Source organism: Haemorhous mexicanus, chromosome 5 (assembly GCF_027477595.1).
Source record: "Haemorhous mexicanus isolate bHaeMex1 chromosome 5, bHaeMex1.pri, whole genome shotgun sequence".
NCBI lineage: Eukaryota > Metazoa > Chordata > Aves > Passeriformes > Fringillidae > Haemorhous > Haemorhous mexicanus.
The window spans coordinates 1,420,884-1,542,779 of record NC_082345.1 but is presented as its reverse complement, the minus strand read 5'-3'; the positions used below and the strand labels follow the sequence as shown (position 1 = coordinate 1,542,779).

The window sequence follows — 121,896 nt, the reverse complement described above, 5'->3', positions numbered from 1 at the left end:
TCTGTGTCCCAGCTGGCTCTTCAGAGGTCACTGCTAGCCCTTGGACTCCCATCTCTGCTCCTCTGGCTGTTCTACCCTTCAGACTGCCAGTGCCAGCTGTGACATCAGTGGCATGTCACTACCAGACTGATTTACCAGCAGAACTCGGCCCTCGTGGCCCATCTGTTCCAAGTTCTGCCCCTCTAGTATTGATCTTGGCACATTACAGCATCTCTTAGAAGAGCTGGATCTCATGCTCAGCCCAACAAAGAGATTCTGCAGCTGCTGTAATCTCTCACCAAGCCTAAGTCACCACAGTTATATGCTAAAGCATCCTCCTCAAACACAGAACAATTTACAGAAAAGTCACATGGCTACTGTGGGGTAATGTGGTGTGGAATTCATTATGTCAGGCTAAGTATTATGACTGATAACCTGGGATATGGAGCAGTATCTATTTATAGGAATGCATTATGTGTTGGTTAGCAGTCATTAAGAGTAGTTAATTAACAGTTCACCTGCTGGGGTGGTGCATGCCCAGAAATGTGCTTGCCAAAAACCATCTGTGCTTCTGCAGGCTCCCTAGCAGGCACCATTTCCCACTGAGTACTGCTTTTCCAGGGAATGTGGTGGATCTCCTATGGAAATATGTAAGTTTGGGGTCTCTTACTGCTCACAGAAGCTCTGGATTCATAGCTGAGCACCACAAGCCATGCTGGTCCTGCAGTCAGGGTCCCCCTGTGGCCACCAGGAGGAACCAGGAATGTGGGGGTCCCAGCTGCTGGGGTACCAGTTGTGGGTTTCTCTGGGGCTGGATTGAAGGAGCTTGAGAAGGTAGTTCATGTTTAAATAAACACTCAGGTCTTTATTATTTCTTATCAGTAAAACAGTCTCATTGTTGGGAGTTCTGCAGCTTTTCATTGGAAGGCACAAAATGCCCAACAATCTCTTGGTACAAGGTCTTTTAAACTATCCAAACTATCCAATTAAGAACTGACACCTGGATTATTTTCCCTTTTAACCCAAGAACTGATCCCACAGAGCTGCAATGGGGACTTTTCTGCCCAATTACAAAATGCCACCCAAACCCATGGAGAAGAAGGAAACAGCATGAAGAAGAAACCCAGGATGACACCCTGTGCCTTCCATCTTGCTTCCATCCACAACACACTAAAAATCCCAAACCCTCAATTTCCCACCCAGTGACACACCCACACTGCTCTCTATAATCTATTGCACACTTTTGTGGGTTCCAGTCTATCTTGAAGTCCAGGAAACTTTCTCCATGAATGAGGGTCAGAGTCAGTGCTGCCCTGGGGGTCAGGGCAGACACAGAAATATTCCCTGTGCCCTGGGTTTCCACACAGGAAGAAATAAAATTCCTGGGGTCAGGGATGGCAGGAGTGGGGTCACCAGCTCCTTGGGAGCACCAGCATGGAGCCCATGTCCCTGCAAAACCAGGAGGGCAGGTGGGGCTGTCTCCTGCTCAAGCACAAACACACCTTTTATTGTCTTCTCTTCAGTCAGCCCCAGTGCCACTAACAGCTCTGACTCCTATTCCTGGTGAGTGGCACCTGGAAAACAGCTTGAAATTTCCTGCCTGTTTTTTTTGTGCACTTCTTTCTGAAGCTTTTTTAGGCTCTGTTTAATTTAGACTTGGGAACCACAGTGTAGTTTTAGAGCACAAAGAGGATGTTGAGCTTTTTATAGAGTGCTGTCAGAGCAGAAAGGCTGAGCAGCCTTTCTCTGCCCCTCTCTGGGCTGGCAGGGTTTGAAGCAGCCAGGCTGTACTTGGGAAGTTGGGAATGCAGGATTTGCACCTGGGCACACAGCTCAGTTGCCTCACTGCCTCCTTTTCTCCAGGCACTCCAAAGCTATTCCAGTAACATCAGAGAAATCAAGATTTCACATTGATTCCTACAATTTAATTCTACTACTTGGAAATAAAAGGCTTTTTTGGACCCAGATGTTTTACATCACCAAACCCACACAGGTCAGTCTTTAAATACTGATTTTCTTTTTATAACAAAACCAACCAGTTCTGCATGGAATCTTGCAGATGCTCCAGCTGAGTGGCTCTTACCATCACGTATCAAACTCTGGGATCCAAAAAAGGGTGACAGAGCTGGGGAAGGGTCTGGAGCACAAGCCCTGTGAGGAGCAGCTGAGGGATGTGGGGATGTTAAGCCTGGAGAAAAGGATGCTCAGGGGAGACCTTATCCCTCTCTACAAGTCCCCAGCAGAAAGGTGCAGCCAGACCAGGGGGTCGGGCTCTGCTCCCAGGCAACAGGACAAGAGGAAATGGCCTCAAGCCACACCAGAGCAGGGTCAGGCTCAACACTAGGCAGAATTTCTCCACAGAAAGATTGTTTAGACATTGGAATGGGCTGCCAAGGAAGGTGGTGGAGGCCCCATCCCTGGAGCAATTTAAAACAAGCGTGGATGTGGCACTCAGGACATGGTTTAGTGGTGGGCTTGGAAGTGCTGGGTAGTGGTTGGATTCAATGATCTTAAAGGTCATTTCCTACCTAAAAAGTTCTGGCATTCTCTGAACCTGAGTGGAGATTTATCCTCCACTTGCTTCTTCCCCCTCAACTGCACAAAACCCTGAGTGTTTCCTCACTTTCCCACCAGTTTTTAAGGAGGGCTAAGTGGGGGACAAAGAAGCAACTTTAGGAGCAACACTGGATGGGGAAAATGGGCCAGCAAGGACTCCTGGTGCTCCCTTTAAAGGGGGAATGAGGGCGTTGATTTTGGTGAGAGGTCAGGATTCACATGACCCAGGTGCTAAAGGCTCAAACAGAGCTGGGGTGGGTTAGGTCCTGCTTCCCACCCTGGGCCTCCTCCAGGCCAGCTCTGGGGCACCTGAACCCCTTTAAAAGCTTTTTAAAGGCTGTGCTCAGATGGAGATGTCCCTTGAAGGGAGCCTGTCCCATTCCATCAGGGCCGGGCTGGCAGCCCTGAGGCGGTGCCACCGCCCAGAACCTTCTGGAAGAGCCCCGGAGCCGGCAGAGGTGAGGTGAGTGGCGGGAAAATAAAAGGCTGCAAGAAATGCTGGAAACAAACTCTGTTCTTGGTTAATTCCCGGAGCCTGATGTTTTTCTTGCCTTTCAGGGCAGAAATAAGTGACACATTCACAAAGTGCCTGTTTAGGAGAAATGTGTAAAATGCTGTTTTTAGAGGGTGGGAACGAAAGGGCGGGGGGAAGATGTGTTTGTTTGGTTCCAGTTACTCTCAAGCAGGCAGACCTTTCCCTTTCAGCCTTTAAAGGGGGAATGAGGGCGTTGATTTTGGTGAGAGGTCAGGATTCACATGACCCAGGTGCTAAAGGCTCAAACAGAGCCAGCTGGGGTGGGTTAGGTCCTGCTGCCCACCCTGGGCCTCCTCCAGGCCAGCTCTGGAGCACCTGAACCCCTTTAAAAGCCTTTTAAAGGCTGTGCTCAGATAGAGATGTCTCCTTAAGGGAGCCTGTCCCATTCCGTCAGGGCCGGGCTGGCAGCCCAGAGGAGGTGCAGCCGCCCAGAACCTTCTGGAAGAGCCCCGGAGCCGGCAGAGGTGAGGTGAGGGGCGGGAAAACAAAAGGCTGCAAGAAATGTTGGAAACAAACTCTGTTCTTGGTTAATTCCCGGAGCCCGGTGTTTTTCTTGTCTTTCCGGGCAGAAATAAGTGACACATTCACAAATTGCTTGTTTAGGAGGAATGCGTAAAATGCTGTTTTTAGAGGAGGGGAACGAAAGGGGGGAGATGTGTTTTTTTGGTTGCAGTTACAGACCTTTTCCTTTCAGCCTTTTTCCCAGCATGTCCCCGCTTGTCACACGCTGTGTGGCCGCTTTCCTTTCATCTCCTTGTGCTGTTTCTTTCTGCGAGGTTAATTGTGCCGCCCGTGGCTTTCCGCCCTTCAGCATCCCCGACAAACCCTTCCCACCTCCTCCCGGCCTCTTTGTCTGGGATTTTACACCCAGATCCCGCTAATGGGTTTTACAGCGGGGCTGGCACGGCCGAGCAGGTGGAAAACAGAATTGAGGGAAGGAGCACCGGGCGAAGGTGCTGCCGCAAAAAGATCCTGCTGCTCTGGAAAGCACATCCCCTGTGGGAAAAATGCCTATTTTATGATTGGCTTTTTGCAAATATTAAAATGAATATTAAATGTGTTGTGTTAGAAAGTAATGCTGTATTAATATTCTTAAGTAGTGTGTTAAATGTAGTTTTAGGTTATAACAAAATGTTAAAATAGAAACTATGCTATGTACGATACTTTTTTTAAGAAAGAACTTGCTGCGAGATAGTAGCCACAGGACACCTAAACCTTTCAGAGAGAGACAATTTATTGCTCCCTTATCAGAATAAAGTAACTTCTTCCTGCCTTGCTCAGCCCTGAAGACGCTGTCAGGATTCAGAGGAAGAAGCTGACCCTGCCCAGACAGAATCTTGTGTTTGAATGGAATTGATGCACCATGGATGAGGTGTATGAATATGCAACAGGCTGTTGTTTTTAAGGGTTAATCCTCTGTTCACGTGGGGCCTTTTTTGGGCTTGTGCTGCCCCGAAAAGGTACCCAGACTGTCTGTAACTCTTTGTTTCTGTTGTCTCATATTGTCCTAATTCAAACTGTCCAAATTATTATTACTCTAAGTATATTGCTATTTTATAACCGTTTTATTACTGTTAAACTTTTAAAATTTTAAAAACAAGTGATTGGTGTTTTTCACACCAAGACCCTCTGCTGCATATCACCCCAGCCCTTCCACGAGGAGCCAGATGGTGCTGCTTTCATCTTTCTGTTTCTGCAAACAATCCTCCCTCCTTTTCCAAAGGAAGAGTGTGGAAACCCAGGGCACTGGGAATATTCCTCTGTCTGCTGTGGGTGCCCTGACCCCCAGGACAGCACTGACTCTGACCCTCACTCATGGTGAAAGTTTCCCAGATGCCAAGACAGACTGGAACCCACAAAAGCGTGAAATGGATTATAGAGGGCAGTGTGGGTGTGTCACTGGGTGAGAAATTGAGGGTCCGGGGTTTTTAGTGTGCTGTGGATGGAAGCAAGATGGAGGGCACAGGGTGTCATCCTGGGCTGCTTCTTCATGCTGCTTCTTCCTCCTTCTTCTTGGGTTTGGGTGGCATTTTGTAATTGGGCAGAAAAATCCACATTGCAGCTCTGTGGGATCAGTTCTTGGGTTAAAAGGTAAAATAATCCAGGTGTCAGCTCTTCATTGAACAGTTTAGTCTGAAAAGCCCTTGGAACAAAGAGATTGTTGGGCATTTTGTGCCTTCTAGTGAAAAGCTGCCAAACTCCCAGCAGTGAGGCTGTTTTACTGATAAGAAATAATAAACACCTGAGTGTTTATTTAAACATGAATTACCTTCTCAAGCTCCTTCAATCCAGCCCCAGAGAAACAGACAGAAGAGCAGTAATTGCAACCATCAGCTTCTCCTATTGTTGTGGCAGTCCTGAATGGGCAGTCTCTAAAGGACCTGACCAGTCTTTAAAGGACCTCCCCTTCCCCAAAATAAAACAATTTAAAAAATCATCCCACCCTAACATTTTGTACATATTGAACATGTATATGTTTATAATCACATGATAATTTATGTATGTATTTAATAACTGCATTATAATTTTTCTTCTCTGTTAGAAAATTTCTACAGCACCAACCTGTTCCTTAAGCAAAGGTTTGTCTTTCCCTCACTTTAAAAGCTTTCCACAATTATCTTTCCACATCTGCAGGGCAGCTACTTGGAAATCTTGTACTCCAATTACCTTCCTAATCATTCTGAAGAATTTTAGCTTTGTGGCTGAAATCAGTTACAGGTTTTACCAGGAGAATATTTTAGATGAGAGCTGATGTTTCCTTAGTTTATATATTTGTGCCAGTGCATCTACATGCACTCATAGAGACCATACAAGATTGAGTTTTAGTAAAAAAGCTAATGTAGAAGTAAAGTATTTCACAAAGATTAAAACACAGCATTCTGGTATTTCTGGAAGATATTTATATATAGTTTCAATAAGCTTTGGAACACATTTCAAAAGGGTTTATATTACAAAGAGCTTTGAAAGTTCTAAAAGATCAGGAGCAAACAGAAGCACAGCCTTTGTCTAAATGATCCCATTTGATTGAATCAAATTTGGTTTCTCCACATTTTTCTACAGAAGGTTTTCATGCCATTTCAGAAGAAAAAAGAAAACCCCAGAATCCTAGCTTTCTTTTACATGGAAAACCAGGTTTCTACCCACCTTCTCCCTATCCTCTTCAGAGGATACCACCAGGATTGTAGAGGAAAGTTTGCAGTGTATCAAGAAGGGTTTGTGCCCTTTATTCTTACAGAATCACAGATCTACAAGCTTCCTCTTTCAACGCTTCCCATTTGGCTTTATATCAAACTGTCTTTTCATTTCCACAGCAGAAGTTCCTTATATTTCAGTGGTTTAAAGGTTGAATTTATTTAGGTTTGGTTTGGAAAATGTGTGTGACTTAAATTCTTCCCCTCATGGGTCCCTACAACTTGTGGAAACACTTTGGACTTGGAGCATATAAATTACCTTATTTTCTCATATGTGTGAAAAATTTACTCATGAAAACTTCTAAAGTTTAACAGTGCTGTCAAGCGTTCACAGAATTCTTGGTGTTAATGGAAAAACTAATGTTGAAATGAATAATGTTTTATCAAAACTAGATACTCAGAGCGTAGAAAATGGAATTTCTTACTGATGGAGCAACACAACTGAGTGAATCACCAGAGGTAAAGATCTAATGTCCTTTGCCTTGTAACTTCTGGAGTGTTGCATAAAGGACTGTAACTAGACTGAGGTAATGCAGGCTGTCCCTGCAAAAATACATCTTTTTGGCCCATTTACCAGTGGCAGCTTCAGGCTTGGGGATGTTGCAGCAAGATGCAACTTTTCAAGTAAGTTCTGCAGCTTCTCTGAGTTTGGTCTTCTTTTCCTGACTTTTACTTGTAGCTCAGGGCCAGCTTGGCCTTGAATAAAAGCAAAAGATCAATACAAAGATCTCTTTTTTTTTTTTTTTTTTTTAACATATCCTAGATATGCAGTAAGTGGTGGTTTGGCTTTGCACAAATTCTCTGTAGTTCAGATAATATTTTTTCCTTCCCATTTCCTTCTCCTATTGCTTAGTTTTGCCCAGGGCATGGATTCTGCTCTGTACCTCAGTGGTTGGCAGCAGTAGAAGGATAATTTGAAATGCATCTCTATGGTGAGCATGTTGCACAGAACTTTGGTAAAAGGCTGATTGTTCAGGCTGGTAAACTGAGCTCTGGAAACAGTCAAATTGCACTCAAACAGCTTTTTTTTGTTGTTGCTGGGTTTTTTTTTGGTGGGGTTTTTTGTTTGTAGTTTGCTTTTGTTTGTTTTTTTTTTTTGGTAGAGGGATTCAGGCTACTGAAATGAGAATGTACAACCTGTAACAAGAAATGCACAAAGCTATATGCATAAATATGCCATTCAGAGGCAGACTCAGCATGAGTCTGAAATGAAATCTTGACCTATCTATAAACTCCTTCAAAGGAAGGAAAGGTCCAAGGGATGGAATCCAATTGGATTTCCAAAGCATTTGACAAAGTGCCTTAGCAAAGGCTCATAGAAAAGAAAGGTGCTTTTATGGTTGCTCTCTTTAATTGGGTAAGAGATAAGAAACAGAAGAGAGTCTGGAATTGAGAGAAGGGGAAATTGAGGCAAACAGACAGAAGACAAAATATGCTGAGATTTAAAGGCTTCAGGGTAAGGGTGTTAAAACAATTCAGCCAAAGCAGGGCTATCTGCAGCAGGACCTTATGAAACGGAATATACAGCTGTAAAAATAACATCATGATGTCTGTGAGTATGAAGTTATGCACAAAACAAAAAATAAAAGCTAAATTTATATAAATGGGTGGGTTATGAATGAAGTGTTGCCTTTCAGCAGAGAAACCTTAGAATTAAATAGTTCAGAAATAGACTGGTTCACTTTAGTGCTCATGTCCAAACAGGAAGCAGAACTATAATGAAAAGAAATAGAGGAGGGGGAAAAAAGGCAAATTAAAATTAAATATGATGATCTGCTTTTTGAGAGTGTTGTGTAGCTCATGTCCCCATCCTAAATCAAGGATGATCTAGGTTATTGAACTGTTTTATAGTAAACAGAAGAGATTAGAACTCCTCAGCTGGAGAAAGGAGATGGCTGAGAGGATTTGACAATTGCCTGTAAAATCACAAATTACATGCAGGGGGTAAAGTGCTCTTCATTTGTGTTTGCAGTCTCTCAGGATCAGAAAAATGGAGAATGATGGGAAGTTTTCAAGTGGCAAATTCAAAATAAAGCAAAATGATGAGGTTTCCCACAGAACAGAGCTAAACTGTGGAACTGATGAGCCCGAGATCTGAAAGATATCAAATTTTATGTAGGTTCAAGGAAGAAATTAATAGAACAAAAAGCCACGAGGAGCTGTTAAGCACAGAGAATTCATCTTTCAGGAAGTTGATGTGGCACAAATCCTTTGAGGATAAGAGTGTATAGTGGAAAGAGTATATGGAGCAAAGTGCCTCTGTGTGCTTTCTCTTCTTGAAACTCTTCTGCAGGCATTATCACAGTGCCAGGATATTGAGTGAAATGGCCTGACCCAGCCTGGCTGCTCCTATGTGTGGTTGTAACCTGAAGATAACTCCTTGTGAATGGATTGGATTGCTCTCATCAGCACTGGGTAGCACTGCCCTGATGATGAGTTGAACCTATCCAAAGCTTCCTTGCTGCTTTTTCTGCCTCCTGGTTTTTGCTCTGTCTTTCTCCTCTCCTAAAGAGCTGCTGAAATATCACTGTTCAAGTGAACTTGTGTTTTGGGTAGTGCTGCTCACCTGTGTTCTTTTGGAATCCAAAATGCTTGGAAATCCACTAAACAGCTCTTTTTTACATGGCTGAAGAGCAGCAGGAGCAAAAATCTACTTATGTAACCAGTCTCTGGCACTGTAAGACAGAGAATAATTCATGTACATCGTGCAAAGCAGAACGTGGCACTTCTGACAGTTGCACTGAGATGAAACAGCTTCCTACAACAACTCTGAGGGAGATCAGAAGGGGAAAACCTTTACAAAAACATTAGTAAAGGAAGAGAAGACTTAAATGTAAAATCAGTTATGATCAAAGTAAGCACTTTGTGAACATTATAGCAGCATTTTCTCTGAAAAAATCGTATTTTTTTTTTCCTTTTTTTTGTATCAGTTTCACAGGAACGGGTAGAAGCGACACAGTGGACAGCCTGCTGTATTTATTGTCTTCGGGTGCTGGCCAGCTGCCTGCCAGGGACCAGAACTCCAAGCTGGCTCAGAGCTCTGCAGGTACATCCCAGACCTCCAGCATGGCCTGAGGCACGGGTGGGCAGGGAAACACCTCTGGCAGCCCGAGTAATCCCAGGTACAAAGGGTGCTGTGCCCCTGTGCTGGGTGGCAGGGCTGGGGCACAGGTGAGCAGGGAAACTGCTCTGTCAACCCCACCAATCCCAGGTACAATGGGTGCTGTGCCCCTGTGATGGGTGAGCAGGGAAACACCTCTGTCAGCCCCACCAATCCCAGGTACAATGGGTGCTGTGCCCCTGTGCTGGGTGGCAGTGCTGGGACACCCAGCTCCAGCCGTGCCCGCAGCCCTGGCGAGGGGAAGCAGGGAAGGGCTGGTGATGGGAGGGATGATGACTGCCAGGTGTTGGTGTGTCAGCCGAGTCGGACACAGCGAGACAGAGGAAATGACTCAGAACACCATGAGTGGGTTAGTGCGGGCTGAGCAGAACGTGTCTCTGTGTGAATTACAGCACAAGCCCTCAATGTCTCCGCCGCGCACCATGCGGGGCCATTTTAGGGCGGGGGTGCCCCGGCTGCAGCGGGCAGCCCCCCGGGGCTCGGAGGGCGGTGTGGGTGCCGGGGGCTCGGGGGGGATGCCGAGGGGCGGTGTGGGTGCCGGGGGCTCGGGGGGGATGCCGAGGGGCGGTGTGGGTGCCGGGGGCTCGGGGGGGATGCCGAGGGGCGGTGTGGGTGCCGGGGGCTCGGGATGGATGCCGAGGGGCGGTGTGGGTGCCGGGGGCTCGGGGGGGATGCCGGGGGGCGGTGTGGGTGCCGGGGGCTCGGGATGGATGCCGGGGGGCGGTGTGGGTGCCGGGGGCTCGGGATGGATGCCGAGGGGCGGTGTGGGTGCCGGGGAGTGGCGGGGCGGGGCGGCCCCGGCTGCTCCCCGAGCGCCCGCCGAGCGCGCCGCCCTCCCCCGCTGATGCAATCCGAGCCCGGCAGCGGCGGCAGCAGCAACCCCGAGCAGCAGCCTCGGCACCGGCAGCATCGGCGGCGGCAGCGGCATCGGCAGCAGCGATCCGAGCAGCAGCAGCCCCGGTCGGCCCCGGTCCCGTTCAGCACCTTTCTCTCCGCCCCCGGGGCTCGGCGATCCCGCTCCATCCCGGCCGGAGCCCGGCAGGACCATCTCCCCCTCCTGCCAGCATGAGCAAGGTAAGCGGAGCGCGTTTGCTGCCCAGATCCGCCCGTCTGTCCTTCCGGCGGTGCGGAGCGGCACGGGGGCTGCTCCTCGGCAGCTCACCGGTTTGTGTTGGTGGATTTTAGTGCCACGATTTGTTAGTGCTGTGAGAAGGGGATTTCTGTCCTTGGCGGATTTGTTGTTGAGATTCAGAGGCAGGTTGTGTGTGGTTTTACCTCTTTCTTTGCTCTTTCATTGTAGACAGCACGTGTGGAAAAGAAATAATGAGGGAGGAAGGGGAAGGGAGGGTGTATGATTTCCTTTGGGGTGAATTTCATGTTTATGGGAATCTCAGTGATTTAAAAATAAAAAAACCCAAACAAAACTGATAAAAAGCAACAACCCAAAAGCCTTGAAAGGTTACGGCGTCCTGGCAGACATCGAGTCTTTTTTTTTGCCTGTGGGTTTGTTAAAGCTCTTATGTGTGCCCTTGTACTAAAATAGACTGTGGGTAAAATCCAGTAACATGTGCTGAGAGGTTCTGAGTAATTTCAGAAAAAACTTTGACTCATGGAAGAGGAGTTTTCGGTAGCAAACGCTAACGTGGCAGATGAGCATCTGTGGGCACTGTCCTTTTATAAATGTCTTGTTTATGTCCTTCAGCTTAGTGACCTGATCTGGGGATTAAAACCAAGAGTTCCCGGTCAAGGCAGAGGGTACGGAGATAGCATGGGTGCTTTTCAGCTGGACCAAGGGAGCATCCCAGCCGCCTTCCACCCTGTGCAGCAGCTGTGCATGCTCGGGTCTGAGGCTGGGCTGGCTGGGAGCTGCACAGCTGCAGTCTGTGCCTGAGCTGACAGCTGAGGAAACCACGGCTGAGGTGTTTGCTTTCCTTAGTCACGTTAGCAGATGGCGGATAGGGACAGCAGGTGACTGGTAGGTGTCTCCCCAGCTCCTCTGTGCTGCTGTTCCTCACATCCAGCAGTGCTGCAGTTGCTACTCCTGGTGGCAGGACTGGCGTGGAGGAGCCTTGGGATGCTCTCCCAGCCCCGTTTGCCCTCCCTGCAGCTGGAGAGGGGCAGACCAGCTGTGGCAGGAAACTGGTCTGAAACTACTCAGGGAAAATACCCAGGAGCTCCCCCAGCCCCAGTGCTCAGAGACAGAGTGGAGCATCTCAAGGAAGGGGCAGACTCATGTTTTATATCACTTCTGATGTACCTGTTGTGTGTCTCAAGGAAAGAGGCAGGGCTCTGCTTTCCAGGGTGTCAGAATTTGAAATTGTGATACCATGAAATATATAAAGGAGGAATATTTAATATATAAATATTCTACCTTTATGTATTTATAATATCCAGCACCTGCCGGGAATGCTCTGGCCTTACATAAAATATGATTAACAGGGAAACCATGGACCTACCACCCTGTCTGCTCAAACTGACCTCTCATTGGGTTCTTCTCACCTGCACAAGCCAGACCTTCACTTTTTCTTTTTGTAATTTCCTTGTCTCTGTCTTTGCTGTAGCAGTAGCTACAGCAGTAAAAGGACACTCTTGCCACTTGGAAGTGGTGTAGCCTTGGGCAAGTGAGGGCTGTCTGAGCCCTTTACCCTTTACTTGCCTCATCTGTTCAGACTGTCAGCTCTCCAGGGTTCTGGCTGTCACTGTGTGTTTGTAGAGCATGTATCAAAGGAACAGAAAACTAAAATTTGATTATCACCATTACATAAAACCTGATACATTAATAAATAACCCATTAATAAATAAAGTCAACAGCTTTATTCCACCTCCTTGTCCCTTCATCTCTCCCTTCTCTCCTCTGTGTAGTCACAACACTCCATTTTTCCTTAAATTATTTCCAGCTTAACCACAACCCTCCCTTTCTGTCCTGTTTAAAGTGATGTATAAGAAATGAATTATGCCTCCAGTCTCTGCAGTGTCTGCCTTGTCCACCTCATGCTCTGATTGTTGCTGACAGGCCTGGCACTTGTGTGTGATCCAGTGGATGTGCTGGTTTTTCCCCATGGAAATTGAGCCTTGAAATATGCTGCAAAGCCATAGTAAAAGGGAAGATTGCAAAGTCATGAGGTAGCTTTAACACAACTGATATCTTGTTAAAGTAGTCCACAGGCTGTATCATTTGTTTAATTAGATAGATGAAAATAATTCAGGTGGATTTCATTAGTCATTAATTTATCCCTGGGAGGATAATGTTAGGAAGGGAGGTAAATCAGTTAATTAACTGTGTGAACAGTCAGGTGCTCTGCATTTATTCAGGCATTTTAGAACAAATTAGGAGACGTGGACTTGGTAAGGAATTGGAACAGACATTTTCATTGCTTCCCTGTGTTATGCCATTTTCTTAAATGAATAATCACAGCTGAATGTATAATGCTGAAAATTACCAGTGGGGTTGAGGACAGGACCTTCAGTGTCAGAGTGAAGGAGCCAAGCTGTAAATTCTCTCTGTAAAATTGGCACAATCAGCCTTGTTAGACCAGAGATGTGGGGACTGGCACGTTCACATCCCCACGCTGACACATCATGTTCTTGCTGCTGCTGGGGAAGCAAGAGTCAGAGAGGCAGCTCTGGGAGCTCAGGGTACTCAGCACTGATTGTGGCTTTTGATAATCAATTGTGGCTACCCACATGCAACCATGGCTGCAGTGGAGCCCAAACTTCGTCTTAAAAGCTTGGCTTTAGGTGGTAGTTGAGCATAAATCCAAGTGTGACCCTAATTTGTTGTGTTTGTAGTCACTTCTGTGTTTGCACCTTGATGCCTCCCAGTCTAACTCAGGATGAAGTCAATGGGTGGCCCCATTTACCTTGGAAACAGCCTCATTATTTAATGGCTTTATACATTAAGGGTCCAGGTAAAATTACATCATAAAACAGAGCACCTGTTGCAGAAGGGCAATTTAGGAAGTATTACCATATGCTGTTGCAGAGGAAAATCTAGTGTTGCACTTATGGAAAGCACCCTTTGGTCTGTACATCAGAGACCCAAAACTTAACATGAAAATGGTTGGAACTGTCTTCAAAAATGATCAATAAGTTTTATCCATCTGGGGCTTTTTGTGCCTTTTGGCCCATAGTTATTACTAGTTTTGCAAACTCATGTCATAATACCATTCCAACAGAGTTACATTTACTTCTTCCCTTGAGGTCTGCAGTGTGTTTTGGGTTTTATTTTAGAATATCCCTGAAGCATTAATCAAGGGCAGTATATAATTTGTCAGCAGGTACCCAGCTCCTGCTAATTCAGTGTGTCAGAGCATATCACACACCATATTGATAAAAACCATATCTAGTAAGCACAGAAAAGTGTTTTTTCCTGGTATAAAAATAGGGTTTAATTCCACGAGGTTCTGATTGGAATAATTTCCACTAGGATTCAGAGACATCATGTCCACTTGTTTAATTTCATTTAACTGTTAAGAGTTGTCACCTCTGTAATAAATGTTAGAATTTGCATTACTCTTACTAAGAATGGAGGTTTTTAAACCTTTGGCACTCAGAGCTGGAAAGAACAGTGTGCTCAGTCTGGAGCAGGCTCTGGGGTGCTGTAGCAGCAGCCTTCCACAGTCTAGAGGAAGATGATGGAGATGGGGCCAGGCTCAGCAGGGCTGCATGGCAGGAGGACAAGAGATGGTGGCATTAACTGAAACAGAAAAAGTTCCCATGGGATATAAGGAAAACATAGCCTCCAAAAGCAGCTGGGAGTGGGTTACCAAGAGAGGCTGTGCAGTTTCCATCCTTGGGAGCTCTCAAGACCCAGCTGGATCAAGCTGAAGAACCTGGTCTGAGCTCAGAGCCTACCCCTGAGGTTTGAATTAAAGACATCCTCAGGTTCCTTCCAGCCTGGGTTTTCCTGTGGTCCTGAGAAAAAGCTTAAAAACTAAATTTTTAAAAATAAACTCTTAGTTTTTAGACACACCCAGTGGTGTGGAGCAGCACATATTTGTCCAGAGCCCTGAATGTTGCCTTTTAACAGCACAGAGAAGTCTCTGTAAAGGTGGTGTTTAAAGGCCCCACTGTAGGCAGATTGCTTTGCAGAAGGTTTATTCTTAACATGTCAGTATAGTCGTAGTATTTTCTTTATTTTGAGGAAATGCATGTGCTTAACTGAAGAGTTTAAACTGGAAAACTATAAAGCACTGAATAAAAGGAGATATTTTTGATTTTCAGGGATGTGAACTTGAAATTGCTGCATCTGAAATAGTCTATAAGGTTACCACATGAAATTGTATACTCTTCTAAAATGATTCAATTGCTTATCATCATGCAATTAATTAAAATTATAGGTAGTCCACCTAAAATCAGCAGTAACAACAGCATTTCTTTTGATGTAGAGTTTCTCAACCTCCATTAAAATAAAGGAAATTCTTAATCAAACAAGTATAGAAAAGAAACTTCAAGTGTTAGCATTTACTACGAAGTTACTGTCAACACAGCTGCCAGGTCAGTTGCTATGTAAATTTCTTACCAGATGCACGATACAGGATTTACTTGCCTGGTTTTAAAGTTTGAAGAAACTGGTGGAGAGGCTAAGTTTTTGATCCTGTATGAAGAAAAGTTTAAGCATTTTTTTAATAGGCTCCACAGTTTATAGTTTGTTTGTTATAAACTGTCTTTATAAATTTATAGTTCAGGGTGCCATAATTATTTTTTGAGAACAGAACATGAAGGTTTATTATTGAATTATCAACATCAGAGCCCTGAATTCTGCCTTATGGCAATGCCTGCTTAAAATTTGACAAATCCCTTCCTAATTGCTAGGAAGTATTGCCTGAAATATGGAGGGTAAAAGCTAGAAAAAATGAATAAGCATGAAGAAATAGCCTTAGCACAGGGTGTTACTACATGTTGTGGCTACTCAGGTACAGTTTTGCCACAGCTGCATGTGTACATGCATGCAGAAAAAGCCCATAATTCTATTCACATGCTCATGTATTTGAGGCATTTATCTATCTTGAGTATGTCATCTGTATTTTTAATATTATCCTTTATCTCTCAGCAGTTTTTTTAGAGGCAATTTTTGGCATTTAGAGTTTGATTCTCTTCTTGATACCTGAGGATAGAAGTTCAGTAACAGCATTCCTTCCTGATTGTTCACTAAGCTGAAAATTAGCATTTACAATTGTTTTGGTTTGGATTTTCTATGAAGGGGTTGTGCTGTAGCCAGCAATGTTTTCATCATGTTAATTGGGCAAAATATTGATTAGAGAATACATATAAAATGAATATTTTTTCAGATGCAATTCTAAGCTTTTAAGAGGCTCAAGACTAGCTTCATACATTCTGAAATGTGAAAAACATTGATGTTCACATGCACTGAAGCCTCCCAGACCCTTTGCTCATGTTATAAGTGAATCATTTGTCAGTTTAGATTTGTGGAGCTGAGCAGGGCTGTTTGATCATTGATACAGGTGTGGGATTGGAGGACAAGCCTGCATTACTTGTCATAGGCCAGTTTATTATCTTCATTTCCATTTCTTACCATTTCAGAGCTGTCATTTTTCTCATAGAGACTGCATCACTCCTGATTTATGTTGGTTGCAGCTTTTACCATGCTATGATTTGGGCAAAGCTCCTCTCTGCATTTTGTGTGTGCTTAGTGCTGACACCTCTACAAATACCTCATCTGGGACCCCCCTTTTCTTCCAAGGCCACTTCTCATGTGCTGAGTGATATTTTGCTCTCAAATTCCCTGGGCAGCCTCCAGTTTGCTCTGGGCACTGTCAACAAATGATAGAGGATTTCAGATGAAGGACTTGCTCACCTTGTTTAGAAAGGACACACAGGATAAGGTTAATACAGCTCCAGAATTTTGGAGCCTTATAATCCATTATTTTTTCCTGTCCTAGAGTTGTTACATAGCTGAATATGTATTAAGTAGGTGGGATAGCTGGTTCTGTCACCAGTTTGGAATATTTTACCTCTTTTAGCAGATGATGTGAAGAAAAGCAGCTCCCTCTGGGTGTTATCTTGTTGTTGTACCACATTGAAGAGAGCAATGTGTGACACTGCAATGATGCTGTAGCTGTGCCCAGCTTTTCCTGGCTTGTTAGTAAGCTTCCATGGGATTATTTACACTTGCTTGGTGTGGTGGGTAATGCTTTTTACCTTCTGTGACAGCCTCTGCAACTCCAAGAGTGTAAAGCAATTAAGTTCCTAGAATGTTCTGAGCTGAATGTCCATCATGGAGATGTGCTCCCTCTGTTATTGGAACAAGAGCATTGTTGGAGATGCTGTTCTCAAACAGATCCCCAGGGTTTTCCCTTTGGCTTAGCTCTGTTCCTAGTGCCCTTTACACCAAGAGGAACTCTTCAGTTTCCTTTCTGCTTTGTTGAACTGTGTCCACTTGAAACAGAGCAGGGCAGTGTTTGAGCACACAGCAAAAGCCACATCACAGGGGTTTAGGGCAGGATTGGGAGAGGTGTCTCATTGCTTCAAACCAATTATGGCAGGCTCAAACCCCACTGGAGCTGGTGTGGGCAGGGGTTCTGCAGCCACCACCTGTGTGCTGGTAGGCAAGGAGCTGGAACAGGTTACAGCTGTGAGCAGTTAACAGCCCGTTGTAAATCAGTCCTTTGCACCTGTTCTTCCTTGAGAAAAACTGTGATGGATTTGATCTTGTATTTTCTGGGACCCCTGGATGAAGGGAGGAATGATGGATCTGACTCCATGTGCTCAGAAGGCTCATTTATAATTTTATGATACTACATTATATTAAAGAATACTAAACTATTCTAAAGGATACTTACAGAAGGCTCAAAAGATAATAATGAAAACTCGTGACTCTTTCCAGAGCCCTGACACAGCTTGGCTGTGGGTGGCCATTAAGTTAAAACAATTCACATGAAAGCAATGAAACAATCTCCAAACACATCCCAAAGCAGCAAAAGACAGGAGAAGCAATCAGATAATTATTGTTTTCTTTTTTCTCTGAGGCTTCTCAGCTTCCCAGGAGCAAAATCCTGGGCAAAGAGATTTTCCCAGCAAATAGACAGTGACAGATTTGATGTTTGAGCTCCTGGGGAGTTGTGCAGACCCTGTCTGGTGCCCCAGTGGGTTCCCTGCAGCAGCTGCTGGGCAGGGTGAAGTGTGCCAGTGGGACAATCTGTGCCTCAGTTTCCTGTTTGTAGAAGAGATGGATATTTCTGCCTCCTTTCACCTGGCTGTTGGGACTGCAGAGCCAGGCTTACAGTGAGAAGAGTCCCTTAAAGCTTATAAATAGTGAAGGTCTTCATTCTTTATCTGGAACAAGCAGCTCCAGCCCATCAGAATCCAGGAGAGCACAGTATTTGCAGTATTGCTGGAAAGAAATATTTACAATATTCTCGCTGTCCTCCTGGTATAACAGTGCAGTTAAAAATGCATCCTGCTTAATTTTACTATCAATTCTTAAAATGCTGATTTAGTACCTGGTTTTTGGAATACATGAGGAAAGGGAAATGTTAGAGAATGTTAGCTGTAAGCACAAGCTTGTGGTAAAGAGCAAAACCCTGCTGCAGTGTTAGGGGAAAGCAAGCAATAGCATTTATGGCCTTTCTTGTTGCCAGTTTGATACAGAAGATCTCATATCAAAGAATTGGGCATAAATGCATTAAGATTGTGGTGTCTTTCAGAATTTAATTTATTTTATTTGAGCAATCACTATCATACAGCCATGAGACACTGTCTAGTTAGAAAACAGGCAGGTGAATTTTTAGGTCAGCTGGTTGCTTTAACATGTTTTCCTTCGTGCTATTCTAGCAAACAAGGCATTTGTTAAAAACATGATTTCTCCCAAAATTGCTCTAGACTGGGGCAATGACCTGATTAAAGAGATACAGGATAACTTTAATGCATCTCTTAACAGGAATCACTGTGAGCCATGAAATTGGAGTCAGGGTCCTGCTGCAGCATGGTCTGGGCAGAGCCCAAACCTGGGGGTGTGCATGGTTGTGCCTGCAAGCAGGGAAGTGGGCTTAGCTCAGACATTGGAGAGGAACAACAGCAGAGAAACACATTTGTAGGAGCACTCTGAGCAGTGGGGCAGAGTGTCCCTGCAGGTTTGAGCTGCAGCATCATCCAGCTGAACTCACAGTTGGGTGTGCATGGTTCTGCCTGCAAGCAGGGAAAAGGGCTTTGCTCAGACACTGGAGAGGAACAGCAGAGAAACCCCTTTATAGGAACATTGGGGCAGAGTGTCTCTGCAGGTCTGAGGTGCAGCATTATCCAGGCTGAACTCACAGTTGGGTGTGCATGGTTCTGCCTGCAAGCAGGGAAAAGGGCTTTGCTCAGACTCTGGAGAGGAACAACAGCAGAGAAACCCCTTTACAGGAGCACTCTGAGCCATGGGGCAGTGTCCCTGCAGGTCTGAGCCCATTCAGATCCCCAGGTGAGATAGCTGCTGCCATGCCTTATCAGCTTCATCTGTTGGACACTCCAGGGCCACAGCAGCCTCTTGGGAAGCAGGGACAGGGAGCAGCAGCCAGCACACTGTGCAGATTGTGCTCCTTGTGCTCTTCAGCAGTGGCATTTGATGATGGGCTGTGATTAAATAGGCCATGCAGAGTCACCAGGGCTAGATGTGGTGCCAGCCCTGTGCACACCAGCAGCCACACGTGTGCATTGCCTTGAGCCAGCTGTGTCAGTCACAGTTCTGTCATCTCTAGTGGCACTTACACAGCACTCACAGTGGAAAAAGTAACTCCTCCTTCCTCCCAAAGCTCTTCTGTTCTTTCCCTCCACAGAGCCTTTGTTTTCAGTGTGCCATTCATCTTTCCTCAGTGTCTTATGTAAACCTTTATTCCAGTGCAGAATGGGCTTAAATGGGACACGGTCTGAGCACTCTGAGAATAGCTCCACATGACCCCTGACACAGGCCAGTGATTCAGGGCTGGCCTCGTGCTCCTCCTGCTGCTGCTGGACTTACAGGGGAGCTTGCACACAGGGCTGTGTCCTTAAAAACAGGTTTTTGTCTGCTAGCTTTTTTCTTTGGCCATGTCAGTTCTCATTTTGGAATCCATCACTGTCTCTGCTGTGGTTTGGTTGGGTTCCCCCCCCCCCCCCCCCCCCCAAGGAGGTTTTAGTGATTTATTTGCAAACTGCAGAAGCTTTGGTCTCCCGCACTAAATTGTTTGTTTCCAGTTCTAAGCCCTCAGTAACTCATCAGACAATGATTTGATTTGTTTCTGCTCTCTATGCCTTCATGTTGTTTATATTTTCATTTGGTAATTGCATAAAGCCAATTGCCTTGGTCATCAGCTGCAGAATCTGTGTGGAGTTTCCACTATCAGGCAATTTCACAAATAAATTACAAGCTACATTTTATGCATCTTTAAATCAGATCTGTCATTTATCTGTACAGCTGTCTCAGAATAAAAAATAGAGTCAGTGTAACTGAATCTTCAGGGAAAGTAAACAAATTAGTTTTTATTGTGCTTAGGCTCATCTTTTCTGGTATAACAGTGCAGTTAAAAATGCATCCTGCTTAATTTTACTATCAATTCTTAAAATGCTGATTTAGTGCCTGGCTTTTGGAATACATGAGGAAAGGGAAATGTCTCAGAAGGGGAACTGTTAGAGAATGGTAGCTGTAAGCACAAGCTTGTGGTAAAGAGCAAAGCCCTGCTGCAGTGTTAGGGGGAAGCATGCAATAGCATTTATGGCCTTTCTTGTTGCCAGTTTGATACAGAAGATCTCATATCAAAGAATTGGGCATAAATGCATTAAAATTGTGGCGACTTTGGGAATTTAATTTATTTTGTTTGAGCAATCTGTATCATACAGCCTTGAGACGCTGTCTAGTTAGAAAACAGGCAGGTGAATTTTTAGGTCAACTAGATGCAGCTGGTTGCTTTAACATGTTTTCCTTCATGCCATTTTAGCAAACAATGCATTTGTTAAAAGCCTCATTAATGCTAGACGGGACAAACAAACCAACAAAAGGGTCACTTAGAGCACTGCTCACAGCAGTTAGCGATGGAAGAGCTCCATTAGGTCATCTGCCTCTTCCCCTCATTGTACCAGGCTGTTTTCCCAGATCAGAAGGGCAGTAAACTGTGGGGACAGAGGAAATGGCACTGGGGAGTGACAGAGCTGCAGAAGGGTCATAGGGAGGGAAGGAAAACAAGATCAGTGTGAGCAGTGCCTTCAGGAATCAAGGTTAAAGCACACAGCTCCTGGTGTCGTTCGTGAGGAGGGTTTCTTCAGAGTGCTTGCCTGTTTCTGCTGAGAAAATAGGAAGGGGAATTGTCTGGATGTGCAGGAAATGTATTAAGAGCAAAGTGAGTATTGAATCAAGGGGCAGCACACAGAGATTACAGCTGCTTTATGTCCTGTGGTGGATGGGACTGCTGGGAGGCTGTCAGGGTTTTCAGCTGGGAGGGATCACACTTCACACTCCGTCGTGTATGGTTGTAATTCACAGCTCAAGTTGTAAATTTTTCTGAAATATGTGACAAAATAAATTCAGCCTGAAACGGAATAGATCCCTGGTCAGGTTCTCCTTAGGGTTAGTTTCAGCAAATTAATTTGTTTCCTGCTTCTGCTGGTCTCTTTGTTCCTTTGGAGTTCTTGGTAATTAAAGTTCTTGTGCAGCTCATGTTCTTTTTGGAGTTCAGGAGTAGATCTCCTTCAGCTTGCCTAGCCTTGCTGTCATTCAGGTGAACTGAGACAAGCTTTCTTCTGTATCAGTTCAGGCATTTCTGAACTTATACTAATTTAAGCACTGAGTCAAAAAATTGACATTAGCTCTAGAAGAGGTTTTTCACCAGAATGCTGCTGGTAATGGCTTTACTTTGCAAACATTGTTCTGCATTTATTTGTTCTTGTGGAACCAAGTCTGTCTGCTTTTACAGATGTGATTCAGCTATACATGTTATTAAACATGAGTCTGGGGTGGATTAGCTGAATATTTCTGCTTCTTGATGGTCCCTGTTCTAAGGCTTTTCTAGCTAGCGAGTTGGGCTCATGTAATCTGAATTGTCTTTTATTTAAGCATAATAAAAACAGTGATGCTTGTTTTAAGAGGAGGATATTTCAGTTTTAGTCAAACCAATTAAACTGGTTTAAATTAAAGCCAGTAAACTGCTCAAGTCAGGGATAAGTGCCTGCACAGTTTTTCAGACTAATTTAATTACAATCTATTTCAATTCAACCTTATTTTATGCAATGCAGCATTCTTGGACATAAAACCTCTTGTATTTTCTGTGCCCCAATGCCCTCACTGTGAGGCAAAATGATGGTTAAATAGTGTGGAAGCCCTGCTTTTCTGCTACACTAGTTGCCTTGTGTTTTTCTTTGTTGTGTGCTGTCGTTGCCCAGCCTGTGTTTAACTAACATTAGTGCCAGCCCAAGGTTGGACAGCTACAGTGAGGTGATAATGCCAGGCTGAGAGGGCATCAGGGAGGATCTGAGTATCTCTACAGCACAACACAGGAAATAATGTCATGCTTGTGTAATTGTACAGCTACTTGAGACACTCTTGAGTGACTTTTGAGAAGTTGTTCACCCAGTGGCTCAAGTGTATCTTTAGGATAACATCAGTGTTTTTAATGGGGGCAGGTTTAAATCCACCATGCTGTTAAACACAAAAGGCACATTTATGCTTGGAATATCTCCCTTGGCAACACTGGCACCAAGCCAGGGAGCAATTTTCCATATTGCACTTAGCAACATGTTTCAGATTTGTAGGCCATGGAATCATTAAAATATGACTCTGTTAATTAGGAAGTAATTGTGGTGTTTCTTTCTAGTGCTGAGGGATTAACTCAGTTTAATCTCGGTGTGGTTAACAAAGGCGGTTAGCTACTTGTTTTAAATATGAGTTAAATCTGTAAAAATTAATAATGGCTTCCTGGAGAGCAGGGTTGGCCCCATGGCACGTGCCCAGAAGTTGTGCTGATGACTTCACTGAGTTCAGTGGTTATGTTGAACTGAAGAGTGATGTGATGGAGCCCCCAGGGGCTGTTCCTGTAGGTGGTCTGCACTTCAAATTCACATCCAAGCTTGGTATCTTTTAAAGAGATCATGAAAGAGAATATTATGCTGTATCCAGCTCCAGTCCTCTGTGCTGATGCCAGCTCTTGCTTTAGGGCAACTCCATGAAGAAACAACAGGAAGAAACTGAAGCATAGTGGTTGAGTGCTTGTCAGTATTTGCTGTCACCAGTAATTATTATTAGCAAATCCAACTTGGCATGCTGGGTGTTAGACAAAAGCCAGCAGTGGAGCTGGAGCTCTTTGAGATATTTTTCTTCCAGAGCTGGGATGATGGCATTAGGATATTTTTCTTCCAGAGCTGGGATGATGGCATGAGGATATTTTTCTTCCAGAGCTGGCAATTCCCATCGTGTTAGCTGGGAACCAGCACACTCTCCATCCTCATTCATTGCAGTGCAGAGAAAAATCAGCTGCCTCCCTTCATCTGTGGAATGCTTCACTGCTGTCAGCTGATGGTGTCTTGAAGGCTTTCTAGGATTTTACCAGGGAGTTTGGGTCTGCCACTCTGCCAAAGTCTTGTCTTGCTGGAGTAGAAAACCCTCAGCTTTAAGGCAAATAAAGACGTATAAAGACAAGCTTTAAGACCTGTTTTTAATGAAGGACATTGTAAAGAGATTTATGATCTCTCTTGGCACATTCTCTTTTAGTGCATAGGGAGGGTCCTGTAGCCATGATTGCCTGCCTTGCTGTAGAGAGTTACAGAAAAAGAGGAACAGAAGGGTTAAAGCTGAGAGGAGGCAGCAGGAGGGATGTGGGGGGCTCCCTGGGGGGAAGGGGAGAGGAAGTGAGATCTGCTGGGGTTGGGAGTTTGCCTTTTCTTTTTTGCTGGTAGCAAGGCTGTGATCTGTGGAAGGTCCACTGAAAATACTGCTGCTTTTTAATTTTTTTTGTATGTTTAGCACATTCCCAAGATCTATAAAAAGGGAAAGGAATCATGTTATTCGCCTTCTGTGTAAGCCCTGGCCCCACATTTTGGTGGCTGCTGTGTCCCTGGCACTGCAATCCACCTGCACCAGCCCTCCAGGGGGTGAGGGCTGCTCCCTGTGAGGAGCTGGGGTCTCACAGGCTGACCATGAAAGGTTTTCTCTGCTTCTTTCCATCAGAGATTGTACCTTTGATCTGGGGCTTTCCCATCTGGACTGGGAACTCCCACCTGAGATGCACCAAGGCTGAGAGACAGCCATCAAGTCTTTGAGAGACACCACTCCATCCTTCCAGCTGTGCTCCCTAGAGCCATCATCCCAGCCATCCTCTTTCATGGCCCATCACCCCAAGCTCTTGCTCCTGGTGCCTTTTTCCCCATCCCAAGCCTCTGCACCCACTTCACCTTTTCAGCTCCTCCTTCAAGGCTGCTGGGAAGGAAGGAGCCCTGGTGGGGCTGTCTCTGTCTCCTTTGTTCTGTGCTGTAACTGGCAGGGAAGGTGCAGGTACTGCAGGAGGGTCCACAGAGTTGCAAATGTGATGCTGTGGGAGCTGGGAATCTTATTTTTAGGTAGATGGCTTCCCCCTGTGTGTTATCCCTCTGTTGTTGAACAGAAGGATGCCTGGAACTAACACTCCTTTTTTTAATTTTTGTCTTCTTTCCCCTCCCAGTTCCTTTGCAGAAGCCTGAAGTTCAACATTGTAGGTTATACAAAGCAATCTCATTATTTCATATAGGTGAATAATTCCTTATTACTCTCTTTGGTTTAATGAAGGATATAACTAAACCAGTTCTTTCTTTTTGTCTTCCTTTCTGCCTACTCAACCTTCTCTTAAAAAAGGCAAAAGCAAACCTGTTAGGTAGATACTTTAGTAGGGAAACTTGAGTAAAAAACCAATTTATTTATTCAGCTCTGAATGAAAAACTTGTGATGTTGTCCATAACCTCCTACACTACAGAGTGCTAATCTAATCTAGGATGTTATGTGTGTATAGATATGTTACATATATGAAGCCCTGAAATGCAGCTGCACAAAATAAAGGAACTGAAATAAAACTGAGAGCCCAGAAGGTGGAAAATTGTGCTGAGAACTCACCACAAAGTTCTTGCTAATACATTTACTGATGCAAAGTCTGCTAATTGAATGCAGTGTGTCCCTGAAATGAATGAGCTGAATGTGTATCACCTTTCCTGCACTGTGCACTGCATTTGATTTGCTCTGGGTTTGTTTTTCCTAGGGCGGAGGACTCTCGGGAGAAACAGGAAAGCAAATGACTGAATCTTTCAAGGTATGTGTCAATGGCCTTCAGAAAAAGGGGTTTTTCCATTGGGTCCCAAAGCTGCAGAGCTAAGGATCACAGAAGGGCTCCAGAGCTCTGCAGCTTGGGAACATTATCAGCACTCCACAGCAAACAGGGCTGGGACGGTCAGGAATGCTGAGCAACTGCCAGGAGCTGACATGAAATTGCATCTCTCCCTTTTTATTTTAATCTTATGCCTAGAGATGAGCTCAGTTAAGATCCCATTCTTTGCCTGCTTCCTGAATGCAGTGCTAGGAACTGAGAGCTCATTTTAAAGCTGCATGGGTACAGATGTCAGCTTCCAGTTTTCTGTTGGAAGTGCAGAGCCTGTCAGCATGTGCTCCTTTGAATTCTGCATCTCTCCTAATTTCCTTTTTCCTGCCTTTTCGATGTCCTTTGCCTTTATTCTTTATGTCACACATCTGTAATTCTTTTTCTCTCTTATTCCCTGATTTACAGTCTTTAAAAAAACCTTATCTATATTTTGCAGAAATATGGAAGTAGTACTCAGAAAAACTCATGTTTTTTCAGCCGTTCTGTTCCTGTTCTGTCTGTTGTCAGCAGTACATGAGATGAAATTGTGATGATGTGCTGTGTAAGTGTTGTGTTCTTCCTGACTTTTTTGGGCAGTGCCACAGCTGTGCAGTCCTCTGAACTATGCTTATTTCCCCTTCAGTTGTCAGGCATTAAAGAGATATGAAAAATTAATGCTGCAATAAATATTTGGTAATCTTTATATTATAAAATATATATATACAAAAATATCTTATATCTATGTTATATATATATATGTAGTATCTTTGATAAGGTTTATTCTGATGTTGGTCTCATTGAAAACAGCAAGGAATTCTTGAGAGTACATAACTACAGCATTTCACTGTGTAGCAACATGCCATTTAATTTCTATTTCCTCATTCTCAGCCCATCCCAGTTCTTCTCTTCCTCATTTCTTCGTGTTGTGTCTCTCTGGCAATTCTGCCCAAGGAGGAAAAGTCAGGATGACTTTTCAGCTTGAAGGTCTGATTTGAAAAATGCTGACAAAGCCAGGCATGCAGCCAGTTTTGAAACCACAAGAAATCACAAGTCTGGAGTGCAGGGGTTGTTCTGTGGGTTCACCTTCAATAAACAGATCTCAGTGGATTCATTCAGCAGAGTGTGCTGGGCTGTTTGCAAACAAGAATTGCTGTACAAGAGGAGACCCTTGTGTAACCAAACTGACCCAGACTTTCACTCATTGAGGCAGTGTGAGGGAGGACAACAAACTCTGGTGTTTGGCTCACAGGTGAACTTGGCATAGACTAAACCAGGCTTAAGGCAGATGTAATTATACCAGCAGTCAAGCAGGTGTCTTACCAAAGCTCCAGATACCAAGTGGCACAAAGCTGGATTTAGTCCAGCTTCCTTTGCACTGATAATGGCAGATCATTGTAGTGGAGAGGCTGGGTGAGGGGGGAAACACATGAACAGGTGGGACAGATGGCCATAAAGGGAATAATGCTAGGAGAAAGCAGCTGGCTCAGGCTGAAGTCTGATTTGTGAGACTTCATTCCTGCCTTATGGCTCTTTCTGAAGGTGAACTGAGATTTTCTAGAAATCTAGAGATTTCTAGAAAATAACTGTACTGTGGGAAGTGTGGGTATGAAAGTTAAGGTGAGAAGACAGGTCCTGGTTGTAGTATTGTGCATTATAATTATTTTTCAGCCTCTTTAACTTCATGATAAAATTAAGAAGGAAAAACTTCATAAACAAAGACAAAACCAGCAACAGAAGATGAAAATAAAATAGCCTGGATTCATTCTAGGGAGCTTCTCAAACATTTTTGTGGAAGACAGTAATGGGGTTCCAATTTCAGAAACTACAGTTAATAATATTTCAAAGGAATCCAGCTGACCCATGGGGCTGGCTGTGCTGAGCAAAGCTGCAGTTCTTGTGCCAGTGACCTAAGCAATCCAAGATTGTGGGAGTGCAGAACACAGGGTATGGTTTTGGTTAAAGCTTACATAAAACATATTGTTTGCAGCATTTGAATGCCAGATCAGCCCTCTGAAGACATTTCTGTTTAGAATGCAGGGCTGAGCTTTTTAGGTGGGGTGAGCTGCTTGGAGTTTTGCTGCCGTTTCTGCCTGGCTTTGAAAGGTGGAGTCAGAAAGTCCCTGTACACTGGGGGGGAGGCATGAATGTTACCTCAATTTCTGGCAGGCACTGAGCCCCTCTAACTGCTGCCTGTTCTCTGTTCTCATGCTTCTTAAAAAGCAGCAGGTCAGAATTGGCATTTCCTCTATCCTGACTGCCACTGAGCTGCCTGAATTTGACTCAGTTCTGCAGTTAAAAGTCTCATCATGGCAGGTCTGTGTTTACATTTAATGGATGGCATTTAGAATTGCCTTCTGAGCAGTGATCTTGGAACAGCTAGGAGCACTGAAGGAAACAGTGATTATGCTGCAGTTTCCTGGATTGTAGAAAGTGCCAGATCTCGGATTTATCTGCCAAGCTCCTTCCATGTGACTGAAATCTTCTTCCCTCCCTCAGCTGTTGTATGCACTTATAAATATATTATATGAATAATTATTTAAATTATTTTGTGTATTTAAATGGCAGATGGTGATTTGTGACCACACCTCAATTGTAGTTTGTGTCTCTGGCCAGCACTGGATCTCTGTGAGGGGGATGTCACCCCAGTAATGGAGATTACAGGCATCCTTTGTGCCACTGCATTTTTTGATCCAACTTCCCAAAAAAACACATATCTGGTATTGTTCTTGCACTTGCATCCAGTAATACCATAAAACAGCACACAGTTATGTCTAAGGCACTTCAGTTTTATGGCTAAAAATCCAATAGTTCCTTTAATGCATTCATTCTGCTCATTGTGCTGTCACAAGACAGAATGAATGTTGTTTGGAGAATGTAGCAGTCTCTTTCCATATGTAACTGTGATTTGCTTTCTTTTGATGTGTGAGTTCTGACTTGGAATTCCTAGCACTTGATGTTAAGAAACTAAAGGCATCTGTGATGCCTTTTGTTTCTCTCATATCCCAAAAGATGATTTAATGTAGCCTTTTGTCTTGGAATTTGTCTGTTTTCCCTTTGAGACTGATACATGGAGCACTTTAAAAAGCTATTACCTACTCCTGTAATGTTTCTCTGAGTTTCAGTGATCTGAAGCCCTGGAAGAATTGGCATTTTAATGGTGCAAAGTTCAGTTCTTTTGTTTGACTTTTTAACAGCCTGTTCAGCGTGCCAAAGTGGTGCAGACTTTCTAGGGAATTTCTAGGGAATGCTGGCTGGTTTGCCACGCTGAGGCAGAATAGAGTGGCTGTAGCCTGCAAGTGGACCTGGTTTGAGTTGCTCATGTCAAGGCTTGTGGTGGCAGAAGGAGAAATGTTTAACTCTGTAACTCCTGTGCTACATCACTGATATTTTCACCCGATGTCAGGGAGGAATGATGAAGAGGACTCAATCTTATCAGAAGGCTAATTAATTACTTTATTATACTGTATTATTCTATACTATACATTACATCTAAACTGAATCTGCCAAGCCAGGTGAGGTGCTGGATATACTGAGTTTTCCATAGGGATGTATGGCTTATTTGTTTCTTGCATTGCTGTAATGTTTTTAAGCTATGAATTAGGTGATGCTGTGCTAAGTATTGTACAAATCTGAATATAAAGATTATTTCCACTCTACGTATATAAAACCTCCCCCAAAAACCCCAATCAAGAAATCTGACAATTTTTCCACAGAATCTAAAGCTGCAGTGTATTTTACACAAGAAGAAACTGAAATTCTTTTTCCAGTGCAGGTTCATATTTCCATTTGTGGTTCAAATTGAGAGACTGCCAGTGGAAGTTTTACATTACTGTGAGCCATAATCATTTTTATACTAAGTGACTCTATGATTTGGGTAAATACAGTGGGATATAGGATTCCTTATTCTGGGAATTGGGAGAGAGAACAATCCATTTTGAGAAAACAGATGGTTTTAAGCTTTAATTTAGGAAACTGTATGGTACGTGAAAAGTTTGCTGGCAGTGATAAACAGCAAACAGTTCTCTGATCCTGGGGTTTTTTTTTAATGAAAGATGAAATTTTTTCCACCAAATTTTCTTGTTTCCCATCCAATTGCAAAGATCAAAGTATATAAAATACCAAATAGTCTAATTTTTGAAATATCATCTTAAAGTCTAAACTAATTGACTTGATTGCATTAGCACATGAGTGAGACAGGGTTAAAGTTCACTTCTGGAAGAGTTTAGGGAGTACTGAGCAGTTTTCCTCTGTTTTCATTTCATAGGAGCAGTAGGTGAAGTTACTGACAGGCTCAGAGCATATGGATCAGGGGAACACCCAGGATTTTTGGAATGAGGAAATACACAGTCATAGTTACCATATTACCTACAAGGCTAATAAATATAAAGCAATTTACATGATTTATGTATTTTCAAATGTATATTATTTCCTCTCCAGCTTGTCCTCAATTTGTCATTTTCTCCTGACATCAGTAAATGATTTACCTGCCAAAGCACAAGTGCACTCAGTGAGCTTTTTCTCATATTGCAGCTGTTGATTCTTCAGGGGTTTGAGTATTAGGTGGGGATATTAGAAGAATGCCCTGCATTGCCATTTAAATTCTATATTGGACTCCATCTTAAATTTTGCTTGATGAGATAGAACATTTCCTTTAAATTGAATTGTAAGGGGAAAAATTTATTAGAGAAATTTAAGGAGATCTTGATGCTGTGATGAGCAGCAGCTCCCCAGAATGTGTGCATAGAAAATCTGCTGTTACATAAACTGGCTTGAAGCAGTAAAAGAGAAACATCCCAGTGGATGTGTGTGTGTAACAGGACACAGCAGGGATATCCAAATGCTTTGGAGGTGGGGCTCTCATCAGCCCAGCCCTGCACTCAGCTCTGTGCCTCTGCTGAGTGCAGGGCTGGGCTGCTCTCCTAGAGAATTCCTGTTCTCCTGTGTCTGATCCCCTTCAGCTAAAGCCCCTCAGGTACCCCTTGGTAGCTCATCTCTGCCTCACCTCTGTGCAGGTACAGAGCTGCAGCCCTGTTGGATCTGGGGTGCCAAGCTAGAGGCCAGCTCTGTTACTGCCACAACAAGATTTAGCTTGTGTGGGCTGGCACTGCCTTAGAAAAGGTCATTCTGATTTTATTTTGATTTCAGCTGAATCTGTTTGCTTTGTGTTATTGTCAGTGGTAACAAAACTATTTGTTTTTTGTGTTGTGTTGAATTTAGAAAGATTGGTGAGGAATAATACTGTAAATCACTGTACTTGCATATCACCTGGTTATGTATAGGCTGCAGAAGTATTTCAGGTGATTTACAATCAAATCTCATTCCCTCATCTCTACCTGCCAATAGGAAACCTTTATCCAGTTGCAGGATAAAGAGTGCTGAGTGGTTTCTGTGATATTCTGCATCCACTTGGGCATGGCACAAACTCTTGAGTATCACTATTAATAGGTGCACCAGACTGACACTTATCTGCTGCTCTCATTGCAGTTATTAGGAAAGAATTCGGGATCCGTGGCAGCTCCTTTCAGTTGCAGCTCGATGGCAGGTGATTCTGTGTTTCTCTTCAAGTGGGTGATGCTCTTCAAACAGGCTTTTAGCAAATAGATTTTCTAAGCTGTAGGAGAGGAACTGATTGTCCCGTTATCTGGAGCTGAAGGATTTGCAAATAAAGCTAATTGTCTTCGGCAAGTTACAGGAGCTTTTAGCCGAGATAAAAGGAAACTGCTGGAAAAACAGCCAGGGGCAGTTTGGCTGAGTTGATTTAGAGCACGAGAAAGTGATGCTTTATCACTTTTTTTCTCTAGGAGCTTAAGATGTGTCTGTAAAAGCCCAGAAATTGTACTGGAATTTTGGAGATTGCATTTACTTTGTATCATTTTCTGGATTTGTTTTTCCCAAAGTAAAGAATTGCTTTTAAAATGCAAGGCTTAGGGCCAGTCAGTGATCAAAGAAAACTTATAAACTGACTCCAAAACTGAAAAATCCACAGGGTCCATACCTATTTCCAGGATTTCTTAAATTTTAATGTCATTGTGATGTTATGTCCCCAGTTTTGATAGTAAATATTTTCTTTGCTGAGCATACTTGAATAGAAACTGCAGTTTAGGAAGAGAATTAGGTTGGATTGGTTTTTTTCCATAGGATTCTCTTGGCCTTCCTGCTTGCTTTTGAAAGGATATCCAAACTTTCCATGAACTGACAGCTTAGAGAGTTGGAAGAGGTTTATGTCAATCCTGTATTTAGTCCCTGTTTTTAAGAAAGTACTGCATGGAACGAAATGGCAAATTGTGGCATTTTCATTGGCAGATCAGACACTGAATTTCATGGCACTATTTAAGTTTACCTTCTGTCTGGCAGTGTGAAAGGGAGGTGGAATCTGAGCAAGAGTCAGGTGTGGTTAACTGAGTGTTTGAAATGGTTCCCATAACCTCTGTACAATATAGAGACTGTACCTTGAAAGCATTTTGTATTTCCAAAAGGTTTTGAATGCCTGCATTCCATGAATCCACTTCCCTGCATGTCTGCAAGCTTATTAAAATCAGGGTAAGAAGATTTAATTGCAACTGCTCAGGACTTGGACATATGAGATTATGGTTCTATTCTTGGCTGCCTCACACAACATGTTTGTGACTGGCCAGGCTACTTAGGCAAAATACTTCCAACTTGTTTGTCTGAAATTTAGGTTTGCAGTTCATTTCTTCCTTCAGCATGGCTGCTTCTTTCAGAGAAGGTTAGATGCAAAAAAAATCTCATTTTTTTGTTCCAGTTGCATCATGTGAAATACAAATGGTTCTTCCCAAACCAGGAGACTGTAGTATCTTGAATCTTGGTGCAAAGATGTGTTATTGGTGAAATGTCAGAGACCTCTCTATTCCAGTCTTGTGTCACAGGCCAGTGTGAGCCCTCAGCTTGTGTTAGACTCAAACCTTCTCCCAGGCAAAGTCTTTCTAAAAATGGAGCACTGTGTTTGTGCTGCTCTGCAGAAATACAGGGGTTGTGAGGCAAGGAGCAGCACAGCATCAGCAATTGCATTCCCCAAGCTGTCAGATCTTTGAGAGAAGCAGTTTGTGTTAATGCTGAGCCACATGAATTAGGCAACTAGCTCTGACTGCCATTAGTGACGAATGGTCCTAGTTCTGTTTTTTCTGGTTTAATGTTTGTGTACAAACATAGCATTTTCTGCTGTTACAGAATTGCAGTCTGTGTTTCCCTCAATGGAATTGCTTCCTCCTAACCTGAATCCCAGGTGTGTCTGCACTGCAGACTGAAGTGCAGTTGCATGGCCAAAGAGGGTTTTTAGAGCTGACGTGCCCAAAGGTAACAGAGAGCTTACAGCAGTGTGGTTTTCACCCAGTGTGTTTTTGCCACCAGTGCAATGACTGCTTTAAGCCTGCTCACACTCCCTGCTCACCCCTCTCAGTTGATGGGAGCAGCAGTTCCCAAACAAGTGATTCATGACACCAAAATACAGCCAGTGGGTCTGGTTTTATTCCACTGTTTAATAGACTCATCAACATCTCTGTGGTCTGAATTACTTAGAGAACCATATTTGAAATGTTTTAGAGAATTTTTTGATAGGAGAGATACAAACTGTTTTTTGTAGATCTGAAAATACAAATAAACCCCACTAAAATGGATTTGGTTTTTTAGACCCCACTAAAATAGATTTGTTTCTTAAGATTTCTTTAATATCAGCTGGAAGGTTTCCTTAGGATCTGTAGGAACCCCATTCCAGCATATTAACCTTAAAAACACATCTTTTGAAATATGCCAGTGGAGAACAAACTAATGAGTAATGGAGGAAAAAAGCCCCAAACCTAGCAATGACAAATCCATGTAATTTTCCTGAAGCAGAAGAAAGGGATGAGGCTGTAAAGATTCAAGTCGTTTTTCCTGCCTTACAATCCAGATTCTTACAAAACTGGAAGAAAGGGTCTTGATTAACTTAAATTGTCTCTGGATCAAATCAGTGGGAAGTTATTCAGGCAGCATTTCAGCTACATGAAAAAACTTAAAATTTTAGTGCCATTGAAAAGAATGATATGTTTTTAGGGCAAAAGAAATTTCTTTTATGCTTTCTTTATCATCTAGCCCGACAGTAGCTTTCCAACATCTTCATTTCCCTTCTGTTGTGTTTTGAGGGCTTTAGAATATATTTTCAGCTGTGCTGCTGCCCCGGGTGCCCTTCACATTCCCTTAGGCAAGAAGTTTATGTCAATTCCAACCTCTTCTCTGTTTTCTTGTCAGAACAGGTTTCCTTCCCTACCTCCTGCTGCAGATCAGACATTCCTGCAGCAGAGCTGGAGCTTCTGTCAGACCTGGGGAAAGGTTAAAGGAGCCAGCAGTGGGTTATGCTGCCCTCCTTTTCTTGCAGAGTGTAGCAGAATGTCATTCTTTGGTGAGACAAATACCTGAGAAGTGTCAGTTATGAATAGTTTGGGGGAGATGGACTGGACATAGTCCTTCCAGCCATGTTTCCATGTCTGTCTCACAGCTGATCCAGAGCCTTGACTCTTTTGCTTTGTCATTTGTTCTGTGGTTTGTTACCCAATGTACAGCCAACCTGATGCAATGATTTCAGCACTCAGTCCAATTACATGTGCTAACATATCTCAGATGAAGCTTCAAGGAAGCTTTATGTTGAAAGATTTGTTATTTTTGATATTTACTCTGGGATTGCAGAAGACTGGTTTTTGTTTTGGATTTTTTTTTTCCTTTGCTGATAGTAGTAGTAGTAAAAATAGGGCTTTTTTTCCTCCTCAAATCTTATTATAATATCTTGGCACACTTTACATTCTCAAGCCTCAGGCTCTGTTGTAAATTTAAAATAGAATTGATGGTAAAGGGATTAGAGGATAGTTTACATAAATGTTACTTTAATCATTCTCTCCAACTCTCAGCTATGCTTTGCTGCTTTTCTCCATCACAGAAATTCCTTATGCTTTTGTAATCTGTCTCCTCCTCTCTCAGGATTTGTTCCACTGCTGTTCTCAAGTGCAAGGGCAGAACAAGTTCCTTGGTTTTGCCTGTGCTTCTGTGTTTGTTGTTGCATGACAATGCCCTGATCTTTCCTAGGATATGCTTAAAAATTCAACATAAGATAAAAAAATATTGCAGTTGCTTGTGATCGTGAATTAATCACATAGAGTGAAGGTCAGGGAGGTCACTTATTTCATCAGAGGAGATTGCAGTCAGTCTCACTTGGGTGCAGGTTAATGTTTTGAGGATCTCTGCTGAAACTTGCTGCTGTTTTTAGGTGACCTGTGTTATTTTACAGCTGGGCCTGCCAGGTCTGGTTTTATTCAAGTAAGTGATAGAAATGCCTGGCCCAGCACAGTGCTTAGAAAAGTTTGGGTGTGTCAAATGAGTTAGACCTGTCACAGCTTATGGTCTGGGATTTTCAGTGCAGTCCAAATAACTGCAGCCAGGAATCATTTGGGAAGGCATTGACAAGACTTGCTAGAAGGTGTAGGACAGAATGTGCCCTTGCCATCTGCACCTACCTGAGATGACTGTCTAGGATTAGAGAGGCAGAAATGCAACAAGGAGAGTGGCAGCTCTGGCCAGGGGCTGCTGTCAGCTCCAAATCCACTTAAAGCCATTGCAAAGGTGGGGTGGAACAAGCCTTGAAGTGACAGCTCAGCCAGGCACCAGGATGGCTTGTCACAGCCTTGATTAGACATGGACCAGCACGTCACCTTTAATTGGCCCAGCTCATAATTGAGAAGATCTGTTTTGATCAAATGATGAATTTTAGTTTCAGTAGGTCACAATAGTCTTCTTTACTTGGGCTGGATAAAGCTTTGCCCTGGAAGAAGCTGCCCTGGAATGAACAGGCACTTTGCAGCTGAGGGGGGTCTCAGAAGGTGTCTCGTGGGGCCAGCAGCCCTGGCTAGGTTTAGTGTTGCCATTTAAGCCCTGAAAATCAAGAGTATGCAGCTGTTTCCCTATCACTCCCTTGTGCCTACCATAGGCAGGGTAATCTGATATTTCCCATTCCTTACTGGAGTGTCCTGGGCTGGGATATTGGAGGGACATCATCCCTTTGTCCCTTTCTGCTGTGACATGGAGGTTTTTGCAGGCTCAGGACTGTGTGATTTTACTTTAGAAAACAGGTGCCAAATAGCTGCCCCCTGTTAGACCATGTGCCACATCCACTTCTTTTTAATAGTCTCCCTTATCCTTTTTGTTCAGCATTTACCAGTTTTCCTTCCAGGTCAATGGTTTGATTAGACACCAGCATCAGGAGGTGCTTGAGAGCATGTTGGATAAACAAAGCAAACACAACACAAGCCTAGCTGAGAATTCCCCTTTGTGTTGGCAGTACAAACAGTGGAGATCTGGATGGGTGCTCATGCCAGTCCCAAATACATCCTTCACATGCTGCTTTAGGGCTTGGGGAATGTTGGCAAAGGAAGAAGGTAAGTTGCTGTTTGTGAAGGTCACAGGGGATAGCAGGGTAGCACTGTGATAATCATTTAAAGAGTGATGGTAACAGAATAGGCATTGGTACTCAGTCAGACCCTGGCATTTGTCACCTGGCCTTGCTCTGCTCCCCTTTTGAGGAGTTTGATTTCTTCTGAGTGTTTGATTTCCCTCCTGGTGCTGCTTGACCAAAGGATTTGTGAGCCAGGTGAGGTGTTGTGTAGGGTGTCCTACTTCTCAGGGACCCAGAAGAGGCTGAGCTGATGCTTCATGCAGACCACACCGTGGGAGAGAGTACTGCAAGGATGATCCTCCAAAACCTCCTCCCAATGTGTTCTCCTGGAAAAAGAGGACCAAATGCATTGCAGCACTTGATGCTGTCTTGACATAAAAGCATTTAGATTCTGAAAGATTTGGGTGCTGTTGTTCACTGTTAATTTGCACTGCTTGGTAAAAAAATGGAGAAAACGACATAATGGGTAAAGGAATAGTCCTAAGAAAAGATATTAAGAAAGTAATGGCCAAAAAAGTGGATCTCCAGAGAGCTTAACAGGATTATGAGAATGAGAAAGTTGCCTTTTTGCCTGTTGAATGATTGTTGCCCTGCTGCCAGTGCAGTTCAGCCTGTCTCTGAGGTCTCAGCCTGGCTGTTCCTGCTGTTGTTTGAAGGAATTGTTACAGGTCAGGTGCTGTACCTGACTGTTGACTCAGGTGTTGGCACAGTGTCTGAAGGAGAGCTGGCTTGCCCAAATTCTGAGGGAGGTGAGAGCAAATGGGATTCCTGGTCAGATTGTGCAGTTCCAGGAAGCTCTGTGCTCTGGGAACCGTCTGCTTTTCTGGGTAAGAGTCAGAGTTCCTGCCTCTCTGGGCTTTCTGCCTTCAAGGGACTCAAACTGAAATGCAGTGGGTGTGTTTCTTCACTTGTTCAGCTGGCTGCTCCCTCTGCACTGCTTATGGATTTATGAGAAGAGCCTGGTTAAAATCCTTTCCCATTCTGAGATAAAAACTGTTGTTAACCCCAGCAAATTTAACAAACTGTTTTGAAGTGGTTGTGTTACCACCGCTGAGGAGGCAGCAAAGAGAATCATGAAAGCAGAAATCAGCACACTGATGGCAGTTTTAGGAAAAGAAGCTTCAAATGATAATTATGGTCCCCAGGACAGTTTATTGTACCATAATTACCCTAATGAAAGTGACCTGAGGAGCCTGGAGTCCAGGGAAAGCAGCTGATACCACGGGAAGAGGGAGCTCTCTGTGATTCTTTGCAGGGATAAAGCCAGAGATACAGCTGTGTTCTACACACTCACTTCAGCCCCACTGACATCCCTGCTCCTCTGTAATTGTTTTCTTGAGCTGGGTCCTGCACTGTGGATAATTGCAAACACTCCTCTGTGGTTTTTATTCTGATCCATCTCCTCTGTGATGCCTTTATTCCTAAAGCTTGATAAGAGTGCTAAGAGGTTGCCAGGTAAAATTAGTTTCAGGACCTCATTGGGTGGTGCTTTTCCCGTTGGAGCATTCACTGTCAGAAGAATAAAGGGATGAGTTAAGAAGAGTAATTGTTGTTTCATCAGATTATGTATTAATTCAACCAAACTAATGCACTCGAGTATCTAGACAAGCCTTATAATTGGGGATAGTTGGAACAAGCTTTTAGCTATTCATGTGCTCCTGCTCTAAGTTAATTTTACATCTAAGCCATTAAGCAAAAAAAAATTCAACTAAACCTGAACAAAAACAACTAATCAATAAGAAACAGGTCTTTGTTCTTGAAAGACATCTTGAAAATTAGGTTATTTACAGAGATGGAGATACACTTCTTCAAAAGCTTGGGACTGATTTTGTCTCTTTTTCAAAATGCATGCAGGGGGTGAGAAGTCCAAGGCACTGAGATCTCTTGCAGAAGCACCTTTTTAGATCAAATAATAATTTTGCAAATCACTTGATCAGTATTCTGGACTACCTCTGTTCCAGTCTATTCCATATGCACCCAGCACAGAGGAGCAGGATTTCACCTGGGGGTCTGCAGCAGGGGACAGTGCTTTCTGAGTTGTTAGGAAGGAAAATGGAGCTTTAAATATGGCTCTTTGAACTCTCCCTGGCCTCTGAGCAGCAGTTGAAATGCCCAGAAGGAAGCACAGGAAGACAAAGGAGGGAGTGACTCAAGGCTCTGCCTGCTTTGCAGCCCTTTCTCGTTGTTCAGCCCCTACCTGTGAATAAAAGGGGAGTGATGTGCCAGAGATCTGCATTCCTAATTTCCCTGCTGTTCTTCAGGATGATTCACACCACAGGAGCTGTCAGAGAGAAAATTACCTCTGTTCCAGCCAGAACCAGTCCAAAACCCCGTGGCACATGTCTGCAGCTAGTCGTGGCTTATCAGAGAGGCTCTGCAGTCCCTGGTGCAGGGCAGCATTTAGCCTTTGCTGATGGGATCTTTCTAGGATAGTGAGTGTTTGAATGAGCAAGTGTTTGTGGCATCAGTGACTTGCTGGCTCTGATCTCTCACATTGCTTTTATGTATTAAAGGAAAATCAGTGTGACATCTCTCTAGTTGTGATGGTGATTAATTTCTGATGATCAGCTTCTGTTCTGAGGTTCAGCAGTTGTGTGTTTCTGGAGCTTGTACAGGTGTGTTAACCTAAGTGTCCAAGAGATTTCATGTGCTCATTTTCTGTACCTTGTACTGCTTCTTAAACTTAAATCTTAAACAGAATTTCAAAATATGCTGTTTCTTGTATAACAGCACTATGGATATGTTTGTGTGCACTTCATGAATATTTTGCCAGCTACTTAGAGGTTAGTTGCCTTTAACCATCATGTCATTAAATATCCCCACAGAGAAGATATTAAAGCTTGTCCTTGTTCACTGATGCAGAATAATTTTAAATCAGTCTGATTCATTATTTTGATACACTTTATTTCTGTCTCTGTGTTCCTTCAGGCTTCCGACTTGATTATCACCCCAGCTACAACGTTCAAGGAGAAGCCAGACCCCACTGGTCTGGTGTTTGGAACTGTGTTCACTGACAATATGCTGACAATTGAATGGTCCTTGGCTTCAGGATGGGAGAAACCCTGTATTAGACCTCTAGAGAACCTCTCAATTCATCCAGCTGCCTCAGCTCTGCATTACGCTGTAGAAGTGAGTAGTACATTGATTTGGAAACCAAATGTTTTTTGTTTTATTAGCTCTGGAAGCCCCAGCTTTGTAATACAAGGAGTATTACTGCTTTAAGTTCATTAGTATTGAGTTACATCTTGTTCTGTTAGCTGCTGTTCTTCCAGAATAATGGCAGTATTTACAGCAGGGTTATGTGTGACACAGAAGCAGCTGTGCCTGGGGATGCCAGCACACCTAAAGTCCTAGCCCAGGGAAGGTGAGCTCTTTCTTGAGTGGAGATAAATTTATTTGAAAAACCATTCTTGTTTGGTCCAGTTACTGTCTCTGATGTGTGTCAGACCATGAGCTTCTCAGGGCAGCTTTAATCTGGGGGCTGAACATGCTCTCTGTAAAAGTCACTTGCAGCTGGTTTAAAGGTTGGTAGCTTGGATTGCAGATCAGGCTAGGCAGGTGCTTGTTTGAAACTCTGAACCAGTCCCTGGAGCTCAGAGCTGGATCTGCACTCAGCATATACCAGTGTGTTTGAGGAGAGCAGACAGCAGGGAGCCTGGGGAAGTGGAATGTTAGGTTGGAAACCAGCGTGGTTAAAGTTTCTGTGCTTGGCTGACTGCTGCCCACAGCTGCCTTTGGTGCCTGTAGAGCAGCTTGGGCTGTGCTCACACCTGTGGGGAGCCCCAGCAGGGCACAGAACCTGAAATGGAAGCCCACTTCTCCCACTTCTGGGTAGGTGGGAGTGTCTCCACTGCAGTCTGTGGAGTTGCTTGTGCTGCTTTTATTATTTCTTGTATTTTTCCTTTAATTTTTTTTTTTTTGTATTTTAACCATGGGTACAGGGGAAGCTTTCCTTGCTTTTTTTCCCTGAGCTCCTGCCTTCACCATTTTTATTTTGACTGATTTTTTTTTTCCTCACCTAGTCACCAAGCCTCCAGAGGTGCTGTGTAAATTAGAGCAGGCCCCTGGGACTGAGGCTGCAGCTCTTGATCTGCCCATGAAGTCAGAAACCACGCTGGAGTCCCAAATCTGTATTTCACTCTTAGTAGCACATTGCTTTAATGCTTGGCCTCTGGACTGGTCTGAAATCATTGCTAATATGAATATGCTCTTATTTTTTTTTCCATTTTTTTTTATTCTTTTACCCTTATTGCATCACGTTTCCTCTAGCCAAGAGGACAGAGAGAGGAGAATCTGGTGTCATTGCTGTGGCTCAATGAATACACAGTGGGTATAATGAAATGATGAGTTTGGCATTCCCTCCCCTTTCTCCTTGCCCTTCATGATGCAGTGTGCTAACCTGGATCTGCTGAACTCCAGATCCAGCTCCTGTGATGTACAGATGTCAGATAATGCTGTTCTCACACCACTGTAGCAACCAACCATCAAGCAACCACAGCAGTTGCTTTCATTAAAGCTGAACATTTCTGGAACACATCACTGTCTCCCTTTTTTAATGAGTGGAAGGTTTTACTGAGCTCTGGAAGATGAAAAGTATTTCTTCTTGGAGAAAAAGATTTAACATCTTGAGAAGGCTTTGTGTTTCAGTAATGATGTGATTCTTACTTCTGTCAAACCATTGATCAACTCTTAGTAGTGACATTACTCCCTTTTCCCTCTCATTAAAAGTTCTGTGAATGTGTTTGGGAGAAGGGTGGGGGGGAAAAAATGTGTTCTGGGATAAGAAAGCAACATTCCAGCCATGTGCCATCAGTTAGTGACTGCCCCAGCAAAAATCATATCCAAGTATCAGCTAGATGACCAGCTATGCTATCTTTTATTTAAGACTTTTTGTTTTATTGTGTGTACAATGTATATCCTAGGAACAACTCCTTTTTCAAAACTTTGCCAAGCTTTTAATAGGGTTGGCATTGCCATAGGACTAAGACAGGTTTTGAAGGCAAAAGGTTCTGGGTTCTAATTCTGGTTCTGCTACATAATTGGCACACAGCCTGAGGAAAATTGCTGGGATCCTGCAGCCCAGTTCCAACCCAATTAAAATTTGTCATGTGGAAGGACCTAGCTCTGCCATGGAACTGCACACAAGTTTTCCAGAGGTTGCATTTCAGTGATCCTCATGGAAAAACACAGAATTTGATAACAGTGAAACCTGAAATACTCTGTTAAAATAACTTGGGCACAAATACAGGATTATTTTTTCCAAATAAAAAAGCTGCATATCTAGACTGCCAACCACATGGGATGCAGCTCCAGCCACTTTTTGTGGAACAGTCAGAGGAGGAGAAGCCTGAGCAAACTGGCAGGAGTGATGCAGTTAAATTCATAGAACTTGCACTGAAATTTAATGAACAAAGAAATGCTTTGGAAGGTAAAATTCTAAGAATCTGACCTGTTGTCTCTATGCATAAGTGGGCCTTTAATACTTAATCCAAATAAGAGTTGTGTATACATAGATATTAACATGAGCTCATATAATACACGTTTTCTGTCTATAAGTATAACCAGAAATTACCAGTCTGTAACTGGAAATAACTGGATGTTTGGTGGGTGTGTTTTGTGATGTGGTTAGGAGATGCTGGGAGGGCATTGATAGGATAAAGGTTTGATTGTCAACACCAGTTGTCTGGATCCTGAAGTTTGATGGGATAACTATCTTTAAATTTCCTGTAAAGTACATAGAGAAAATATTTCCATGTATTTTATCTTTAGAGTAAGGCTGCATCTCTCATGCAGGCTAAATCCCCTTCCACAGCATAGGGGGGAAATAAGTGACCAACTCCTGCTACAACTACAGCAAGAACTTTACAAGAATTCTCTCAATTACCTTATTCTATACTTCCTAACAAAGATGTGTTTTGGCCAGAGCTCTAAAAATAATTAACACATATATAAAATAAAATTCTATTGATCCCTTATAGAAGCAAAAATGCTGCTTTGACTCAGGTATTAGGATGTGAAGGAATCGTTAAGTCAAACACATGCTACAAATTTTAATTGCTGTAACCAAATTATGAAAAAAAAATAAAAATGAGGTTATAATGAGGAGTGCAGAAGTTGATATTACAAAGATACTGTACTATGTGCCTGTAGTGCAGATAAATCTGTCTCACTGGAGTGCATTGCCAGAACTCACTAGTTAGCATTTTTGTGTTTGAGTGCTGTGAGCAGAGGGGCAAAGCTTTTCTTCCTCAGTTGGTGTGGATGCTCAGGGGTGAGCTGTCTGAGTCACTGTGTGTTTGTTTGAGTGCTGTGAGCAGGAGGGTGAAGCTTTTCTTCCTCAGTTGGTGTGGATGCTCAGGGGTGAGCTGTCTGAGTCACTGTGTGTTTGTTTGAGTGCTGTGAGCAGGAGGGTGAAGCTGTTCTTTCCTCAGTTGGTGTGGGTGCTCAGGTCACTGTGTGTTTCTCCCCCCCTGCTCGTAGCTGTTCGAAGGGATGAAGGCGTACCGAGGAGTGGACGGCAAAATCCGCCTGTTCCGGCCTGCCCTCAACATGGACAGGATGGCACGGTCAGCACTGAGGACAACGCTGCCAGTACGTACCCAGGGCAGCTCCTGCTCCTTCAGACAGCCTCCCCAGAGCAGTTTGCACTGTCAGAGTGCTCATCTCTGCAGCTTTTCAGGAGTAACGTTCATCAAACACTCTTAAGTCTCTGATAGTGCAATAAAACTTTGTTAACAGACCTTACTCGTTGAAGGAAACCCTTTAAGTGCTTATTTTAAAATCAGAGCAGGGAGTGTTTTGCTTTCATTGTTGCCTCCCTGCTGCCTCAGAGTGCTTCTGAGGGATTATTGTATTTGCAGGGTGCCCCGTGGCAGGAAGGAGTGATGGATCTGACTCCATGTGCTCAGAAGGCTCATTTATTGTTTTATGATACTATATCATATTAAAGAATACTATACTAAAGAATACAGAAAGGATACTTAGAAGGCTCAAAAGATAATAATGAAAACTTGTGACTCTTTCCAGAGCCTTGACACAGCTTGGCACTGATTGGCCAATGAGTCAAAACAATTCACATGAAACCAATGAAACAATCTCCAACCACGTTCCAAAGCAGCAAAAGACAGGAGAAGCAAGTCAGATAATTATTTTCCTTTTTTCTCTGAGGATTCTCAGCTTCCCAGGACCAAAATCCTGGGCTAAGGGGTTTTTCCAAAATTATGACAGTGACAAGGGATGGGTGTTGTTCTGCAGTATTTGCATGCAGACAGCTCTCTGATTTGCTCTGGTGCTGGTGTTCTCCCTTTTCTTCTCTGCTGTTCAGCCTCTTGAGTGCCTTTGGTTCTGGTCATACCAGTAACTTTACACTGCTTTTAGCAGTTGTGTCTTGGCCAGTGAACTTCCTGCCAGGCTTGTTAGCTTAATTGCTGTAAGAACTTGGGAACTTGGGGAGACTTGCTGGCCCTTTGGAGCTGTAAACCAGAGCACTCTCCTGTAGAAGAGGTGGTGCTGTATGCCCAGCTGAGTTGGCTGCACAGGGAGTTCTCCACATGCTTTGGAGGCAAGAAGGGTCAGTGGCCCCTTTTTACCATCTCAGGAGGACACTGTGGAGCAGAGGAGGTCACTTGGGATACTGCACAAAAAGGCACAGGAGCTAAAACTGTGGGCTGTTAAATTCTGTAAGGAATGAACCCACGGAAGATGAGAACCTGTGCAGCATGTCAGTGTTGCATATCCTGAGGAGGTGTTCCCTGGGGCACGTGGATCTGTGAGGACCATAAAGTGTTCCAGCTTTATTTCTCCATTTGCTTTTTTCCCTTTCTGTTCCTTGCCAGACTTTTGACCAGAAGGAGCTGTTGGAGTGCATCTGTAAGCTTGTGGAGCTGGAGCAGGAGTGGGTGCCCTACTCAACCTCTGCCAGCCTCTACATCCGTCCTACCCTCATCGGAACTGAGGTGTGCAGTATTTAATTTTGTTGATTTAGGTACAAGGCAAAGTCCTCCATCCATACAGGGAGATACTCAGCAGTCAGTAGGTGACAGGATGAAGTCTGGGGGCAGATTGATGTTGTGGTTTTACTTGGGAGTCCCCAGCAGGAATTTTAGGTTGACCACAGTGCCACTCAGTGGGCACACTGGCTCAGAGCACGGAGAATAAACGGAGTTTCCTCCCACTGCTCACAGTGGGAATGGAGCAGTTCTTGTTAGTTGGGGTTGTGCTGAAAGGACAGTTGTACCTGACATGGTGATATTAAAATCCTCATAATTCAGAGAGAACATGATGGATCACAACTTGCTGTGTACATTTTGTAATTTCAAGTCATTTCTGAACAGGGAAGTTTTTGGAAGATTTTACCCTTTAAGATGTCTCAGAAGAGACATTTTCAGCAGAGCTAAGGACTAGTTTCTCTGTCAGTTATTCTTGAAACTGACCTTCTAAGGGGCTCCTTATCAAATAGGTATTGATGTGTCCTCTCTGAGTTTCATGTGTCAGTTCTGTAGTGTTGGTGAAAGGCATTAGAAACAGAGTTTATTTTACTAAATCCTTCAGGGTTCTCTTTTTTCAGCAGTAGCAAGACAGAAGTATACAAGGCTAGAGCATAGGACAAGGAAGCTGAAGAATGTAGGTTCCAAACTAGGTAAACTGAACTCCTGCAGTGTCCCTGTCTGTGAGTAGTTACCATACGTGAGCATTTCACATTTCACATAGGTTCTAGGACTCCATTAATTGAGTGCTTCTAAACTAGTTGCAGATTTTCAGATTAAAGAATCTCCACTCAGTGCCTACAAGGTAGTGATATTAAAATTGGGGTGTTTAGCCCTGGTTTTGTTTTTGGAAATTCTTTTGCTCTGAGCTTTGCTTCAGGATTGCCAGCCCCTGTGGCCTTTCCACTATCACGTGTTGTTTCCAGCTTGAGTGTCCTGCTAGGCTTTTATGAATCAATCAGAAACCTAGGCAGCACAATCTTTTGGATGATCACATCAGCAAAAATATCAAGATCTCAGTTAACCCTGTTAGAAGTCTGAGGCAGCAGGGCAGACAGAAATCCAAGGAACCCTTTCAGCACCTGGAGAACTTTGGCCAGCCCCAGACTCCTTACCTGCACCTTCAAGTACTGATGGTGATGACTTGGAGTGTGAGATGCCATCTCTCAGAGAGGAGGGGCAGGAAAATCTCTGACATTGTTGGTTATTTCCTGGGCTGTTGTGTGAGCTATTTTTAGCAGGCAGATGATTTTAGCTGTCACACAGGCATTCAGAGAGCCAGCACTCAGCTCTGGCAATGCCAGCTGGCACTGGACAGTTCTCACTAGTGCAGCTGACAGTGGTTTCTCCTCTGCTGTTACTGCTGGTGTTGCTACTCCTTCCCCCAGAAGGCTTTGTGGGCTTCTGGTATGATTAATTCATATTATTATATTAATATGTTGTATTCTCTTACAGGTTTTGTAGTCTATTATAGTCTATTATTTTGTGTTCTGTTGTATTCTATTATTTTCTACTGTGTTATATTAATATAATTGTATAGCACATTGTTAAGCTAATCTTTAAATTCTCAAAAACTTGAAACTAGTTGAGAGTGCTAGGATAACATAGACAAATGGAATGGCTGTAAGTGAATGGTAGCAGTATATAAAATTAGGGTTGTTGTGTTGCTTGGAGGGGGGATTAAAGTTATAAAGATATTTTTTATTCATTGCAGCGCTTTGCACTGTCCTGGTCAAAGCACTCTCATGCTGCAGTTCCACTGAAAGCAGTTTCAGAAGCTGAAGGTGCAGCCCCTGATGTTTGAAGGACACCTGTAACTTTGGATTTGCTTGCATTCTTTGTTTTCAGCCTTCCCTGGGAGTGAAGAAGCCCACTAAAGCCCTGCTGTATGTCATTCTGAGCCCTGTGGGCCCTTACTTTGCAAGTGGAAGCTTTAATCCAATATCCCTGTGGGCAGATCCAAAATACGTGAGAGCGTGGAAAGGGGGAACAGGAGACTGCAAAGTGGGAGGGTAAGGAAACATCATCCTGCCTTTTCTGCACAGCTCCCAAAGCAGATTTGGCTTTTAGTGAAGCATCTAATCCAGCAGAAACACAGACATTAAATGCAGTAGTTAAATAGAGAACATACTATAACAAAGAGTTCAAATTTGTACTTTGCAAATATTATTTATGCAACTCACTTGCCTATTTTTGTTTGACTATTACAGCCAGCTGATTTTTTTCCAGCATCTCAAGCTCAGGAAGTGCACCTGGCAGGTGTCCATGTAATGCTTTGGCTCTTGCCCTTGCAGGAGTTGACCCTGGAGTTACACTTTGTGCTGCATCACCAGTGCAGCAGCGTGCTCTGGCTGCTCACCTCCTTCCCTGGATTGTCCCAGCCAGGAGTTTCTTTGCTAGGCAGGAGTCAGTAGCTGTCAAGTGGTGCTCAACTGAGCTGGTACAATAATCAGAGGGCAGGAAAATAACTTTCCTTCATTCAAGCTGATGTTCTGAACCTTTGCTTTTTTTAAAAAAAAAGAGATTTTTTTTCAATGAGATTTTGTTCTTGAGGTTTTAAATGAGGTTTTGTTTTTGAAAGAGATTTTGTTTATGAGATTCTTCTTCTAGAAGTATATTGTTTCCAGTGGATCCTTCATACATCAGCTGTGAAAAACAGTAGTCTGGAGTCATTACTGACTTGATTTGTGCCCAGAGGTGAGAACTTGGCTTCAGTGTAGTCAGCATTTTGGAGCTGCTGACTTTGTGTATGCAAGGTTCTTTAAGATTAGAAGTAAAAAGGGTTTTTTTTTCCCCTCAAAGCAGTAGGCATTATTCAGTTAGGTTCACTCTGTAGGCATTATTCAGGTAGGTTCACTCTGTATAACATTTTTAGCAGTAGGCATTATTCAGTTAGGTTCACTCTGTAGGCAGCATTTTAGAAAAATTTTCTCCTAAAGGATGTGGAATTAATCTAGACAAAACTGCATTTCCTGAAGATGCTAGTTCTCTTAATATCTTTTATTAGAAAAAAAAAGCTCACCTGTGGTGTTTTTTGTGCTCCAAGAGTTTCATCTAACATGTATTACCCATCTGACATGAGGTAGATGAATTTAAAAACAAACAAACAAAGCAACAACAACAAACAAAAAAAACCCAAAAAATGAACCAAAAAAACCAAACAACAAAAAACCTCCAAAACCTGGAGGAGAATTCTTACTCCCTTTCCAGGATGCCAACTGCTAAATAAAGATAAATGCTCTCTGAGGATTTTCAGTTGCAATGATTACAATGTCCAGAGTATGGAACAAGAAGTATGTTTAATACAATCTGGATGGATATGGTGGAGTTGTTGGTGCTGTTCAGCCCTTTAAAGTTTTTGGGTTGTAGGTACAAACAATCTAGTAAAATGCTGGTGGAATACTTCAGTGAAAATATCCCAGGGACAAGCAGTGACTGCTGCAGGGCACTTGCTCATGAGGTAGATGTGCCCAAAATCTTGTTTAAATTAAGATGCCCAACCAGGTACTCATCACTCTTTGGTTTTGTTTTTTTTTTCCCTGGAGGAATTACGGTTCTTCTATTTATGCCCAGCAAGAAGCCCTGGAGTTTGGCTGCCAGCAGGTTTTGTGGCTCTATGGAGAAGATCACCAAATAACTGAAGTTGGAACAATGAATCTGTTTCTCTACTGGATAAATGAAAATGGAGGTATGGTGACATAAAGTGTGAAAACTTTTAACAGAGCAGATGAATGGGACCGTAATCCACAAAATGGTTGTTAGAATGCAGATCATAATCTTTTTAATGAAGATGGTTAAACAAAGGAAATGCCCATTCTGAAGGTGACTGGGTGGCTGTTAGCTGAGAGAGGAGATCCTGGAGCAGCTGTGAGTGCTGCCTGCTGAGAACAGACCAAACTGCTGGGCTGGTCCCCGTGCTCAGGAGGGCAGAGTTCAGCCCTGCACAAGGTCTCACATCAGCCTGGGTGCCAGCAGCATGTTTGGGCTCCAGGAGCTGTTGGTTCAGAGGCAGTGCAGACGTGCTAAAAGGCAGCTCAGGGCTGTGCAACTCTTCAGGCTCTCTAGCTTTGAGGGTGAGTGGCTCCCATCACCTCTGGCTGGCCAGTCAGATACTCCTGAACCATATCCAGAAGTATTGCAGCATCCAATCCAAAACTCTTGTCTTAGAAGAATTTGAAGGTCTGTCCATTGGTGGCAGCGAGAGAAATGCATCAGTGAGTGTCAGGTATCAGTAATGCTCAAAAGATGCTTCCAAGATCTATCATCATTCTTTAAGCTATTTTTACCTCTTTCTACCCACAGTCATCTCTGGGCAAGGTACATGCTGATTAAGCTGTTAAAGCTAACTATTAAAACTAGCCAACTCTGTGGGCATCTCAGAACCACCAGTTGGGTGTGCAAGTATTCAGTGCTTGTGATAGCTGCACCTGATAACTGGCTTGGAAGACTACAGGCAAGGGAATAAAAGACTTTTCTTCCCTTTTTTTTTCCCCCAAGAAGAAAGAAGACTTTCTTTTTGAATAAAAGTAATTTTCTTCTCTCCAAGGAAATGAGGTGTTAGTGAATTTTTACATGGCAGCAGATGCAGGGGTCAGACAGATTTCATTGTAGGCACCCATTTCATGGGGTCCTTTGAGAGTTGTCAGCTTGTGCAGAAAACAGGCAGCATTTTGTGGGGATAGCAGAGTGCTTTGGATGATGCAGTGTTCTTGGGATCCAGCTGCCTGCCTCCTGTCACTCTAGGACACAAAATAAAATGACATGCACGCTGGAACTTCCAAGGTGAAAAAAAGGGAAGTTTATTTTCTGACTCCAACATTTATAGGCTTTCAAAAGTGACAGTGGATTGGAGGATGGCAGAGCCACCTCTCCAATGACACTGGACAAACCAACAGTCTATCAAATTTCTCTTCCTCCAGAGAGGAATGTAAAAACAATAATTATTTACATGAAAACTTCATTACAAGAATGTAAACCTCAGCAGGCTTAGAAGAACAAGGCAACAGACTCCCATCTCCAGTTCTATTGCTTGTTCTTCTGCAAAATCTTTCCCACATTTGTAAGAAGAGGGACAACAGTCCCTCAGTGCTGAATGAGTCTGTGAAGCTTTATGAATGAAGTGATAAATATCAGACATTTTCTTGTTGCAGCAGTTGATTTGTCAGTGTAGATAGATGGCCAAATTTCTGCCTCGTGGAGCTTAGCTGGAAAAACATGAAAATAGATTTTGGCTCCTTCTGCCCAGGGAAGGACACTGAAGCAGGGACATAATTGGAATTCAATGTTCTCATTGTACTTGAACCAGGAATATGCTGGAATTGTGCAGCTGCAGCCCCGTGCTGTTCCAAAGAGCTGCCAATCACTGTGGCACCCGTGCAGGGCTCAATGCTGCTATTGTGAGCTGGCTGGAGCAAACAACTTGTAATTCCTGCCACCCAGCAGGGCTGGCTGCTCCCAGCCCTGTCCTTCCACAGGACATGGGCATTGTCCTCCTGGAGCACTTTGTGTCTCCCAGGGTGCTGAGTCACTCTTCCTTTGTGGGGTCTCCACCCAGTGCCATCACATACCTGCCTGTGGTTGGGCAAGGGGGTTTGGAATGTGCTTGTCACTGTGTTCTGTCACTTCACAAAGGACATTCTCTAGGGTTGTGCTGTCTGGTGTTGTTATGCAAATGCTGCAGCTGAGAGGGAGCAGAGAAAGTGAGGCAGAAACTGCAGATCATCATCAAAAGAAAATGCCCATCGTGGTGTGCTCTGAGGTGCTGCTGGGAGCTGAGCTGCTCTCCTTGGTTTGTAAGCAGAGGCTTATCCCAGTAGAGCCTGGCCTAGAGGACAGCCATGCTCCCAGTGGGGGTAGGCTCTCCTGCAGCCTGTGTGCCTAAAGGTGACATCTTGTTCTGCATGCAGGAGGAGCCTGAAAAAATATTTTGTGTAACATCAAGGGTGGAGTAGGGGGAAAAAACTGCTTAAATTTTGGTAAAACAGCATGACTTGCTCCATACTGCTCTTGTATTGCCACTGCTGCTCTGAGGCTTAGAATATGGCCAAAACTGGATCCCTGCTATTGCATAAATACCTCATCCATCCAATCCTGTTTATGGTGTTTGTTCACTAAGTGAAAAATGGAGTCACCCTACAGTCCCTTCCACCTGCCTCTTCAGGGCATGTAACTATCCCAGGAGGCTCTTGACATTGAAACTCACTTCCTCTCACAATGTCTGTTCTTCTGCCTAGAATATAGACATGGCTTTAAAAAAGCCTTAGAAAACCTTAAAATTGAAACACATGCCCAACCTGAGGATTGCTAGCTAAGAGATCTGTGTGCAGTTTTGAAAAACTGTGTCTTCAAAATGATTTGCAAACATTTGGGCTCTGCTTCTGTCTTCAGTGTTAAGGCACTGTGAATAGTATTTAGGCATTATTTAATGTTTGTGTGCTGTAATTGAAGTGGTGATTAATGGTCCCCACTTCAAAATTTCATGAATTAAAAAGTAAATCTGTTACAAGATTCTCTGGAACAATCAGGTGAAGTTTCAGGCAAGTTTGCTGAATATTCTGTAGTTGGGACATTAATTGTGCCACGGAAGTGTCTTGTACAATTACACTGCTAACAAAATCAGGATTGCAGCTTCTCTTCTAGTAGAGAGCCCCAGAAATAGAGTGGGGGGGAGAGCAGCAAATGCAGAAGGTGACAAACAAAGCAAAGGATGAAAAAGCAGTTGAGGAAAGCAAATTAACAGATGCAAAGGCAGTGACTGCATGAGGGAAGAGTTGAAGAAGAGTCTGAAGGAAGTAAGGACAAAGACCCAGGACAAACTGGTAGAAGAATACAGCTGCTAATATCAGTGCAAACGGGGTTTTCTGGGTTCTTCTGGATCCTGAAGTTCACTTGGAATGTATCACTTTGGTCAAATGTGTATTTGGGTGAATTTCTCAGCATTGTTACAGGTGGCTAGTCCTGAAGGCATCCCAGGAGTGCAGGCTTACCTGCTCTGGGTTCATAGGCAAAGCTGCAGTTGTGGAAGATGGAAGAGCTCGTTTTACAAACCCCTTTAAAGTCTCTGATGGAATTCTGCTGTTAGAGCAAGCCTACAGCAGGTGTGCCAGGGCACTGGGCAGGCAATGCTGCTAGCAGAGCAATAACAGGAGGCAGCTGAAGAGAAGCCCTGACATTACCCCTCAGATGCTTTCCTCCTGCTTTTTGCAGCTATCCATCTCCAGTCCATCAAAATAACTCAGAAGGCAAGTGGAGTGTGTGAGCTCACAGTCTGTTTTTTGGGAGATGGACACACTGATGTCATGTGGAGCCTGCTTTGGCATCAGTTCCCAGGGAGGATGAGCTTTGGCATGCCTTGTTGGGTGGTGTTGTCATTCCTGCAGGATCCCAGGGGAGCAGATGTTCCCTGGCTGGCCCCAGGCTGGGAGGCATCATGTGCACACTGACAAAATTCTACAGAGCAGCCTGTTGGGAACATTTTGAGACTTTCATGTCCTGTCTGCTCAGTGCTGTTTGGCAGCTGGGTTGGCCTGGCACCTTTTCAAGCTAGCTCAAATCAATTAATATATGTTATTGAGCTTAACCAGGTCCTGGGTGAGATCTGTGGCAGCATTACCAGACAGAGAAGTGCAATCACAATCTTTGGTGTCAAAGTCCACAGTATCTGAAGTTTTCTGTTAAAGAAAGGAGTGTATTAGATTGTGGCTGGGTCACAAATGCAGAATTTCAGGTTTGCAGAGTTTAGAATCAGGTGAGCCCTGTGGCTCATGGAAAATTTTAAAGTCTTGTCCTTGTGATAGTTGTGCCAGAATGAGGACCAGACATGCATCACAAAGAGGAGTGATGCCAGTCAGACTCCAAAAGGGAATGCTGTTATTCCTGACTGTATGAGGAAGAGAGGGCTGCTGGCATTAGAAGTCAGAGATAGCTTGGGGAATGACACTGTGGGCTAGTGAAACCAGAGCAGAGCATGCAGCCTGTTCCAGGGCAGCATTTCTGTACATTTTGGCATGGCACTTTGCACCTATTACTGATGTGGGCACAGGTCCTCATAAAAGGAACTTGGATGCACTGGTAGGAGGGTCCAAATGAATAAATCCAGGGGTGGCTGCATTAGGAAGTTACACAGTTACATGTACAGTGCACTGAGGAATAAAACCATCTACAAGGCATTAGGCATGTATATATTAATGTATTCAATATTTCTTCCCTGCCCAAAAGGTGGGGAAGGAACATATTTAATACATTAATATCTAAAGGTTATAATAAAAGGTGAAATAAAAGGTTCCAAACACTCAACAACAACTTACTGAATGGAATATGTGTTTGTGTTCTTGGAGAACTCTGAGAAACGTTGCATCTTACAGGGTAGGGATTGGTTTTGGTGCCACAGAATCATGGAACATCCTGAGTTGTAAGGGACCCAGGTGTTTGGTGAAATATCAGTAAACTTTTGTTTGTTTCTTTGATTGTTTTTCGACCAGTGCTTTTTTGTTTGGCAGAAAATGAGCTGGCAACGCCACCTTTAGATGGCATCATCCTTCCAGGAGTGACAAGGCAGAGCATTTTGGATCTGGCACGCAGCTGGGTGAGTGCTTTGGCAGTAATGGTTTCAGTTGTCAGGTTGTAACTTCAGCAGAAGTCAACATTTCTGGTGCTCAGGATCCTAAAGTTCATATCCTAAAGTTCAGTATCCCAAAGTTCAGCTGATTTGGTTAAATCATACAATCACACACCAGTCTGGCTTCATACAAAGGCCTGATTTGGAGGGGACCTTAAAGATCATCTCATTCCAGCCCCTGCCGTGGCAGGGACACCTTGCCCTGTCCCAGGCTGCTCAGAGCCCATCCAGCCTGGCCTTGGAAAGGACTTTAAAGGCCATCTATTCCAGCCTCCCTGCAGTGAGCAGGGGCATCTCCCACTGGATCACATTGCTCAGAGCTGTGTCCAGCCTGGCAAAAACCCTTCTTTCAAGGGTGTCACCCCCTGATGTCCCCTCTTCCCTTCAGCCTGTCAGCCCCACCACACAGCTTGGTGCTGCTGACAAAACTGGCTGAGCAGGCACTCAGTCCCTTTGACCTGAGGGAGCTCAGGATGTGCTCATTCAGGGATTCTCAGGAGCATCACCACAATACCCACACCTGTCACACAGAACAATACCAAGCTGTTAAAGCAGCTCCATGCAGTATTTGCCATGAAAATTCTCATTAAATCCACTGGTGCCAGCACTTGGAGCAAGGAAACAAAGAATTACTGTGCATGACCATGGCTGTACTTCAGTCATCAGCTCGTTATTTCTGCATTAATTCTCATGCCTCCAGCCTTGTATCTCCTAACAAGCATGCAGCCTGCCCAGCCACAGTCTGGCAGTCATCTCTCTGGTTCCTGTTCCTGTTCTGTAGTGCAGCAGCCCAAGAGCTTATTGGGACATTTGGGACTGTGCTTCATACCTTGAAATGCAGCAAACTCTGCCTTGCTGTGTTCAAAGGTTTTATTGCAGCCTGGCTGAGGATGCTGCACAGCCAGAGGCTCATCAAGCCCAGGATCCTGTCTCCTGGATTTGGCTGGGATTATGCTCAGGGTGGGATAACAGGAATACCACATGAAACATGAAATAAACATTTCAAATAAACATTTACATGAAATAAAAATTGCAAAGTCTGACATATTTTTTCTCGAAACACATCCTTTCAGTTGATTCCTGTGAATCCTTCAACTCTTCTGAAAGGTAAAACACTCCCAGTATTAAGACTTCAGATGCAAAAATAGCTTTACTCTTACCTGTAGTACAGTTAATTTTTGTATGTGACAGCTGTGTGCAGGCTGCAGTGGAATGTTTCACTAGGGATTAAAAAATACATCACACAAATTGGCCTGGCAGGTGAAACTAATCAACAGAATGAGTCTTGCTCAGGAATTGTCAGAGAGTGGGATGCAAATTGATACAATTGAGTAACTTTTGGACAAACTGTAACACACTAGAGACCATGAGTAGAGAGATCCAGTGTCCCATAACAATTCTTTGTTATTCCCTAATGTGATACTGATACCCTGCACCAAACCAGAGGGAAGTGCCCCTTCATCATCAGCCTTGCACCTGGCAAGCCTCTGGCATCTCTGTAGGGCATTCTTGAGATGAAAATCTATCTTGTGTGACACTGGCATGTTTGAAAAAATCACAAGATCAGAGTTAAAACTTGATTTATTGTCACTAGGCTAAAAGTCCTATTGGAAATGTTTCAGAAAACAAAAGCAGTAATGGAGTTTTTTTAACTTTTTACAATTTTTATGGTTGCTGCTTCTTGTGCAGGGAGAATTCAAAGTGTCTGAGCGATACATCACCATGAGTGACCTGACAGCTGCCTTGGAAAAGAACAGAGTGAAGGAGATGTTTGGTGCTGGAACAGCTTGCATTGTGTGTCCCATCTCTAAAATTTTATATCAGGGCAAGGTAGGGAAATGTCTTTTTTTTTTTTTTTTTTTTTTTTTTTAACCCCTTTTCTTTCTTTCTTCTGGATTTTATCACAGTTAATTGCAACTGAAAGCCAAAACCAAGGGAGATAGAAAAGGTGCACTGCCTGGAAGGGTGAATTATGTTAGAGTGTTGTTTCCCAAGTGAGTTACTGGTTGTCAGAAGGGAACTTTTGTTATCTGGGGTTTTTCCTAATAGCTGAAAATAGAAAATCTCAAGTTCTGGGAAGGTCAAAGAAAACACCAGCTCCCAGCCTGTTTGCAAATGTAGAAAAATACATTATTCTGCATATCTTTTACTCAGTATTTTTTGCTAAGGTACCTGGGAAGGGCGAGGAGAGAAAAGACTTTTACAGAGAACCAAATTTCTGAGCCACTGCCACTTCCTTCTCAGGTTCCTCTCTCGTTCACCCTCCTTGTAGGGATCCCAGCTCTGGTGGAAGAGCTCTTTCAAGGCAGTGCCCAGCTGCCTTCACCCACTGTTCAGCATGTGGGAGATTTCTCCTGCACAGCTGGAGTTCCCCAGGCATTCAGAATGTTAAGCTGATTTGGTGCTGTTTAGTCAGCACAAAGTTAGTTCAGAGGGCTGGGGGCAGTGCAGCTGCATAAAGGGTTGTGATTTGTCCACTGAACATGATAAGTACAGTAAATGTCTGTTAGGTAGTGCTTCCTGAATGAATAAAATAGAATAAATGTGTTGGTGTTAGCTGATGCTAAGATAATATGAGACATGGAGGGGCTGAGTGAGAAGTACTGTAAGTATAAGTGTTGTATTTCTGCACAATATACCTTGAAATGAAATACTGTATATTATGTTACCTCTACTGCCTGCACAATATTCTCTCAGTTTTAGACAAATCTCTTGGAAGGTTTAGATTGGCCTTTCTTGAACAGGAACAAAACAGTTTAATTTTTCACTGGCTTAGCAACACCCTTCTCTTTAAAAAAACCAACCAAAACCCCAAACTCACCACCCTTTCCTACTCATAAGGAGGGCTAGCCAGCATGATAAATATTTATTAAAACTTCTGGCAACCATAAGATACTCAAATATATGCAAAGCTATTATTACAAGTTATTCTCTTTCTCTCTCCTTCTCCCTGCCCTTTGTTCCATGCCAGCACTTGCACATCCCAACCATGGAGAATGGGCCTGAGGTAACAACCCGTTTCCTGAATAAGCTAACTGATATCCAGGTAAGGGCTTTTCTCTTCTATAACCAGGAAAAATAATAAAAGGTGAATGTTTGAAAGGAGTGGAAAATAATATTTTTGGTAGTGCTGCTGTAGATGACACTGTGTCATAGTGTAGACCCTTTGTCTGGTGTGATTATTCTGATGATTTTCTTTCCTGGAGAAAGTATGGTAGAGATGAAGTATAGTGTAATTCTGCCCTACTCATCTTGGGAGCTGGGTAAGAGTTGCAAGGTCTTACTGTTACCAGTGAAATCTAATGCTGTTGTTAGAGGTTGCTTTTGAAGGGAAGAAGACAGGATTGTGGAGCATCTTAACCACAAAAGAGTTCAGGTTAATCAATGAGGCAATTAAACACTCACTGGGCACAGCCAGCTGATCACCATTTCCATGTATCCTTGCATTCACACGGTCACTTCTCATTCTTCAAGCACTTCCCTCCTCTGTCAGGTGCTAAATTTCAAAGTCTGTTTGGAATCTGGGCTTTATCTCCATGTCTGGGCATTTCAGGAGCCATTTCAGGTGAAGTCAGTGAGCAGCAGGTGATGGCCCTTTTTATTAAAGCTGCCTGGGTTTTTTTCCTTATTTAGTGTAGTTTATGATGTGGGGGATTTGGGGATAGGAGAGGAGCTTGGCAATTTACAAAGCCCCTTTATTTAAGATCTGATAGCAGTTGCTTGGCAGTATTGCCAGGATTTCTTCAAATTGACTCTAATGGTTTCCATCCTACATTTTTGGCTCCAAGTGTTCCTAGATTTGCCACTAAAATTTGTATGTTCCTGCCAGTAATCCTGTGATCTGTGTCTTTCTCCCTTGGGACAGTGAGCAGTGGGAGACAAAGGTATCCAGCCTTTTTCCTGAGGTCCTTCTGTGCCCTCCCTGATCACAGAGTGAGGTCAGAATGGGTCAGGCTGGGCATGGCCCAGGATTGTGTCCAGGCAGTTTGGGAATATCCCCAGTGAGGGGGACTCCACACTCTCTCTGGACAATCTGTCCAGGGCTCAGTCCCTGCACAATAAACAAGTTCTTCCTCATGTTCAGGTGGAACTTCCTGGGCATCAGTTCCTGCCCATTGCCCCTTGCCTCATCACCCTGGTGTTCCACCACCAGCCAGGGCTCAGGAGGAGGCTGAAGAAGTGGATTGTTACTAAACATTCTCTTTCTGGGACCTTTTCACTTTGCTTGCCTGTTGATGTGGACCTTTTCACCTTCCAGCTGTGCCCCCAGTCTGTGTTCACGTGCCAGGAGTAAATTTGTTACTCCTGGAAAATGCTGGACTATGATGTGTATGCTTAATTCTGGGTTCTCTTCCTTCTTTAAAAAAAGGTCAGGAGATCTAGAAGACATAATCATTGAAAACCATTCTAAAAATCATTGATTTTAAAGAGATTGGTGGTTGCTTCCCCATTAAGAGTCAATCAGTGGTTGCTGGTTGTGTTTCTGCACCTTTCTATCTGTGGAGAGATGGGGTCATATCCAGAGGACAATGCTGTGACACAAAAAGTGAACTATATAATAATCTTAAAATGTCAGAGGAGAATCTTTGGTCAAGGTCTTCTATATTCTCTACCAGGAGAAAAAAACTCCAGATATCTCTGCATTATCACTGGATTATTGCTGTATCATTTGGACAATCTGAGGCTGTAATTCCAAAGAATCTTCCAGTTTTGAAGCATGAAGTGCAATAGAAATAGCAGTCAAACACAGCTTTGGTCTCTGTGCTGTTCTGCTGCCTGAACTGAATGGGGCACTGTATCCATTTCAGGTTGAGCCATGGGAATTTATAAAAAAATGGAAATTCTCAGCACCACCATGTCCTGCCTGTGAACCTGTGACCAAAGGTGCAGGCTCCATATCCACTGTTATTCCAGTTCCCTTGTGGAGAGTGCAGGCTGCTTTTGTTACTGTCATAATCTCTTCATTGCTGTTTCCAAGTCTGGTTTCATGCTGCTCTCTTGCAAGCCTGCCCTGTTCATTGGGATGTCTGTAGGTGTGAGCAGCTGCTCCGTGGAACCAGAGCTGGAGTGACAAATTAGAAACTCATGGGCAGAACGGATTCAATTTCTCATGCCAGTTGAGAGGGACAGTGGTGGTGCTGCAAAGCACATTTCCCTTCCTGTCACTGGATGGGTATCATGATTTCTAAAGGCTGACAAAGACTTCAAATTAAAGAACACACATTTGATAAATTAATGGTGTGCTTATGAATGAGTTAGTACCAGTACACTCTTCCATAGCTGCTTGAGTTAAAAGATTTAGGGATGAGGTTTTTTTCTCTGGGAATACACTCACTGAAATACCCCTCATGTTCCTGTGGGTTTGCATCCATGCTTTGAGAATAAACAAGCTTTTGCTGTGCCCTTTAAGACATGGATTAAGCTTTAACTTGGAAGGGCTGGATAGAAATAACATATATTGCTTATGCTACATGTTATTAAATACATTTAAACACTGCAGGCAGGACAGCAGAGAAGAGACATTTAATCAAAGCCCCTTTCTTTCTCTGGGCAGTGAAAACAACCAGGAAAGGACCATGTATGTGATAACTTTTACAAAGAACCACCTGGAGGTGGTGGGCAGTGGAAGAGGGATCAGATTGACTAACCTGAGATCACAAAGCCCTTGACAGAATTAAAATGGAAGCTAAATCTGCTTTTATTTGCAGAAAGAAGTGGTTTTCATTGTGGTATTGCAGCTTCATTCCCCCTTTAATTCTGGGAGCAGGTGCAACCTCTATCAAATGGCAACTCAGACTGGTCCCTGCCACGATTTCTGTATTGGAGCATTGGATGATACTGCTGCCACAAGATAACAAAATTTACAAATAACTGCAGCTGCAGAACAGGAGCAGCAGAACTAGTAATGAACAAAAGAACTAGATGTGATAATTATGAAGGGCAGTCAGAGCCTTGCCTGCTGGATTGAGGAATAAATCATGAACCCACTGAACACCATTCCTTTGTGCATCTAGCAGTGTGTTTCTTCTGCTCATCCTGATTTGGAGGTGCTGTCTTTTCCCTGCTTTAGTCACCTGTTATCTGCTGATGCAGAACCTGTATTGGAGGAACTTCCTTTTTCCACTCTGGAGAAATTAGGTGATCTTTTTTGCCTGCATAAAGCCTCTAAAATCAGTTTTCATTTCTTGGCTAGAGGTGTTTTTAAGCTCCCTGAATATAACACTCTAAGGGAAGGGACTCCCATCTGCTGCTGTCTCTCCACCTCTGAATTATTTACCTGCTTGAGCCCTGGGTGTGTTTTGGGGTCTCTCTGGAGCATTGTTTACAGGACTTCTGACAGAGCTTTAGAGCATGGAACCACTCTTGCTGTCAGAAGTGCTGCCTTGGGGCTGAATGCTCCCCTGGAAGTGGATGTGGCTGCATGCCATAGGTTGCCTTCATTTCTGCCTGGTGATCCCATTTGTTTGTGTACAGAAAGACAACTTGTTTTATTTTGGATCACAATTCTCCCTAATTGTACTCTGTGGTATTTGTGGTGGTTTTATTTCACATTCAATCAGAATGCTGTAATAAAAAGCCACCTTGACAATAAAGAGAAATAAAATGAAATGTGTTTGTTTATTGGAGCTTGAGCAAGGGCATGCTTACGAGTGAATTAGTGAGCAGGCCTCAGGGAGTAACTGCATTAAACTGATGGAAGTGAAGCAGGGCTGTTCTGTGTCATCTGTAGTGAGTATCAGCTCTGCTCCTCCCTAAACCAGCTACTGTGATATGGGTAAAGCAAGCTGTCTTTAGTCTGTGCCCAAATCACAGGCAAGTAACAGCATAAAAATAATGTACACTACTAGCAGAGCAGTGAAAATGAACATTTCTAAGGATAGACCTAAGAAGTTATCATAAACATACACTGATTTGTTTAACTTTTTTTCTTAAACTTCATTTTTTTCTTTGTTTCAGTATGGAAGAGAAGACAGTGACTGGGCAGTGCTGGTGTCATGAAGGTGGCAGAGCTCAGAGCCTCCAGACAGACCTGACATCTGAACAGTGACAAATTCTGTAGCTGCCAGTGTGTAGCATAGTCCCAGTATCAATTTGCTCCCCAGGATGATTGTTTCCACAATCTGGCAAACGTGAACACAATCATTTTGATTTCTACTGTAATCCTCTTGGTAGAAGCCTGTCTTCTTGGTAGAGGTGCTAAATGTTAGCAATAGAACTTTCCCAATGGTTTTCTTAGTGCCTCCTTATACACAGTCTGGAAACTTGTAAAATGCTCTTCAACTGCTCTTCAGTTTGGTTTGTTTACTGCCTCCACCAACAGAGGATGTTGCCTGTTGGCTGCCCACAGGGTTCTGTTGACATTATTCTGCCTTTTGCTCTGGGTTTGGGAACCAAATTTGGCCATACACTCCATCCTTTCATACTCCGCCTGTGTGTGAGACTCCTGAGTTTGCACAGCCTGAGAGGTGCCCTCCTCCTCTGCCCCCAAAGTTCTGTGAGTCAGTCCAGCCTGCAGGATGGTCCCTGTTGGCCTCTTGCCCTTCCCCCTGGGGGGATTTGCAGTGCCTGCTTGGGCAGTGCATTCCTCTCTGAGAGCCAAGTGCATCCTCCTAGATGTGATTTAAAAGGCTGTGTCAGGCTTTTAAAAATGAGATAAAAGTTCCCCTTTGGCCTGGCAGAGCTGGGCTCTGCAGACACAGTGCTGCCTTCCAGGTGAGTGTCCAGAAAAACGAGATTAGGCAGCTTTGGCTGTGAAAATGGAACCATTCTTCACAGCAACCAAACCTGTGGATTGAGAAGTTTCTTCCATCATCCACTCACATAATTCAGATCAGAAAAATGTTTTCCTTGTCCCTTTCACACACTTGCTGTATCCAGCCTCCATGGACATGGGTCCTGTAGAAGGGCCTTGCTGTTCAGGAGTAAGCAGTGTTGTCAGCAGAACATGTCTGGAAGGAGAGAGGCTTCATTCAAACCCTGCTTTCATTCTGGTTCAGCAGATAATTCATAGACTGCTGCTTTCTCACAGGCAGCCTTGATCCTTTGGAAGCAATACAGAGCATGTAGCCCACAGTTGGGGAAGTAACTTCTGCAAATGTTCACCAACGACCATGCTGTAATATTTATTAGCTTTTTCCTTCTGCACACAGCTTTGTTGAACAGCTTTAAGATACCTCTTGCCAAAAAGGATAACCATATTCTGTATCGATGTTCCAAAGTGCTACTTCAGTATAAAACTGGTGGAATTTTATTGACACTTTCCTGGAGTCCTGTAAGAAGTAAAAGTGAAACATTTCTTGTTCTAGTTTGCAGCAGAGATGCACCAGTATTAAGGGAAACATTTAGCACTTTAATTTTTTTAAGACCAACAGTATCTCTCCCATCCTTAGTAAGTCTTTTGTAGTTACTGGCATTTGTTAACATAGTTTAAAGAGGCAAAATATAATTTCTAGTGGACCATCCATGCCTTATGCAGCTGTTAAAGAGCAGCCTTATGGCTTCCTGTTCATTTTTGGTCACCTTTTGAAGGCCCCTCCTTAGCCATCACTTTGTTCAGCTCCCTCAGATGATTTTTCCTGTCTTTGACTGCAGTCCAGTCTGATCTTTAAATGAAGAACAGTTGAAGGTTCTCTCTGAAAATGTAACTACTGTTAAAAATTGATGGATAATTTTTTCTTTAGTCTACAACTGCAAGCACAAAATGTTGTTTCACTCACAGTAGCCATAGTGTTGTGACATTTGGATTTGTATCCTTTGCTGGTCTTTGTTCAGTATCTTACTATGTGTCATGAGCTGCTGGTAGTCTTTCCTTTTATTTAATTAGATGGCTGGAAATATAAACATGGGGAGTATGTCAAGGTGCAACATGGGGTAGAGAGTTTTATCAAACAAGACCAGTATTGAAATTAAAGAGTGCCTTTAACCAGAGTGTGAGGTGGAACTCTCTAAGGGTTATGTAGTGAGCAGCCATTTGTGGCTTGCTGGTACTGAGCAATCTCTTCTTTCCCTTAAGTTCATCTTTCATTTAGCAGCAAATGGAAAAGTGAAAATATCTGAGTTCAGATGCATGGCAAAGTGGTTGTGCAATACCTGAACATCTCAGCTTTGATAGAGCTGATAAATAATACCAATATCAGAAATCCCCATGAAGGCCTCAGGGTACCAGCAGCAATCTGTTCACCAGGCAGAATGAATAAGGACCAGTTAGAAAAATTACTTTACCGAAATGTAAACCTGAAAGTTGTTAAATTGTTAAATTGGTTAAGTTGTTAAATTGGTTGCAAGTCATTGAACATGAACCAGGTGGTTTCATTTGTTGTGTTTTGCACTGTTTCCTGCACTGACCAGAGAGACACCTCTGTTTTTGCTGCTAATGGAGACTCAAGATGAGGAGATTGGTGGTGGAATGACCCCCCAGAAATGAGTGGTCTTTTCTCCCAGGGGAGAATGAAAACGAGGAGTGTGTGTATGCTAATTGTTGTCTTTAACATCTTGGTTAATTGCCTTGCTCTGTCTGTGTCAGCTCAAGGCTGTGCTTGTTTCCAAGTGGAATCCAGGGAATAGGTTTTAGATTTTAAACTTTGAAACCTAAAGAAGAGAGCTGACAGGTCAGTATAGTACAGGGAATTCTTCTGATGTTGCATGCTGTCCTGCTCTGAATTCTGGCAGTGCATTTTATCCCATTGGCCAGAGGAAAGAAATAACATGTGTAAATAACAATCAGTATTTGGTATTGCATTCTCCTTGTTTTCTCTTGTAAAATTTAGGAGGGAGCTGTGGTATTCCCTGAGCTAGTAACAGATTGTAAAAGAACATCTGCACATCTTTTCTCCATGTGCCCTATTTGTTTAATTGCAACAGATTTACATAGAAAGAGTATGGTACATCATAACTAGGCAATTACCCATTCTTCATCACTCAGTTATGGTTCTGGTAATTGATCATTTAAGACATAAGATAGTGTAACATTAGGAAAATTTGAAACTGTTCAAAAAAGATCAACAAATTAATATTGTTGAGTGATATTTGCATAATTGGCTGCAATTATTTAATGTTTAATTGGGTTGATCAAATGAGATTCAGCCTTTCACATGCTTATGTTTTACAAACACTGGTACTTTAAAATGATAATAGTGAAATCTAATTTTCATATGTTCTTTCTTCTCTGCATTCTTTTGATTATTATTCTCAGTATTGAGCATGTCCTTAATTTTCAGTTTGGTTAGCATGATTCACGACCAGGAAAAAAGTCCTTCAAATAACAGAATTTTCATGAAACTGGCATTTCATCCAAGCTGTTCTGGTGCCAAGAATTATGGCTTCAGCAACTGGCATTGCTTAACCAGATTGTTAACTGCAGTGAGGGCAAATTCATTGAGAATTGGCAGGGACAGAGCCAGGTGAGGATGCTGATAAAGGTTCCTGGGGTAGATAACCTGTTCAGTCCAGAGCAGGGCAAAGCAAATGTGATTTTCTGGGGTGTAGAAGGGAAGACTGAGAGGACAAAAGCAAGGTAGTAGTGAGATCTCTCTGCCCAGCCATTGTTTACACCTGTTCAGCTCTCAAGCCAAAATCAGTCACCAGCCACTCCTCCCCTTTGTACATAACCTCTTGTTTGGGTTTGCCCAGTTCAGCATAGAGATATCATAGATCCTCTCCTGTGTGCTTGTTTTTAGTATTTAGCCTCAGGCATGAGGAATGGTAATTTGGAGAAATGTGATGTGTGAAAGTCATTTGGAGTGCAAGTTATTTGAAATGTCTGTCTTCCAGGAGGTGGACAGAAAAACAGCTGGGACTGATCTCAGAGCTGCTTAATTAGAGGAGGGACCCTCCTGAATTCAGTGTCCTCTCCAAAACAATCTGCATGATCCAGCAGGTTCCTGAGTGTGAGCTGTCAGTGCCTTGCTCTGGATAGAGCACAGAGATGGGCAGAGCTGGTGGCACAGCCTGGCACACTGCTGCTCTGCCTTGCTCTGCATGGCATCCACCCTGCTGAGGGTGAATTTCAGTGTTCTGGTGGCAGCTGGAAATGATGGCTGAGCATGCCCTGAGACAGTTGGTACCCTGCTCCTTGCTGTCTTTCTCTCCCTTCCATGCAGACTTGCACCTGTTTTTCCCCAGCCTTCTATTGCTGTCTCATACCTAAAAGGGACTATTGGAGCAAATTTGCATTCATCTTGCTTTTAGCAGTAGTGACAGTTAAAAAAAAAAAAGAAAAAAAGTCAGTTTTTCATATTCCAGGTGTTGAGGGATCAGAATTGTGCTTCACCACTGGGACATGGAATCCCTGAACAGGCTGCCACTGACTTTGTGACCCTGGACAAGTTACTAAACTCTTTCTGACTGCAGAGTAGTACTACTACCACTTGTACTACTTCTAACTCTAATCCAAAGTTTTACTTAAAAACTTGTTTCATTACATATCAAATTAAGCTTTCCAGAACAAGCTTTTTGAGCAACAAGAAATCTGCCATGTAAAGTCCAGGATTTCAAGGACTCCTTTAGAATAGGCTAACTTGGTCATGCAAGGAACAATGTTATTTAAATGAGAAATACATTCAAGGTTTGCTGCATAAACCCATAAATGTATAACAAACGTAGTTCAGAATGTAAAAATCAGCATACAGGATGATCCTGACAAGAGAACCTAATCTCAGACTGGGCTTTGCTGTTGGAAAAGTGATGCTTGAAGGAATCATGACACCTCTCTACAGGTGTGAAGTCATGAGCATGGGACTATCTTAGAGGTGCCCTGGGACACACCTCTTTATCCATCTTGACCAACAGTTTGCTGAACTGCAGTGCTTACCAGTTTGGAAATGTGAAAGACCTGTGTTTTACTGTGTTTTGTCTCTAACCTCCAGATTTGGAAAAATAACTCATAGGTCCAAAATCATTTAAGCTCAAAACTTCTTAACGGGTTATTTGTGTTTTTAGTCAAAAGAGCAGAAGAGAATACTGGCATTGCATTGGTGAAAAATACTGTTGTAGCAGTCCTGGCCATGCCTTGCTGTGAGCATGATTCTTATTAGTGGGAGTTCCTGAATATTTTCTCTGACTGTGCAAAATCTGAGTGCCATCTCTAGTAAATATATATATATATAGGCAATATATTTCCAGATATATCCCCAGCTCCATAAACAAAATAAACTTGGCCATTACCTTGAGCTAGAACAGGCACATTGGGATTTAGCAGATGAGGAGCAAAACTAAATTACAACAGTAAATAGATTTGAAATAAGATCAGTCAGTAGATTTGGAATTAAGTTTTGGAATTAGTAGGTCAGATACTAACAGAAGTCTCAATCATCCTATCAAGGCTAACCCAGATATACTAAAACACGATTTTGGGCACACCCAAATATACTAAAAGAATAATGGTAATTATATTCACCAGTAGTAACAGTATGGTTCTCTCTGAACATGAATTTATACTCTTTGCTTATGTTAAAATTTAATTTATCATATCTGATTTTTACCACCGTCCTGCATTTTCATGCCATGCTTTAAAAAAAAAAAGTCTTAAATTTCATGTTCATGGGAAGATCTTAAGGAAGATTTAAGACCTTGAGTTAAAATGTCAAAGCCTTTAAAATACCTGCTGGGTAAAGTTAAGGTAGAAGCAGGGAAGACAACTTTGTGCAAGCATTTGACTAGTGTTCCAAATAGTTTAGCAGCACTGGCCATTTTTGGTTTTTACCAAAGAGGTATGCAGGGAATAGTTGATAAAATAAAATAAATTTATTGCTTGTTTCCTAAGCGAGAGTTGGGGAAGTTTCTAAGAGCTTCTTCTCTTAACACTAACTCTGTGTGGTTCCTGATGCTGTCAGGCTTAGAGCAGTCATTTCAGGGGGAGGTAGAGGAGCTCAGAAGTGTTTCTCAGGCAGTTCTGTCTTGCAGAAACATTTTCTGTCCTTCTCCAATCAGAGTGATCCAGGTATGAACATGGAATCTTTTAAACTTTGCACCTTTTTATAAAAATTTAGTTTTTCATTTTAGGGTTCTGGTGCAGCCTTGCTGAACTGTTGTCTTACACTATCACATTGCAGTAGCTGATAGGAGGAAAGCAAACATTCTTTATATAATCACCTTCTTTGTGTATGCCAACCCCCCTGGTCACTGTGCTTTGGTCACCACTAGAATTGAGATCATTTTGGGTGAAATAACTGCACCCTGCCTGTGCTAAACTGAGTGCTGAGTGCTGGCAGCAAGGCCAGGGCAGTGAGTGGAGTCTGCTGTGTCAGGAAGAGGCATGGCAGGAGCAAGAGGGAAAATGAAAACATCCCTCAGGCCAGTGAGGCAGGAGGGCAGCAGCACATCATATCCACTCTTGCTCAGTGCACTGAGGGACCAGCACAGTTCTAGCAGGATCAGAGACTGATTAAAGTTGGGATTTAAGTTGGTGTTAATGCTCTTCACCTGCTCAAACACCTCCATCTGTGCCTACATTGTCAGCTTGGGCCCCTGTATCTTCCCTGACAGCTGCAGCACTTCCATATCCTGTAAGCAGTGGGATATTTGGTCAAAGAGCTGCTGCTCCAGACCATCTAACAGGTCCCTGGTGTGTTCCCATCATCTCTGTTAAGCCCAGTGGTGGACTGGAGCTGCAGGTAGGAGACAAACACATCATTGGCACTATTTCAGTCTCCAGAATGTTCACAGAGGGTGGGTCTGTTCCCTTTGTCTCTCGGGGAGGTGGCTTGGACTCCCCTTGGCCCCTGGGTGACAGAATGCAGGAGGTTCTTTGCCAAAATGGAGACAAGGTGCAGTTTCATCTGAAGCTGTTTACAGACAGTTTCTGTTGGAAAGCCAGAAGTCCCAACCTGCTTAAGCCTTGAGGCATTCAGAAGGGTGCAGTAGTGGTTACTGAAATTGTAGAGGGGAATTTGCAGCTTAGGGAGGGAGAAGTAAACACCTCTGAAGGGTCTCTGTTTTCTCAAAAGCTGAAAGTTAACTGGGTATTTTACAAGAATCTGAGGCATATAAAAGCAGTAAAAGACAGATGTGTGAAAAAGTACTGGATAAACTAAAGGAAACTCTACCTCATTCTTCTCTAAAGGTTTTTAGAAGCACAATTAAGAGCTCCTAATGGCATTGCTATGTAGTGACCATCTGGCATGGAAGAAGCACTGTATTTGTGTGTGCATCCTGTAAGAGCTGGCAGTAGAAACAGTCTATACTATTTGCAGTTTTCCTTCATCGAATCTGTATTCAAATGTTCTGTATTCAAATTCAGTGTTTCTGTCTCCAATAAAGGAATTTAATTGGCACCTGTTTGTGGCACGTTATGGAATCATTGGGGTTGAGTGCAGCTAAGTAAGTGTAATTATCCCAGAGATGGGAACTGCTATGAAATTAATTCTTGAAGGCTGGATTAAGAGAAAAAAAATAAATCTGGATGAAGTGTGGCATGTAAGAACAGCAAAGCAAGGCTGAGGTGGCAGACGTGCACCTACCCTGCCAAGCCTGGAGGCTGAGCCAGTTCTCTCACTCACAGTGAAAGGCTGGACACATTAAGCAGCAGAAGTACCTACCTGCTACCCATGGAGTCATGAAGGAGTTTTTAACATGCCAGGACTGGGTAGCAGTGATGGAATACAGCTCCCTTTCTCAGGGGTTGGGGGTGATGAAGGCAAGGGAGAGGATGCCAGAAAACAGCTGTAAACGTGGAGCACTTACTTCACAGGGTGTTTTTGAACAGCCATTATCCCAAAGATTTCAACCAGTGGGAAGGAAGCCTTTTGAAGATGGAAAGTACTGAAAGTGAGTGTCATTAAAATCTTGACATTTGCCATGTGTGGTGGCTATATTTACAAAAAAAACTTTCTGTATTCCCCCTTTCCAGGGAAGGGGATACTGTGATTAAAGGTAGTCCTGATCCATGCTGTGGTAAATTAGGCATCAGGGTACATTTTCCACCTGGATTGGTTCTCAGTGACTCCAGAGAAAGCTGGCGTGGGCACAGGACACTTGAAAGAAGCTGTAGATAGGTAAGTACTGAGAGTTATTAATTACAGCTAGGAGAATGAACCTAACATGTCAGAATCTGACTTTTTTCCTGTGTCTTGGCCTCTCCCCTTCATCCTTTGGGAACCTTTATTAACTGTAATTCCATCTTGTGCTCCAGCTTTCAAACCTCACCTACCCAAGCAGTAATAAGTTGAGGACTGATCATACAAGGTGCTGAGTGGGCTTCAGGGACCTTTTTTAAAAGACTTTTTGTTTTCCTCCCATTTGAAGCCTCTCAGCAGCTGGCAATAGCTCTGTCCAGTGAAGCACTTGCAGTCTCACCAGCAGCACTGGGTTGTTGGGGCTGCAGAGGGGCTCCAGTTCTGAGGGCTTTGATCCAGGATACAAACTCTTGTAAAGTTGGTGTGACCAAAAAAACTCCAAACCCAGAGTTTAATTAAAATAATACAGCGAGAGGGCAAAACAGAAAGCAAATACCTGCACAGTGTTCATGTAAAGAGGGCATGAGAAAAAAATTGGGGTTCCAGTACAGGCAGTCAGAATGAGAAATGCCCATTTGAAGAGCATATCAACAAAAGTGTTGAATTGAAGCTTTTCTTCTCCCTTTAATTTTGCTCAGTGTTTTCATATTGTGCCATCCCAGTGGTGATTTTTAACAGCTGCTGAGGAATTTCCCCCTTGGCCAAGAAGAGCAGAATTTTCTGTGGTAGTACCTTTGTTGTTCTGGATGCTTCTCCAGTGACAAACTTGTGAAAGGAGACACAGGAATGTGGGAGGTGTTCCCACTGCTCTCTCTCCCAAGGGAATGGTTTTTAATGCCCAGTAAGAGAATGTTTGTTGTGCTTCACCTGCAGGTGATACTGGATTGCATCTGTACAAATCAGGGATTTTAAACTCTGAGCTTTCAAGGAAATTGTTCTTCTGAAATTATTTCAGAATAACCTCTATTTATTAACACTTCTCATTTTGCACATGACATTCTTTCAGAAGATACAGCTGGTTTATTCAAGCTCTTAGTGGTATTTAGACAATTATCCTGAATTTTAATGGTGGTGTAAGTTAACTCCTTTTTTTTTTTTAGAATGATGTAAAGAAAAGTCATGCACAAAGAAAGGATCCTGACCAAACTGAGTATTTGTGAGATAAACAGATAATTACCTAACCCTAAAGGAGAAACACACAACAAAACACTTCACAGACTGTAAAGTGCACTCACACTTTAAATTTCAATACTACCTAAGTAATGTAATACTTTAAGTTGTCTGAGTTAACCTACATGTGTAAGTAAGACACATTTGGATATTCACAGCCTGGAAGACACAGCCCTTCAAAGCCAAAGCAGATGAAATGCTGATTTGCTGTGTGGGATCCATGGAGTGGCCCTGGGAGGATGCCCAGACCAGAGCAGCCATCCTCAGAGCACAGCAAGTGTTCATTCAGGGAGCTCCAGGCTCTGCCCACAGGCAGATGTAGGCAAAGCCCTGAGCTGGATGTGCAGCTGAAGCTGTGGCAGGTCTGGGGTTGTGTGCTCTGCAGGGCTGCTATGTCTGAGGGAGTTGGTTTTATATCTGCCCTTTATAGATGTGCAAATTAAACACCTCCTGGGAGGCTGCCCCTGCCAGGATCACCATCCCCTGTAAAGCAGCTCTGACACTCACTGGGACAGGGCTGGAAGTCATCTACTGTGCCACACCAGTCTTGTGGGGGTTCCAGCTGAGGGTTTCTCTGGGGCTGGGTTGGAGGCACTGAGACAGCAGTTCATGTTCACACTCAGGTGTTTGTTATTTCTTATCAGTGAAACAGCCTCACTGCTGGGAGTTTGGCAGCTTTTCATTAGAAGGCACAAAATGCCCAACAATCTCTTGCTCCAAGGGCTTTTCAGACTAAACTGTCCAATGAAGAGCTGACACCTAGATTATTTACCTTTTAACCCAAGAACTGATCCCACAGAGCTGCAATGGGGACTTTTCTGCCCAATTACAAAATGCCACCCAAACCCATGGAGAAGGAGGAAGAAGCAGCATGAAGAAGCAGCCCAGGATGACACCCTGTGCCCTCCACCTTGCTTCCATCCACAGCACACTAAAAATCCCAGACCCTCAATTTCTCACCCAGTGACACACCCACACTGCTCTCTAGAATCTATTGCACACTTTTGTGGGTTCTGGTCTATCTTGAAGTCTGGGAAACTTTCTCCATGGGTGAGGGTCAGAGTCAGTGCTGCCCTGGGGGTCAGGGCACCCCACAGCAGACAGAGGAATATTCCCAGTGCCCTGGGTTTGCACACAATCCTAAAACAGGCTGGGGCTTAGCTGCCCTTCAGTGACACCCACCCAGCAGAGCCTGAGCTGGTGCTGGCCCAGAAGCTGAGCTGAGCTGATTTCTGTGCTCTGAGGGTGATGAAGGGAACAGCTCCACTCCTTCCCTGCTGTCCCCCCTGTGGCACTGCTGGCTCTGTACCAGCTGCAGGGTGCCCACATCCCTGCTTGGCCACAGCAAGGAAAAATCAGGAAAAATCCCATGCCCAGGTGCCAAACACAGGAGGAGCAGGGCTGCTCTCCTCCCCACAGCAGCATTTGTCTGAAGGATCTGAAACCAGCCCCTGTGACACGTCAGGATTTATATCCCAGGTGCCAGACACTTTTATGATGGCTCTTAAACTTTAATGCACCAGACCTTGCTTAAGTCATTGCTGAATTCTGGGTTAATTATTTTTTTTTTAACCTTCCTTTAGCTCATACAAACCTGGTGAGTGAAGTCTGCAATATCTGCTTTACTGTGAAGTCCCAGGTTGGATAAGAAAGGACCTTTTGAAGATTTTGTCTCATGAGGGCATGTCTGAAAACTGACTAGAGCAGACAGTGAAAAATCTGCCCATCTATTTAGGAAACCTTGGAGCTTTAAAATTTGCAGGAAAATGTCACAGATCAGCCTGCTGTCCTGGGATCTGTTACCTCTAGGGATGGGGTTCTGACCATCCCATTGTTCTGGATCCTCCTAAGAATCACATTGCTTTTAAATGCTTAAAAACATCATACCATCCCCACCCTCCACTGCAGAATCTATCCTTGTGTCACACAAGGAACAGAAAACCTGGGGAGTTTGTCAGGTGTTCATATTCCTGCTTTAAAAGTGCACTCCCACAAATACCAGCCTGTAAGCAGAACCCAGCACAGGTACCCTTTGCTACTCCCTGCTTCTGCAGGTAGGATATTTTTCTGGCTAAGGTTAGAAAGGTTTTAAGGTTAGAAATCCTCTCCAATCCCATTTCCATGGAGGGGAAGGAGTGGGTCAGTCCCTCAGCAGTGGGGGCAGATCCCACCTGTGCTCAGTTTGCTGTAATCAGAATTTCACTTTGTTTACTTTGCTGTCAGGTGGCAGCAATCAGCACACAGGTCCCCTTGCAAAGTCATTATGTGGCTGGAGGAGCTGTGGGAGAGGTGCTTGGAGGGACCCCGGGCCCTGCTGAGAGAAATGGCATTTCCCTGGGCTCTCCTTGGTGTCTCCATCATCCAGTGCTGTCTCTGTCCTGGCTGGGAGGTGCTGGTGGCTGCTCTCAGGTGAGTCTCCAGTCCAAATCTGAGTTTCCAATCCAAATCTGAGTCTCCAATCCAAAGCTCTCCAGGTTTCTAAGGACCTCTCAGACTGTGGGTTGCAGGCTCTGTGTGTGCTGAGGTGGGAAGCCAAGAGAGCTGGTGTTGTCTGGGTTTTCCTCAGGACCAAAGAAACTCAATTTTGGGGATGTGGGCTTTGCTTGCTTTGCACACTGGAAGAATTCTGTCTGAGGAACCTTTTGGTCCCATCACATTGCTGAAATAAGGCTTCTTTTTAAAAAACAAGGTGAAGATAAAGCTTGCCTAACCTGGCTGCCTGTATTTTTGATGTCATGGAAGGAATCCATTGAAACCCCAAATGCTGCATTTTTCCCCCTGTGCAGTCTGAGTTCCTAAAGAGGCAAAGCACAATTTATAGATTTATTTTGTGACTTCAGGGAATCCAGACTGCAATCTGCCAGCCTGGGCAGAGGCTTATTGAACAATATGTGCATGAAAGCCTTGTAACTGAGACTGGTACTGTGCATATGGGCATCACCAGTCAGCACAGCTTTAGCTCAGATGGTTTGGAGAGGTAAATGCTCTTGAGTTCCTACCTTGCAATTCCTTACATCTCCTGGGGTGAATCTTAGAGCTTGATGGTTCCTCTGGGGCTCTCAGGGTCCCTTGGGACATTCCCTTCTGCTGGTATATGTGAGTGGCACAAAGGAAGACTCTTTATTCCACATCTCCTTCACATTTCCACAGCAACAAGACATCAACATCCCTGTTATTTACCCAATTTTGCACACGTGTAATATTGACAAGTTTTTTAGTACTAAGATAACACAACCCAGGAGTTAAGAGAGATGTCAATAAGGGAAAATTTCAGCCTGAAAAAAGGGAAAGTTCCCCCAATTTTACAGGATAAGATCATATTAAAACTCCAACCTTATTTTCTGAATTTTTTGGCATGTCCCTGCCAAGCCTCACAGCCTCTTTATGGCAACTTTTTCCTGGAAAGAGAAAGTAGCATGAACAAGGCTTTATTATCTGTTACAGCAATTTAAGCAGCATGAAGGAGAGCCAATGTTTGACTCAATGAAACTCTCATCAAATTAGATTTGAAGTTCAGGGCAAAATTAATCTGCTGTGGAGCTGTTTAACTTGGTTTTTTCTCTGAGAAAATAGATATCATCAGGAAAAATAATTTTGTGTTTGTGTAGAGCTGCTAGCCAGAAAGTGTTATGGTTTTCATTTTAAAAAATAAAAGTAATTTTTTTTTCAGGGAAAAAATAACATTAGGCCCCCCAGATAATCAGTAATGAACCAAGAATATTGTAACAGTTACTACTTCATTCAGTCATCAGATGATAACTTTGAGATCTTTCATGGGAAAACTGAAAATCAAACTGCAATTACAGTAAATTGCAAAAACCAGGATGGCTTGTAATGATTTATTTTTAAAAGACACTGCTTCTCTTGGTGTGCACAATACACACTTCCCTGCAGCCCATAATATAAGTTGATCAGAGAAGTGATTTTCTTTAGGGAAAAGTGACAAGCAAACTGGAAAGGGAGATCAGCACTTAGCCCTGCTCAGCTCCTTCTGTGCCTTGGAGCAGGACAGGTGACCTGTGGGGGTTCCAGCTGAGGGTTTCTCTGGGGCTGGGTTGGAGGCACTGAGACAGCAGTTCATGTTCACACTCAGGTCTTTATTATTTCTTATCAGTAAAACAGTCTCACTGCTGGGAGTTCAGCAGATTTTCACTAGAAGGCACAAAATGCCCAACAATCTCTTGTTCCAAGGGCTTTTACAGCTAAACTGTCCAATGAAGAGCTGACACCTGGATTATTTTCCCTTTTAACCCCATAACTGATCCCACAGAGCTGCAATGGGGACTTTTCTGCCCAATTACAAAATGCCACCCAAACCCAAGAAGAAGAAGGAAGAAGCAGCATGAAGAAGCAGCCCAGGATGACACCCTGTGCCCTCCACCTTGCTTCCATCCACAACACACTAAAAACCCCAAACCCTCAATTTCCCACCCAGTGACACACCCACACTGCTCTCTATAATCTGTTTCACACTTTTGTGGGTTCCAGTCTATCCTGAAGTCCGGGAAACTTTCTCCATGAGTGAGGGTCAGAGTCAGTGCTGCCCTGGGGGTCAGGGCACCCCACAGCAGACAGAGGAATATTCCCTGTGTGCCCTGGGTTTCCACAGGGACCCTCCTAGCTGCTGTTTCCAGCTGTCAAAGGGGGTGGCAGCTCCCTGGAGACAAAGGTGGATGCACGGCAGGCTGGGTGATCCACGAGCAGGGGAGGACCAGATGGACCTGAATTCAGATTCCACCATGGCTCCCTTCTCCACATTAATTTGTGATAGCAGGCTTATTCTTTCAATTAAACCCTGTGATCACATCTCTGCCAAGTTCAGTGTTGCCTCCAGTTTCAGTAAAACTTCACAAGCTGGAGCACTGCCTACAGCTGACAGTGACATTTAAATGCGAGAAAAATCAAGTTTGTGCATGGCCAAGCCTTCTAGAATTCCAGGCCTTGTCAGTATGGATTCTGGTTTAAACAAATAAACACCCAGCTCATTTTCACCCAACCTTAGGAGAGTTTGCATTGCCCAAATCTTCTGCTCCGAGCTCCAGGTGACACCTTCTGGGATTCTGAGTGTTCAGAAGCCAATTAATGATACCAGCAGCAGGCATCTGGGCACAGAGCTGTGGTTTTTTTGCAGAAGAATGTCCATTTTAATCCCATCTCCTTTGTGCATGGGGACCAAACACAGTTTGAGCCTCAGGGGAGGAAGGCAAGCTGCAAGGAGGGCTTTGGAGTCCATTCCAGAAATTCAGGTTTCTGTGCACGTCTGCTGGCCATGATTTTTGCATGTGCACTTTTCCTAATTGAGAACCAGCTGTTTTGCAAATACAAAGTTCTTTTATGTCTCTCACCAGCATAAAAGAACCCACAGAGGTGAGACTTGAAGCATTTACTGTGCTCAGCTTTGTGATCTCGGCCAAGCCCACCCAGCCCTCTGTGGAAAAAGCACTTCAGTTCTTGCTTCAGAGAGAAAGGAAGGGCTGAGCTGCAGTTCAGTGACTTACCCAAAACCTTCCAGCTCCAGAACTGCCTGGCTGCACGTGCAGCTGTGCCTGCAGGGGCCCTTTGGTGCCTGTCAGTGCCACATTTTCTGAAAAATCCTCTTCGCCAGCGTTTCTTCTCCTGGGAGGCTGAGAAGCCTCAGAAAAGAATGAAAACAATAATTATCTGATTGCTTCTGCTGTGTTTGCTGCTTTGGAATGTGGCTGGAGATTGTTTACCCACTGGTCATTGTTTGATTGGTTTCATGGGAATTGTTTTTACATAATGACCAATCATGTCCAGCTGTGTCAGGCTCTGAGGAGTCAGTCACCAGTTTCTCAGTGTCATTCCTGCTAAGCCTTCTGCAAGAATCCTTTCTCTATTCTTCAGTGTAGTTTTAGCACAGCATTCTTTAATAGAATATAATGTAAGAAAATAATAAATCAGCCTTCTAAGAACACGGAGTCAGATTCATCAGTTCCTCCCTTGTCCTGGGGACCCCAAAAGTACCACAGGAGCCTGAGGGTGGTGGTGAAGAATTGGGCACTGTGCCTCTTGGCTGGCTCTGCTCAAGGAGGGTGTTCCACAGCTGCCTTCTTGCTCCTTTGTGCCACCACCCGTGTCCAACTGACCAGATAATTAATCTCTGGGTGTTCAAGATGTGGGGAAGTGGCTGAGGCACACAGAGTTGTGGTATTTTTGGGGTCCCCAGGATGAAGGAGGAGTTGTGACTCTGACTCCATATTCTTAGAAGGCTGATTTATTATTTTATGTACTTATATTTAAGAATACTGTACTAAGGAATGGAGAAAGGATCCTTACAGAAGGCTTAACAAGATCCTAATTAAAAACTCGTGACTGCACCTGGCTGTGATTGGTCATTAAGTAAAAACAATTCACAACAAACCAATCCAACAATGACCAATTGGTAAACAATGTCCAGACCACATTCCAAGGCAGAAAACACAGGGGAAGCAAATGAGACAATATTGCTTTCATTTCTCTCTGAGGCTTCTCAGCTTCCCAGCAGAAGAAATCCTGACAAAGGGATTTTTCAGAAAATGTGGCAGTGACACAGAGTGACACCCCTGCTTGGCCTCTTCCTTCCTGCTCACCAGTGAACTGTTTTTGTTGCTTAAATGCATGATGTAAAGCTGGATTGAAAGAAAAAGGGGAAAAAAGGATCAGAAAGGTTCTTCTGTGACCTCCACTGCAGAAGTAAGAGCTGGCATCTGCCCTGGGGCACTGCAGTCAGTATCTGTTACATCTGTGTCTGTATCTTGCTCCTGCTTTTGCTTTTCCAGGTTAATGTGATTTTCAAACGCCTGAACTGCAGGGGCATTTGTTCCCTGATAAAACACTGAACTCCCAACTTTGCTTCCTTCAGCTTGCACCTAAAACCTGCCTTGTCTCCAGCAATCGTGCTGTGGCCCCTCTGATTTCCACAGGCAGGATGACTCTAGCTTCTTTATCACAATTCAAACTCTCTCGGCAAATTATTCCTCTAACTTGAGATGCCTGCTTGGCTCTTCTACCTGCAGGAGGACATCCAAGGAGGGCTGTGTGCAGTTCTCCCTCCCCCCAGAAATTGTAGAAGAAGGAATGAAAGGAGATGTTTTCCGTGCACAAAGGAAAACCAGAATAACCTTGCATATTTTAAGTTCTCAACACAACAACCACAAAGAGGACAGCAAAGCCTCTGTGAGGATTTTGAGAGCTGGTGGGCATAGTCAGCCTTCAGCCCTGCTGAGCAACCCAAGAGGGACACTTTGCCAGTGCTTAGGGCCATTCCATTAGGGCACACAGAGGGCTCAGACCTGCCAGGGGAGCTGCACTTGGTGTTTGTACAGTAAAGCCACACCTGGCCACAGCCCCACGCAGGAAGGGTTCTACAAGGAAATGCACTTTTTTGGGGTTTATTTTTCTTTTTTTTTTTTCTTTGCAAGAACAACGGAGTCATTTGGGGCTTTGGCTGGCACAGCTATGCAGGGGAAATCACAATTCACCATGCTCCTAGCTGGCATGGCTGTTAGCAGAAGTTTGGAACAGAGTCCCAGTCTCTCAGGGCTCTCCCAGCTCAGGAAGAACAGATTGCCTTTAAACTCACTGCTCCCAGGCGACTCAGGCCTTTGGTGCTTTGCTGACAGCCCTGGGAGCCTGTGAGAGCTGGAGCAGGCTTTGCAGAGCTTTTCTGATGCACTGAGATGTGTTTCAAACCAGAATATCCTCCCTTCATCCCTCACTGCTCCTACCACATCCCTTTGTGGAGCAGGCTGCAGTACCTCTCCAGAAGGTAATTTGTAACCCATTTTTGATTTAACCCATAACCACTTATTTATCTGATAACAAAAGCTTGCAATAGCTTGGGAAATTGGATCTTGTTCTGGTTACCTTCCAGGCTTTAAATGTGGTGTAGGAAAAAAAATAGGTCAACCCTCCAAACAAAAAAATATTCTCCTTCCCTTGCCATCCAGCACCCTGTCCTCTTAAAAAAAAGGGAAAAAAAAAAGAAAAGGCAAAACCAAATACAGAGAACAGAGGTTGTGTATTTCAACATGAAACCTTCTGTATTAGTCCTGCCAAGAAACACAACAGTCTTAATTAATTTTGTACTTATTTAAAGGCTTTAGTACTATGTTCCTTCCAAACCAAACAAAAACTGATATAAAATTCCTCTTATACTGAAATAATGTACAAAGGGGAGCATTTGGGACAGTCTACCCCAGAGTGGAGCACAACCACCATCATCTTAATCCCCAGAGTGCTGCCTTGTGAATTTATTTTCTTACACCACCTTCTCTGCTTTTTTCATCACTACTCCCCAGATTATTACCAGCAGCATTCAGAGCCATAACAAAATAATTTTAAATTCTTTGCTGGTTGGATTTGAGTCACTAATAAAGCCTAACCCAAAATCATGAGCCACATCTTAGAATCCTCCATAACAACCTTGAAAATCCTAAGGATATTTTGCAAAATAAACCAAATATCTCTCCTCCTTGGATTTTCTGTTTTTAGGCTGCCTGATACAAATATTTCGCCTTTCATTTCCATCATATGTGCTAAAAAATAATGTTTAAAAATAATTTATTCCTTTCTAAGGCATGTAGAGCTTTAGAAAAAAATGTAGCAGGTATTATGGAGCTTGCAACAAACACAGCTCTTTGCACTGCATCAGGGATTTTTTTTTTCTAAGAGTTTGAAGATGTCCAGACTTTATGGCTGCAGACACTTTGAAGTGATGTTGCTCATCTTTTTTGTCATCTTTACCCTCTCCTTTTCTCAGGAATTTTTGCAGCCAGATCTATTGGAAACATCACAGAGTTAGACACCCTGCTCCTGGTCTTTGCAGCTGGTGTACAGCAGCACTTGGCTTTAGTGTTTTCAGATCTCCACCCATCTCTTCTCCTAACTTTGTCCTCACCACAAACCTCTGCATTTTTGTGCAAAAGATTGCAAAAGCTGCTTAAAGGGAGAAGCAGAAATTGACAGCATCATCATCAGTGCTAGCCATTAGCATCCCTTCAGATACATTCCCAAGGTGTGTGTGGGACTCAGAACAGATACAGCTTTTGCTTCTGTGGTGGAAATCTACCCACCCTGGGCTCTTGATAGTATTTCCAGAGTTTTTGTCCTGTTGGGGATGGTTTGTAAATTCTTTTAAATCCTGCAGGGAGGGTCCAAGACCTTTGACAAGGAAATGACCTTCTGCTGCACACTGATGCCTTGCTACAAACCAAATCCTCCTCCCAGCAGTGGCAGTGCTGCCCCTGCTCTGCTCCTCAGCTCTCTGGAGTGCTCCTGGGCTGCAAGGAGCCAAGGGAAATGGAAGGGGTTTCCCTGGGGGGAGTGCTTGCCTTGGGGAGTGCTCCCTTCTTCCACATCAGCTGCTCTCAGTAGGAAAGGGGGCACAGCCAGTGTTGGCACTGCAAACTGTGTCAGATATAAACACCTGAGAGAGATCCATGCCATAATATCTCAGGGCAAAATTAATCACAGAATTGCACAAATATTACAGGAAAGCTGCTTCTCACAATATTTCCAGGTTGAAAAAATTAGCTAGGGACACCTCCTGAACCTATGGGTGTATTTTCTGGAAAACAGCAAGGCTTTAAGCATCAGTTGGAAGTGGAATTGTTTCTGGATGCTGCTGCTCCTTGTTGGTTTGTCACAAACTCCTCTTGTCCTGGTGATACCTCAGGTGTTAGCTTTTATTTTATTTTGTTTTCTTTTTTCCAATTCTGTGCTGCTTTAGTGTGTGGGTCTGGGTTTCATATTATGGGATGGTGAGCTCTGTGCACAGAGCAGGGAGACAAAACAATTCCTGCTCCAGCTGGGCACCAAGGACAAATGATCCAATATTACAGGAAAGCTGCTTCTCACAATATTTCCAGGTTGAAAAAAATTGTTGAAAAATCAGTACCTCCTGGAGGTAGGGATGTATTTTCCGGAAAACAGCAAGGCTTTAAGCATCATTTGGGAGTGGAATTGTTTCTGGATGCTGCTGCTGATCGCAGGGCTCCCGGAGCCGAGGCTCCTTTCGGAGGAGCGCTGCTGCCGCATCCCCAGCAGAGCCGCCTTTCCTTTCTCAGCCAGCAATAGATGGCGCTCAGTTTCCACCTGTCCCACAACGGCAGGCAGAAAATGTATTTGAAGTAATTAGGGCTGCTAAGAGATAACACTTAAAAGGGTTACTGCTGAAGTTGATGAAAGTGTGTGGGCATGGAGAGGCAGGAGCGCCAAGATGCTTCACCAGCTGGAGAAGTCTTAGGTGAGATAGTCTGGCTGCCAGAACAGGCTGCCAAGATAGTCAGAGGGAAGGAGCCAGGAACTGGAGAAGGATTTGCAAATTCTTGAGAACAGCTCTGCGATCCCCGAGCTGGCTGGGTCAGGTAATGCCTGTCATTATCAGCGATTGAGGATCCCAGGCCAGACACGTTAAAATTCCTCTCGGGACTCTCAGGCTGGCTCTTGCTTTGTCACAAACTCCTCTTGTCCTGGTGATACCTCGGGTTTTAGCTTTTATTGTATTTTTTTTTCTTTTTTCTGATTCTGTGCTGCTTTAGTGTGTGGGTCTGGGTTTTATATCAGGGGATGGGGAGCTCCCTGCATAGAGCAGGGAGACAAAAAAATCCTGCTCCAGCTGGGCACCAAGGACCCAAATCTCAGCCCAGGAGCATAAAGAATGTGGACTGAAGAGAGAAAAACAAGAAAAACAAGGATGGGAATGCCTGGGCTAAAGCTGGAATGGGACAAAGAACTGCAAGGTGCAAATGGAGCAGAACTTATAAAAATGTGAGATCTCGTGACCAAGCCCTCTTTGCTTCCATCTTGGAGCCAGCTGTGGCTCTGGTACTGCCAGGGTGTGGCCTCTGAAGGCTCTTCAGTAAATATCCTTTTTTATTCCCCTTAACTCTGTCCAGCCTCTGTTCCAGCTGTTTCAGGCACCTCTGGGATGAACCCACTGCCCAGCTCGGGGGATATGCTGGGGCTCTGTCAGCTGGGCTGGCAGAACCAGGGAGAAGGGCTTGTGACAAAAGGGTTTTGTCACTAAGAGCAGCTGTGTGACAGTCCTGCTGGCCATCACCCCTGGCTCTGGGCACTTACAGGTGTGGCAAGCAGAAGGGGCAGGGAAGAGGCTTCCCTAGAGACTTTTGTGCTCCTTTTTGGTGGCTCATTTTGGAGCACCATCACAGAGTAGGGCTCAGAGCCTGCAGTTTTCCTTGTGCTGTCTTTTCCTTTTGTGCCATAGCTCAGCAGCCCCAGGGTGATGGTACAGGTGAGGAGAAGGAGAGGAGCAGCTTATTGCAATAGCAGATCACTCTTGTGCACGCTGTGGAAATGATATTCATGAGAGGAGAGGCTGTCCTGCTGGGAGGCAGAGCACAGCTGGTGCCATATGGCCTTCCCTCTGCTGCTCTGATAGCAATTCTCACCTGGCCACTCTGAGCAGCTGCCTGCAGCCCCCTCACGGGTCCCTTGCTGCTCTGCATTCTGCCCTCCTGCAGGATCAGCCCCACATCCCTGCACCTTAGTGCAGGCATGCAGCTACTGGGGAAGGTGAGGAGTGTGTTTGCCACGATTAGCTGGGGGTGTACCCCATGCCATGGGTACCACTAGCCCTCAAATGCTTTGCAAAAATCAGATTTATCATGAAAACCTTTGACAAACTGGTTTTCTTAAACAATTTCCCTCCCCTGACACACCTAAACATACCTTGCAGGGCTCTTTTTTTTTTTTCCAGCATGGAAAAATCTGTTTCTGCATTTCCCAGAAGGTTTCTCCTCAGAGCTGTTTTGCATAATGGAGTGAGCTAAGTCAGAGTGGTTTGTGGATGATGGCTGCACCGTGCATGCTTTGCAGTACACTGGCTTCTTTATTAGGTGGGCAGGAGCTGGCACTGCAGGAGCCAGCACAAGGAAAGAAAAGGAATAGCCCAAAACAACAAAATCCTGACCAAGGGTGTGAATGAGGCTTGGGAGATACAGAAATTCCGTGTCAAAGCAAGGAACACAGCACATTTTGCTCAGACACACACCATTTGACAATTAAAAGCGAAACAGAAATCTTGTATTAACTTTGCAAAATCAGCAAAACCTGTCAGATCTGACCCTGGGTTGCTCATCAGGAGGAGCCAGACTGTGCCTTGCCTTGTCTGAGGAAAGGCATCCAGGTTTAGGAGGCTCACCTGGACTCTCAGATGATCCTGCACCCTCCAAGCCACCTGAATATTGCAGCAGGTGATAATCCTTCTTCTGAATAAAGCTCAGTGTCCTGGAATCAGACCATTCACTAGTTTGGTACCGTTGAAGCAAATTTTGTGCTTGAAAGGTTGTCAGAGTTTAAATGTGGGAGCTCTTTTGTCTCTCTCCTCACCTCTTGCCCTTTGGTAGTGCCTTTCAAGGAATCCAGTTCTCCCTCCCTGTTTCTGGAGCAGAACACATCTTTTCAGCAGTGGTGTGCAAATGATTGCTCCTCTGTTCAAAGATCTAATTAGAGCTGCTATGGTTATTATTATTACTGCTGTTACTACTGCTGCTGCTGCTCTAATGGTATCTCTCTGCAGTACTTTGCAAAAGAAAATATTGCCATAGATTGGAGCTGAAGGCAGTTAGAGGAGTCCTCCTGCCAGCCACCCTCTGTTTCCTACTTGTGCTTGCAAAGCTGTCTTCTAGCAACCCTCTGAAAAGGCTGCCTGGCTTTTTTGGCAAAAACTGAAGAGCCCCAAAGCCAAAGGCAGCTAAAGGCTCTGCAGGGACAGAGTTTTGTTTATGAAGACCCCAGGAAGGCTGTGGTGCCTATCTGAGGTTGTGAGGTGTTAAATGTAGGCCACTGCACATCATTTGTAGGGCTGTGGTTTCGGGAGCTCTGCTGCAGGGCTGGGGATGCTCCTTGTGCTGCTCTGAGGGCAGAGGAGGTGGCTGCTGCTTTTCCTGCTTTTTCACATCACCAGACAAAAGGTGGACAGAGCAGACACCCAAACCCATAAATCTGGTGCAATTAAAACGCTGAATATTAATTGTTACAAGTACTCTGAAAGAGATATTTAAAAACAAAACCAACACGGAGTTTTCAATTACTGCTAAACGAAGCAATAAAGGCACATACAGCCAGTGAAGTATTTTAATTATTATTCTGAGCTTCTGCCTTATTAGTAATGTAGCCTGGCTGGTGAGAGCAACAAGCTGCAAGGATTCTCCAGTGCCTCCCTTCTTCCAGAAGGTGTTGCTGTTCTCCAGCTCTGCTGCAGGCCCACAGAGCCCCGCAGACAGCACCGTGGAATAAAATGTGGTGAGGCTGGATAAAAAATGTAAACCATACTGAGTATATAGAATTCAGTCACAAGGATTTCTATTATGCAGGGAAAAGAGAGCCTTTAGTGTAGTGTGTGTCCACAGTATAAATAGTTCAGCAAAATGTAAACACCAAATATTTCCACCAGAGTTCTTTGCTACCTCACATACAGTAGCTCTACTTTTCTTTTTCATTAAGGACTTCTTCTAATAAAGGGGCTTTTGTGGAATGAATTGGGAAAAATAGCAGCCACCTGTAACTTTTTTTAAACCTAGCAGTACATACAGTACATCTATCAAAAGCAGAGGAATTTGAAACCTGCAGACTTTTTAAAGAAGCAAGTTCCACACATGATATAAAACAAATGCCATGTGTGCACCAAGCCAAGCAAATTAACAAAAGGGCAGGGGCACTTCCAATATTGCTTAAATAACTCAGGCTTAATAATGGGGTCTTTTCACACAAGGCTAAAATGTGTTTAAGAAGAAAAACATGCATTTTTATTGTATTGTGCGGCAAGAAACCTGATTTTTAAAATTATTTTTTGTTTAAAGCTATTAGCCTAAGCACGTGAATTCTCTGTGGGGTTCTTGGGGCTGAGTGTAGCCCCTTGGTGTAGGGCTGCTCTCTGTGGCTGAAGGGGAGAGATTGGCTTTCCTGGGCTCTGGGAGTTGCTGGTCTGTCAGAAGTTGCTCCAGGCATCCCAGAAGATGACTGAGCGCTGCTTTGTTTGCTCTCAGCACCCAGGGAGCAGCCAAGTGTACGTGGGTGCAGAGAGTGATGCAGTGAGAGCCTGGCTGGTGGAGCAGCAGAGCTCGTTCTGTTGCTGTGAGAGCCAGGTTGGTGTCTTTGGATGCTCAGCAGCTCTGTGGCAAGCTGTGAAACATTCCCAAAGGCAGCACCTCTAGGTCAGAGCGAGTGTGTGCAGCTAAGTTGTTCCTCAGAGCTAGCAAGTCCTTGTTTTTCACAGCCCCAGATAACTCGTGGAAGCCTTGGCAGGACCTTTCAGCTCCACAGAGATCTGGAGTCACTGGGTTCCTCACAAAGGAAAAAGAGTGTTTTTAACAGGAGCATGCTTCTCAGCTTGGCAGAGAGCGACAAAGACACAGGACAAAAAGATGCCCAAAAATGACTGAGACAGGAAATTTAAACCTAGGTGTTGGTTGATATAAACAGTTCTTTGTGTGGAGCTGTTGGGGCCCTTCTTCACTGGCTTTGAATAAGCAACACAACGTGTCACATTTTGCTTTTCCTGTTGTCCTCCATTTAAATTCTCCATTTCCTGTGGCCACACCACCATTCAAAGGTCTCGTGCATAAATTATTTGTGATCCTTCCATGTGAAAAACAAAAGATCTCTACCACAGATCCACTAGAGATGATCTTCTCTCCCCGTGACACAGAACTCTGTGTATAAAAATGTGTGCATTAATCCAGCATGTAAAAACCCTTTTGTCTCCAGCCTTGTGTGATTGTCTCTCCAGCCAGAGATGAAGTGCTGGGGCAGGGCTGTGCCAGGGCTGTGCTTGCCAGGTGTCTGGAGCTGCTGGTGCCTTGCTCTGTGCCTCAGGTGTTCCTGAGGCTTCTGCACCAACTGCTCAAATGCAATTAGCATTCAAGAATTCCAGAGATGCTCCAGAAACCCTCCAGGTGGGATTTTGCCAAAGCCAGGGGCCAAGGGTGTGAGTGAGAGGCACCTGCAGCCAGCAGAGGCTGTCACATCAGGGTGACCTCGAGCAGACAGCTGGGCCTTGTTGTGGTGCCTTTGTGACACCTGACATTTCCCCTTTGCAACCCTGAACAAATGACTGCAAGGTTTTTGTTCCCTTTGGAAAACGCAGAGATATGTCAGGGAAACTGATGTTGGGTTTTGGTTTGTACAGGGATGCAAAATTTGATTTTTGATTTTTCTGGAGATGCAAAATGCTGAGCATATGCTGACAGGTATGGGTGGCAGAAGGTAGATGGGGAGAGAGTAATACTGGTCTTTGTCTAGAACTTCACAGGTTTTAGAAACTGCTGCACGTCCTTTAACTTCTAGTTTTTTTCTGTAATGCCATCAGTAACAGATAGACATCTTGGAACTTACTCCCCTTGTCCCATCCACGAGGTTTGTTATGTTTTATAGTTGTCACTGGCATTTGTTTTGCCCAGCCACTGATCTTGAGCTAAAATGTCCCAAACCTTGGTCCTTCACCTTGTCAGTGCCCTGGTAGAATGTGGATTGCAGTAATCCAAGTGACTTCATGCAATTTCCATAAAACAAAACTTTGCTTAATCCAGCCAGGAAAAAAGCCCACAAACAAATAAACTCAATAGAAATAATCAGAAATTATTTTAAAAGAAGAGAAATGCACCAGTACCTGTGTCATATCACCTGCTGCAACTCTCTAGTCTTCCCACTTAAATATTCAAAAAGATCAATTTCTTTACCACTGAAGAAAAACCTAGGTTATTCTGTGTCCCTAAGGTCCTCCCATGGGTCCTCTGTAGCAAGTAGCATTAAAACATCTGAAAAAAAGGAAAATTTTATAAAAATATCTAGATTAAGGAAAGTGGGAAATGTGGATGCACAGGATAAAGAGCTTAAACCAGGAAACAGCAAAGGAGGTTGGGAGTATCAGTTGTAAACTCTTAATTTATTCTAAGAGATAAATAACTGGGGCTTTTATAATTGTTCACTCCCTCCTAACAAAAATAACTCTTGTGCAGAAGCCTGCTGGATTTGTAAAAATGGTTTGTTTCATGTACAAAGCGTTTGTGAAGCATATGATCACTGTGGAACTGTGATGCTTACAAACACCACCTGTTGAGGAAAGAAAGTGCAAATATTTCCTAATTTCACGGGGAGAAATGCAGAAGGAGGAGACTGGTCCCAGCCTGGATTGGGATAATTCAGCATTTCTGCTTCCTGTGCCACTGTCTGCAGGCATTGGCCCGTGGAATGGAGATGTGCCTCCCTCCCCAGGAAATGCAGGATGCAAAAAGGCTCCCAGAGAAGTCTTTGAGGGCAGCTCAAAGAAAAGACCTGCAGGGGCTGCAGGCACTAAGGAATTACACATGCAGTATCTGCCCTATTTTAATCTGCTCATTTATATCAATCCAATCTCATAAATTCATGTAATTTTTCAATACACCATGTTAACTATTTTTGGTTTCTTAATTCTCCAGAAAAGTGGGGGATCTTGACAGCCCAGGTACTTGGCAACCCAAGAACTTTTTCTCCTTGTTCTTTTGTTTTTGTTTTGTTTTTTTTTTTTTTCCCTCTCAGGTACTATATCAAGGCTTACTAAATGCTGAAAACTGTTTTGCAGCTCAAGAAGTCAGTTAATTGAATTATGCAGCCAAGGGTCTTCTTCTTCCTTCCCTTGCATCTTAGCAGCTGTAGTGGTTTTGGTTTGCTAATTAGAGATTTTACTAATTTTGAGATTTCTTGGTTAATGTGTTACAGAGCGTGGTGGGTTTGGTGCTGGTTGATCACAAGTGTGTTCACTTCTTGTTGTGAGACAGGATTAGGAGAAAGGTAAAGTAGGTTTGAAACCTCAAAAGGGTATAAAGGAAATTTTATTAACGGTAACTAAAAGGAAAAAAACTGGTAGGAATTAAAACAAACCCTTCAGAACACTTTTTCTCACCCTATAACCTTTTTTCCCACTGATAATATAAATTTTTAATTTTACAGCTGCTGTGAGTATGTAACCAGCTCTGATCCTGTAATATTTAGATGCTTGCTTTGTTCTAAGGGATTGTTTGGTGTGCAATGTGATGAAAAATCTGATTTCTTGTCTTCTCTGAGCTAGGATAGGTGCTGCATGGTGCTCCCTGCCCTGGTCATAATTCAGGGTCATATTTAGAGTGACCAGCTCAGCTGAGTGCATTTTAATCAAAGCTAGCATGACAATAACTATCTGTTAAGCTAGATGTCCATGATATTTTTTAATGGGTAATGTTGGAACAAACAGTATCCCATATTGGTTCTGTAATTAAGCTATGCATATGTTGGCTCCAAAGATCCCTAATTGCATCTGCTTGGGGGATGCTGTTGGAGAGAAGAGAATTCTGTGCAGTTGCTGCAAAGGCAGTAGAGGAGTTTAATCTGAATCATGGGCAAAGTTTAGAGCAGTAGCTTTGGACTTCCGTTGATCTCTTGAGTTCCCATCCACAGAAATTACTGCAAATGTGCATTATCCTACATGTTCTATTTTAAAAATGACAGATATTTATATTTTGGATGTAGCTTTTCTACTCTGGGCTTCCTCTTCTTGCTTAACTCAATGACAGAACTCCCCTAGATTTTAGTGGCTTGGTCTCCAGACCCAAAGAATGGACCCTGCTCTTGCTGAAAATGGCTTTCATGATGGAATTTCTCCTGGAGCACCCCAGAGTACGTGAGCCAAGTTCAGCACCACGAGGTTTTGGTTTCTCTGGGGCTGGGCTGAAGGCACTGAGACAGCAGTTCATGTTCACACTCAGGTGTTTATTATTTCTTATCAGTGAAACAGCCTCACTGCTGGGAGTTCTGCAGCTTTTCATTAGAAGGCACAAAATGCCCAACAGTCTCTTGTTCCAAGGGCTTTTAAAGTTAAACTATCCAATTAAGATTATTTTCCCTAGGTTATTTTCTCTTTTAACCCAGTAACTGATCCCACAGAGCCCCAATGGGGACTTTTCTGCCCAATTACAAAATGCCACCCAAACCCGTGGAGAAGAAGGAAGAAGAAGCATGAAGAAGAAGCCCAGGACCACACCCTGTGCCCTCCACCTTGCTTCCATCCAGAACTAAAAGTCCCAGACCCTCAATTTCTCACCCAGTGACACACCCACACTGCTCTCTATAATCTATTTCACACTTTTGTGGGTTCCAGTCTGTCTTGGAGTCTGGGAAACTTTCTCCATGAGTGAGGGTCAGAGTCAGAGCTGCCCTGGGGGTCAGGGCACCCCAGAGCAGACAGAGGAATATTCCCTGTGTGCCCTGGGTTTGCACAATGAGGGATTTTTAGGACCAAAGATACAACTTTGTCAAAAAAAAAAGATGCGTGGGTGTGTCAGTAAAAACCTCCCCCAGCAGATTTTAGTGGGTGGGATGTGTGTTGATGCCCTTTGTGTTGGTGGGCTGTCAGGACCCAGGCACAAGGAGCAGTGGCACAGGGATTAAAGGACAGGATTCCGTGGAGCTGCCAGCCCCAGCGTGCCAGAGGCTGGTGGCAGACTGCAGGAAAAGAGCAGCGGTGAGCTGGGTTAGACACACAAGACAAAATGGCTACAGCCTGCCAATGACTTAGAGAGTCTTTTTAAAATTATCCCTGGATGGATGCTGCCTGGAGTTGTGGGCAGCATCTGAAGGGATGCTCCCCGTCTGCGTGCTGGCACTCGTGCAAACAGCAAGAGTTAAAAATTAACAAGCTGAGGACGAGTCAAAATACACTCCCTGTCTGTAAATCAAAAAGTACTGCTCCAAGCTCAGCCAAATCTGGCTGCTCCCTTATCCCCCACAAGCACCATCATAATTACAGCAGCTGATTTTCCTCACACCCACCTCGGAGATTTCTGGGGGTTTTGGCCAGGTTTGCATCCCCATATGATTCAGCCTACTTTTACTTATGTTTAGCTCATTGTGTAATAAGTGAAACTTACATAAGCTGGGGACTGTGGCTCCAGCTCCATAAACCTTGATCAAAAATAGGAGTTTGGGAGCAGAATAACAACTCGTGTCACTTTTTCCTTCAGCGCCGACACGGAATCAACCATCCTTGGGCTCCATGCTCAGCTCTTCCAAAGCTGGGCAGAATCGTTAATTCCTGCTCCACTCAGCTAATTTACACCTTGCTCAAGGCCTGGTTCTCATCAATAAGTGTCCCAGTGTTGAGATCTTGACAGTAACGAGTCAAAAAGAACAGGGGTGGAATTCTGACACCTTAAATTCGCGGGCAATTTTCTCATTACCACCAGATAAACCCTCACCTTAGCCCAGAACAACCAGCTATTCAAAGCAAAAGACAGACCCTGCTGTGTATCTCTGCTCCTGTCCTGAAAGTGTTCCCACCAGAACAGCCAGCAGTTCCTGCTCCAGCTCATTTTATCTGGAAAAGGTAAATAGAAAGGGCCAGCTCCTCACAAGAAGAGGTCTGAGCTCCTTGCTGAACTGATACAAACTGAGCTACACAGGCATGGAACATTTCCACAGACCATCATGGGATTAACTGGGTTTCACTGGCACCTCAGCAGCCAAGGATGTGTTTCCTTAGAGAAGGAAAATGTAATACATACTCCAGAACACAGAGTAAGAAAGCTGATGAAGAGGTCAGTGATACCTGCTGGCCTGGGTGCTGTTTTCTAAGGATTAAAATAATGCCACTGGTATATTTGGGGTGAGATTGCTTCTAAAATGATATATATATACTTTCAGTTGCTGTGTGAGTCTGTGATGGCTGTTAGGTTGATGTAGACCCTATAACTATTGCTGAAGTCAATAGCTACTGCAAAGTGATGCTGCCCTGAGAGCAGGCTCTGCTCTTGTGTTTTAACCACGTGTGCTCTTGTAAACCCAGGGGTCTCACTTCATGAACAGAAATTGATAAAAGCATGGCTAGTAATGAAGGAGTTAAAAGTACAGTCCCAAAAGGGCTGAGCTACAACCCAGGCAGTTTCTGTATTTAAGGATTTCTTTTTTCATTGTCTCTGTGCCTTCAAGTTTTTGTTGATTATTTTGAAGGATTTTTTTTTGCTTTTGCTTTTACAATTTAATCTTCTCCATAATGGGACAAACACAAAGCCTTGGTTGGAAATCTCCCCCTAGCCTGTTGCAATATTTATAAAGCTGTGCTTTTAAACATGCTGAGAGATGGGCTTAGTAAAACAAAAGGCATTATAATTTATTGTTCCAAGATTATTGATTCAATAAATTAACAATAATTTCCGTGGAGGGTAGGAGCCCTGGCACTATAAAAAATTATTTATCTGCACTTTAACTAGCATTGATTAGGGTATTCAAATTGTCCCAGTGCTGTATAATTGCTCTTTATAGGTGGAATGTCCTCTGCTGTGCAGGAGACAGTAAAATAAACATTCAGCTAGGAGTGACAATGGCTCTTTTAAAAGCCAGGTTCTTTTTTTCTTTTTTCTTTTTCTTTTTTTTTTTTTTTTTTTGGTAAGAGGACAGAAAGAGTTTGTGTCATGTTTTACAAACACAGCCAGCTTTGGCCAAGCTACCTTGCAACACAGCAAGGGCAGACAAGCCAAGACTGCTAAAGGTTGCCATTGTTCTGGAGGCACAAGCATAACCACAGCATTTATATCTTTGCATTTGGCCATACCCACGTGCAGAAGCCTTTTCCTGCTGCTGCTCCAAAGAGCCATTCTGTGGGGCACTGAAGTGCCAGGTGGAATTTTCTGTTGCACATGTTTTTCCCTTTCTCCCTTTGTTTCTGAAGTGCCCACTGAACCTGTTCAAGGTAGCTCTGAAGCTATTGTGGATATGTTAATAATTCAATCCAAACAAGCCACACTTCCTGATTCACATTCAGCAGGCAGGCTTGCTCAGAAAGGAACACTTTGCCACCGTGGGGAACAATGGCTGGTTTAGTTCACAAGCAATTGTGTTTTTCTTATGTAAAATACTTAAGACAGTTACATTTTTCAGACACAGAGCTCTGACAGGTCTATCTTCTGATACTTATGATAACCCTGCTTTTATTTTACAGCTCTGTTGATGGAAAAGATTAACAGCACTTTTTTCCTCTTTTGGCTTTAATAAAACATCCAACTGCTAGAAATGTCACTTAGAACCACGAGCTTGCAATAATGAAAACAAATTATGCATCTTAGTAACCCAAGGTGGATGATTAATGCAGGCTTTAAATGATTGTTTGTGTTAAATTGTTTCTCCAAACGCAGCTCAGGAATTTGAAGTTGTCAGATTAACTGCTGTATTTACTGGTCTGTTTGATTAGGTGAGCATAGTTTTATATTCCCTCTTGGAGACCTAAATAGCAACCATTTCCTACCAAAACAGCCCACAAAACAAAGGCCCCATTCAGAGGGCTCTTCAGAGTGGGCAATGCTCTATAGCCCTTTGTATCCTGGAACAACATGGTCACTGAAGTGCCTCTGAAAGGTGCAACAGATTTTAAAAAGAAAATAAGAATGGCCATTACAATAATAATAACAGTTGGAATATTATGGTTTTGTCTGGAAGTAAATACATTCCATCATCGATTAATGGATTAATTTCATTAATGAGCTTAAAGGCATCTCTCAGGGTCCTTTATGATTAATACTGTAAAATTGGGTTTAATGAATGCTTCTGAAAGGATGGCTGAAATTCATTTGAAGCTGTAATCCCCACTGCCAGAGTTTGTCCACTCTGGAGGCTTTTCATGAACATCCATGGAGCTGAATTTTAATAAGTATCCATAGGAAAAGGATTCTGGGCTTGGACATTCCAATTTTTAACCAAAGTGAATTTTAATTTCTTCTTCTTTGGGACTTCTGCACCAGAGACTGGTTCATCAGAGACAATCAGGGACAGCAATAATGTCACATGAGTCCCTTCTCTTTTTGCATTCAACAAGTGCACAACAAGCACTTTGAACTTTGATCATCACAGTTCAAACATCAAAACAAATGAAGTGTTTGCAGTAGATTTTGATTAAAATTGCACAGTGTCTTTCCATGGCCAGATTAGATAGTAAGAATTTTTCTCCTAGTTTGATGATAAGTGCTTTATGCACCTTTCAAGAGCAGCTGGCTACCAGTGGAAAAACACTGAGGAATCATAAATATTATTAATAACTTCTTGGTATTTCTGGGCAAAGCCAACCTGATTGCCACATCATTCCTGAGCAGGGAGGGAAATCAGGAGCCACGACATCCTTCACCTTCTCTTGATGCAATTTCTTTTATTCCTTTTGTTTGAGACAGGGTAGGGCCCAGACAGCTGACCCACTGCAGGGGTTTTGCTCACATTTATTTGGGGTTTTCCTTTCTAGACAAATGGGGCCAGAGCAATGCAACGTGAGCAGCACGGGATTCAGAGAGGCCAGAACATACCTGCCTTCACAATTACTGGTCTGAGGGACTCAAACATCACATGGGCTGAATTCAGGTGAGGTTCAGAGGGATTTTTATGCTTTTCCAGCTCAGGAAGCTATCCAGCCTATAGCAGCACTGAGCCCAGAGTGTTCTTGGTGAGAAGACAGCTATTGCATTCTACTCCTTGGGCTTGCCTGGCAAGGCTCAGGTGGCAGGGGGCTCCACAGGTGGCTTCTGTGGAGATGCTGAAGCTTCACCCTTGTCTGGTGCAGGCAATGCCAGCTGGGGAGGCCAAGGTCCTCGGGAATGGTGGCAGCACCTCTGGGATAACCTCTTTGAGAAAGGGGGAAAAGCCTGAATGGCAGCACTCAGAGCAGGGACAGAGTGTGAGAGGGCAGCTCTGCATCCCTGGGGGCTGGGAGGGGACAGGCAGGAGATGCTCCAGGCACTGGAATGGGATTGCCCTGAAGCCACTGGTGAGGCTGCTGTGCCCCTGCAGCCCAGGGATGTCCCTGGGGGAGCAGAGATCCACCTGCAGCCCAGGGATGTCCCTGGGGGAGCAGAGATCCCCCTGCAGCCCAGGGATGTTCTAACAGTGGAGCAGAGATCCCCCTGCAGCCCAGGGATGTTCCTGGGGGAGCAGAGATCCCCCTGCAGCCCAGGGATGTCCCTGGGGGAGCAGAGATCCCCCTGCAGCCCAGGGATGTTCTAACAGTGGAGCAGAGATCCCCCTGCAGCCCAGGGATGTCTCTGGGGGAGCAGAGATCCCCCTGCAGCCCAGGGATGTCCCTGGGGGAGCAGAGATCCCCCTGCAGCCCAGGGATGTCTCTGGGGGAGCAGAGATCCCCCTGCAGCCCAGGGATGTCCCTGGGGGAGCAGAGATCCCCCTGCAGCCCAGGGATGTCCCTGGGGGAGCAGAGATCCCCCTGCAGCCCAGGGATGTCCCCACTGGAGCAGAGATCCCCCTGCAGCCCAGGGATGTCCCAACACTGATTCAGAGATCCCCCTGCAGCCCAGGGATGTCCCCACTGGAGCAGGGGATGCCCAGAAGTCTGTGACCCTGTGGGAAGTGTGCCCTGGAGCAGCTCCTGGCAGGACCTGTGGAGAGAGGAGCCCCCCATGCTGGGGCAGATTTGCTGGTGGATTTGAGACCCTGTGGGGGCCCTGCTGGAGCAGCCCATTCCTGAAGGAACTCCCTCACCATGGAGAGGTCCTGGAGGACTGCAGCTGGGATTGGAGATGTTCATGGAGGACTGTCTGCTGTTTGAGAGACCCCATGCTGGAGCAGGGGAAGGGGTGAGGAATCCCCCCTGAGGAAGAAGGAGCAGCAGAGAGGATGTGCAATGAATTCCTGCTGCCCATTCCCAGAATCCTGCACCACTGTCAGGAGCCAGAGGAATGGGGAGTGGAGTGAAGCCCTAGAGAAAGGGGGAGGTGGGCAGAAAGTGTCTATAAAATTTGGATTTATTTCCCATTACCCTCCTCTGGTGTGACTGGCATAGCTTAAGCTGATTTCCTTAAGTCAAGTCTGGTTTCAAGTGACAGTCCTGGGTGAGAGATCTTGCCCTGTGTTTATCTCCAGCCATGAAGCTTTTGTTGTATTTTTTCTGCCCTGCCCTGCTGAGCAGTGGCTTTGGTGGACACCTGGATCCAGCCAGGGTCAGCCCATCTCATCTCCCAAAGCATCCAAAGCTGACACAAGGATTTAAACCCCTAAAGACTCCTGGCATGTACTGCAGGCTTTCAGTTCATTTCTTCCTCTCTGTCAGGGATCTCTGACAGGACTAAGTGCCACAACAGGTGTGTCAGTCTCTGGGTCACAGGTGAAACATCTTCAGTGTCAGAGCTGAAGTTCAGGGCTCAGCTTCTGCTGAGTGCCATCACATTTTGGAAGTTAATTTCCTTTGAAAATCCCAGCACGAGGGAACATCAAAGAGCAATGACTGAGCATCATATCATTGTGAAATGAAAGAAGTAGGGAATGTGCAGTGAAGTTTCTTCCCTTTTTTTTTTCCTGCAAGGCTCCATTAGCAGTGGAAAGCAGCCAAAAGTGGAGTCTGTCTGGTACAGGTCACTTCAAAATAATTGTGGCTAAAATACTCGAAGCTTTTTTGTTTTTCAAAGTTCAGATTGTTTTTAAGGAAAAAAATAATAACAAAAGGGATAAATAAGGAAAAACAATAGTAAAAATGTTGGCTAGCGTAAAAGTCAGTCTTCTAACACAGAAGAAACAGTGAAGGTTTTTGGTGTTTTTTTTCCCTGCAAGGCTCCATTAGCAGTGGAAAACGTAGGCAAAAGTGGAGTCTGTCTAGTATAGGTAACTTCAAAATAATTGTGGCCAAAAAACTCAAAGCCTTTTTTGTTTTAAAAAAGTTCAGATTCTTTTAAAGGAATAAATTAATAAAAAAAGGAAGAAATAATAATAAGGATTAAATAATAATAAAAACGTTGGCTAGCAAAAAATCAGTCTTCTAAGACAGAAGTAACAAAGGTTTTTGGCTAGCTAAAGGAGCACAGTTGCACACGAGGCAGAGCAGGGCACTGAGCTGCTCCTAGCACTGAAATGGAAGGGATGACACCTTTCTCTGGAGCTCTGAGTTGCCCTGGCAGCTGCAAGGGAAGATCCTACAGCTGGATTTTGTGCCCCTTGCAGAAGATCCTAAGGCAATTGGTGTTGGTGGCAGGACTCGAGGCTCCCTGCCCAGAGTCCTTCCCCTGTGCTGTGGTGCACAGCAGGTCAGCTCTGCAGCTCCCACAGCCCTGCCCTGCCCAGCTGTGGGTCCATCCCACTCTGGAAATGCTGTCTGAAATCACTCAGCTACCACTCTACAGGCTGCTTTTGCCTGTGCTTAGACTTTTTTAAAAAAATCTATTATTGAGAATTTTTTATTAAAATAAATATTTCCACTGTTTTCAGTCTGCTTCCACTGCCTGAAGTGACTTCTTTTTTTTTTTTTCCCCTTCAGTTTTCATGGGATCAAAGGCAGGTCAGGACTGAGCATTTTGAGCTCTTGTCCAGTATTGGTGTAAGTTGAAAGCACTTGATACAGAAATCACTGAAGGAGGAACAAGTGTATTGCCCCAATATCAATCCTGCTGACACAAAAAGCTCCTTCACTCTTAGCATGAGTTGCCTGCCTTGTTGTGGAAAGGAGGGGGAATTTGCTGTGGTTCACACAGCTCAGCTGTTGCTAACCCTGCAGCAACTCAAGCACTATTTTTCAGCTTGGCTTTTCTCACTTAAGCCTCCCTAGCTGTAGAAGTGGGTAGGCAAATGGAGCTAATTCTGTAGCAAATGTATAGCAAGAGATGGTTAATTTTACTGAATTATTTTACACCACAGCATGCTGAATTATAGCTCATGTGGCATGAGACCAGGTTTATACATTTTTTTCCTTAAAAATTTTAGAGTAAAAAACCCCCAGCCCTTGGTGCAGAGCTATATTAGAGTTTGCAAAGAGAATTACCCTGAGGAGAGAAGTGATATCTGTGACTGGTGACCTTGTGCTGACAGAAGCAGACTTTGCACTGCTACTGGAATTTTTGTAGGCAACTTTAGGCAATGATTGGATCAACATCCTGCCTTGCCTTCTGCTGATCTGTTACTCATGACCAAAAATGGTTTGCAGCTGTGGAGTGCTTGCAGTGTGCACAGCCCTGGAGCTTGGGAGCTGTGGGTTCTCTGGTAGCCATTCACTGGTACCTTGGATTCCCTGGTAGCCACTGAACCAGTGCAATAATTTGATTTAGTTAATGAGGCTGGCAGATCTGGCATTGGCATCCCTGGGCTCACAGCAGACAGGAATATGCAGACTCTGAGTGTATACATGCTGAAGCTTAATTTGCAATCCTATTTAGAGTGGAAAAAAATGCCACACTTAAAAAAAAAAAAAAAGAAAAAAAAAAAAAGAAGTGCAAACAGAGTTCTTTTCACAGTGGGCAGAGAATACTGTTAAACAGAGGAAGCACAATATCCCTTTTCATAGCAAGAGATCAAATGTCTGCAGAAGAGTTTAATTTATACTTCTTCATGTGCCAGAGCTGTGTCTGAGACATTGCAGCATTTCAGTTCTTTCAATCAGGTCATAGTTTCCAGCACAGATGACTTCATCCCTTTTAAAATAGAACAAATAGAATAAATGGAATTCCACATAATCATGGTAGGACCTGGGATTATAGGAAATTAAACCACATATTTAAGAGCAGAGGTCTGTGAGGTAAATAAGCACGGGAAGGCAGAGCTGGGTCCCTCCTCAGCAGTCAGTGGGTGACAAAGGCTCTGCAGCTCTCTGTGGCCTGAGGCTGTGGCTGGATCCTGGAGGAGGATGAGGAGGGTGATGGTGGATAATGCCCAGTGTCACAGGCAGTGGAGCTGCTGCCTTTCCAGCAGAATGACTCAAGTGACACCACCTTCTTGGGTCTTGTGTTGCTGGAATGGCTCCCGAGGTGTTGAAGGTCTTTTTTCCCAGCCCCGTGCTCGAAGAAGAAGTCAGGATTCCTCTGCTCTGACCATCCTCAGGGTGGTGTTGGCTTTTCATACTAAGAACTGTGTGTACTTTATTCACAATAATTTCCCAATACCTATCACCTGTGTTAGACAGTCTGTCTCTACTCTAAACCAATCCAGAAGTGCCACCATCCCAGCAGAAGATGGAGGACGAGAAGGAGAAGGAGAAGGAGAAGGAGAAGGAGAAGGAGAAGGAGAAGGAGAAGGAGGAGAAGGAGAAGAAGGAGGAGAAGGAGAAGGAGAAGGAGAAGAAGAAGAAGAAGAAGAAGAAGAAGAAGAAGAAGAAGAAGAAGAAGAAGAAGAAGAAGAAGAAGAAGAAGAAGAAGAAGAAGAAGAAGAAGAAGAAGAAGAAGAAGAAGAAGAAGAAGAAGAAGAAGAAGAAGAAGAAGAAGAAGAAGAAGAAGAAGAAGAAGAAGAAGAAGAAGAAGAAGAAGAAGAAGAAGAAGAAGAAGAAGCCAGTTTCCTCCATCTTGAACCCCCATTCTAAATCCCCAAAATTCTATTTTTTCACCCTGTGACAAATTCACTGTCATTCTACTCAAACTCTTCTGGCTTGTACATCTTCACACAAAGTTGGGAATTGTTTCCATGGGCTAAAATCCAAGGCACAGGTGTCTCTGACTGCGTGCCAAGGTCCCTGATCCCCCTGCCAGGGTCCCAGATCACCCAGGGCAGCCAGAGCCATGTCCTGGGCTCAGACACCCCCTGGCTCCAGCGTGGCCCTGCCCTGGCTGTGGAGCCCAAGCAGCTCCCACTGCCTTCCCCACTCAGGTCCTCTGTTCCCTCACTCTCCCAGAACATTTCACATCTCCCAGCCACAGCTCTGCGTTGGCAGTCAGGGAAAAGGTGTTGATGAATTCTGTCTCAAATTTCTGCGTGTGTGAAGAAAACCCTTATAAAATAGCAGCATGGATTGTACTGCTATCCCCCAAACACACAAGCAGCTCACTGAACCTGGAATGCTTGGAGCTAGTGCTGTGAGACAAGTGTTTGCAGTATTTATTACAACAGGAGAAAATGAAACTAAAAACATGTTGCTCCTTAATTGTAGAATTTGCTCAACACTGCCCTCATTGTGATCCATTTTTGGCATTAAAAAAAAAAAAAGAGCTATCAATAACTTACTTGTGACATGACTAAATCCTAACTGGTGTCAGAGGCTGTTTCATTAGGCAAGAGACAATCCTGCAGTGCAGAACAGCCTTTGCCCCCAGGGCTGTTTTGTGGCCATAAATGCATGGAGACTGAGATGCTACATCAACCACACGTCCAAGACATGGAAGAATGCAGGGGCAAGGCTGGGAGCTGAATTCTTCTGGAGTCCCAATCTTTGTCATTAAGGATAAGCTCCCTCAGGATGTGTGTGTTTAATGTTTGTGTCTGAATGCACGAGTTCAGTCACATCAGGCTGGGCTGTGGGTCTGTAACTTGCATATTTTATATCCTTTTTATTTACATCATGTCTAACTATGGTCAAGATTACCCTGACAGACTCATTCTCTTTGCAGAGGTTTCTGTTTAAAAGCAAGTGAAACTCTGGAAGAGAAGGCAAATTCATCACTGGTGAGTTGGCTGAAGCCAGTCAGATGCTGTACAATATAACTTATCCTTAGGAATTCATGCCTCCACTGGGTCTGCCTACCAGATAAGGCACACTGAGATGAAAGTGAGCTGCATCAGATTCTGGTGCCCAGAGCACAGAGTTCAGGCTCTGCTTCTCCTTTGTTCAGCTGTGTAACAAACAGCATTCCCTCTCTCAGAAAAAGAAGTTAATCAAGGGGGAGGAGATCTGCAGGTAAAAGTTTTGTGCATGGCACTCTTAATAATATCTCTGAAGGTTTCAGAGTGTATGTGAGTCACTTGTGTCAGCTCAGCTTCTTTGAAAGTTTAACCTGGATTGTTTCAGTTGCAGAAAACAGAATTCTCCTGCCTGATTCTGGTGAATGCAGTCTCCTAGTGACATCAAAGATTATAGCAACTGCAAGGCACTAGTTTGCCTTTGTAGTTCCAAGTTGCTCAAAAAACTTTTAATGTATTCTTGTAGGTGTAACCATGTGTCACAAATACCCCCGCCAACAAGAGACAAACCCTAACTGAAAACAACTGTTAATCGATTACTGCAGAAAAACTGACAAACTCCAAGTGAATAATGCTAAAAGGTGTTAATTTGTGGATTTCTGTGGGTTTTGAAAAGCAAAATTAAGTCTCGATGGGATTTTGGATGTGTGACATAAACTGTGGGCCATGTGCCTGCTTTGCATAAATCAGCATCCTTGCAGGGCGAGCCAGGAGAGCTCTGCTGGGCTCAGCTGAGAAAGTGGCCCTGACTCTGAACTCTGAGCAGCACCAGCTTGGTTCAGTCTCATTTATTTGGGGAGGAGGAAAAAGGATCTCAAAGGGATTTGCTAAACTACAAGTCAGTTCTGGAATGATTTTTCCCTTTCCTGCAGTCAGTGCTCCAGCCTGGTGCTCCCTGAGTATGACCAATGTTTTCTGCTTGACTGAGCTCCCGAGCCTTGGGGACCCTGGCAGGGGTGCTGGGGGATGATAGGATCCACAGCAAATGATTCCAGGCAGGCAGCAGCCAGCAGCCAGCACTGGCAGTGGAGAGGGGCAGTGCTGGCAGCTCTGTCCTTGTCCCAGCCTGCTAAACAGCTCCTCTCTTTGCATGCAAAAATGCAGGCACACACAAAACCACTCATCTCCAGAGCTAGGCAGAATTTTTTGCAGTGAAACTTCTTACCAGCTCTGCATATTTAGCTCCAGAAGAAACGAATTCACAAATCTGTCAAAAAAAAATTGAAATTTTTAATTTCAGAAAGAAATGTTTTGACTTCTTTTATTTGAAGTGCTTTGCTTTGTTATCTGAAATTTCATTTACAATTATAATTTGAAAAATAATTATGTCAACAAAATGAAGGGTGCATTCAGGTAGAATGGGATTTGAGGGAAAATGGAATATAAAATTAGGAGAAAAAACTGAGTTGTGTTGTTTAGCAAAGTGAAGGATCACCTTAGTCATGAACATCACTGCTTGTTTTCCTTTGCTACACCCTTTTCTGCATGATTTTGCAACACGTAGAGGAACATTAAATGAGGAACAAGCTCAGATGGAAGGCCATTAGAATTTTTGCTGAGGTGGACACCAGATGACAGCTACTCCAGGGTCCTGGAAAGTCAGGTGAACTGCACCTTGCCTTCCAGGGAGGACTGATGTGGGGAAAGGCAGAGGAGAGAGCAACCAAGAATGAAGTTGTATCTGTGTACACGTGTATTTTTTTATAACTTCAAGCTAGAATTGGAAAATCTCCTTCAGCCTGCTTTTGGTTTGTGCTTCCAACACCAACCATGCTCTTTAGCCTGCCCAGTGTAGATTGGGCACAGCCTGCAGCAGCACAAACCCTCCTCCCTTCTGCATGGGTTTGGTCACCTCTGGACTGGGACACAACTGCTCATTTTGCAGCTGAAATTCCTCCCCAGTGAGGAGTAATTGCAAATTACAAATGCCTGAGGTGGCTGTCCCAGCCAGCAGGCAGTGCCTGGCCATTGCCTCATCAGCTGCCTTCCCAAAACAGCATCAAAGCAGCTCAGCCCCACTCACCCTGCACTGCTCATTTCAGTATTACAGCTCTGATGGCTCTGGGGATTTTTCTTTCCAGTGGGGAAAAGTCTCATGGTGTAACAGTTAGCTGATCTAACACTCAAAACGTGCACTGCAAACCAAACCTTCCTCCTCAGGCTCTGTTTGCACCATTGTCCTGAACCCTCATTGTCCTGCCATCAGTGAGACTTTTATCTCACCATCCTGCATGACTGGGGCTCAGCAAACTGTAAATTTACTTTTCACCAAGTGATGCAAAAGATGAGGTCTGTGCAAAGGGGCTGAGTGAATGGTGCAGGATCAGATTGGACCCAAGCCAGAGGCTCAGCCCCTTCACATTCCCAATCCCTGACTTCCTGATGTTGCCTCTCCCTCTGTGGCACTGCCCCAGCTCCCAGAGTGGCTGGAACCTTCCTCAGTCACCCACAGAAAAGGATCTGTGTGGGCAAGGTGAAGGAGGATGGTGGGGCCGACAGGCAATTCCCAGGGAGGAAAAGAAAAGAGCTGGAAAAAACCAAGAAATAGAAGGAGCATAAGGGGAATTGCATCTTTCCCTAATTTGAGTGGGATACTCTTTGGCAGTTCTGCCACTACCAAGTGCTGTGTGAAGTTCTGTATTTGCTCACCTTTTATTCAAATAATTGAAGATGGCATTTCAAAGCAGTCAAGTTTCTCATTACTCTCTCCCTAAATATGTATTTCTCCATCTAAAAATGGTGGTGAAGTAAGTCCATTTAACCCCCCTGGAATGTTGTCTGAAATCTTTTGGAATGTGGATGACATAGCTTTTTGTAATTGGTGTCTGCAAATGTGGTCCTTCAGAAACCCCTTGGCCAATTTGCCTCAGACTTTGTTTAATCAAAAGGAGCTAAAAAACTGAAGGAAAATGCAATTCAGTGTCTAACTTTGGCCGTTTTTAAAAGGTGTTTGAAACTTGCAGCAAAAGTTTTTTCCATCCTACTCTCGTAGCACAAAATGTCTAAGCAGACTCTCTCAAACTTTCTGTGCTACCTACCCTTGAGACCACACATGGAAAATTTCAGGGCAGAACTTATTTCCTAAGACGCACAAAAACAAGAGATTAGAGTGGAATTCCAGGGTATTTAACTAAAGCTTCTGCTCTTCTCCAAAGTTTTATGTCCCTCTGACACACCCATGTGCACACACACACACACAGAACTACTATAAAAATGTAAAAATCACCATCTGCCAACAGACATGGCAGGTAATTGCAGTTATTTCCTGCTCAAAGCAATTGAGAGGAGGCAGTGGTGTGTCAGGCTCTGCTGTGTGATCAGTGATGGCTGGGAACAGCTATCAGTGTTATAAAATGGTGAGTGTGTGTGCACGTACTCCCAGAGGTGGTGGGCAGCTGCATCTGCTGTGGGACTCTGGAAGCTGCTGGTGTGCACAGGGACAGCCAGGAAGGAAGGTCATCCCCAGAGTGTGTGCTGGGGGGAAAGGCTTCCAGAGAACCACCGTGACAGCCACTGTGGGCTACAGTGCTAGGTGGCCACCAGGAGTGGAAGTGTAGAGAGGAGAGAGAATCCCCAGATTTCTCCTTATGAACTCCTGATCACTACACAGTAAAAGGTCTGCCTTAGCATGAGTTCTTCCTCTGTAAAATGGTTGGTTTTCTTCCCTACCTAGGAATTCTAGGTCTTAACAGATGCCTGTAAAACGTTGCATGCTGGGATGGGACGTGCTGCAGGAATGCAAAAAATTTAATTAACACTGCTGTCCAGTGGTAGAGCTAGATCCAAAGCCCAGTGAATTTCCTCATTATTGGCTCAGGTCAGATGATTTGTGAGTGTAGGCACAGAGTCAGGGGTGGTTGGGGTGGGCTGTGCCCAACCATCCCCAATTGGCTCCAGGTGTGCAGGACAGGTGAGCAGCACTGAAGGGAAGGAGCCCTGGAGTGCCCAGGGGCACTGCCCAAGCCCAGAGGGCACAGAGGGCACACAGGGCACTGCAGCAGCAGCAGGGCATCAAAGGCTGGGCTGGGGGATGAGGAGGGCAGAAGCTGCAGCCTGCTGAGTGGAGTGGTGTTACTGTGTGTGGGCAGGTGCCTGAAGCTTTCTGCTGAGTTTGGTGTTCCTGGGTTTGGGGTGAAGCTTTCTGCAGAGGTTTGGTGTTCCTGGGGTTGGGGTGAAGCTTTCTGCAGAGGTTTGGTGTTCCTGGGTTTTGGGGTGAAGCTTTCTGCAGAGGTTTGGGGTGAAGCCTTCTGCAGAGGTTTGGTGTTCCTGGGGTTGGGGTGAAGCTTTCTGCAGAGTTTGGTGTTCCTGGGTTTGGGGTGAAGGTTTCTGCAGAGTTTGGTGTTCCTGGGTTTGGGGTGAAGCTTTCTGCAGAGGTTTGGTGTTGCTGGGGTTGGGGTGAAGCTTTCTGCAGAGTTTGGTGTTGCTGGGTTTTGGATGAAGCTTTCTGCAGAGTTTGGTGTTGCTGGATTTGGGGTGAAGCTTTCTGCAGAGTTTGGTGTTCCTGGGTTTTGGATGAAGCCTTCTGCAGAGGTTTGGTGTTCCTGTGGTTGGGGTGAAGCTTTCTGCAGAGTTTGGTGTTACTGGGGTTGGGGTGAAGTCCTCTGATATTGTGTGGTGACACTCTGTGTGTTGTGGCCATCTCAGCTGTGACATGTGAGTCCTACAATTGCACTGTAACACTGCCCTGACTCTCTGATGGTTTGAGCCTCAGGCAGAGGGGAGAAGAAATGCTTCAGGTTCACTGTTGAGCATCTCATGGGAAAAGTTATCTGTATGAGGCTGCTGCTGCCCTGCCACCATCAAGCCTGAGCCAGCCCTGCTCAGTGGAGCACAGCCCCTGCAATTCCTTTTGGTGTTTCCCATCGTGTTCTCTGTTAGCCCAGCCCTAATGCTCTGTGACAGCACCTGGGAGCAGCCCCCAGCCATCCTGCTGAGCTGCTCCAGGCAGCCCTGGCTCTTGCCAAGCCCAGGCAGCTGTGGCTGGAGGCAGGGGCACCCTCTTTGAAGTGTGGCCACCCTCCCCACCCCTGCTCCCTCCCCTCTGCTAGGTGTTAACACAAACATCACCCTGGCCAAGAGACTTCCATTATTTGTTGGGGGTTTTCTCTGCCAGCTGCGTCCCAGGCTCGAGGAGCTTTGAAGGAGCCAAACAACTGGGAGTAAGTCTCCAAAGATATCATAAAAACCTGGTGGAATGGCCATTGGAGGTGCACATGGGGCACCTTGTGAAAGCAACCCCTTGTGTCAGAGTGCCAAGAGAAACAGAGGGCGAGCCCTCTCTGCAGAGAGGTGCTGATGGGGACAGCCATTAATGCTCTCATCACAATGGAAATGTCTCTGTAGAAATTGCAAACCACTCAGACTGGCTCTCCTCCCTGCTTTGCCTTTTTAAAAAAAAATTTTTTTAAAGGGGAAAAAAGGTGGAGGAGGGAGGTTTTCATTACTGCTGATCAGGGAGTATTGCTTGCATCTCTCCCATGGCATATGTTGGTACGCCTGTGGGCTCGCACACGGAGCTCTCCTTTCAAAGCTGAACTGCTCCCTCAGCTATTTTCCTTTTCCCTTCTTTGGGACTTCAAGGAGTGAGTAGGATGTAATCTCAGAGTGAGGAGGCTTGGTTCTGTGCCAGGCACTACTGGCTCGCCACGTTGTCCCTGAGTAAGTCAGCTCACCTCTCTTCTCCCTCATCCTGCCACCTGTAAAAATGAGGGTGATATTCCCCTTCCTTTGTTTAATTAACTGGCAGTGCTTTAAAAATTCATAGACTGAAAGCCTTCACATCACTTTTTTTTTTTTTTTCTTTTTAATTAAAACCTAATTTACTTCAGGGCATTGTAGAAACCTCCAGAAACATGTGATTTGAGTCTTATCTTACACGATTACTGTAACCTCTCTGCTTTAAATAACTTCCATCCCTGTGAGTGCCAGTCTGCCTGCTGCAGCTGTAATCAGGCAGTCCAGTCCTGACCCAGCAGGGCCCATCACTGCCTCAGCACTTACATGAGCCTTTGCTGAGCTCTCCTGGGGAAGTCCAGCCTCGCTGAGGGGTGTGAGAAGGAGATTTTACCTTAGGTCACAAGAAATGGACAGCTTCCCAAAGCAGGGAAGGAATTTGTTCCGTGCTGTAAAAGAACCCAAGTCACAGGGAATAAGTGAGGGGAAAACCACTCTGCTGCCTTTTGGTTGTTACCTGTCTCATGCTTTCATTTGTCTGGATTTATATCATGGAAACTTAAAAGTTAGAGCTGGCAAAGGACACCTGGGTCTTTCAGCTTGCTTTTTTTTACTGCAGTGTTGCCTCTTACATCATATCTCCTGCTTTATGCATTGGCACAAAGGAGCAGAGAGGTGACCAAAATAAAGGCATTTGCCCACCCCAGAGATCCCCATTCACACTTTTTCCTGGCAGCCCTTCTTTCAGGTAGCAGCTGGGATCTGATGCTGTGATTCCTGCTAATTTGAATATAAGCCATTTTTGTATGCAAAGGATTGCTGACACCAGCAAGTTTCACTGTAATGATTACTATGGAAACGTTTATCTATAAATATAAAATTCTTTAAAGCTTAGCCTTTTATCTTTATAGAAAAAGGCCTGTTTATGTCACTTCTAAGCTCCCAGCTTTAATGTAGACATGAGCTGTTCTCATGCCAAACAAGATAACCTCAGTGTTAGAGCTGTGTGAGCTTTGAAACATGGGAATTTGAGCTAAAACTATTATTTTTTTAATACAATATTAATAGCTGAATGGAAAAATATTTTAAAATGCCTTTCTAAGCCCCAAAGCCCTAGTTCACTTGCAGTCTTCTTTTCTGTGATTTATTGTAATGTTTCCTGTGTGGAGCAGCTGCTTTCAAGTGCCAGTCAGGCCTTAAACTCTGTGTGAGTGTGCACACACCCACGAGTGTGCCATGGAGAGGATGGAGGGAGAAGAGGAGAAGTGGAGGATCTCCTTACTCATTAGCCTTTTCCCTTTGTGTTCATAGATTTTGGTCTTCAAAGCCTTCACAAATGGATTATAAGTTTAGGTCCCCAAAATATGTTTTGGGTTTTCTTGCTAAATGGCACTACAAAAAAAAAAAAAAGAGAGAGAGATGATTTTAAGTTAATAAGATTAAGGGGTTTGTTATTTAAAACCTAGAGTGAAAAGGGTGTATTAGAAAGAAGAAAACCAGTATTTTTTTCTTTGTATTTCTATCTAAGACTTTTTTAAAACTATTTTTCCTTGACTTTGACAATTATGCTTGGGAAATATCTACATTAACATAGGGGTTTTTTCCAACATACACACTAATACCACAAACACCCACATTGGCTGATACTCTAAAGTTATTCCATTAAAAGTGTTCCCAAATAAGATGGAATCGTGGGTTAAGTAATACAGATTTAGGGTCAAAACTTAAATGTTCCAAAATGTTTGCAGAACCAGGTCCCCACAGACTTTGGAAACAGAATTGATGGCATCCACAGAGTGAAATCATATGATGATCAGAAGTTTAATTTGTTGTTCTTTGCCAAGAAGTAATTGGCAGCAGCAACCTTGCCTGCAAGGGCACAATTCACATATATGTATTGAAGTTTCTCTTTGAGTTTTGATCATTAACACTGATGGGTTTTTTTTGTTTGTTCCACTTTTGGGTGGAATGAGAAAATGGACAGTTAAATATTTCCTTTAAAGTTCAGCACTAGCCTGATGAGCTAGGACTAAGGAGTCAAGTTCAAGGATGGGGGGGGCTTTAAGCTACCTTTTGTTCTTCCAGTTTTATGGGAGAATTAGGGAGATCCTTGGCAGAATTCTGACTCTGAGTAATCTTTTACATTAAAATGTCTTTCCTGGGCTGTCCTGGGGACTGCAGTCCCCTCCACTGCTCCTCCTGTGCAGGAATTTGCAGGGCATTCTGTGCTACAGGGCTGAGGAGGCTTCTGGCAGTGAGACGTGGTCTGATCCTCCTCCTTGAGCCTCCCTTTGTTCCTTCCCTCTCCTTGCTTCTCCTCCCCATGCACTGGTAACAAAGCCCTCTGGAATTGGAGCTGGAAGTGCAGCCCAGCCAAGCCATCCCAGGGCTCTGCCTGCCCTCCCTGTGCTCCCCAAGTGCACTTCCAGTGCCCTGCTCTGGGAAGAGCAGCAGTCAGAGGAGTCACTTGGACACTGGCAGGAACTGCACAGATTGCTGGAAATAAAAGGTCTGAGAGCAGCATTAAACTCTCAGATAGGACATGCAGTAAAAGCACAACAATACACTCTTGCTCCCACAGGGCTGAGGAAAAAATCAAATGGTAAATATCTCATCTCGGATTCAGAGAAATACACCCAAATTTAGAAGCTCATTTGAAGCCTATCCCAATAATTCAAACTTGTTGGATTTGTAAAATTAGCCTGTAAATCTCACAGGAAAGGCTGTGGGGTATTTCAGCACTTTCATTTGTGCTCCTGGCAGGAGCATGAGTATGAGTATAAAAACATAAAAATGACCATGAAAGTAACTTTTAAAGCAGTAGCAGCTTTTTATTCTCTTTCAAATCCTACAGAAAGGATTAGAGTTGTGGGAAAAGATTTAGCTTCCTTTCTATTCAGTCCTAATTGACTTGCCCAGCCTTGCTGTATTAAACCATCCATTGTTAATGCCTTTATCACATCTTGATTTCTGCTTCAAGGTTCAGACCACGGTCATCAATCCTCACCAGGAGTCTCCTCTCCCAGAGGGTTGTCTTGTAAAGGCAGCAGTGGTTTAAACTGGAGGACTGAGGGCCTCACCCTGGGCACTGGGACCTGCAAGGAGAGGGCTGGATGAAGTTCCCTGAGTCAGGACAGGAATTCCTCTGCTCTCCTTCTCAGCAGCTGCACTCCCTGTGCTGCTCCAGCAGCACCATCAGGGCAGTGTGGGGGGATCTGTGGGATGTTCCCTCCTGGAAACATCTGCAGCCTCTCAGGGCCCAGCAGGCTGGGGGGAAATCAAAAATCATTGCTTGCAAGGGACTTTGCAGATCGTGAAGTTCCAGCTTCCCTGTCTGAGGGCTGGCTGGCATTTGTGGGGACAAGTGACAGTAACCCCTGCTGCCACCAGATACACTGGCACCATGGCATGCCCTGTCCTTCCTTTAGGAGATGAAGACTGTGTGACAGCAAAGAAAAATCCAACAAATGTTGCCTTCTCTGACAGAAATGTGTAGTACTGCCAGGCAGACTCTGCCAAGAAGGGGTGAAAATGCAAGGCAGGTCTGTTCTGGTCATCCTGTGTATTCTGGAATATTCTGAGAAGGTTCACCTGCCTTTGGGCACCCTGGGGCTGTTCACACCATTGTCCTGGCACGACTGTGTCCTGCAGAACAAGGTGTGCATCTAGCACAGGTGTACCTGCACCTCCATCAATGCCTGGCCTGAGGCTCAGGGGCACAAACAGGTCCCAGCTCAGGCATTCCCTGTTGTGTTTGTGGGGTGCCCCGTGGCAGGGAGGAGTGATGGGTCTGACTCCATGTGCTCAGAAGGCTCTTTTATTATTTTATGGTACTATATCATATTAAAGAATGCTATACTAAAGGATACAGAAAGGATACTCACAGAATGCTAAAAAGGTAATAATGAAAACTCCTGACTCTTTCAGAGCCCTGACACAGCTTGGCCCTGATTGGCCAGTGACTCAAAATAATTCATGTAAAACCAATGAAACAACCACCTGTTGGATAAACAATCTCCAAAAGCATTCCAAAGCAGCAAAGCACAGGAGAAGCAAATCAGATAAGAATTTTTTTTCCTTTTTCTCTGAGGGTTCTCAGCTTCCCAGGAGAAAATCCTGGATGAAGGGATTTTTTCAGAGAATGTGAATGCCACACTTCCCTTCTTTGCTGCCACGGGTGACAAACACCAACCTTCCTGATGTGCATGGAGCTTGAGGATTTTATCCTTCTCCATCAATGTAGAAGTGATGAATTATCTGAGGAACCAACCCATGAGGCTGGACAGTTTTACAAGCCAGGAGCTAAAGGTGCCCTCTCTAAATCAAACACCTTGTTGTGTTTCTTTGGGCTCTGTTTCCATGCAGTTTGTGATGGAAGTACCTGTTTCCATTGCAAATGGACAAACACAAGAATGCATTTGCTCTTCCAGCTCTCTGCAGAAATGTTGGCCAGCAGGGTTGGCTGACAAGGAGGGGGCCCAGTGTACCTGGAACAATATGAAACACCTTTTTTGTGGGTATTAGCTTACATGCTGTGTTCAGGAAACAGGGCACAGAAACTTCCTCAAAGCTCCAGGAACAATAGCTATTGTTGATTGTTGGTGTGGCATGAGCTCATATCCAGGATACAGTGAGAAAGGAACTCCTGACTGCAGTGAATAATGTACTTCTCAACTCCCAGTGTGAAAGAATGCATTTATTGTTTTTCCAATGAGAGATGGAGAAACAGGCCTTTAAAAAGAGGGCTTTGCTTGGCAAGACAAAATCTGTTTTGCTGGGGTTTTTTCACTCTTAAAAACTCAATTAAGGAATTTCTTATGGAAGAAAAAAATTTTATAGTCAGGTTCCCAACAGTCTGTGTTGAAATCTATTTTGAATTTGACTGTATAATATGAAAATGATAAGATTAGTGAGACAGGTCTATAAAGCTCTTCTAACTGGTTGTTTTTTTTTTTCCTTCATCTGGAGTGGGGGGTGGAAAACTCTACACCACACAGAGCTCAGGCTCTTGGTCAAAGTTACCCAGGAATATATTTTCCTGGATTTTCATCAAGTTGATTAGGGTGCAGGAGCTTCTTTAAAGCTACTCTGTCACTCCTTTAGGAGTTTGAACAAGAAATCTGCAGAACCCTGGCTGTTCTATCTCAAAGTGACACTTCCACCAGATTCAGAGGATACTCATGGCTGAATGGTGCACCACAAAAGGAAAGGCCTTGAAGGGAGTCTAATCTTTCAATGGAATGTGCCAGTTAAAACACAGCAGTGGGAGCTGGGGGGCTCTGCAGCCTTTCTGATACTGTGGCTCCTCCACCCCCAAGGAGCATTCCCTCCTTTCATCCCTTTAATGCTTCCCCAGAGAGCCATCTGGAGCACTTTGGGCAGGCCAAGCTTTGTCACATGCATCATTTTATTGAGATGTTCTCCTCTGCAGAGCTGTGGGTGTGGGGGTCTTGCTGCAGGTCTGGGCTCTGCACCCCTGGAGCCAAATCCCCTCTCCCTGCTGGGTCACTCGGGGTGGGCACTCACCCCTCTGCCCTCCCAGCCCTGCCAAAAGCACCCAGCCAATGCTCTGAGGAGGCTCCTCTGGAGCACTGAGTTACCTCTCCTTGTTCTAAGATAAAAGGAAGTGGGCATTCACAGTTATTACTGATTTTTACAAACATCTCCTGCCCTGAAGTCTGACTTTTAGCTACCCAAGTGGCTTTTTCAGTTGTTCTGTGCATGAATGTTGCTGCACAGGTGTCTTGTAAGGGCAGCTATTAAGGCTTGCAGTGACACTTCTCAAATGAAATAGTAAATTTAAAACCCCAATAAATTCTAAGCTCCAGTGTCTAGGAAAAAGGGTTTTTTTTTAAATAGTGATATATATGGTCTGAGGCACCAGTTTTCTGTAGAATTATGTATTACTGGCTACTGCACTGTCTAGGTGTCCCAGAAATAAAAATGCAGTGTCACATGCTCTAATCCAGAGCTGAAAAATGGAGAATGACCTTTGAGGTGGTTTTTTTTTTTAATTTCTCTTAGTCACTTGTCCTTACTAAACTGAACCACTCTTGCAATATCAAAGTCTTTTGCTAACTTTTTTCATAAATAACTCTTGCTTAGAGATAACTCAGCTTTTTCTTTTTAAATACATGCACTTTTCATGTGCTTTGAGGAGAACATGGCATTCTTTTGGTTCCTTGGTTGCAGGGCTTCAAAAATAAACCCAGTGCAATGTTGCAAATGAGATAAGACACATACTTTGACGTTCTTCTTTTTTTTTTTCCCCTCCAAATTTTAATGAGAAATTTAAATAACTTACTACCAAACATGCCTAGGAAGCTTGTGCAGCAGGTGGCCTCAAGGAAAAGGGATCTCTTGTGTTTGCTTTACCCCCAGATGAAGGAAGGAATGATGACTCTGACTCCAGGTGCTCAGAAGGATCATTTATTATTTTATAATACTATATGATAGTAAAGAATGCTGTACTATACTAAAGGATAGAGAAAGGATACAGACAGAAGGCTCAAAAGATAATAATGAAAACTCCTGACTCTTTCCAGAGCCCTGACCCAGCTTGGCCCTGACTGGCCAAAGAGTGAGAACAACTCACATGAAACCAATGGAACAATCTCCAACCACATTCCACATGTGAGCACAACACAGGAGAAGCAATCAGATAATTATGGTTTTCTTTTTTCTCAGCTTCCCAGGAGGGAAATCCTGGCAAAGGGATTTTTCAGAGTGTGTGAATGCCACAGGGGTCCAGTTCAAGTTGGTCTCTCCAAGGTGGTCAGAATTTGCTCAAATCAGGCTGGAGCTGCTGGCACACTTAGGCCTAGCCCTTTTCCAGGTGAAAAGCAAGACAATTTGGATGACATTTGTTCTGGTGGTCCTTTTGACTCTCTCATTTTAAGGGCACACAGGAAGAGGCTGAGAATGAAACCCAAATCCTGCAGGGGAAGTGGTGAAGCTGCTCCACAGCTCAGGGTGCCAAGGCTGTGACCTTGCAGGGCCACCCGGGCAGGTGCTGTGCCCTGGTTCAGAGCCCCCAGCACACACAGGGCTGCCCTCCAGCCTGGCAGCAGCAAGGAAGAATCCCTCTGACAAGCCACACTCTGACTTGTAATGAGCCCCAGGCTCCTGAGCCAGGGCTCTCCCAGGAAAAAGGGACCCATGAAGGGTTAAAAGCCCTTGCCAAAGGGACAGTGCCCCTTGGCAAAGCTCCCACAGCAGATGTGTCACAGCCATCTCTCAGAAATGGGGCTGGGTTCTGCTGTCTGAAAGACAGGCACTTGTAAAATTAGCTGGGGTTTGAAGTGAATGATAGAACAAGCATCACCTTCTTCTATTGGTCCATCAACAGCCAATTCCTGGGGGGTTTTCTTGTGGAAAATTAGGATCAGTTTGTCTATTGGTGGTTAAAAATCACACCACTTGGTGCTGAAATAATGAAGACTTTCCAGTCTTATAGCATTTCAACACTACTGCTTGTAATACAATGTTTGTAATTCATGTGTGATGGTGAGAAAAATTGTCTAGTTTGAAAAAAGAAAACCCATCACACTTGACAGACAGAATTAAATGAAATAATCTTTAAAAATGCAGAAACTTTGCTTATTTCAGGGCCCTTATTTGAGTGTTCATATTCCATGACAGCCAGCTCATGTAGCATGAATCTGGGCAAGGAGAGGAGCAGGTTTAGAACAAATTTTGTGGGATTATTTTTGTTTCCTTGGGAAACCACAGAGGTGTTGGTTTAGCAAGTTGCAGGAAGGTTATGTGTTCTGCACTTCCCACTGCATAATCCAGCTACAAAGGCTGCTGTGAAGGCAGCTCTCAGATGTCCAAGGGCAGCCTTGCCAAATTAGAGTGACAAAACATTCCTTCCTCATGGGATAAGCCTGGCTCTCAAACCTTCTGAGGGGTTTGTATCCCTGATTATTTTACAACAAAAAGCAGGAGCTCCTGCACCAAAAGTACTGGAAATACTTCATCCTGCCATGCCAGGTTTTTCCTGCTGATCTTGTTGCCAGGTCTCTACCAATGTTTGTAGATATTCTTCTTCTCCCCCTCTCCTGTAGATTCCCATGAAAGAAACAGAGTGCAGCTCTGCAAGTACCCAAACCTGGCTGCTGTGGGATGGCACTGAGGCAAATAAATAGTGTACAGAACCCATTTTTATTTTTTAGTACATAGCTCAAGCACTTTATTAGTACAGACAGCATCAGTGTCTGGGGCTGAAGGAGAAGGACTCCAGTCAGTATGCCTCTGCAGGGCACACCTGACATTGGGGCTGTGACTGTCTCTTCAGCATCAGGGTGAAGGACTGTGGAGTGCACCATGAGAAGCTTTTTCTTTTTCTGCTGTACCACACAGGAGCCTTTGTTACCAGCATGAGGCTGTGACAATGGCACTTACCCATCATTATGTGTTTGCAAGCCTTCAAATATTTGTCATCCTCAAGATCCAGCCAGGAAGGGAGAGTATTTTCCTTACCTTCACACTCACCCTTTGTTTATTTATTTTTGCAAGTTTCAGTGAGGAGGTTGAAAGTGATTTCATGCTGCAATCTAGACTGTGCTTGAGTTTTGTGAAGTTCAGAGGAAAAAGAAAGATAGGAAAGAAATATGTGAAAAGCTAAGTGACATTTTCTCATCTGGGTTCTGCTCCAAAGACACAGCTTGAGGAACTCTCCCACAAGAAATCAAAGGAGGGTTGAGGGGTGCTGGGATAGTAAAAAGATCCTTGTACAAGTTGTTCAGAGTTCCCAGTCCCCTTCACCAGGACATCTACAGCAGAACCTGCCTGCAGGAAATGGCCAGTTTGTTCTACCCTGTCTTGTATGGTCAGAGGCACCACAGCTGCCACGAGAGGAACCAGAATGAGTCTGATTTTTGTTACAAGAGCTGCCTTTTTAGGCATGTTTTCAGATGTGTGTTAGACAAACGTATTTGGGGTTTATGAGAAGCATCCTCAGTGTATCAGAGTAGTTAAAACACCCCTCTCTGTGCACAGATATAGGGAACACTTTTAAACTTACAGACTCAGTGGTTAAACACCCCTCTCTGTGCACAGACATAGGGAACAGACTCTTTTAAACTTACTTTCTACCTTTTTGGCTTCATTCTTGTGGCTACCAAAATTCTTTTACTAGAGCCTTGATCTCTACTTGGAAAATATTTTTTTTTTTTTTTTTAATGCAAGAATAATTCAGGTTTCCAGACTACCTGAAGGCACACTTACCTGTGGTATATTGCACAATTCAGAGCAGACATTGTTTTGCCTTTCTTTACTTTTTTAAAAAATACAATAGTTCCCATCCAGAAGAATCTCTTTGTTCAGCCTGGTGTGCTCCAGGATAATCCAGCTGCTGTAGTTCTGAGCCTCAGCCTAGGTTCAAACAGGGGTGCAGTGAGATAAGCATCAGCATGAGCTGTCTCTGTAGTTTGCAGGAGCATCTCCAGGACTTGGCCAGGTCAGGAGGGAATTGCAGGGCAGTGCAGGGAGTGTTGGGATAGCAGATAATAAGACAGCCCATAACCCAAAACTTCCCTGGCACAGCCAAGGTAGGTAAGTGAATGGAAGACTGACACTAGAGAGGAGGCCTCTTGCAGCTTGCTCTGCTTCTCTGAAGTGCCAGGCAGTCAGATCATCACCACCAGGGCTTTGATGGCTTCAGTTTCATCCCAGCATTGCAATCCCTCTGCAGAGCTGATGCAGACAATTCACAAGGGGAGATGGATCCACAGAGCCCCTGAGAGGGCACTGAAACCAGGTCCATTTGTGGCAGCTGCCCTTCCCAAAGCATCCCACCAAACAAGGCATGATTTTGCTAGGACTGACCTATCCCCTATCCCTTCTCCTCTAGTCCTTTCAGCTTTCAGCTTTAGTGTTACAAGCAACTTGGAAAAAAAACTGTATTTGTGACATAGCTTTATATTGCTATGCCATGTGTTTTTTGGTGGTGGTTTTTTTGTTTTTTTTTTAAATTCCAAGCCTTTGGAAGCTCTCCAGCATTTGCACTCTTTGCATGCATCTCTATTGCTGCTATTTGGAGCTGTTGCACTTCAATCCATTAAATTATAACCCCTTTTTTCAGAGAGCAACTGACTCCATTTCAGCAATCAGGTGCCCTTCAGACATGTGAGGCTGAGTCTCCAGTGCATGAATGACTTCATAGTTATGAGGGAAATGCAAGAGTTTCAAAAGGAAAAGCAAATATCCCTATCCTCAGCTTTTCCCCCACCTTTAGTTCTGCATCTCTGCCTTTAGTTCTGTGTCCATGCACCACCACAGACAGATCACACCTATTAGGAGGTAGCTTTTTAAACTGCCCCTCTAGAATGGGAGAAATCCATGTTAGAATTCCAGAATTTAACCATGCAGAGGAAGAATAAGAATCCAGAACACTCCAAATCCCAGCTGAGCACTCCAATTCAGAAGATACTGGCTGTTTTGTACAGCCAAGATTCTTTCCAGTGTTGAGAAGGAAATTGAGATTTGGAATTGGCTGAGAACTTTCAAGTTTGTGTTGATAGAGAGGAGGATCCTGCATTCCTTGTGCTTTCCTGTGAGCTGTGGTCAAGACCCTGCTGCAGGCTGCTTTGTGAGCTGGTAATGCCCAGCATCAATTTCCTTTTTATATGGTAGAGATCCCTTACAAAAAGGGACTGGGCAAGAGCAGGATGGGTGAGAAATCAGAGAGTGGAGGGGGAGCTCCCTGATTTCTGGAGGCAGTTTCTGGCATGCCCAGGTGCAGGAGGGCAACTGCTCTGCATGGCTGTGGTCAAGGCTTAGTCTGTTTTTGGGTGCTCAGCAGGAAGCTGTGAGCAGGGCTTTTTTAAATTAGTGTTCCTCAAGGCCCTCCTTTTCCCAAATGGAAGCAAAGGAGTTCAGCAGAGACATAAAGCTATAAAGCTAATCCAAAATATTTCCTTTGCAGTGCTTTGCACTAGCAGTGTGTCAGAGCACTGGTTTCAGGCTGGGTGAGCACTCCTGTCCTTGTGAGTGGATGTGTGTGGGGAAAAGCCAGATGTTCAGAGACAGAAAATGTTTAAAGAGAATTTACAATAAAGACCTAACTGGAAGTAATTTGGGGTTTTTTTTTGCACCTAGCTGGTAATTTTAACGTGGCTCAGGTGGGGCTGCTCCTTTGAAGGTGGGCAGGTGGGAGTAAGGTGAGTGTGAGGAGCAGGAATGTGGGACTGATGCTCCAAAGGCAGAGAGCAGGGTGTGAGCCCCACAGCCAGATCTCCAGGGGTGGGAAGGAGTGGCTCCTAAGCACCAGAGAGGACTTTATAACTCTGCAGTTTGCTGCAAAGCAGAGCCATTAATTTCTTGGACTCATGCTTGGAAGCAATGACCTACTTGCAGGAATGGAGCTAACAGGGGAAGACTTGGGTATAAACCTTTTTTATTTCTGTTCTGCTTTGCCTACCCTCTTTTGAGTTTTCCCCACTTAGAGCCAGCTAATTAGTTTATAATCTAATTAAATCTGGCTTTTTAGTTCAGTTTGGTCATCTTCAGGGAGCTGGCTCTGAGGAGAGGCTCTGGGAAGAAGGAGTTCAAAGCCAGAACTGATGAGGAATCCCACTGGATTCTGTCCCCTGCAGGGACACCCAGCCTGCAGAGCTTGATGCCTTGTAATATTTGGGCAGGGCTAGAGCCCCATCCCAGCCCAGGTCTGGGGGGCAGAGGGAGGAGCTGTGGGGGCCAGCAGCTCCAAGGCTGCTGAGCCTGCCTGTGCTCCTGCTTTTATTTGGAGTGTGAACTACAGCCCTGGAGTTAAGGTCTGCCACTCCCTCTGGTTGGTCTGGGTGGAACATTTTGGTTACAAAATCTGTGAATCCCAGACTTGCTGTTTCTGCTGTTGCCATTATGGAGCTACCTGGGACCTTCAGATAGTTTGGTACCTGTGAAAAAATAACCAAACCATCTGCAGCAATACAGCTGGGCACAGGAGTGCCTGGCTGACATCTCAGGAAATGAAAAGAAACTCTTCCTGTTAATTCATGCTGCCAGTTGGTCCTGGAATTCCTGTGGATATTACTGGGAGTCAGTCATCTAATTATGAAGGGCCTTCAGTGACCCATTGGGTTCTCTCAGACAGTAATACATAGAATTACAAGTTTCAGGAGCTTTATTTATCTATCAGTTCTGCCTCCCTATAAATTTACTGCTGTCCATTCACCTCTTCGAAGAGAATATTTGATATTAAAGGCATTCATGCAGATTTTATTGTTGGGCTTGCTGTTAGTTATTTATTTCTAAAGTAAACTCAAGGTTAGAACTGACTGCAGGCACTAGAGTGGTGATTTCTTACCATAAGTAGTACCCAAGCAAAAATCTCATTTTCATCTGGTTTTGAAAAATCTTGGCCTTCAGATTTTATTGTAAAGTTCTTAGTAGGTCATCCAATTAATAGATTGACCTGTATTTATTTCATTTCTCTTGCTACAGGTTAATTTTGACCTCTGGAACTCAGAGAAATAAAGCACAAAATAACGTGTCAGATAAAAGAAACCATTGCAATGTAGGCTGAGAAGGCAGAGCTGCTCAGGGCAAAGGTGGCAGGGAGGAAGGCACAGTGCATAATTTCTGGTGCTGATATTCATGGCTTCTCACAGCAAGTGCATTCAAATACATTTCTAGCAACCCACAGTTGCTTCTTATGGATGAGGGGGATTAGCAGTAACAGGAGGGAGGACTTTAAAGTGAAAATGCATTAAAATAGCCTGCTTACAAAGGAGCGTGGCTCCTGCCATCTTCCCAGGGCTTGCATCCTCACTGCTCTGCACTGTGTTTGCCTCAATACAGAAATTTGTGTTTGCAGCCTGGAGGAGTTTAACTTAGCACCTGCTGCCACCTTATTTAGAGGACTGTGTGTTTTGTCACTGTTTTATTCTTTTTTATTTATTTTTTTTTTAACTAGGTGCTGTTCTTCAGTGTATTTCCTATCTCCAGAAAGAAATTAATATATTATGGGCTAGTTCCATGCTGGAGGAATCACCTGCCCTTGCTCAGTCCAGGGGCAGGGCTAGTGCTGGAGCTGCTCTGGGCACCACAGGATTTAGAGCTGCAGCCATTCAGAGGCCATTAGCATTTTGAGAGCTTTAACCAACAAAAGCACACTTGTGGCTGGGGGAATAGAGAGGCTGAGAAAACGTTTAAATTCATGTAACGATTTGGATCTTCAGGACTGCTTGATTCACCCTTGCAACCTTGTCTGCAGACAGTGCCACAGGCTTAACTCACCTGCCAGGAAGTGTGAGTGTTCCTTCCAGCCTGTGAAATGCATCAGTGTGCAGCTCTGATAGCTTTTACAAGGCAGAAAATTACTGTGCAGAGCAACTCCCTTCAGCTACTCTCAAGTCAAGTGAAGTAAAGAGTAAATATTTCTCAGCAGGTTGGAATTCCAAGTGCCACTTCTCTTTCTGTCTTCGGAGTCTCTTTCTATTTTTGTATGAATATATTTTGTGCAGGTTCAAGCTGAGACGTTTAGGGGTCGGGGGGAAAGAAGTCTGGAGAAATCACAAAACATTCTTGATAAATATTCACCAATATGATAAATTCCATGAAAGTATGGGTTGTGTTTTTTTTTTTAAAGAAATATGTATACATGGAGTGCTAAATCCAGATGGAGAACTTTTTGTGTGATAAAATAAGAAAAATTTACATTTACCTTGAGATTTTTTGGTACTTCTTGTATGTGGAATTTCAATTAAATATAGAAAAGTAGTAATGGATATGTTGATGCATATGGTTTTTTCTGAGAAGGAAATTAAATGCTGGGGAGATGGGCATTGCACTGTGGTGAAACAAGCCTGGCAGGGAGCTGTGTGTGTGGAGCAGAGCTCCTGGAGCAGGGTTTGGCTCTGGAGGTGAGCCTGTGGCTGGGGAGAGGGGGCCCCAGAGGGAAACCCCAAAGGGGAGCCCCAAAAGGAACCTCAAAGGGATCCCCAAAGGGATCCCTAAAGGGAACCCCAAAGGGGAGCCCCAAAGGGGAACCCCAAAGGGGAGCCCTAAAGGGAGCCCCAGGGGGAACCTCAAAGGGGAACCCCAAAGGGGAGCCCCGGAGGGATCCCCAAAGAGGAACCCCAAAGGGGAGCCCCAAAGGGAGCCCCAGAGGGATCCCCAAAGGGAAACCCCAAAGGGATCCCCAAAGGGATCCCCAAAGGGATCCCCAAAGGGGAGCCCAAAAGGGAGCCCCAAAGGGAACCTCAAAGGGGAGTCCCAAAGGGAAACCCCAAAGGGGAGCCCCAGAGGGAAACCCCAAAGGGGAGCCCCAAAGGGAGCCCCAAAGGGAACCTCAAAGGGGAGCCCCAGAGGGATCCCCAAAGAGGAACCCCAAAGGGGAGCCCCAAAGGGAGCCCCAAAGAGGAACCCCAAAGGGAGCCCCAAAGGGATCCCCAAAGGGAAACCCCAAAGGGGAGCCCCAGAGGGAACCCCAAAGGGGAACCCCAAAGGGGAGCCCCAAAGGAACCCCCAAGGAACCCCTCCAGAGTTCTGTGAGATCCAGCTCTCACCCTGAGCAGGAGCAGATGCAGCCTTGGTCTAAGTGGGCACAGATCTTGCCCAGGAGTGTGGGGCTGTGTGCTGGAGCACCAGCACCTCTGTGGGTCTGGCTTTTTCAGTCCTAATCCACTCTCCAGGTGGGACATTCTGCCCCAACTCCCTCAGTCAGACCATGGAACTGGGGCTCTGTTTTCCCATTTTCAGTCTGAGAAGTGAGTCCTTCTGCCAAGGGGCAGGGCCAGAGTGAGCCCAGTGCAGGCGAGAGAGCTGCCAGGTAACTGCAGCTGCATCAGGATTTCTGCTTGTCCTCAGCAAACTCCTTCTCCTTTGGAGTCAGCATAAGGAAGGGCATGAAAGAGGAATTTGTTGTTCCTTGTTCAGAAGGTGTGCTGGCTTTGCCTCTTCTGCCTTAGAAAGAACCTTCATTATCTCATTGTAGGTGCTCCGTTCTTGCTCATGTTTCAGATAAAGCTTACCTTCTTACAGATCTTTAGGTTTTGTTTTCATTTTTTCTGAAGTCATGTTATCACCTTGTGTTAACTGATTAACACAGAAAAGGGCTGGATGAATAATTCATTGTGGATGATTAAATCAAAGAATTTACGTTTCCTTTTGTTTCATAAAATGCCTGCAAATATATCAAAGCTTTCTTTCAGCTATTTGTTTTTGCAAAGTTATTTTGCCAAATAATTGCAATAAATATTCCTTTGTGCTGCAAGTGAGGCATTATTTGTGTGAGAATTTGACATGGGTGTCTAATACCTTTACAATGCTGGTAGAGACACAGGGGAAGGTTGTTTTGGGCTGAATTGTTGGTGTTTTGAGCTCCACTCCAGTAATTTTTGGGCAAACCTGGCTTGAAGAACCAGTGGAGGGCATGACTGCTCTCAAAGTAGGAAGGGAACCAGATTTAGGCAGATGATCATGCACTACTTACCCTTCAATTTCTATTTTGGAGCTAAAAGGACTAGAAATAAGATGTTGTACACTGATCTTCAGTATTTGCCCTCCCAAATCCAGGTGTTTATCTGAGAGCTGTGCTTTTAGGCATGCACCTTGTGATGTGCATGGAGCTGCTCAGGCTGGCTTCTCCCCAAGAATATCCTCCTCCTGTCTGTCCTGTCATGGATCTCTTGCATTCTGTCTAACAAAGCTGGAAAAGGAAGTGGCATTTGTTATTTGCAATGTTTCAATCACTCTCTGAAATCCACAGACGAGTACTTCAGCTGGTAGAAGAAGATTGAAAATGGCAGCAGCTTGTTTGGTGGAGGAAAGATTTACAAGCTGCACAGAAAAGGGCTGGAATCTGGGGGCAGTGGGTGGGCTCTGACTCTGAGCACTTCTTCCTCTGTAAGTGGCTAAACTGATAAAAAATATTGGAATTTGGTGGCTCCTGTCAGTTGGAGACCAAAGCATCTTTGTTGAGAATTTTCCACTACAGATTTCAGGTCTTACAGGCACTAGAAAAAATTATAAATAAGTATCTATGAAATTATTAATTTTCTAATGCTGCTCACCATGCGTGCCTGCGTGTGTGTTTTATTTTCATAGCCATTCCTAAGGAGACAGAGGGAAGATTTGCCCTCTTAAAATAATGGCAAAAATAGCAAATCAGATGGTAGTGGGGGGGAGGAACAGCCTTGAGGAGACTGTTTATGAAGGCTTTCATTCCATCATGTACCTTGGACATAGCTCAAGAGAGGCAGAATCTGCTATGCCAAATCCAAACTTGGCCCTGGAAGAGGCAGATAAGGACCTGTGCCTGGTGCAAGCCATGGGCAGGATCATCCTTGGAGACAGGCACAGCTGATGGCATCAAAGATAGTGATAACCTGTGGATCAGGCTGTGCATCTTTTTGACAAGCATCAGCTGTTCCTTCCCAGCCTCTGGGTGACTCCTTCATACCAGATGCAGTATTTCAAAAAAACAATTGCTAGTGATGGGGATTAGGAGGGGGGAAAAATGTGACTTGGAAGGGGCCCAAGTTCCGACTGAGCAGGGGTGTCCCCTGGGTCAGATGAGAGAGGCTGTTTCCCAGGAATCACAGGCCTGATGACATTTGCAGAAAATGTGGAGGGAAAGGCTCTTAGAAGTGGGATTGTCTGAATGGGAGGAGGCCACATAAGGAGAATTAAAATCTGCTAATGCAGCAGGGTCACCGTTAGCATCCCCAGCGTGGGCAGCTGTCCCTGGAGTGGTGCTGCTCTGTTTCTGGAGACATCAGGAGATAACAGATCACAGTGGACACAGCATCCAGGTTTGGTGATCCCTGGAAAAGGACCAGCCTAGAGGATAAGCACACTTCTTAGCACAGGAGTGGAAGAGGTGCTCCCGTGCAGCAGGAGCAATCCAGCTGTTCATCTGATCAAGGCTGCTGCACAGCTGCACCCTGTGCAAAGCTGGACCAAAAAGCAAACAGGCTCACTGTGCAGTCAGGGGGAAAACTGGGTGTCTGAAAGGAGATTCAAAGTCATTCACAAGGGAAAGGAGACATCCACAGCTCTGGGCAGGGCTTGCCAGAAGCTTCTGCTGATGACAGCTGACAGCTACACACAAGCAGTTGCTTTTGCAATTTTTTTCCAGGAACAAGGTCTTTGTAAGATTGTGCTGAAATAAGGGACTGCTCAGGCAGACAGATTTCATGTCTTGTTTTTCAGGAACAGGTACCTGATGTCTACCAGGTGCCTACCCAGGTGAGATTGTAGCCACAGGTGTGCTCTGTGCTGCTGCATCCATTCTGCTGGCAACAGCTGCTCAGTCAGCTCAGGGAAAGCCTGAGTATATTTCTGTGCTCCACAAAAAGAATTAACCAAAGTCCAGAGAGATTTGTTCTTTCTCCCACTCATTCCCTCCTGCTCAAATTCATTTGCCTGTGGCTTTCCCTCCAAGGTGACTACTGAGAGTGCAAATCTGTGCAGGGGCAGTGGCAAGAGGCTTCTACAGTCAGCAAAAAGCTTTGACAGGGCAGGGCAGGGCAGAGGGCAATTATCCTAGTGAGTCTTACAGGCCACCCAACCAGGATGGAGAAGCAGATGAAGGAGTTTCTAAGTGCCTGGCTGCTGATTTAGGATTGCCTGCTCTTGTTCTTGTGTGAGGCTTGACCCTGGTGGCTGTCTGCTGGAAACTCAGCACAGAGGGGAGGAAGCAGCCTGGGAAGCTCCTGGAATGTGTGGGGGAGAATTCCCAACACCAGTGGTCACAGAGCCCTCCAGGGCTGGTGGGAGCTCTGGTGGTTTTATAAATACATCAACAACAAAAGAGGGCCAAGGAAAAAATCCTCCCCTTATGGAGACCTTGGTGTGAATCCAGCCCAGCCTGCAGTGACAGCTGAGCACAACTCCTCCAGGAATGGCAGAGGGACAAGGCAATCGGGCTGCCAGGCCCCTCAAAAGTCACAACCCCCTTCCCTCTGTGCTTGGTCTGGAAGGACAATGAGCAAGTTGTAAGATAGCAAAGATTCCAAGTGACAGGGGAAGATGAACAGATGACTCTGCTCTGCAGCATTCTCAGCAAATCTACCACAACTTTTAAAGTATGCTAAAAAGGAAAGGCTGGTTTTAACATAATCCAGTCAACTGATGGCACTCATTGCTGTGGGATAACTATGAGCCCTGAATTTTGATGGATTTGAAAAAGGGAAGTGGGAATTTTAAAGGGATGGGAAGATTAAAAGATTTAGAACAGAACCACAGAATCGCACTCGGCATCGTGAAGAAAATCTAAGCACAAATTGACAGGAACTGGCAGATGTTTCTTTTTTGGGTGAATCTTTCTCTAGTTGTCCACAAGGGTTTCTTTGCCCTTTCCTCTGAAGCTTTAAGGCACGATCCCTGTCCAAGACAGCAGAAGCAGCATTGCTGTAGAAAAGGGTTTAATGCTTGAAAATAACACTTTGCAGTGAGAGTTGGAAAACAGAAGTTCCCTGTAGCCCCACATTTCTCTTCATAGAGAAATGTAAGGCACATCTTCCCAAGAATATTTCTGGGTTTCACATTCTGTGAACCTCAGAGAAAGGAAAAACAATTCTTATCATTTGCTGTGTTTGTGCCACAGTAGAATGCAATCTGGAAATTATTTACCCACAGGGATGGTGTTTGGTTCCTTGGCCTGTCAGGGCCAGGGGTGTGTTGGGACAGTCCCGAGATTCTGGGCAGTTGTGTGCAGGGTTGAGTGCTTGGCAAATTCAGTTTTAGATGTATAGAATACTATAGTACAATAAAGTAATTAATTATCCTTCTGATATCCGTGGAGTCAGATGCTTCATTCTCTCCCTCACCAATGCTGGAGTCGCTGTGATTTGCAATAGCTCCCAGCCACGGTGGGTAGATGTTTAAATCACAACTTTTACCCTTTATAGCTCCCAGCCACGGTGGGTAGATGTTTAAATCACAACTTTTACCCTTTATCCAAAGGATCTGCTTAAGCTTTCCCTCCAGAAGGGTTGGGCCTTTTCCTCTCCATCAGTGTTTGCTCTCCAGCAGGAGAACACGGAGCAGAGCTGTCCATGTGAGTCAGCTGAGCCCACTCTGGTGTGGGAGGTGAGGGCTGGTGGTGTGGAGGAGGAGATTTCAAACCCCAGCACCTCGACCCAGAATGCCTCAGGGTGATAAATTAGGCACTCTTCTGTAAGAGGAGGGATCAGGAAGAACCAGGTAAAGACACTCCCAGAGTGTCAGTTCATGTCAGAATGATGACAAGCAAAGGAATGGTTACAGCTTTCCTCGTGTGAGGTTAAGTGTGTGTAGCTATACATTTATATTTATGTGCACAGAAATACACCTGTGACCTGAGCTGTAGCTCAGGTCAAATAGCTTCATGAACTGTCAGGTGCAAAGCCAAACAACACAGATTCTTTCCTCTCACTTGGTTTTAGCACGGGAATAGCTGGTTTGAAACCCACAAACAGTTTTATGTCCAGAAGAGTATTAAGTGAGAAGTTTTGATATGAAATCATTATCTTCCCTCTTCTAAATCCAAATACTAATTGCAACCTTGCTGTGAGCCTACAATATTAGGGCTATCATAGCCATGGCAACAGAAAGCAACATTAAGTGGAATACATGCCCACTGCACAAGATGGTTTTTTTGTTTTGTTTTTTTCTCTGTTTGGGCAGTAGGCACACATTTCAGCAGCCGTGATGTAGAAATCAAAAGAGCTTCCAGTTCTTCAAACTGCTGAGTTATTTTGCCACATATACTCCCCTATCAGTTAATATTTTGTGTATCTGTATAATTAATTTCACTGCAGGATGGTTTGTTAATCCACAGACACAAATGAAAACACAAATGAACATTTCAGGATGGGTTTTACAATGGCCCATTTACATTTCAGAATTAAACTCATAATAAAAACTTTAGTGTAGTTATAATTGAGCTGATTTTTCTTAAAATGAGGAGATAAACATCTATGTAAATAGCCTCAAAAAGATATTGTCTTGAGGAAAAGAACACTTCAAATGAGCTGCTAAAGTCACCTTCTATGCTTTGCATGATAATTGTAATGCAAAATAATAAAC

At 44.3% G+C, this 121,896-nt stretch overlaps 1 protein-coding gene across 3 annotated transcripts; it reads left to right on the top strand.

The window, feature by feature from the left end:
* Window positions 1–10,236: 10,236 nt before the first annotated feature.
* On the top strand, window positions 10,237–65,973 carry BCAT1 (branched chain amino acid transaminase 1). Of its 3 annotated transcripts, XM_059847993.1 has the most exons (11): window positions 10,238–10,456; window positions 24,571–24,621; window positions 38,030–38,230; window positions 41,582–41,692; window positions 42,937–43,056; window positions 44,935–45,098; window positions 46,632–46,774; window positions 51,585–51,670; window positions 53,393–53,533; window positions 54,675–54,749; window positions 58,661–65,973. In XM_059847993.1, the coding sequence occupies exons 1-11, from the start codon at window positions 10,448–10,450 to the stop codon at window positions 58,700–58,702; spliced, it is 1,143 nt and encodes a 380-aa protein (XP_059703976.1). In that variant the 5' UTR covers window positions 10,238–10,447; the 3' UTR covers window positions 58,703–65,973. The 3 variants fall into 3 exon arrangements, with proteins under 3 accessions (XP_059703978.1, XP_059703976.1, XP_059703977.1); XM_059847995.1 differs by lacking the exon at window positions 38,030–38,230 and having other exon boundaries at window positions 10,237–10,456; XM_059847994.1 differs by lacking the exon at window positions 24,571–24,621.
* The last annotated feature ends 55,923 nt before the right edge of the window (window positions 65,974–121,896 follow it).

Coding starts and splice junctions, on each gene's coding strand:
- BCAT1 (XM_059847993.1), top strand. Junction 38,231..41,581: donor CTCTGCATTACGCTGTAGAA/GTGAGTAGTACA, acceptor CCCTGCTCGTAG/CTGTTCGAAGGGATGAAGGC. Junction 41,693..42,936: donor CACTGAGGACAACGCTGCCA/GTACGTACCCAG, acceptor GTTCCTTGCCAG/ACTTTTGACCAGAAGGAGCT.